The 143,114-nt window shown below is 48.2% G+C and overlaps 1 protein-coding gene across 3 annotated transcripts; it reads left to right on the forward strand.

Annotated features, from left to right (window-relative positions):
* Window positions 1–11,160: 11,160 nt before the first annotated feature.
* On the forward strand, window positions 11,161–91,534 carry Chst15 (carbohydrate sulfotransferase 15). Of its 3 annotated transcripts, none has more exons than XM_052196828.1 (8): window positions 11,161–11,290; window positions 57,080–58,073; window positions 58,858–59,197; window positions 61,369–61,515; window positions 65,716–65,872; window positions 80,015–80,171; window positions 86,081–86,228; window positions 88,877–91,534. In XM_052196828.1, the coding sequence occupies exons 2-8, from the start codon at window positions 57,528–57,530 to the stop codon at window positions 89,065–89,067; spliced, it is 1,686 nt and encodes a 561-aa protein (XP_052052788.1). In that variant the 5' UTR covers window positions 11,161–11,290; window positions 57,080–57,527; the 3' UTR covers window positions 89,068–91,534. The 3 variants fall into 3 exon arrangements, with proteins under 3 accessions (XP_052052788.1, XP_052052795.1, XP_052052803.1); XM_052196835.1 differs by lacking the exon at window positions 11,161–11,290 and adding an exon at window positions 11,761–12,021; XM_052196843.1 differs by lacking the exon at window positions 11,161–11,290 and adding an exon at window positions 49,750–49,867.
* The last annotated feature ends 51,580 nt before the right edge of the window (window positions 91,535–143,114 follow it).

Here is a 143,114-nt window from a genome sequence, read left to right on the forward strand (position 1 = left end):
CTAACCAAACCTAGCACTGGCTGCAGGGCCTTCCTCCCTTCCTCTCAGCTTGGCTAGAGAAACGGGGAAAGCAAACCAACCCTTTTCCATAATCCAGAGACAAATACATTCAGACTGAAAAGTTCACATGCTACCTTGGAACCAAAGTTCTGATTCTGGTAGTAGATAGGGTTCCTAATGTGAGCAAATCCAATCTGGGGTTGGCAGTTAGGTTGGGACATAGACCCTATATCAAGTGGTTTGACAGGAAGACCTGGACACACAAACCTTGTGTGCTATTGAGTAGTAGGATAGTTGGTGTGTTCTGGGACCTTAATTTACTCAAACTCAAGAGATCTGCTTGCCTCTGCCTCCCAAGTACTGGAATTAAAGGCCTGTGCCACCTCCCAACTTTGTAGACTAGGTTGGCCTTGAACTCACAGAAATCTGTATGCCTCTGCCTCTGTGCTGGAAATAAAGGGCCTTTACTTTTCATCTGCTATTTCTTAGCATTTGAAGGATCACTTACAAAAGGTTTATTTATTTTATTTATAATATAATAAAGTATATGAGTACACTGTAGCTGTCTTCAGACACAACAGAAAAAGGCATTAGATCCCATTATAGATGGTTGTGAGCCACCATGTGGGTGCTGGGAACTGAACTCAGAACCTTTGGAAGAATAGTCTTAACCACTGGGCCATCTCTGCGGCCCCCTGAAGGATCACTTTTAAGTAACTTCAAGCTCAGGAACAAGACCCCACTACCCTTAGCCAGAGCCCTTATCTTACTTCTGGGATGAACTGGGTACTGGGGACTGTGATGACTACTCTTGGTTGTCAACTTGACTCCATCTGGAATTAAGCAGCTGGGCACACCAGTAAGGAATTTTGATCAATTGGATCATTAAGGAGGGAGGACCCACCCTAAATTTGCAACATACCTTCTGCTTCAATCCGTGGTTCTCAACCTGTGGATCTAGACCCCTTTGGGGATAGAATAACTTTTTCATAGGGGTCCCAATATAAGATATCCTGCATATCAGATATTTACATTACAATTCATAACAGTAGCAAAATTACAGTTATAAAGTAGAACAGAGTAAGTTCATGGATGGGAGTCACCATAACATGAGGAACTAGGATGCCAGCATTAGGTTGGTTGAGAACCATTCACTCCCTGGTCTTTATAAAGGGCATGGAAGATGAAGCACGCGTTCTGCCTGCTAGCGCTTACTCTCGCTTCCCTGGCATTAGAGCCCACTTCTTCAGGATTCTAGTGTAGTCTAAAGACCAGCTGAGGCATCCAGCATATGAACTGAACAGCTATTGGATCCTTGGGCTTTTGGTTGGGAGACAGCCATTGTCCCACAATAGTCAGACTACAGCCTGCAACCCATTCTAATAAAGTGACAGGATTCGTTGTGTCAGCTGTGTCTCTAGAGGACCTGGATGAATACAGGAACCCACTGGAAGAACATTCTTTTCAAAGGCATCAAGTCCTGCCTTTCCCTCCGGCCGACTCACAGACAGCGAAGGTGAGACAGAGGGCTAAGTCACTGAGGAAGAAAAGACAAGGAGGAGAAGGGGAGGGAGAACCTAGAGACTATGAATCCTGGCTGCTTCCTACTCTCTGCAGAGGACAACACAAGCCTCCTAGAGTCCCAGAGGAGAACCCTATGCCTAAAGAATTCCACAGGGAAATGGCAGACTGAGGAACTCAGTTGTGCCTGCAAAGCCCTCTGCCCAGGCCAGAGGCCCTGGTGCCTTTTATTAGACAGAAGACCATTCTACAATAAATACTCCTCACACGGGCCAGAGAAGTTACCATGGTTGGCTCCTTCCCAGCAGAGCTGAGTCAGCAGGAAATCTGCCAAGGTGCAGCAAACCCCGTGTCGTGTGGGTTCCCTGTGTTGATATTTTTTAAAACCCGAGGCTGAGAGCTTGAACGCCAAGTATGCAGTAGACGCACCACCCTTGGGGGTCCCAGGTCCGGGGAAGGGCTGAGTGGATGAGTGCATGCTCCAGCAGAGCTGCAAAGGGGTCAAAGCGAGTTTCTTATTTATGAAATAAGCCAAAGAGTATTAACTCCTCGGAGGTTTGAGGACCTTGAGATTTTGCAAGCTTTAGATTTGATTTTATCTGTTTATTTATTCATTTGCCTTGCTGGACACTGACCTCTGGCCTTGAATATGTTTGGAAAGTGTCCTAGCAATGAGCTGTACCCTCAATCCTGCATGGTATACTGATGAGCTATTACCTATGGTTTTCTGAGTATGAGGTCTCTCTTATCTTACTCCATTGTTAACTTTACCAAACTGCACTGGTATTTCCTCTACGAACCTCTGGATTTACGATCTAGCTCAAAGGACCGGAGTGATAAGGAAGAGTTTGTGAACTATAAAGCTCTAGAGAAAACCAAAGCCTAATTATTTTTGGCATGGGGTAGGTTCTGAGCAGCTAAGGGACCTTGTTTGTCTATCAGGACTTCATAGAAAGGGGCTATATCCATGGGCTGAATCTTGTTCACAATTAATACTTCAGAGGAGAATTACCCGAGAGTTAGGGGTACAGCTCAGGTGGTAGAGTGCTCGAACTGCATGTGTGAACAGGTATGGTGAGGTGGTACATGTTCGTAATCTCAGTTCTTGGAAGATAGAGGCAGAAAGATAAGAATTGCAAGATCATCCTATGCTATAAAGCCAGTTTGAGGCCAACCTAGTTTATATGAGTCCCTATTTTTAAAACAAAAAACCAGTCTGTCTGTCTGCCTGTCTGTCTGTCTGTCTACCTCCCTACCTACATCCCAGTAGTTTCCGTGAGTATATTCCTCAATTTTTCCATCACCAGTTCAGTTTTCTGACTGAACTGCAAGAATAAATAACTGTTTTTATAGCTGCCTAGTAGTTAGGGTCTATCTCAGCCTCAGGAGGGAAAGCTTGTTAGGCTAGTTGAAGATAAGAAGTGTAGGGCGGCTCAGGGTAGCAGCCTATGCCTTTAATCCTAGTTCTTGGGGAGCAGGTGCTAGCCTGCTCTACATAGCAGACTGGAGGCCAGCCACTGATGCATAGTGAGACCCTGTGGAACAAGAAGAGAAGGGAGATGAGGAGGAGGCGGAAGTGGAAGCAGTTGTCAGAGTCGGTGGGTCTAATACAAGTTACGGTCACCTGATAAGAGGAAACCTCAACCAAGCAAACATCCCTATAAGATTAGTCTGTAGGCAAGCCTGTGGGGTACTTTTTGATTGATGATGGATGTGGAATGGCCCAGCCCATTGTGGGCACTGCCACTCTTGGGCAAATGGCCCTAGGGTGTATAAGAAAGTGAACTGAGCAGGTTACTTTGGGTCAGTGTTTTGTTACAGCAATAGAAACTGTGACTGAGAAGAGAGGCAGAGCCAGGAGGCCAGGAGTGAGTCCAACCTTTTCTTTCTGGAATGCAGCCCCCTGGTCGGCTTAGGGCTTCCTTCCACTCTCCAGCTCCCTCCAGTCTAAGCATCCTCCCTGTTCCTGTGCATCACAATCACCAGCTAAGATGCCACAGGGCTGGTGGGGGCCTTAGGGCTCACCTATTCCTTGAGGGTGGGGCTAAGGGGATGCGTGGATGAGCTGTTAAAGATAAAAGGTGCTCATATTGAGAAATTATCTTTTTCAGCAAAATCCTTACAATTTAATTTGGATTTTGGATGGTTTAATTTGGTTGGTTTGGTGAGACATTATTCAGCCCAGGCTGGCCTTGAATTTATAGCAACTGTGTCTCAGTCTTCCAACTGCTGGGATTACAAGCATGCATAGTCTCCTGAGAGGTTTTAGGAAGTTTTCCCAGTGAGTGAGAAAACCCACTGTGCTCAGGCTCTTGTCCTCCAGCCCTTGCTCACAGCCCTGTTTGAACGTAAAGTCTTTGTTTACTTTTCAGTCTGTTTATTTTGTGAATTTTTCAAATAGTAAATGATAGTGCTCTTTTTATTTCAGTGAAAACAAATTATCCTTTATGGATACCATTGAAGATCTTCTCATAGAGGATTATTTCCCAATATAAATGACTCTAGAGATGCCTTGGAAGCATCTGCCCTCCAGCCTAAGCAGGCTTTCTGGTTCCCCATCACAGAGACAGCTCCCAGCAGCTGCACGGCTCTCTCTCTGCCTGTATCTTAAGTGAGGAATGTTTCCCTGAGAGTGTGGTGATAGAATGTGGGGTTGGAAGTAAAATTCATGGCACAGGAAAGTCCTGGCGAGGGCAGACACCTGAAGGACCCGGAGTGGCTGAGGTTGGGGACCTCTGCTCAGGCTAGCTCCTTACCAAGTCTTTAAGAGAAGATGCAAGAACAAGCTCTAGTTCTCGTTTGTGCATGTCCTTGCAGACTTAGGGCCTCTGAGGGTAGAGTGGCGTCCGGGAGGCTCCTGGCTATGCTTAGGAGGAAGTGGATGAGCAAGCAGGCTTACTTCCTGATGCAAAAGAGGAAGTGGGCTAGAAATTTAAAGGGCCCCTATGATGATCAATCTTACGTGGCACTTGGCTGAGCCTTGAGATGCCGATTGTATGCTGGGTGTATCTGTGAGGTGGACCCTGGAATCAGCGTGGACTCTGAGTACAGGTGATTGTTTTCCTTAGTGTGGGTGGGCCTCATCCAATCAGTTGAGAGCTTGCATAGAGGAAAAGTTTGAGTGAGAAAGGGTGCTCTGTGTACCAATCTTCTCTTGACTTTTATGAGCTATTGCATCGCATTGCTCATTATCACTGAGTTCGAGGTGGCATGTTACATAGCCAGAGGAGACTGGCACAAATAGTGAGCCAGTCCCATGGTGTCCACTTCTCCGGAAGGATAACGAGGACTCTGATATTAACTTGAGACCATCCAGTCCTACCATTCATTTCCCAAGGAAGGATGTGAGACACAGAGGTGTCAAGGCAAATGAGGTCAAACCAGAGCCTGGGTGCTTAAGACCACTCTCTGACAGATCAAATGCATCTAGAAAAGCCCTGGTGGGATAGAGCAGAGGGTCTTGATCTGGGTGCTTCCCTCCTAAGACACACACCGACAGCCAAAGCTATACAGACGTTGGGTCTTAAATTTATCAGAGTGATTTCTTTCTTTCTTTCTTTCTTTCTTTCTTTCTTTCTTTCTTTTCTTTCTTTTGTTCTTTCTTTCTTTCTATTTTTCTATCTTTCTCTTTCTCTCTCCTTTCTTTTTTTTCTTAAAAATTTGCTTATTTATTTTATACATATGAGTACACTGTTGCTCTCTTCAGACACATCAGAAGAGGGCATCGGATCCCATTACAGACAGGTATGAGCCATCATGTGGTTGTTGGGAATTGAACTCAGGACCTCTGAAAGAGCAGTCAGTGTTCTTAACTGCTGAACCATCTCTCTAGCTACCATCGGAGTGATTTATAAGAGGGGTGAATTTTCTCCAGTTGACATCTATCTAAGATAGTTTCTGGACATGGACACTGGTTTTTTTTTTTTTTTTTTTTTTTTTTTTTTTTTTTTTATAATGCCATTGACACAGGTCCTGTCTCAATGAATGAGAGCTGATGTGAGCTGGAACCAGTGACGAGGCAGGGCCCACCATTGTGGGAGCCTTGGCTCGTACCTGGCTATACAGACCTTGTTGGTGCCATGGAGGCTTGAGACATGCGTGTCAAGGTTTTAACCAGAAGGCAGACAGGACCAGATGTTTGGGGAAGATCCTGGTGTATTTGAAGGAATAATTAGTAAGTAGGGAGCAAGGTGGGAAAAGGAGAGTTGGCAGGAGAATGAGCTAAAGCAACAGCCCCATGAGAGAAGGGGCATGGGTCTGAGGGAGCCTGTGACATGGAACCTTTCGGGACCCAGGATTCTACATTTAAAAACTCACCAGAGACCTGGGACCGGGATGGCAGCTAACCAGCCTGGGATATCCAGTGTCAAGATTTACAGGTGGGACTCCTGAAGGCACCCAGGCAGGTGTACTTGACAGCGTCATGGAACTGGGGTGGTGGGAGTTGGATCCACAGCAGGGAGAGGCAGGGGAGAAGTACACGTCACAGTCAGCTCCCAGCACCTGCCTGTGGGTGCCATTCCATTATCCTCCAAAGCACCACTTTGGACTACATTAAGCCAGCAACCAGGAAAAAGACATTTTTTTTTAAGAGGGTGCAGATATTTCACATTTAGGGCAAGTGATGATGCTTGTAATTTCCCACGTCAACAGCTCATTCTTGTTGGGTGTGGGTTGTAGATCTTAAGGCAGATGCTAGTAAGTGAACGGCTCCCGGCTGTAAACTTGATCTTATTGGCAAACTGTCTATTATGCAGCTAAAAACATCTAGTTAATAGGCCCTGCCCTTCCACAACCAGTAGCACAGAGGCCTGGGTGGTGATAACAGTGACATTATGTCTCTTTTATCACCCCTGGGTTCTTTATGCTGCCAATTACCTGGCGCGTGCTCTCTCCTGGCTTCCGAGACTACGCTTTCAGACTCATTTGGCTTTCCTAGGGGCTCTGACTGTACTTGTAGCATCCTCGAGTTTCACTGCTGGGGAGAGGATCTGATTTTTAGGAAGCAAGGATGATCACAGGAGGCAAAGGCTGGCAGACAATCAAGCAGGTGATTCCAATAGAGCCATTTGCCAAGCACCTAGAGGGTGTGTCTGTGGCACCAAATTCTGAGCTCTGGGCTAGGAATGCAGTAACAGGCAAGACTAGAAGACTCTGAAATCTCAGCAATCTGGCAGCGTATTTTTTTTTTTTTTGAATCAGTAAACTGCGCTCTTTTCCCCCCATAGAACAGGCAGCTTTCATGCGACTGTGAATGTTTGCTGAAAATGAGCTCTGGCCTTTCTTCCCTGAATGTTCAATGCCAAGTCAAGTCTGCTGCTTTAGGGAACCTCTTACTATCTCAAATCCTGTAGAAGGCTTGGATCGGGTGTAGGAAATTTTCACAAGAACCCAAATTTCACATCGATTTGTGATGGATTAGCATACCAAAATTGGTTTAAAGTGCACTTAATGGATGCATTCCTGCAGGAGGGACCCGCCCAACCAGAGGATTTCTAAATTTATAAAATTGAAATGCACTTCGGGTTACTGAGAAGTCTAAATTTGTCAAAGTCACAGGGTGGGAGGCAGGTCGTTGCAGAAATCTGAAGCCAGGGTTGCGAAATCCAAGAGCCCAGGTGATGATGACATCTAGGGCCTCTGGTCCACGCCCATTTCATGACAGAAGCAGAATCCGTGCCTTGTGGGCCTTGTGTTTACACGGGCCCTGGCATGAGTGAGGGACCGAAGGGGACTGGAACCCAGTTCTAATGGGTTTGCCCACCATTGCTTGACATCAATAGACACTTATGGTGCAGGAGTGACTTTAAGTCTGCTTCTGTATGCTTGATTTCTGAGCCTCAGTCTCCCAGCCTGAAGAATGGGCATGAGCAGCATTGATTGTTGGGAAGGATTAAGGATGCAGAATGAGAAGGTTCTGCTTGTCTCATGGGGCCTTTGAAAGTTCCTTTAGGAAGAGAACAGACCTTCGTTATCTCAGTGACTCCCTCTTCAGCTTACTGTGTGGCACATAGTAGGTGCTCAGGGAATGTTTACAGAGGAAATTAATATGATTGTAAGGCTGTGGTGAGGTTATAATGCTCAAGAGTCCTTGTGCTGTCCCTTATAAAGTCTCCATTCAAGTTAGAATTGTCGCACATTTAATTTATTATCAATTATGTGGCAACTATATGCAAAACTTTCAATAATGATACTTATTAATAATAGCTAATATGTTGATTCCTATAGCCTGATAATCACACTCATCCTTTGTCTACTTTTCAAGATTTATTTTTATTTTTATGTCTATGGAGGCTTTGCCTTTGTGTATGTCCATACACAATGTGAACACAGTGCCAGAAAAGGACATTGCATGCCCTGGTATTGTTGTTACAGATAGCTGGAAGCCATTATGTGGGTGCTGAGAACCAAATCCCAGTCCTCTGTAAGAACAGCCAGCACTCTTAACTGCTGAATGATCTCTCCCACCTCTGTGCTTAGGGTGTTTCAAATATTTGCCCCAAGCCCACTGCTGTGATGGAGCAGTCAACTACTGCCAAAGTAATGCTATGCAACGAAACAGCTTGCAACACATTAGTATTTCCCCCTACCCTGTCTGTGTGTGCGTGTGTCGGCTGGAGTGGCTCTGAGTGTGGCTGGAGCTGGGATAACGTGGCTCCAGGGTGCAAGCTGAACTCAGGTCTGCCTCATGGTGTTCATTCTGGAGCCTTGCTGGAAGAGAGAGCTCCTATTTAAGACATGCTCTTTAGAAGGCAGGCCGCTAGAATACAACGAAGCAAGCCGGGCCTTGCAAGAGCATTTCCAGCCTTGGACCCAGTCATTCTTCAATATCAAAATTGTCAAAAACAGAAAAGCAAAAACAAACAACCCCAAACCAAGTGAAAAGTCAAGTCGTGGAGAGGAGTAGCTTGTAGACCACGACGAGGTGGTGGCAGGAGAGACATATGCCGCTGTTAGCGTTTGGAAATGCGTCTGCTAAGTGTGCATATAGTGCAAATGTAATCCTCATTGTGACATTAACAGGTAGAGATTTCATTCAACTATAGTGATTTTAGGTGAGGCCTCTGCTCTGTAGCAGAATCAAAAGAGGTTATCAGAGTGGGAAGTACTGTAATTAGATACCTGTGGCTTTATAAGAAAAGAGAGAGACCAGAACACACACAGACACATGCTCCCCATCCCCCAACCCTGGCTGTCCGATGGACTGAGCCACCTTGAGAGTCTGCCAGATAGATACTGGCTCTTGAGCCTCCAGGAACATGAACTGAGCAAACCTCTCTTCTTTATGGTGCTGCCCAGCTTCAAGTATTTTGTTATAGTGACACAAAATGTACTCGTGTAACCACTGTGGAAGACTGAGGACCTGGGATCCATAACTCAATGTACTGAGCTGCTTAGTAGTGCTCAGTAGAAGGAGAGTTTGAACCTAGGCCACCTGGGAATTAATGCCTGAGGAGGGCATGGGCATGCCTTTTGTCTTAAACTTTCTGCATTTGTTTCTGTTTCAGGTTTTTTTTTTTTCCTTCCCTTCCCTTCCCTTCCCTTCCCTCCCCTCCCCTCCCCTCCCCTCCCCTCCCTTTCCCTCCCCTCCCCTCCCTTTCCCTCCCCTCCCCTCTCCTCCCTTTCCCTCCCCTCCCCTCCCCTCCCTTTCCTTCCCTTCCCCTCCCCTCCCCTTCCTTTCCTTTCCTTTTGTATAGTCTTGGCTGTCCTGGTACTTGCTCTGTAGACCAGGCTGTACTCACAGAAATCCTTCTGCCTCTACCTCCGAGTGCTGGAATTAAAGGCGTGGACTCCATTGCCCAGCTCTGCACTTGTCTCTTAACACCGGAATTGCTGAAGGCCTGAGCACCAGCTGTCCTCACAGACCTGTGCATCCTTCCTTCTCTCTCTGTCTTCATTCACATGAGGCAGTTGGGTGTTGTCAGAGATTTTTGGAACAACAGGCTGATTTTTCGAGGTTAATGTTGAAGGGGGAAAATAAAAATCCTTCTCCAGGTAATCTCAGGAACATGTATAATACCTTGGAAAGTCCTGGTGGAACTCATATCAAAGTGGCCCCGAGGATTTTACTTAAACACAATTTGTTCCCACGTCAGCTGTGATTTCTGACACCTGAATTTGAAAGTCATCTGGGTGGGCTCAGCACCATCTCCATAATGGGGCATGTATTGGAAAGTCCCCATACGTGTGGCCCAGGGATCATGTTCCACACACTCTTACAGGAAGGGATTTCCTCCTTGCTGTTTCCAAAGAACCTTCCCTGTGTTTCCTTAAACCGGCTGCATGCCCTGGTCTGACAGCTGCCTGGCCCAGGACTTTGCTAGCAGGCGCCTGCACAACCCACCCTCTTAAACAGCAACCTGCACTGTGTCCCAGTGCAATTACTCGAATATATAAACCTTACTGAAAGGCAGTCTTTTCTCCGGAGCTAATAAATAAGCCCCAAAGCCACAACGTGTGTAAGACCATGAAAAATGGCATCATTATCTATTGGGAATTGTGAACTCTGCAAAAACCAGCTCATTGTATTTTTAGAAAAAAAGGTTTTTGTTTAAAAAATAATAAAGACCTCCAAATCACTAAGCTGAGTCTACATGGGGGAAAAGCAATCCAGTCTACCGACTGGGAGGGCAGTCTCATTGCTTCATTAATCTTTCTTTGCAGATTTTTATGTAAGAGGTAGTGTGTGTTGGGAAACAAGACAGTGATTTTGAAGAACTCCCCTGTCATCCAGGGTTCCCATCTGCAGTCTTAATCCTCTGATTGTGACCTTCGAATCAGTTGCTGTGGATGCTGAAGCAGAACTTTAGGACTTCAGGGTGGTAATAACTTCTGGGGGGGCGGGGGTTGTGGGGTAGGAACCTCAGACTAGATAGAAAGGGATTTCCGTTGTCCAGAATCACCTTTACCACATATGCCAGCATTTTGCAGTTAGGGAGCATTTTCCTGGTTGCTGCAAGAAAGAAGGTGCTGGATTCTGGCCATGGGAACATGGGCCTGCTAGAGACTGTGGCTTCCATTCTGTTCCCCAGAGTCTGGGGTTTGGTGCTCCAAAGGCTGTCCAGAACAAGTCTTACTAGTTTAAGGTGTCTTTCTTTATGTTAACTGATTTCATCTTCAGCCCACAGCCAAGGGGTCGACCACTGGAGCCTTTCCTTGGAGTAGCCTCCGTGGGCCACTGCAGCAGTGACACTTAGAGTCCTGTAGGACCTTGCCTCTCAGAAGAAGCTAACCTACAGGGCCCAAGATCTAGACAGCCTTCCTAGGATGCAAAAATACAACAGAGGGCGCCGAAACCACCAGCGCCGAAACCACCAGCGCCGAAACCACCAGCGTCAGTGGCCTTGAATATCAATGTATGGGCTGTCTCTAGACTGCCAAGTTCCTTAAAACTGTCTTCGGTAGCCGGGTCACTGCCACACACACGAGGTTTGGGGTTCTGTCTTGTAGGAATCACCGCAATACACAAACTGTATTTACTTGCTGGGCGTAGGGGCGGGGACCAAACCCACCGCTCAGCAGGGCGCGCACGCCTTGATCTTGCATTCCAGACTCGAGCTGATGTGTGTCAGCGCGACGTGGGGCGGGGGGGAGGGTTCTGTTCAGAGGTTTCATTCGCCATCTGCAAGTCACTCCCAAACTTTTCCTCCCAGCGCTCGGGAAGTCAGGTTGACGCGCCCCGGGTGCGAGGTGCTAGGAGCGGGGCTGGGCGCGCGCTCCCGCGGAGTCGGAGCTGCAGAGGCTTCTGAGATCGTCTTGGGCTTTTCAGGTACAAGTTGGGCGCTGGGTGATTGGACTGGGGGGTGGCGAGAAGCGGCGGGCGGAGGTTTGGCTCCGGGTTCCGGTGCCCCTCTGCGGGTTCCGCTCATGTTGACCGGGACTGGGCGCGGGGATGTATGCAGCCTCACTCCCTGCGCGGAGGCTCCGGACGCGGAGGCGGCAGCGGCCCAGGCAGACAATGAACTTGGAGCGCGCCGAGCTCTGGCAGGTTTGGGCCCGCACCCCTCGTTCAGGCCTCCTCCCTCCAGGCACGGTCCCCTGTAGAAGGCGTCCTTTTCGCTGCGCGATCCTGGCTGTGCTCTAGGTGCCCAGCACGCCTGGGGACCCTGTGGGAAGGACTGCCTGTGGCGGCGCCGGGGCTCACACGCCCCCTCCCTAGACAGAGCGAATGTGGTCCGAGCTCCAAGACAGAGGACCGGGAGCTGGCGTGGTGGCGCTGTGGACAGCTGGAGGCCGGCAGAGGACGCACGCCGCGGGGCACGCACCGGCTAGCTGTCCCGCAGAACGGCCCCAAGGAGTCAGAATTCGCACAACCGTGGGTCGGTCAGGGACTGAGGGGAAGGAAGACTGGATATAAAGCCAATGGATAGACAGATCGACGATTTTCTGGAGCGAGCTCTCTACGGGCAGAGATGGGGACCGGGATTCCCCTAGTCGGGCTCACCGCCTCCCCGACCCCCGCACACTTTGGGGGAAGTTTCCAGGCGTAGCCTGGGGCAGGTATGTGGGCATCTGCCACTGTCTCTGGGTACCACCAATCCGAGCCGCCTCGGGAACCCGGGCTGTAGCTGCACTGCCGCTCTGGGTGGATAGACACGTGTGGGTCTCCGGGAACGGCCCCAGGCGTCAGCGTCTGTGGGACCAAGATTCCCAAGGAGGGACTGTAGGGGACAGGCCTGGGAGGAACCGAGGGAGAAGTCAACTTTTTTTACTGGCCGCTTTTTCCTTCGTCCCTGTACCCTAAGTCCCCGAAGCGGCCTGACTAAGGAGTCTCAGCGGTGTCTCTGGCCAGCTGAGAGGCAGAGAGCAGAACGAGGCTGCTCTGAGCTAAGCCGGGAGAGTGGCGGTGGCTGCGGGGAGCCGAGAAGGCAGGGGGCCGGACGCGGGGGTGGGGGAGCGACTCTGGGGATGGCGATTGCGTGCTAGTCGGTGGGGCAGTGTGCTCCGATGGAGTGGAAACGGGCGTTGTGTCTGGTAGCGGGTCTTGGCGCACTTGCCCGGGTGGAGCCCGGGGGATCCTGGATGGCGGCCGGGCGAGGAGAGCCAAGCTGTGTAGGGAATGAATGGAGGGAGAGCTGGGGAAGCGCCTTCTTTCTCCTTCTGGCGAATCGATTGGCCGACTTGCTCTCGTTTGCGTCCACGTTTAGGACTCCGAGGTCCCGCACACCCTCGTTTGACTGCCCCACTGTGGTCGAGTGTCCACGTTGCCGGCCTGTCTTGAGCCTCAGGGCACACGATGGTGCTGGAGCCGCTAGAGCGAGCGAAGCTAGGGCTGGGCTGCTTATTGCTAGGCTACCGGCGGCTGTACATGGGCACCTCTAGTAAGCGGGGAGGGGGGGGGAAGGGGCGTGGGGTGTGGGGTGTAGGGTGTGTGTGGGGGGAGTTGGAACCAGCTGCTGAGGGGTGGGGAAGGGGCACCCTCACCTAAGTCTCCTAAGAGATCTGCTGGACTCTCACGTGTCTCTCATCTGTGTTGAGTAAGTTAATGGCATGGAGTTTTCAGGAATGAAGTTCAGGAAAGCCTTGTGACAGCCTGTGGCCAGTGGCTCTGAGCTTGGCTACTCTTTTATCAACTGCTACTTCGGGTCGGCAGGGTGCCTCTGTCAGGGAGGACTCTTCAGAACATCCACCTTCTGCAATTCCTGACTGAATGGTGTGGATCTCCTCCTTGGATTAGGGTGTGATCATCCCAGGAGTTCTTCTGACAACACCTGTACTCATCTCTACTCCATTTGTGATGGAGGACACTGAGGCCTAGAGGCTCTCCCAAAGTTTCTCTTGGAACTCCCCCCATCTCCAACTGATATTTCCTGTCAGCTGTCTCACCGCCAAATCAAAACCCCCCCTTCTGCAGAATATGACATTTACTGCCTTTACAAAGCTGATTGATTCACAAACGCACACATAAGGTTTTGCTCAAAGAAACCTGGGAATAAAAGTGCTTTATAACTGGGTTGGTTTTGACCAACAAGTTTGCTCCCCTCCAAACTAAAGGAAAACTGAGGATAATTTTTCTTTTCCTTGCCATCTCAAGAGATGGAGTTTGGAGGGGAAGTGGCTTGCTATTGTTGTTTCTCTACTAGGGCTGAGGTGAACAGGAAGTGAAGCTCTGGGCCCAGGCTTCCTCCCAAGGTCTTGCTCCCCAGGTAGCTATCTCAGGGTCTTCTGAAGGACACACAGCACTGAGGAGGCTGGTTGATCATGCTTGCTTTTTGATGCATGCAGAACCTGGACCACTGTCCTAGCCAAAGATCCAGTGTTGTCACCTGCCATTCTTCCTTCTTTATCCTTTCTTCCCTGTGTGTGGAGAGGCCCCTTGCTTTCCACATTCCCAAGAGATTAATCCTTTCATCATAAAGAAGCTCCACCTGAGGACCAGAGCCAAGTGGACTTTGCTTATTCAGGTCTTGAGAAGGAACTGAGGAATAATCTCAAAATAACTAGTTGGGCCCTAGGAGCTGGGCATCTTTGAACCTGGAGAGAGCAAGCTGGAGATTAGTGGTGTGTGTGTGTGTGTGTGTGTGTGTGTGTGTGTATGTGTGTGTGAAGAGGAGGGAGACACCTTTAGCAAGTAAGCAACACAGAGAAAAATGTCCACTCATTTTTGGACAACTCAAGCCAGTTGTTCTTGGGTCTTGTCATTTCAACACAGTTCTTAGCCCTAGATATGGAAGTCTAGATATGGAATCTCAGGATGGTATAGGTGGTGGTGGTGGTGGCGGTGGTGGTTGTGGTGGCCGTGGTAGTGGTGGTGGTGGTGATGGTGGCAGTGATGGTGGTGGTGGTAGTGGTGGTGATGGCGGTGGTGGCGGCGGTGGCGGTGGTGGCGGTGGTGGAGGTGATGGTGGCGTTGGTGGTGGTGGTGGTGGTGGTGGTGGTGGCGGTGGTGATGGTGGTGGTGGTGGTGGTGATGGTGGTGGTGGTGATGGTGAATGCCCTGCTTCAGTTCAAAGCTCCACATCTGGCCCCATGCTGCTATGTCAGAGAAGTCCCACTCTGATACAGATAAGGACTAATGTACTACTTGTCATACCCTGGGGCTAATGGGCTTGCCTAGGCCCATGCTGTGTGTCATTTGTCCATAGCTAATCCATGCACTGCCTTAATGGACAGTGAGACTCTACATAAACCTTTTTGTGTACTGGCTTACCAAATAGACCCCACAGTTGAGCCTAAGGATACCCTGGGGATAGGACAGACAAAGGGCTGATCCTCTCTTAAGAGAGGCAGACAAGACATGCGGGTGTCGGACAGAAAAATGATCCTTGAGTTGCAGGCCTGGGAGCAAGAATGAGGCAAGGGAAGTGAGAGGTTGGCTGTGGGGACAGGAGAGGAGCCTGGGCTGGGGCTCTTTGTGGCCACTATGCTGGCTTGGGTCTCTTACAAAGTCCCAGATAAAGACACCCCTTGGGGTTGGCAGTGCCGCTTTGACCTGATCCTCTTCCTGGAGCTTTTGCTGGCCCCCATTTGTGGAGATGCCCTTTGAAGACCATTTGCATGAGAGAGGAGATGTTTTTCAAAAGTTGCAGCTGGCCTGGCAGTGTCAGTCACCTGAGCAGTCACTCAGAAGATGTGTCTTCAACAGTGTAGGATTTGGAAGTGACTGTTGAGTCAATGGAATAAGTATGCAACCCTAGCCCCTTCTGGGTTGTAAGGAGGCGCAGGTACCACAGATATTAAGTTACTTCAAAGAGCAGTTTGGTCCTCCAGCTGGGAATAGAGAGCTTGTTTGTTCTTAGCTGGCTGATTGTACAGACAGGGTGTTTCAACTTACACAGTGGATTTCTTTATTGTCCTCAAGTCTGGCGTGTTCCCTGAGACTGTCTCTCCTCTGAAACACTAGGAGCTAATGATACCCATGAAGACCTGACACTCCACATCCCAAGGTGAACATAAAGGTGGCAGGGTGCTTATCCAGCCTACTATCCAGGAAAAAAGGGGTTGTGTTGATGTGGGCCAATGGGGATTGTTTTTCTAAAACACAAGAATGGAGGAGCAAGGCTGTTTTTTGTAGCAGTTGTCATTAGCCATGCCCCTATACGGTCACAGCTAGCCCTGTGCTAGGCAGATCCCACGGGTGTATCTATCCCTTTGCCTCTCTTAGCGGTCCGGGGAAGGGAAGGACAATGGAGACCCCCATGATTTTGGTTATTTAATGTGCAGGGAGGGATGATGGAACTGGAGTGGGGACGGGCCTGGACGCACAAGGAGGCTGTGCCGATCTTAAGTGGTTAAGTGTGTGTGTGTGTGTGTGTGTGTGTGTGTGTCTGTCTGTCTGTCTGTCTGTCTGTCTTGGGCTTAGCAAGTGGGAAGCGATTTCTATCCTTTTTGTAAAGGACAAAAATTTGCTAGGATGCTGAGGGAAGAGGTGGCTTCCCTCTGTCATCTGCAGCAGCTCTGTATAGCATTTATGCATTCCCTTTAGGTGTGGCCCGGGGCCAGGTGCATGGGGGCAGAGAGTCAGCTCTCTGCATGCCACCTCTGCACAGCGAAGAGATTAGTGGGCGAGGCAGAACTTGTGCAAGTCAGAATTACATAATGCTGCTGACAGGCATCTTTGAGGGGCCTTTGGAAAGTACAGTGGGAGGCTGGTGAGTGGCTTGGAAGTTGGAGCTTTGGGGATGATTTTACCCAGGTGTCCTATAAAAGAGAGACGCCTGTGCCAGGTGCCGGGAAGGATGCCTGGTAAACCGCACTCAGTGAGCACTGGCTTTTGTGGTAGTTTATTTTTTCATTATTTTATTTGGTTTATAGAACTCAGAACTGAAGATGGAGAGATATCTCTGATGCCTAAAATTGCATGGTCTCTTCCACCCCGATCCTTCTGTATACTTCCTTAGAGAAGTGCTTCTCAACCTTTGGGGCTGTGACTCCTTTGGGGGTCAAACGACCTTTTCACGGGTCACCTAAGACACAGATATTTATATTGCAGTTCACAACAGTAGCAAAGTTTTAGTTATGAAGTAGCAATGAAAATAACTGTATGGTTGGGACTCACCACGAATGAGGCACTGTTTTAAAGGGTCGCAGTGCTAGGACTGTGGAGAACCCACTGTCCAATCTAGTCTACACTGAGGGTGTGGCTGAGAATGAAGTTCAGTGATAGAGGGCTTGCAAAATAAAAATAGAAAAGCATTGAGAGAGAGAGAGAGAGAGAGAGAGAGAGGAGAGAGAGGAGAGAGGGGGGAGAAGGGAGAAAGAGGAGAGAGAGAGGAGAGAGAGAGGGGAGGGAGAGGGGAGAAAGAGGAGAGAGAGAGAGGAGAGAGAGGGGGAGGGAGAGGAGAGAGAGGAGAAAGAGGAGAGAGAGAAAACGAGAGAGAGAGAGAGAGAGAGAGAGAGAGAGAGAGAGAGAGAGAGAGAGAGGAAAGAGAGAGAGAGAGGAAAGAGAGAGAGAGAGGAAAGAGAGAGAGAGAGAAAGAGAGGAGAGAGGAGAGAGAGAGAGAGAGAGAGAGAGAGAGAGAGAGAGAGAGAGTCACACTCTTGTCTCAGATTTCCTGACTTCCTTGTCTCAGGCTTGTCTCAGACCAGCCTGAGACAAGGCTGGTCTGGTCATCTTTTTATCTGTCCAGAGATGGAACAGGGCTCTACCTGCCCTCTAAGCTCCTTTAGTTGATCTTGTGGGCATACTGTGGGTGCTATTTGATACCATTATGTTATGCAAGGTGGAGACCAGGCTATTCTCAAAAAAAAAAAAAAAAGAAAGAAAGAAAAAAAAAGAAAAAAAAAGAAGAAGAAGGAGAAAAAGAAAAAGAAAAAGAAAAGAAAAGAAAAAAGAGTGCTGGTTTGGCTGGCCTTCGAATCTTGAGCCCTTCTCTGAAAGGGGTATGGGTTTGTTTGGGAAGGGAGCTCCTGGCTGGGGTGCGTCCTCCTGACACCTAAGTTACATCTCTAGAACTCATCTTGGTTCAGGCATTTTAGATTTCTGAGGGAAGTAAGGCTGGCAGATCCTAAAAAGCAGAAGATGTCATTAAAAAAAAAAAAAGAAAGAAAACTTGGGTACTATCCAGAATTGTGTTTGTGGTAGGAACACTGAAGTAGGCAGCCCAGTCACCCAGGTGTCTGGAAATACCCCAACATGGGCAGATAATTAGATACAGGCTGAGCACAATTATGTTTTCCTTATAGTGTTCTGGGGCTGATGGTTTCACATTTTCTCTAGAAATGGAATATGTGCCTGCTGGGCTGTTTTGTTCTTTGTGGTCAAAAAGATAGTGTGATGGCCACCTAGGAGGAAGACATGCTTTTCCCTGCTAGCTTCCCTGAAGGTACTGGGCTGATGACTCCGTCAGCACATAATTCAGCCTGCATTTCCGAGGAGGAGCGGTTGGAGGAGAGGAACATTGCAGTATTATATTGCACCTTTGATGCATGGGGCTCAGAACGTGTCTGCACTCTATCTGCTTGTGAATGATCCCAGGCAATGCCTAGAAGAGTAGCCAGCACTTCCAGTCAGCGTGTTTAGGGCCACTGTGCAGACATTCTCCTAGCTCGGGGTTTGGACACCCTAACCTCTCAGAGAAACCACCTAAGTCCTGGGCAGACCTGCCTTGGCTTCATGGCAATTCTGATTTAAGTTCCCACTGCACTTTTTTCTCTTATTCCCATGGCCATGGCTGTAAGACTTAATGTATCATAGTTTCCTCATTTAAACACCTAAGCTAACAACCTCTTCCTGTTGAGTGGTTTATTATAAATAATACAAGTTTGGATTCAGGGATACTCCTCACATCTAGCCACTTTTCTGGTGGAGATCAAATGTGACTTTTATTCTTATTGGAAGCTCAGGTTGACAAGTGTGCTGAACCAGTATGAGGGGCAAGGTATACCACGAGACGGTTTGCCTTACTCAGCAAGTCTACACACAATAGGGTGAGTGGGGGTGGGGTTTTCCCCTTCTGGACAGGTCCTTTTCTCCTTGGTGTAGGCAGAAGTGTCTGCTTAGCGAGAGGTGGACAGTAAAGGTCTATGTCTGTCTTCTGTATTCCCAGGACTGTATAGATACTTCCTGGTGTAGACACTGGAGGGGTGACACATGCTGCTTTCTTCCTCTGTCAAGAAGCAAAGTGTTGGGCGCAGTGTCTGGCCAGGGTAAAGGGTTGGCCCCTGTCGCCTCTTGGAGATACAGTGGGCAGGCTGGCCAAAGTGTGCATGTGATATATCGATTCTGTGTTGGTATTTACTATGGGAGATTACCTGACTTGTCATTCTGGGGAGTGGCCCTATTTAGATTCCAGGCTGCATTCAAAGCAGAAAGCAGTTCACTTGAATGGAGGTAATGGTTGACTGCTAGCCAGGGGCCTTTTCTCTTTCTTTCTTTCTTTCTTTCTTTCTTTCTTTCTTTCTTTCTTTCTTTCTTTCTTTCTTTCTTTCTTTCTTTCTTTCTTTCTTTCTTTCTTTCTTTCTTTCCTTCCTTTCTTTCTTTTTCTTTCTTTCTTCCTTCCTTCCTCCATCCCTCCCTCCCTCCTTCCTTCCCTCTCTTCCTTCCTTCCTTCCTTCCTTCCTTCCTTCCTTCCTTCCTTCCTTCCTTCCTTTCTTTTTTTGGAGGGGTGTCCCTCAACTGGCAGTGGAGTTCTCCCCCTGTCTCCCTTCTTTGTCTTGCTATGTAGCTGAGGTTGGTCTCAAACTGCTGAATTTACATGTCATACTGGGACAGTCAACATAGGCTGTGCCTGCTACTGGCTTGCACTCTAGCCAGGTAGAGCTCTGTCTTTGTGCAAAGTTCCCTGACCAGCCAGCCTAGATGTAGCTGTACTCGGGTCCCCTAGCCACTGGAAGGGGAGCTCCGGCATCTGTTCATGCTCCCTTGTGTCCCAACCCTCACTTAGGATCACCACTACTAGGAAGCCCAGGTGGTTACTGCTGCCATCTCTCATGTCCACCTACAGCGTCCTTCCTCCGAGTTTCTTTTGTATTTCTCAGATTTGAACCCTTTCCATGAGCACTATGTTCTGGTTTTCTAGGTAACGTCTGTTTGCCTGGCCTAGTGAGCCCCTTAACAGTGAGGAGAGGGTCTGGGCCCTTGTCACTTTCTCATCCTTGGGACCTACTACTAGTTGAGAGTGATTGTAACACATTAAATTCATTCATCAATTTACAAAGATCCACCTGAGAGCTGATCTCCTGGGGATGCTTGTGTATACTCGGAAGATAGGGATTCTGGATTCGGTACCATAACCCAGGAGTTGACACTTGTTGACCTTCTAGAAGAGCCTGGGGTAATGACCCTGGACTCCTGGTATCATATTGGGGAGGGTTATTATAAGAGCAATCACAGCTTTTTTTGTGTGACTTGAGAGTTGTGGGGAGAATGTTATGGGAACTTAGTTTCTGCTCCAAGAATATAAACAGGAATCATGTACTCGGGCAAGAGCCAGGGGCCATTAGCATTTTGTGTGCCTGGAACATATAGCTTGTCCTAAGGTTCCAGTCTCCTTTGTTTGGAATGTAAATATTTGCATTAAAAATATAAAGTATGTCCTAGTGTGTATTTTTAGTGACTGTAGTTTCTAAACCCCAAATCAGACTATTGGTCTACAGAGGATTGTTTCCTTCCAATTTGTGAACCTGTTTATATAAAGAGTCTTCCAAATGTACACATACCAGACCATGTTTACTTTGTGTGCATGAGGGATCTCCGGGCCTCCAAGAAAATAGTGGTCCTGATGGATCTGGGCTGCTGCTGGTGGTGAGCCTCAGTGCGCCCTGGTGTGCCTTCTGTACTCTTTTGAGTCACAGAGCTATCAGGAACGGTAGCAGGCTTTGAACCCAGGCCCCATGGGATCATCTCACTCTGCTTTCTGGTTTAGTTTCCTGTTCATGGGCTGGTGATCCTGGTTGATCCCTGAGTCTTCTAACTATGCATTTTGCTTCAGAACTGTTCATTGCTCTAGGACAGTGGTTCTCAACTGTCCTGATGTTGCAACCCTTTAATACAGTTCCTCATGGTGTGGTGACCCCCAACCAAACAGCTATTTTTGTTGCTTCTTCATGACTGTAATTTTGGTGCTGTTCCAAATGGTAACGTGATGATATGCAGGATATTGGATGTGTGACTCTGATCAGGCTTGTGACCCACAGGTTGAGGAACACAGCATCCAGGACAATGACATTGCTATCCCTGAGGTCCCCATGGCTGGGCTGCTGTTGAACTGTGCAGATCTGTGTGACAACTTCCTCCAGCATCATATTTGGGACAGTTCCATTTTTCACTTGTCCTCTGGAAACTAGCCCAGATCTGTCAAATGTTTGCTTGCTTCTCTGACCTGCCTTGTTTTCTGGGTTCAAATCTAGTGGCTGATGGGAACTGGGCTAAACCTTCTGCCCTGCGTGGGGGACAGTCAGTTCTGGGACTTCCTCTAAATTAGCCTTGGATTGAAAGCATAACAGGGTGAAAAGTGTCTTCCCTTCACATCTAGATTCTTGGCTGGGTTACAAATTAAATTGACACAAGACAGATGGACAGAAGGAGGAACACAGTTGATTATACACACATTCTCACACACTAGGACGTGGGAAGAAGGGGAGGGATGGTTGAAGGTCATCCTGAGTTAGAGAAACAAGCCGGACTTGCGTCTCCTGGGTGATGGCCACACATTACAAGAGGGTAGGGGTAAATACATCTTGGCTGCACAGTCAACAAACACTGTCTTGTGAAGCTAAAGTCTCAGGGTAACTAATGTTATCTTAGGAACAACGACCAGAAGAAGAGATGAGCCTTCCTGGGTCGGAGCCTTTCCACACCGATGAGAAGCCAGTCATGGAGCTGATGGTACACAGCCTTAATTCCAGTACTTGGTTGGCAGAGGCAGGCTGATCTTTGAGTTGGAGGCTAGCCTGATCTACAGAATGAGTACCAGGACAACTAACACTACACAGAAAAAAATCCTGTCTTGAAAAACCAAAATAGCAAAAGAAAAGAAAGCACTTAAGATAAAGCCCAGCTTAGAGGAGGCAGAGGCAGGTGTGTTTCTGTGAGTTCAATGTCAGCCTGGTCTACAAATCGGGTTCTAGAACAGTTAGGGCTGTTAACACAGAGAAACCCTGTCTCAAAGCCAGAAGATAAAGTCTCCAGGGTACCCTCCTCCAACACTATTGCCTAGGCAAATGTTTTCCCAGATTCAGGCATCCAGGCCTATGGGGCCACACTGCAGTCAAAGGTCTAAGGGAGCCAGGATTCATTTTGAGCTTTTTGGCAGAATTTGACTTTGTCCAAATTGTTCTGGCTTGAGCATGCAAAGCTCAAGAGCTGTGGGGTCACGGAGACTTGCACCAATGTTCCAGAAAACAATTGCGAAGGACAAGCGATATAGAGGAAGATCACATTCTGAGTGTGAAGCCGTGGGGAAGAAGCCCAGTTTGCAACAGAGACCTGGGGATGTTCTACATGCTAGGAAAAGGGACCAGCTGTTAAAGGCTACAGGCTGGGCTGGAGAGAGAGCTCAGTGGCTCAATTCCCAGCACCCACATAGCTGCTTACAAATGTAACTCCAGTTCCAGGTAATCGATGGTACCAGACAAGTATGTGATGCACATATAGGTAAAATATCCATATACATAAAATAAAAGAAAGAAAAGCTGCAGGTATTGAGTGAAACCAGACACCGAAGAAGCTGTATGTGTTGTTACAGGTGACACAACTTTAGGGCAGGCTTACCTGAGGGGGATAGATGTGAAGCTACAGGATTTGGTGTTTGCCCTGCTAAGTTTTAGTCTTGCCTTGGGCCATTCTTTCCTAATGGGAATATTTATTTCATACCATTGTATATTCAAAACATGCTACCTGGGTTTTGCTAGTACAAGAACTCATTGTTAAGAGATTGAATGAGTTGTAGAAGATACTCTGGATTTGGTATAAGAACTCTAAGACTATAGTGACTTTTAAAGTTTGAATGAATGCATTTTACATTATGAGATGGCCAGGCGCTTATGTAGAACTGGGTAGGGAAGGCTGCTATGCCTTGGGTGTGAAATGTTTCTTACAAACTCATTTGTTTGAATACTTGGTCCCCAGGTGGTGGCACTGTTTGGGGGGATTGTGGTACTTTTGGAAATGGGATCTGAGTGGCAGCTATGGGACCCTAGGGACAGGTCGAGGTACTATAGCCTGGCTGTCTTTCTGGTTCTAGTTCTTGTCTCATGATTGGCTGCTGAGTAGTGAATAGGGTATGCTTGCTGTGAGCTTCCGACACTGGAAGGAGTTGCCTGTTTATATCTTTCTCTACCACAATGGACCTGGAGCCCAAATACATCGATCCTGGGGCTGCTTTTGTCAGACAATCCAGCGCAGTGATGAGGGCAACTGATGAATCTGGTGACATTTCCTTAATTCTTTAAAACTGAAGTTTCAGCTTCTTAGGAGGATGAGGTGGGTATATTTCTTCAAGCCACGAGTTCAAGATCAGACTAGTCGATGTGGTGAGGCCCCATCTTAGATAGCAGCAACACACAACCACAAGCAAATAATAACCCTTTGGCTTGGAGGGTGCTGTGGGGAAGAGGAGGGAAACAGGCCACTGAGGCTACTGGGAGCCCAGGAGCTGTCTCTTCACAGAGCAGCCTCCTCAGTGCAGGGTGAAGGGCAAATGAAGGGGAACTGGGAGGACCCTAGAAAGGAAGGCACTTTCAGGGCTGTCCCCCCTCCCCCAATCTCTGGGCTCCTTTTGAAGCTGGAGTGTAGCACCTCATGTTGGATGGGGCTGCCTTCTCCATCCACTGAACAGCTTTGGGCAGCAACTCCTTGAGACAGGATGATCATCTTTCCTTGATCATTTCTGTCTCTCCAAGGGCATGGACTTTTAGGAATGTCTGCTGTCTTGCTTGGGAGCTTCTTCTTCCTAACAGTCCTGGGATACTGAGCCCCACGTGGGAAAGGAAGAGAATGGGAAGGCGGCGACTACAGAGGAGCAGAGTTCTACACTACCCACTACCAAACATGGACCTCCCATTTACCTAACCTACCTCACCCTAAGGACCCGTGATAGGGCTTGGGAGTGAGGACCCTGGGACAGGACGGCTTGTGGGTTCTAGGTGTTGAACTAAGGAAACGCACGACTCTTATCTGTGTTTATAGTTGGCTTGATTCACAGTGGTGCGGCTCTCACTGTTTGTCCTTGTTTTAAGCACAGATAACCTGTTCCAGGCAGGCCTCAGCTCAGTAATGGGAGGGTGTTACATTGAAAGTGAGGAAGTAGCTGCTTCTAGGATATGCTGAACTTGCCTGAGAAAGTTACCAGAAAGACAGGATGAGGAATGAAAAGGTGCCCATTATGAGGAATGAAAGGGTGCCCATTATCAGCCTGGCATTTACATTGTGCTAACTCTGAGCAGCTATTTGACACCCCCTTGATAGCAGTTTTAGTGAGGTGCCTGGGGGTGGGGCACGGGGAGCCAGAGAAGGAAGCTAGCTAGTGCTTTGGAGCCCTTCTTCAGAATTATCCAGTCAGGCCAAAGCAGGGAGAAACATCTGCTCCCTAGCCAACAATGGGGAAATCCACGAATCTTTCGTCTTGTGTATGATTTAGCTCAGAATAAAAATGATGTATTAAAAGCACGTGAAGCATCCTTGCTGTCTGAGTGGTAGAAGATAAACTTGCTTTCAGCTGTTGCAAACAAATCAATGGAAAAACCGCAGGGCTGTTCACTCTCCAGTCCTCAGATTTACAAGAGGAAGCTCTGTCTATTCACAGGGCCTTCCCTTCAGATAGCCTAGGAAGTGGCTGCCTCCCATACTGATATGCAGAACATTGCTCTCATCTTGAAAGTCATACAACAGGCCTTAAAAACAACAAAAAGAAAACCAAAAACACTCATTCAACATATTCTTTTAAAAGCAACCTTTTCGAGATACTACATGCTGTGTTAGTTACTTTTTTATTGTCATGACAAAAATATCAGACAAAAGTAACAAGAATGAGGTTTATTTTGGCTCACACTTGGAGGGTACAGTGTACCGGGGTGGCACAGGCATGGTGACTAGAACACGAGGTGGCTGGTCATGTTGCAGTCACAGTCAGGAAGCAGACAGAGGCAAACACTTCAGCTTTTGCTCAGCTGACTTCTCCTGTTTATTCAGTCGGGGACCCCAGCTGTGGCAGTAGCTTCCACCCCCATCCAGGGTGGGTCTTGTCTTCCCTCTTTAGCTAGCTCTTTCAGGAAACACCCTCACAGACATACCACAGGTGTCTTCCATGGTGATTCTAAATCTAGTCCAGGTGACAAGTCACCCCTGCTATATGGTTCATCCATGTGAAGTATATGATGTAATGTGTTGTGTATCCACAGTTTTGCACATTACATCACCACAGACGATGCTAATGGCGCTTCACCCACTGAACAAGAAAGTCTGTACCATCTTGCTTGCTATCACCACTGTCCCCCTCTCACCGCCAGCACACCTAGCCCTGACAGCTACACACCAACTTTTGGCCCTCTTGTCAATTTGGCACCTCAACTCTGAATTGTGAAGAATGTGGTGTTCTGTGATTGGCTTCTTTCAGTGTGTGTTATTAGCATGTGAAGTCCGTTTTTCTAATGGCCAGATAATATTCTGTGAGCGGGACTGACCACAGCTCTGCTGACTCTAGTGTCCCCTGGGACTCATTTCCACTGTCCTCAGGCTTTGGCTCTCGTGAGCGTCACTATTGTAAACGTTTGTGTCTATGTGTTTCCATTTCTAGGGTTACATCTATTTGTTTTGTTTTAAGATATTTTTACTTTCTTCCAACAACAAGGTTTATTTATTTTCCTTTCCTTGGCCCAGTCTTGCTTTATACATGGGGTCTTGGCCTTGCTTGTTGTAATGCTTGAAAAGATACCGAAGAGTCAGTCAGATGACCTTTGCTGAATGTTTTCCATGTTCTCCTTATAGGCTCAGAGTTCACACAGAGCCAGGAATGAATCTAGGCTTCCGAGTTAAGATTCAGTTATTCTCTTATGTTCTTCCAAATTCTTTGTAAAACCCCAGGCTGCTTTCTCGATCAGACTGGGGAGAAGGTGAGGGTGGGGGGACAGAAGGTGACTGCCCTGCCCCAGCCCACTCCTAACCCAACACAGGCCCGAGTCGCATCTTCACCAGATACCAATGAGGGCTACAAGTCCTGGCGCCAGTGGCTTTCTAGTTCTCCTTCCCTGAAGCAGCGAGAGCCCGCTGCTGATCTGGAGGAGTAATTAAATTAGGAACCAATTCAGAGAATGAAATTTTATCTGATCTGGCCACATCCATAAACAAGGGGCTGTGACTGTGACTCCAGGAGACATTAAGAAGTTGTGTTTTAAGGAATTGTGCCGGGCTAAAGCATGTGAATAATTCCACTGGGGCCCAGCTGGAGGCCTCCCTAGCTGGGGTTGGCAGTGGACAAGAGTGTGCAGTCCTGGGGGTCTGGCTATGTCCCCGGGGCCAGCCTTGCACATGCTTTGTTTCCAAGTCTCTCTTGAGCTTCACTGTGGCGGCTGTGCATGTTTTGTGGCTGGTCTCTCCATTTAAGACAGTTCTGCCTGATCTTTACGAAACTGCTCTGGTGGATACTAGGGAACTCTGAACTGGCCCTTTGCCACCCAGACCAGCAAACAAGATAAGCATGTGGCTAACGCTGACTTCAGGAAACCATAAAGCCAGATGCCTGCTCTGCCCACTTATATACAGAGATTCACAGAGACGACGTAGAGAGGAAGCCTCACAGGAGCCTCTCAGTTTTGCAGAACTTTCCAGTATTCTGAGAGCCAGGAGACGGTACATAGAAAGAGAAGGCTGAATTTAAAGAAGTAGCTGTGCTGACAAGAGTCCACCATGTGGGAAAATAAGGGATTATGGACATCAGGGAGTCAAGCAGGACCCCTCTGGCCAACAAAGAAACATCTGGCTTCTTCCTAGTCTGAACTAGGTTCAAACCCACACACCTTGACATCGTTGTCGAAGATGTAGTAGAGAGATGTTGGAGAAGAGACAGGCTGGATGTGAAATGACCCAAGGGAGAATGAGAAGCTGCCATCAATCCCTGAGGTGGGAAGCTGAAGGGTGCCACTTTCTGTCTTAAGGGAAGCTCGCCAGCACTGGGTGTATGAATATGCTCACATTGTGCTGGACTAGGAGGTAGAGAGCGCTCCTAACATGGGGGCCAAGCCCCAAGGGTCCAGTGATAGTCACCCTAGGAAAAGGTGCATGAATGAAGATGGAGATGAGAGGGAGACATGAGTTGAAAAATTGTTCACCCCCCCTCTTCCAGATGAACCAACATAGCTCTGTCAGTGTTGAAGCTAACTCTCCAACTAATGGCCTTCATAACTGTACAAAGAAGTAAAATTGGAAAGTTAGGAGTGCTGCACCAGAAACCCCTCAGGGTTTTGAAAGACACGGGGCATCCTTTGGTTTCCTCTTAGTCCGATTGCATTAGATTGTTGGAGGTGTCTATGTGTGCAAAGATGCACATGCTTATACATGTATATATGTAGTGCTGTATGGGTCCAGCTCTTTAGGTAGGAAGCGCTCTGCTCTCTGGAACTTGGCAGTGATTACAATCATTCTCTGAGGGCATTTGTAGTTCACTCACATTGAAGATGAGGGATAGGTAATCAGAACAGCGATTATGGCAACGAATCTCATCTTTCCTCAGTGTCTATTGCAACTTTCTCTGTGACTGTCTTCATGTCTCATGTCCAGATTTGCTAGATACAACTCACTTTCCCTTGCTCTGTGTGTTTGTGTGTGTGTGTGTGTGCACACGTGCGTGCATGTGTGTGTGTGTGTGTGTGTACTTTAGATCTGTTTTCCTTTTCTTTGTGAGTGGTCCCACCCTCTATTTCCACAGCAGCCAAACCAGAGGCTTGGGCATCATCTGTGACAGTTAGCTGATGGTACATACTTGCCTTTGCTTTATCTCTGCTACTTGGTCCCTTTGAAATAGGAAATGAATCTTATTCAGGATTGGAAGGAGAGCATCAGACAGTTGAGTGGATGCGTAGCCACACTGATGGACGGAAAGAAGGCAGGTGAGAATGGGCGGAGGTGTCTTGGGGAATTGAGTACTTTGGCCCACAGTGCTAGGATGGCTGCAGTCGTTCCCACCTGTTTGGTCCCCACCCTGTCCCTGCCTTTGTAGCTGCAGAGACCTGCTGAGATGGATGGCTTGACCAGCTCTTTAGCCCCCTTCTTAAGAACATGTGGTTTGACCCCAAATTGTCATGGGCAGTTTCATCTACGGGTCATGAACACCCACCAGAGCCTTGCTGGCCAGCAGCTGCTTTGAGGTTTGGAAATCAGGGAGAGGAGAGAGATTGAAAAGAACAAAAAAACAAAAAAACCCAACAGCCTGGTCTCCTTTGCAGTGCTTGGCTTGTGAACAGGAGCTAGAGGGGGAAGCCATGATGGACAGCTGGAACCATACTTTTAAAAACAATAGTGAAATAAGCACAGAGTCCAGAGGTGAGCATGGGCGGTTAACCTGGGCTCAGTGGTATTCCAGGCAGCCTGGGTCAGGGACAGACGGACACTAGGCACCGTAAATGTCCACACTGGCCCGGTTGTCTCGCCTACCAACGCTTTCTTTTCCTGCCCTCTTCCATAGAACTTGGTTTGCCCTTGCTCTTTCCCACTGCAGCTTCTAGATAGTTCTCTGGAGGGTCCTGCCGTGGATTTTCCCTTTGTTGCTGCTGCCTCGCTGCCTCCTAGGCTGCCTGCCCATCCCATGCCCTGCCGTCACCCACAGGGAACCATGACTCCAGGAGACAAGACTGTGGTTCCCTGGCCCTCTGTCAGGACACTCTACACCTTGTCTACAGCTGGGCTGCTACAGATAACGTGCAGTTTTCTGTGCCGATGACATGCTAATCCCAGTCTTTCTGCCCTGCAAACACGCTGGCAGATCCTCACCAGGTGATCCCTTGTCCCTGTTTGTGTGTTAGGTCTCCCCCAGTCCTCCTCAGATGTCTTTACACGACTATCACGCTGGAAAGTTTTGCCAGTAAATGTTTATTATGCAGCAATCCACAGATCTGCTTCCTACTGCTTAAGATTAACTTTTTAAAGTTGTGGATAAAATATAAACTTCCTTGTTATTTTAGTAAACGAAGAGAAGAGAAAATAGGTTTTTCTTCTTTTATTTTTAAGAATAGATTGATTTAGAATCATTCCAGATGTTCACCCAGCATTTCTTCTTTTCGAGCCCAACTGTCTGGAAGCTGTCTTGACAGGCTGAAAACCTGCCAAGGACCCCCTTAATCTCTCCCCACTTCTGACGCTGCCTCATAATTTTAACTATTTTGAAATGATTTTAGACATGCAGGAAGTTGCAGTGTTCCTGTGTACCCTACCCTTTGCCCAGCTTCCTCCCATGATAACATCATCTGTGACCCTGGGACCCCATAAAAGCCAGGAAATTGAGGCTGGCCCAATCTCATTAACCAAGCTGCAGGCCGCATTCTGCGCCTTCTGATGTTATTAAACCCAGGGATCCACAGCACTTTGGAAGCATTTTAGAATTTCACGAAGTTCAAACCCGTCTTTTATCTTTTAGATGACTTTTGGATCCTTTCCAATTGGCAGTCAATGACATTAGCCAGGTCAATAAATCATTGAAGAGTCACTTTAATGTATTTCAGGAATGCTGGATCCTGCATGGTGCTCTATGGGTTGCTATCCCTGAAGAGTGGACTCAGGGATTCCTCTGGATTTGAGGAATTCCTGGAGACAAGGGATGGTTCAGGTCAGTGTGATGTAATAGGACGGAGAACTGGGGTCTTGAGATCTGATCACAGTAGCCAGCATACATGGGGTTACCTAACATCCCCAGTGTCCCCAGTTCACAGTTCAAATTCTTGCAACTCAGTAGTAGACTTGGGACTTGAACCTAGGTGATCTGAATCAGAGAGTGCTTGCAGCCTGTTAGGGCTTAGTCCTTCAAGCGGGTCTACACTTTTCTGGCCTGGTTCTCACTGACTGTGCTCTGGTTGCTCTGCGTGTCTGTTGCCTCCCAGCTCTGAGATGGGCTTGTCTGAGATCTATCACATCTCTTAATGTAAGTGCGATGGCTTTCCTGGTGAAATGGTTTTATTGGCAGAGCTTGGAGCCCTCAAAAAGAAGCAAGCAAAATTCCTGCCCTACCCCCTGGAGGTGCTTTAAGGTGAGACTTTTGTAGTTGTATTTAATGTGATAGGAGCCTTAGTTCCCGTTGAATTATCTTTTGATGTGCTTTAATTAGGCCATCTGCAAACGGATTTCGAGATGCAAAATCCCAAGTGGCTGGCCAGCCCAGCGCCCCATGTACGTAGCTCAGGACTCCAGTGCTGTGTGCGCATGCATCCCTCTCTTTCCGTCATGGGGGACCATTAATGGTGACATGCCACTAGAATGGAATGTAGGAGCTCATCTGCATAGACCTAATTGGTTTTGCATCCTCTCCCAAGGAAGGTTAAAGTGACGCCTGCTTATAAATGGCCTTTAAGCTGCACAGGCTTGGGGGACAAGCTGTAAAACCAACAGTGCAGAGCACTGGGCGAAGGGCTTAATTTTCTCTTCTGGTTGGAGACTAAACACATTACTCCTTGAAGGTAAAGATTTTCCCATTTATAGAGGCTGTGAGGGATAAGCCTTGGCTCATAAATTTCCTCCATGGCCTCTCCTCAGAGCCTGTGAGATGGCCTCACTCCGGGGACCAGTGTCTAACCACATTAGCGCGATAAATTAAAGGGTCTAGTGTTGGCTAAATTGTCAGGCAGAGCTGCATGGGAGCTAGCTGGTCCTGAGATTGGACTTGTGATAAACAGGCTTCTGCTAGCTCCTAGGAGAGGGACCACTCTCATCCTCATTCCCAAACATTCTTAGGAATGTCCCAGTGATGATCCCAAATCTGAGGCAGAAGGTAATTTCCGAATGATTCCTCATCAGCTGGAATGCATAGGAAGAAATTCCTGGACATGTTTTCTCTGTTGGATCTCATTGTCATTCTATCTGTCTGTCTGTTGTCTGCCATTTCTCTCTCTCTCTCTCTCTCTCTCTCTCTCTCTCTCTCTCTCTCTCATCTATCTATCTATCTATCTATCTATCTATCTATCTATCTATCTATCTATCTATCTATCTAGTGTCTCATTTATTCTAGGCTATCCTTAAGCTAAATATGTAGCCAAGGATGACAGTGACTTTCTGATCCCCATCCTCCCATCTTCGGATTTCAGATGTGTGTCACCACACTTCGTTTATGGGTGCTGAGGATTGAACCCAAGGTGTTGTCTGCGCCAGGCAAACATTCTTACCAACCATCGTAGTAACCTTTCTAGTGTGATAAAACATGTGACCAAAGCAACATGTAGAAGAAAGTGTTTAATGTGGTGCTTATGGTTTCGAAGGGTTAGAGTCCATGATGGTGGAGAAAGCGACACAAGAGGAATATTGCTAGTCTTTTGGAACCTCAAAGCCTGACCCCAGTAACATGCCTCCTCCAAGGTCTTCTCAAACAGTTCCACCAACTGGGGATCGAGTATTCAAACATAAGTGTATGGGAGCCACCACTATTTCAAACTGAGTGACATTCCCAGTTTTCATTATTAAATGTTTTATGAATCTATAGACTGGCATGTGATTTTCAGGCTCTGGTGCAACATGGTCATAAGAGCCCCATATTAAAGAAACCAGAACTTTAAAATGTGGCTAGGAGAGCATTAAATGAAGTATGCAGAGGGTTTGAACATGGATTGACTTTACAGCTGTCGGGTCCTTGCTCGTGTAGCTAGCTCTGGAAGCTTGCATGATACTGAACCTGGAGGGTTCTGATGTAGGGCACCTTTGGAGAGTTATAGTGTAAATGTCCAGATGGTAGAGGTGTGCTGTGCCCCATGTACAGATCTCTGAGGGGCTTGGCAAGGTGCCATTCTGGGGACACACTTAGGACACTCTTAGGAATGCTTGAGGAAATGAAGCAACACATCATGATTTTCCTAATCAGAGCTGGGGTTTCCTGTGGCTCTCAGATTTCATGGATCAAGTCTCTGGAGTTATTACCCCTGGAGAAATCCAGAATGAACAGGAACAGGCATCTAGATATCTAATGAAGCCTAATGTCTTCACAGCTTTGCCTTGAAGACAAATCTCTTCCTGGCTGTTTGCCTCTTTGTCTCAATCCCAGAATCGGGAAGTCCATCTCCACATTCCCCTTGGCTTTTCACCTCTGATATTCTCTGCTTGGGCTTTGTCCTTTGTAGCCGAGTGGAATGTCCTTGGAGAGAGCCCAGAATTTCAAAGGCCACCACAGGTCATCCTAGTCACTGTGAAGAATGCCAACGTACAAAGTCAGGGAGGTTTCAGGGGAGGACAAGGCATCGGGGGAGGATATCTCTCCCCTGGAGCAAGTGGCTGCAGAACTTGGCAGGAGCTTTTCCTGGACTGGTCCAGACACGGTAGGTGCCCTGTTCTTAGAAGCTGATAGAAGTGAGAACAGTGTCAAGGGCTGTCTGCCAGAGAGGGACACTCCCGGCACGGGACAGTTCAGATTTAAAATGGTTTTTGGTTGGAAATCGTAATCTTGTATGAGAATTAAAGTTACCTAAACATTAGGGAAAGTTACCTAAACAGGGAGAGCTGCCTCATACCGCACTGCTTTGGAGACGGGTCGTGGTGTATAATGGGTAGTGGTGTATAATGGGTAGTGGTGTATAATGGGTCGTGGTGTATAATGGGTTGTGGTGTATAGTGGCCTTGATGGTCTCTACCTTTGTTCTCAGTTTGTACCGAGGCCACTGGGCCTGTGAGTCCCCAACCAGCCAGGACTCTGCTCTCATGCTGTTTTGTCACAAGTTGATAAATCTGAATGGGACTGTGACTCTTGAAAGAAATTGACTGTCTTTTATGCCCCCTGGCTATGGGATAAAGTGTGGCAGATAGCCAGGTGTTCTGGGGTACAGAAGTCAGCTATACCTGCTTGTCTGGAATTAGATCCGTATGGATCGTGGAGTACTGAACCAGTGTTTAACATGGTCAGTGATTAACAAATTACAGAGCTTATACGTTCAGCTGAAAGCTGGGTCCCCCCCCCCCCCCCCCCGTGGTAAGAGAGCCACAATCACCATTTTTTTTTACTTTAAAAAGGAGAATAATACGATTAAAAAAAATCTAAGGTACTCATTAGCTGACGTGAGAGCCTGATATACTTGGCTAGGTTTGGTTTAAAGATATTGGAGAAAAACTGTGTCAATTGGGAGGTGGAGGAGAAAGAGAGAGAGAGAGAGAGAGAGAGAGAGAGAGAGAGAGAGAGAGAGAGAGAGAGGATAAGTGTGCCTAAAGCCATTTCTGCCCTCTGCAAAACAGCATATTTTGAGTAGGGCAGGGTCTCTTCTGTTGTGTCTGCTCACTGTGCCCAAAGCACAGTGGCACTCAATGGACTCTGTCAATGAATGAAAGAACCAGGTACTAGATTCCTGTTAGTGCCTCAGACTCACATCCTGGACAATGCTTTCAGATGAAGGCAAGCTGCAGAGATAGAAGAAAATCAAGCTGCGGTGTTTGGATGCTGCGGCCATGTTTTTCATAGCTCATAAGTCGTAGCAGAGACAGGTGGCATGATGCCTGATTTATTGGTCCTACCTTCATGGAGTTACTTCTTAGAGCCTCAGGGTGAACCGTGTGGCCTTGCTGGTTGCAGCTAGGGGCGTGGTGGCAAACTACTGAGAGGTGTGTTATGAGAGTGCAGCAAGTCCACTCTGGGGAGGGTGTTCCAGATCTCCAGGCTGTGGGAGAGGATGCCTGGAGGGAGGCTTATGCATGGAAGGTCTGAATCCAGAAGCAAGGCGAGGGGAGGGAGGGACCAGGAAGACCCCCTGAAGGCAGGTCTGCAGGCCTTCGGAGAACCTGGTGTTGGTATCAGGAATCATCAGGGAAAAGGTTACCCAACTGTCAGCACAGCTTGTGAATCTGGGGCTCTTCTAAGCTTTAGAATATGCTAGAAGCCTGTTCTTGAGGACTGCATTGTTTTTCCAATGGGACATTTTCTTTATTAACAATCTTCCTTCCTTCCTTCTTCCTTCCTTCCTTCCTTCCTCCTTCCTTCCTCCATCCTTCCTTCCCTCCTTCCTTCCTTCCTTCCTTCCTTCCTTCCTTCCTTCCTTCCTTCCTTCCTTCCTTCCTTCCTTCCTTCTTTCTTTCTTTCTTTCTTTCTTTCTTTCTTTCTTTCTTTCTTTCTTTCTTTCTTTCTTTCTTTCTTTCTTTCATGTGCATGGGTGTTTTGCTGGCATGTATGTCTGTGAGAGGGTGTCAAATCCCTTGGAACTAGAGTTACAGACAGTTGTGAGCTACCACGTGGGTGCTGGGAATTGAACACTGGACTTCTGAAAGAGCAGCCAATGCTCTTAGCCGCTGAGACATCTCTTCAGACATAACCCCCTATTTCCTTATCTTACACTCTTCCTTGACCACCCCAGAGTTCCACCCCTTGCAGTCCAGTGGCTCACCTGTTCAGCGTCCTGATGGTGCCAGGCTTCTGTGACCAGTACTTAGGGTCCCAACGATTTGCCATCACTCTCCTTGAGGGAGGTTGGAGACATTTCCTGGAAGCATCTCGTAAAGTAGAAACTTTATGGCAGCCCATGGACTAGAGGGCTTCCTTGCATGGGGATGCTGGCTCTGTGAAGTGACCTGAGGATTCTGGGATTAAACAGCAAGTCCTTCTGGTGTAGGGTGCAGCAGGAGCAGTCTAGGGTGACTATAAACCATTCATGCTTCTGCCCTAGAAAGCCCTGTAAAGAAAGCTGCTGAAAGGAGTGTGTAGGAAGCATTCCTTGAAAGGCCCACTGAAGAGTTCTCTGCTGACTTTAGGCCCCAGTGTGCCAGTGGCCTAGCAGCTCCCCCAGGAGCAAGGCTTGTAGCCTCCTGCCTGACTCTGCTATAGAGGAGCCATTTTAGACCCTGGCACCTGGAGGTCATTAGCCATCTGACTTCATGCTGGATCCAAACATAAGCCCTGAGTGCTTATGAATGCTGCTAACCCTTTAAAAATGTATGGAAAACGGAAGTTCGGTTTGGCACTTCTGAAAGGAAATGGCATTGGTCTGATGGAAGAACACTCACCTTCATGGCGGAGGTGCAAGGGCTAGGCGGTTAGAACAGTCCATGGGGTCTTCACCCCTCTACTGGTAGAAACTTAACTCTACCCATTAAACATGATGAACTATTTTTACCTTTTTTTTTTTGAGATAAGACCTCATGTAGCCTGGGTTGGCCTTCAACTCCTGATCCTGCCCTTTCTGCCTGAGTTCTGAGATTATAAGCATGAGCTTATGGACTGATCTTAAATTGGAATACAACATACATGAAAAATACTTGTCATGAGTGTAGAGCCTGAGGATGTTCACAAACAGCTCCCCCAGGGACAACTAGCAGGCATGTGCACAGCACCCTTGTCCCTGGCCCTGCTGTATAGGTCACTAACCACCTCCCCACCCTGTTTGTGGGAAACCTGTCCTCACTTCCATAGCCTTGATCTTTTTGCTTGGATCTTGGACTTCGTGGCAGTGGGATCATGGGGTGTATTCGAGTTTATGTTTGGTCTCTTTTGTTCAATACTACACTTATAAAGTTCTTCTCTAATTTTGTGCTTTTCATTTTTGTGGTTGGGTTGCGTTCGTCCATTCCACTGTGAGATTTAGGGTTTGGAGCACTACAAACAGAACTCAGGCTGGTCTAGCTTGTGTATTTTGGTAGATCTGGGAGGTGTCTCTGGGCATGTGTGCTGGGGATGAACTTACCTCAGGATTTTGCCAGCCCTTCAAGTGATCAAGATAGGCCCCCCTGCAGTGGGGGACTTCTGTAAAATGAAATACAAGAGATGGAGAGGGGGGAGGGGGCAGAAAGGGGAAGAGGGGGAGAGAGGGGGAGAGAGGAAGAAAGAGAGGGAGAGAGGGGGAGGAGAGGAGAGGAAGGGGAGAGGGAAGTGGAGGGAGAGGGGGAGGGAGGGAGGGAGGGAGGGAGAGAGAGAGACAGAAGAGACTGTGTGCTGCTTGAGCTAAGATAAGATTCTAAGGGTTGACTACTGCATTGATGGACTAGGGAGTGAGCACTTATGGTGGGTGAGCTTAAAGATCCCCCTGTCCCAACGGGGCTCTGTATCCCCAACTCACATGTCGTGGGAAGCAGTCTGTGTCTTAATTTGGGCTGTTGATCAGTCTCCATGGAAGGTCTAGGACCAACATTTTAGTCTTGATGTTCTGGGGTATGTGTGTACCTTGGCTAATCTTTGTGATGGAAGTGACAGATTTAGAAGCCAGCCTGGAGTTCTCCCTCCTGAGAGGAGAACCTGGGGCTCGTATACAGCAGTGGCTCAATCATATATCAGGAACTACAATCAATCAGGAAATGCAAGAGGAGAGGACATAAAGGTGCCACACCTAGGCCGTTGCCTACCTACACAACCCCAGTCATATGGACTCATCCATTGGAACAAGCATTGCATTTTTATAGCAGTCCTGGGAAATAAATGACTTCTCAAACTTCTGGGTGGCAGGTCTGTAACAAGAAACTGAGACATGAGACTCTGACTGTGCAGTCTGGTGCTCACAGCCCTAGCAGTCCCAACCTTCCTGTGATTCTGGCCTCTCTGTCCACCTGCATCATCTACCTGCATGGTCCATCCTGACAACACCATGCAGCCAGCAGACCCTAATAATGTGACCGGTAAAACCAAGGAAATGAGATTTTTACATTTCTTTTAACATCTCCTAATTTCACTTAATTTAAATTTAAAAGCAGATTCTTAACTCCACTGCTGGAAAAAAAAATTTAAAGTGTATTTGGAGGAGCTTGGGCACATAACTCCCATAAAATTATATTGTAAAATAAGTACAGATCAGTTACTCTTGGGTCAGATGGGAATTTAGCACCCAAAATGGAACATGCTAAAAATGAGAATTTTTCATTAACAGCTTCTATATGAAGATGTATGGAAATGGTGGCATCTTGAAAATGTTGGGTTGAATAGTGCATGCAAATGAACTCTTCCCTGAGCTCAAGCTCAGTGGGCCTTGTCTTACTGGAATTCCAGGGGAGAGCTCCCATCACCTGGGAGAGGCTTTGGGGATGACTACTCCTGAGGATCCCTGGTTGCTCCAGTGGGTCTCTTGGGCTCTGGGTGGCTTGCAAAAGTCCTGCCCATTATTCCTTGTCCCAAAAAGGGGAACTCTGGCAAAGATTGGGCCTGTTCCTTCTGCCACTTCTCCTCAAGCATCTTCCCACATCAATTGAGGAGTCCCTTCCCCTGAAGCTGGGTGTTTTACTTTTGGATTTTTAATGCCAAAAATGTCATTGTATGTGGCACTCTGTTGCTCAGGCCATTTTGAGGTAAGTGCACACTGTAGGTTGTGCATATTCTCTCCCCACTACTCCCTGTCTCATCTCTCCCGCAGAGCAGGTCTCACCCACCCCTCCCTGCAGGGAGCAATGGTTGGACTCCAAATTCATCTCTTTTGTTGCCCCACACCGTTTCCAGTCTACTTTCATGCCATACAATATTTTACTTATCTGTATAAAAATCCAGGTACCACATGAGGGAAAACCTAAAATATCTGTCATTCTGAGATTAGCTTCACATTCACTCTATTGGGTTTTTTTTTTTCTTTAAAAAGTTTCCCCAACCATCATTGTTACCTTCTCCTGGAGCATGGTGGCCATGTCGCCATTTTCAGGTGCCTTGGAGAAAGAGGCATGGCCACTTGTCCAAAGTTCTACAGTTAAAGGGAGCAATGGTTGGACTTCACATTCAGGGGAACACTCATTTTGGGTGACTTCTCCACACTAGTATATTCCATGGTTGATGCACACTAATTTGTTAATCCTGATTGCTCAGTGCCTCAGGCTGAAGTCAGGTATCAAGTTGTGTGATAGAAAATCTGTGTCCCTCCTTAAGAAGACTGGGGTCTGCTCTGGCAAGGACAAGGTGGCCACCTGCGAGTGGGTGCTCTGGTCTCAGGCTGGCCTCTGTGTGCAGGTGTTCCTCAAAGGAACTTTGTGAGGGAGAGTTGTTCCAGCTTGTGCAGCTGGGCCTGCCTCTCTGTTTAAAGCCAATAATGCATATTTCTACTACCCAAAACTTTCAGCTTGGGTCCTCAATCCACTTGAGCCTTCTCCCTGTCACAGACCCTCCACGCTGCACTTCTTGGTCATATTTCTCCTATGCTGTCACTCTTTCAAGTTCAGTGACCATGATGTGATATCCCAGTGCAAGCCAGAGCTACTCCGTGACCGTTCTGCAATCCTCAGGGCCAGTCCTGATGGAGACTTCTGTATTACCTTGTCTTGGTGTCTCTGTTTGTAGTCCACTGTACAATGCTACCAGTAGGGAGAGAGCCCTGAAAATTTCTAGGGGTGAACTTGAACTTTGCAAGGCTAGTGCTTCTGGGTTACGAGGCATTGCTTTCTGGGGGGCCAAACCTGCAGGACTCAGTTGAGCCTGGCCTGTCTGTTGGGTACTCAGTGGAGTGCTGGATCCTAGGCATTTACAGCTTGGTCAGTGAGTGCGAACCACAGACTAATAATGGTCCCTTGAGATGCTCCCAAGGTAGGACTGAACTTAATTCAGAGCTCAGAGTCTCTGCACTTCCTCATGGTAAAGAGGCTTGTGTTGGGCTTGCCTAGTCCTGTCCTGCTGTGCCTGTGGCAATGAGTCTAGGGACACATGCCCAGACAGGCATACTCTGACACTTTCTGGCTTAGATCATTTTGCTATACTTTCTTTGTGCACTCAGGGCCCAAAAGACAGAACATTCTGAAAGGAAGGAAGGAAGGAAGGAAGGAAGGAAGGAAGGAAGGAAGGAAGGAAGGAAGGAAGGAAGGAAGGAAGAAGGAAAGAAAAAAACAAAGAAAGACCCTATTTTTATCATTTGAATTATGTTTTGTTAAAACCAAACGTGATAGAGTCAGTCACAAGGAAAGGTCTCATTTTAAAAGTAACATTTCCCTCTTGATTTTTATTTCCTATTTGAGAGCAGGGACAGCTGATGTAGAGAAGACATTAAAATGCATGTGGTTCATCCTTTCCTGGTTTAGTGTGGAGGCTCAGCTGTTGGAACTGATGGGATAGTAGGCATTTCTGATGATTTCAAGGAGCCTGATTGCTAGAAGAGACAAGAAAGACATGCAACCTTCACGATATAGATCAGACCAGACTATAGACACAACCCACAGGTCCCTAAACACAAACCAAAGACATGGTGATGGGGCAGTGATGGAAGTCAGGTCACGGTCATCAGGAAGCACTTACCAGGGATTGTTGCAGATTTTTATCAGGTGTGGAAACCAGAGCAAGGCTGGTTTTCAAGGCTGAGAAGCAGACCAGTTAGAGAATTTTGTCAGGCAATTAACTTACACCTCAAAGCTTAAGCCATCAAGTACTTTGGGAAAGCACGTTAGAAACTGAAGTTAAGTGTCTTTCCTCCTCCAAACAGAGTTGGGTTTCCAGTCTGTGAAAGGCTGTGTCTAAGCCCAGGAAGTGAAGAGACAACAAGCAGTTACTCAGATACTTAATGTCAAAACTCTCAGCACCTTTGCCTCAATTAGTGAAGTAACTGAAGCAGAAAAGGAGTATATGGGCAATCCTGAAGGCAAAGCCGGGAAAGTATCTGGCCCAACCTCTTGACTTCTGAGGGGCTGGGGACCCAAAGGAAAGTGTGGGGATGGCAGAACACTGATTCTGTGTGGTCCGGTTCATGTGCTGAGCCCTGCGGAGTGCAGGGTTGCTTAAGAGGACATAGGTTCTCTTCACTAACCCAGGTTCAGTTCTTCATCTTAAAATGGATGTGAATGGGCTGGGAGATGGCTTAATGAATAAGACCTCTTGCTGTAACACAAGAAGACAAATCCACAGGGCCCACCTAAAAGCCAAGCACGCCTGCTCTATCACCCCAGCATTGAAAGGTGGGCCTAGGAGCTAACTGCATCCCCACCGGGCTCATGAGCAACGAGGAACTTCAGATTCAGGGGAAAACCCTGTCTCAATCAATAAAGTGGCGTTCAATAGAGGAATGCTTGAAACACGCTGCTTGGGACAGTCCTGGCACCTCAGTAGTGTTCTTTGAGATGTGTTTGTGGGGTGCTGTGCCCGGGAGTGTCTTGGTACCTGGGACTGGGGCTGTGCCCACCTATGCTCTGAGAAGCCTGTTTCTTTGGCATCTGCAGGTCACCTTCCCCTGCTTCAGGTGGAAAGCCCCTTTGAGGTGGGTCAGAGCCGTAGAGATGGTAGCAAATGAAATGAAGGAGAAGGCCAAACCTGCGGCAGACACTGCCCAGTCCTGCAGACACCAAAAAGCCTGTTGTCTCAGAAATCTGTGGTAGGGTTGCGCTTTGGTTGTTGAGAGAGCAGGGCAAGATACAGGGAAACAGCAGGCCCGTTGGGCCTAGGATGGGGTTCCCCCTTCTTTAAGGAAATGTTTCCTGATCTTTTACAACTTGTGAAATGAATGCTTTGGGGGCCAGTGAAGGAGGCAGTGTTTGATCATTCTGATCACAATTTTTTTTTTTTTAATGTTCCCTCAGGTGTTTGGATGTGAAAAACCTCAGAAATACAAGCGCTGTCTGGTGAGGTCATCAGCTGATTGTATGGCAGCAGGGAAAGTGGAAAACAACCCTAGCTTAAGAACATTGGGACAGTCACTAGGATTGCTTTGTGACCATTTCTTAAGTTGGGGAGTTAGGGTGGTAAGAGGTAGGAGACCTCATATTCTGGTAGAGGCAGCCAGCCTTGGATCCGAGTCCCAGTCCTGATCGGCTACTCCAAAGGCTAAGGAACAGCAGCCTCTGCATCTCTGGTATCTCCAACTCTTCCCACGCTGGAGGAGACTCCTGGCCTCAGCACTCTTGAGTAGAACTCCATGTCTAGGCCCCCATAAAACCCAGAAGATGTCTCCAAGTATCACATAACATGTCCTTCCTGAAGTGTAGAAGGGAGAGGAGCAGCAAGGGCTAGAGACGGGAGCAAGGTAATTTTAGGTCTCTCTGCATAGTGAATGTTTTTGAAACACTTCCAGATTTCCTTTATGGGAAAGGAATGAAGCATCTGCAGGAAGGAGGGACTGACCGACCCCTCCCCCACCTCTTTTGTTCTGAGCTCAGTACCTGGTTTTTGTGGCATGTGGTGAAAAACAGCTCTGAAGACACCGGGAAATCTGCCTGACAGCTGCATAAGAACCGAGAATGGGTGAAACGAAAGAAAATGGAGAAAACAGAACTTCTGCACACAGATCAGAATCATATAATTTTCCATGGCATACCATTCTGCTGTTTTCTGAAGTGTGAAAGCTAATTTAGAAAGGGTAGAGAGGCCCACTAGGGTGGGCAGGATTGACAAGTCCCAGGGCCCCTTGCAGTCCCCTGGTCTCTGCTCCTGCAGAGTGGGTGTGGACACTGGAGTCCCTCAGGCCAGTGGAGCCAACACAAACCTCCCACACACCCTACGTTAGTGACCACATCTACCAGCAAGATACCAAGAAACACATTTCCAAGGACAGACGCTAGTCTCAGAAAGTCAGAATTTTTAAATTCTATTTTATATATAAAAATTGAAACCTCTATCAGGAGTTTTATACGTATGGCTGCTGTACAGGGTTTTGCTACACGCTGCTTATTTTCCATGTGCTTTTTAGATCTCCTTCCTTTGGGAGACTTTTGTACACTTTTGTACAAGTGAACAGAGCCTCTCCCATCTCCCCTGAGCCCATCATCCATCATTCAGAGGTTGAAGCAGGTGCTGTCAGACACCCACAAAGGCGCCCAGTAGAAGGGGCTTTGAGGAGCAAGATGAGTCTTATGGTCAAGGGATCCAGGGTGTGTTGGTTCAGGTCTAGAGCGTGGGCAGCAGTGATGGGCCAGGGGGACGGCTGGCATTGGGGAAATGGTACTGGCCAGAGGCTGATACACACCTATAATATTTTATCTTTTGGAATCTTGCTTTTAAGGCCAGGAGGAGGTCTGACCCTCTGAGAATAAGCCCTGACTTCACAGGGGTGTGGCGGGTCCTCCCTAATCTCTGACTTTGCACTGCAGTTAAGTGTGAGGTTACAGCTTTCTCAGATCACACAGCATTTGCTTTGTGGGAGTCAGTGCCTGAGCCAAGATGTGCTGATTATTTTCTGGACTAGTACTTTAAAAAACAAACAAACAAAAAACAACTTGTTTACATAGAACCGAGGGCACAGCTGCTCTTGGGCCAGCTGGCTGGCTTAGAGACTTTCTTACAGCCTCCCGTGTTCTCACCTGGCCTCACATAGCTGTGAGCGTTAGCTTCTCTCCAGGGCTGGTGGTGTCCTTAACACACTGGCCACAGACAGCCATATCCTAGTGTGTGTGTCATAGCAGTACCCGGCAGACACTGGGATTCATGAAGAACATACCCTTGTCCAAATGTTCATTGAAGGCCCTCCCTTCCCCAGCTTCAACTCTGGAGATTTGGGGGGAAATTGATGGAAAAAAACAAAACAAAACCCTGTGATCTACCAGGAACTTTTAAATTGTTAGACTAATAGAGAACCATGGCCTGGGGTTCCCCTTCTGATATATACATCATATTTATGTTTAGTAACTTGGGCACTTTGTCTATAAATAAAATGCTTGGTTGACCTACTTTACAGAGACTGGGAATCTAGATTCCAGGTTTGAGTTGAGGTCTCAGGAACTGGGTCTATTGGAGTCTGAAAGGTGGATTTTCTCCTAGTAATTTCTCTTACTGGCCATAGGCAATCCTTTCTGCCAATGTTTGGGGCGGGGGCAGGGGCGGGGGGTCCGTCCCGTGTGGTCTCTGATGCACTGTGGGGTGCAGGGGTCCTCTGTCTGAGCTTGTTTGAATCCCCTGCTAGTGTGCTGCCTTAGAAATTCTGTCATCCTCCAGGATTGGTTGGGGCTTCAGACACCAGACCAGAGTTCTTATTGCTAGCTGAGATCTTTGCAGATCTTGGAAAGCAGAAAGGGATGATGGGACGGAGGAGGTGGTTATGGCGGGATTTTTTAAGCACTGGGGGTTAGTGGCATCAAGGAAGCATTTAGCACGGATGATCCCACTAATCCTCCAGCATTTCCTGCTGCAGTTTTCTCTATGCCTAAGGGAAGAAAACAAACCCAGAATTGTAAAGCAGTTGGCCTGAGGACACACAGCCAGGAAGAGGAGGATTCCAAGAGATGTGGGGCTATGATTAACATTCCTGGGTTTGGGACTCTCTCTCTCTTTTTTTTTTTTTTTGCTTTCCTCCACGTTTCTCTTTCTACCAGAGTGTACCTGTCCATCTCATGACCAGTGCAGTCACATGGGGCACCATCCAAGGGCATCTCTGTTCCAGGGTCACAGAGATCAATACTCACACAACAGGGTCTTCCAGAACCGTAGTGTCCCATGTGCTCCTGGGTCTCTGCCTTTGACTTGTACATATTTATAAAGATCTACACCCACTGGGGAATTCTGTGGTCTGTCCTGGGTTTTCCATCATTGTGACAGAGAAGGCAAGAGTCAGTGTCCTTCCTGGGATGGCTCTCAAGTGCATGATTTTCAGTCAACTGGGAATTTGGTTGGTGATGGTGATGACGATGATGGTGATGGTGATGATGATGATGGTGGTGGTGGTAATGATCCTGACAATGATGATGATGATGATGATGACGATGATGATGATGATGATGATGATGTACAAGGACAACAGCTGAGCATTATGCTGTGGCCAGTGGGGGAATGTTATTAATTCAAAGACACTTGAGAAATAAGGGATTAAAGTGAAGCCTTGAGGTAACTCCCCCCTTGTTCTTTGCATTCAACAATTAGCTTGGCTATCTCTAGCCTCAGGCAGTCCCTCTGCCTCATCTCCACGAGGAGCAGAGCAGGGAGGATGCCTGTGAGTTCAAGGAGGGAAATTGGGGCTGAGGGTGTGATTTACCTGACCTTGTTCCAGCCTGCTTCTTCTCTCTGCCCCTCCTTTGTTACTTAGTGTTTATTATTTCTTTACTGCCATTGTAGTTGCGAAAGGAATACTTGATCTTTCTAAGTGAACTTCAAAGCCAGATGTGGCTATGCAAATGTGAGTCAAAGCTCCCCGAGCTCCGCCCACAGTCACTCCCCGGAAACTGGTTGCTGGAGGGATGTTATGTGTCTCCAGGCTCAGTGGAAAGAGGGCCAGCTGGGGCTTCTGCTGTGTCTAGCTCTGCCTCCTGCCATGCTGGGATTCAGAGCAGGTCATGTCTGGGCCTCTGCTTCTCATCCGTTTGTATTACAGAGCAGTCACACTCACCTGTAGCACTGTGAATGGTGAGGAGCAGGAGATCTTGGTTGGTCCACAGGACCTGCCAGTGCTTACCCGGCTGCCCTCCATGTCACTCTAAAGGCAATTGCTAGCATGACCTCTCAATTGGCCACGTACTTGCCTTGTTGTGATTTTAAAATTATGTTAAACTTTTCTAAGCTTTCTACACATGGCATCTTGGATTTTTCATGCAGGTTCCTGTACACACACACACACACACACACACACACACACACACACCCTGCCCCAGGTGCTCAGGTCACACCAAGGCAAATGCACAGGCCACTCTGTTACTTCTTACCATGCCTGGGAAGGGCTGGTCTGCTTGGGATGGGTAGTGCATGCTATGTCACCTTGTAAAACCATGTAGAGGACACTGTCAGATAGGATAGGCTGCCTGCTCTTTCCATCAGAAAGAAGTGCCACTGAAGTATCTCAGGACGTTCTCCCCATTCAAGGGTTAAACCAGACTCTTATTTTGCTTATCGTTGAAAATAAAACAATATTTAAAAGTATTCCGATCAGGGAGGCCATCTGTCGGGGAGCGCACAGCTGCTTCCCTTTCTATTGTGCCACCATAATTTATTCACTCTAGGCCTCCGCTGTGCATTGCGAGATCGTCATTCTCATTCTGTGAACTCGAAATGTGTGAGTTCTGTTCTGTGAGAGACCTGAAGGGCATCTGGGCGGGCCATCTTCTGCTACTCAGGATCTTCCCTCCTCTCTTCAGAGTCTGTCTCAGTGGGCAGGAAGGGACTAGGGACACAAAGGCAGACAGAGCCACCCTGTCCCTTCAGTGTTTTCTCTCTCTCTCTCTCTCTTTTCCTCCCACATTCTCTCTCCTCTCTCACACACTCCTTCACTCCCACACATTTTCACTCTCTCCTACATGTCTCTCACTCTCATGCACATACACAGTCTCTCTCTTACACACTCTTACACACTCTCCCTCTCTAACACACACATACACATACTGTTTTACACTGTTTTTCCCCTCTCAAACACACATACACACACTCTCTCTTACATGTGCACACGCGCATACACACACACACTCCCTCCCTGGGCACATCTTCTTTCATTCATTTCCCCCATTGTCTCAGGGGAATCATTGGACAATGGTGCCACATGGGAGCCAAAATGTCGGAAAGCATGTCTCTTTTCCCTGGCAGGTAAGGTTTGGTGCTGTACATGCAGGGAACCCCACAAACACGTAAGAGGAAGAATAACTGGTTCTCAGGCACCTGATGCCTTGAGGACATGGAGAGGAAGAGGATGAGGGTCTCAGTTTGTCTGTAGCCACACAGCTATTTCAATGTTGTGGCTGGTGCCCAGTGCAGATTCTGGGGTCTTTAGATATCCAGCCAATATTCTCTCCTGTCTCTGTAAGTCACACCGAGTAGGAAGCAGATGACATTCAATTCACAGTCGAGCCACCTGTACAGTGGGGTTAATAGTTATGCTTGTTTTTAATATCATCAGGACATTTAAACCCAGTCATCCACATTGATCCTAGGCTGTGAATGGACATAGTCATTGTCCCCTGGTGTCACTCCAGTTACCAAGTCAAAAAAGCCCTGTTCTGTAGCATTCCTAGGAACTCAATGGAGCATACTGGAGTTTTCTTCTGTCACAAAGGTGGGAATATTTACTGAGAACATACCCAGAGCGAGGTCTACGCTCTCCTGGCTGCCTCGCCTGAGCAGTGGCAAATCCAGGCTGGCCAATCAGATGATAGCTGATACACCACTCTGCCAGCCTCTGTTGGTGGCAGCTTCATTGGGTTATATAGGTCAAAGACCACAGATTTTGCATCCAAACAGTTCCATGGTTGTCTAGTCACTGCCTGTATCATTCTACTTAGGTGCAGCCTATAGAAACCAAGTTTCTTGTGTTGCTTCTGAGCCTGCCAACCAAAACAGCTCCAGGGAACATAGTCACTGGCTAGCTCTGTGACTGGGTATGTGTGTAACTCTTCTGTGCCTCAGTTTCCCACATGTACTTTGAGGATTTGCATACTGACATTGGAGAGTTTACCATTAAGGACAGACAGGTTTATGTGGCCTCCTACACGTGGCTGGCTCTAGTAATCATTTCTTTCTTTCCCTGTTTCTGGTGACATTGAAAACCCTGAGTCTATATGCTCCCCTGGGAATTCTGTGCAGAAGGCCACAGTCACTATGTCCCCAGAGCTATTTCAGTGGGCCAGCTCTGAAGCACAGCTTGAAGCTCCCAGGCTTGTGGGATGGCAGACAGTTACTAGACAGGCTTGAATGGAAGAGCCTGTGTCCCGGTGATTTGAATCACCACCGGAAATAACAAAACCAGTGTTCTAAAAGAGCCCTCACTCCCTCCTCCACCCCATGTAGACACACTGGACTCAGAAAAAAGAAAATTGTCTGTTATGTCACATAGACCTTTGGAGTCTTTTGTGCACATGGAGATCACTGGCTGAGAACTGCAGGGTGAACATGTTTGAAGCCCCTTACCCACTATGAAGCCCCTTACCCACTATGCCTTTGTGGAGCAAACCTGAGTTATGTCACGACTGTTGGCGAGACAGACATCTGGCTCGGTTTGGCTGGGTCAGAGCTAGAACAGATGGACAGCCCCACCCACCCACCTGTCCCTGCTGTCAGAGACTGGCTCTAGGCATCATCACTGTTGCTAGGGTGTCTCTAGTCCCTAAGCCAAGGTGTGTTTTTTACAGGTTGTCTGGCACCAGGTGGGTGTTTTAGGACTGTTCCGGTAACGAGGCTGAACAGTTCTGGAATGACAAGGTGATTATGTCTCTGGAAGACCCTGGAGTCTTTACTGTGGAGTTAGCTAGAAGCTCCTGAGCTCTGGGTTGTGTGGTCCTCATATTCGTGGCCCCAGCAAATGCAGGCTTGAGTGTTGTGCAAGAGGCTGATACAATGTGATAGACAGGTACTGTGGTGGTAGGGGAAAGGGTGGGCGGGCTTCTAATGGGAGAAAACCTATGATGAATGAATCTTTAAGATTGACTGCCTGGCTTCTCTGGAGGCTGATAAAGCCTGTGCCAGTTTTTAACAGTTGCTGAAAACTAGACACTGAGCAGCCGCAAAAGACAGAAGGAAGTGATGGTGACAGATTTTTGTTTAAGAGAAATTAATCTCAGATCCTATGTCTCAGAAAGTGTTAAAACCGAAAGGGGCAGTCCCTGGGCCATGGCTTCTGTCTGGTAAAGCTAAAGCCCAGAGAGAGGCCACGGCTCATAAGGGTGACCGGCCAGGGTTTGAGTCTGGTTTGAGAGCTGTGGGGAGTTCTGCTCAGGACTTTCCCTGCCCAGCAGATCTCGGCCATGCTGGTAGGGTGTTTAGGCTGTCGGAGTTTGAAACGGCTTTTCAAGGAAGCTCCTGGTTGTTGCTCAGCCTCAAGAGCATTGCTACCACATGGCTAATCCAGTACAACCCAGCCTGTCTACCTGCGCCTGCAGGAGTGACAAGGAACTTACTTGTACAGGTGGTCTCCTGAACTGCCTGCTCTGCAAGGTCATTTTTGTGTTCTGTGGTCCTCGGGTGTGTCAGGGCATCTACCTCCTCCTCTTCCTCCTCTTTCCACCAGCACCTGGTACAGTTTTTTGTTTTTTGTTTTTTTGTTTTGTTTGTTTTTGTTTTCCATGGCACCTTCTCTGTGCAGGACACGTGCTACCAGACCAGCCAGCATCCCCTCATCCCTTCTTTCTCTGGGCGTAAGCTTGCAGAGCATCAGCTTTGAATGCAGGTGGAAAGTGAGATGGTGTGAGACTCAGTGCCTCTGCTAACAAGGGATTTGGAGAAGGCAGCTTGAAAGTGGCCCTCTTTGGTCGAGCCTTCCTCTCCTCCTTATACACAGCCCCTGGGAGACTGAAAAGCTGATCTTTAGGTTCTTAAAGGGGCCAGGAAAGGAAGGAACCATGGGCCCAGATGAGCTGCTGGACCACTTGAGGCTAAGCCAGATGATGGGCTGACGTCTGTGGAGGTGCAGATGGTGAAGGTGGGGTGCCAGGCCCTTGAGTCTCTTACTCTATCTGTCTCTTAGGATAAGCTGCACGTTCTTGGGAAGCAAAGAACCAGGCTGCGCCTCTTTTCTCTATCGAAGGCAGGCCTGGACGCGGGTGCTTATAGGTTTGTACTGCCTGGTTGATAACTCCAGAGAGCGTGGGTTCACCTGGGCTCTGACTATGCTCACCGTCATCTTCAAGATATGCTAGGGGTTTCCCACCATGAATGGTTCTCTAGGAGTTCCGAGGGGTCCCCTGTGGGTTTCTCCCTGTCACAACATTCTTCCTAGCTTCCTTCAGATACTTAGGGACAAACATGCCACCTGTCTCTTCCTGGAATTCACGTCCTCACATTGTATGTAGGTGGGGAAGTCGAACATCTAGACATAGGTTTCTAGAAGAGTAGAAAGCAGGTAGCACTGGGGCAAGGCCCTGCCTAGTAATGCAAAAGCTGTGTTTTACATCCGGGAGCTTGCTGTGTGCCAGGTAGAGGTTGTGCATTTTCTGTATAGTACCTCTTCAAATTCAGGCTGGAGGGCAACAATGGCTTTACTCTCATATTACACATGAAAATCTAAGTCTCAGGATGGTTCAGTTTATTGTGTGAGTTCATAGAGTTGGTAACAATTGAGCTGGACTAAAGGGTGGGTCTGCTTACTTTGAGGTCTGGCTTAACGCTTTGACCTCACAGAAACCGTTTTTCCTGTGTTCTACCTCTCTACTAAATTGAGGCTCTGGGTATCAGGCTAGGGTACAAGAGAGAGAGGAGGGTCGTTTGCTATGGAGATGGGATCTTTGTAAGAATGCTGATTTCCCACAGATATGGGTCATGAAATGATAGCTTTTTCTATGGACTCTTTCTATGATGTGATGCATATAAAACGTCATTGTTACTATCAAAAACAATGTTGATGGTGAAATTATTCTACAGCCAAGTGTGTAATTTATAAAACCTCCTGTTCTATGCAAGGTATGGTGGTGCATACCTTTGATCCCAGGATGCCATAGGGAGATCTCTGTAGATCCAAGGCCAGCCTGGCCCACATAGGGAGTTCCAGGGCAGCCAGGACTATATTGTGAGGCCCTTGTTGTATCCCTCCCATATCTAAACAGTAACAACAGGTGAACAACTCAAAAATAGCTTCAGGAAGTCCCTGAAACTGACCAGATCCAGTAGGCCCCTCCCTGCCAAAATAAAAGCAATTAAAGCTGGGAGTTGTCTCAGATGGAAGGAGACTGAACTCCAAGAATATTCTCAGACAAGACAAGCTGAAAAGAAGACTCTGAGACCAGACCAGGTGCTTGAAAGACACAGAAACCAGCCTAGTTGCCTGCATGACATTTAGACCAATGGAGGCACCTGGAAAGGACACTCTGTGCCTGCTGAGCAGCTTGTAGGCTGTTCAGGCTTCCCAGCTTTTGTGATCTGTCACCCATGCTGAGGTGGGCCTTGTCGATGCAGCTGTTTTTGAGTCATTTCTGCTCTTGTAAGTAACCCCTCACCCATACTCTTATAAGCAACCCCAGTAAAACCCATTTGTCTACCAAGCAGACCTTTGGCAGTATCTGCCCTTTGATCTACCATGGGTTCATTATCTGGAGTGAGTAGGTGTTCGTCTCCCTAGGAAAAGTCTTGTCACACAGCAGACACTATCTCAAAAGAACGAAATAAAACTCCCATGGTACATATGATACACTCTTGGTGCCAGACAGGAAGAGCCTGCTGACCATGGTAAAGGGATACTTGCAGAGGAAGCATTGATAAGAGGCTCCAGGCATCAGGAAAGATGAAATTTGGCAAGGAACCTATCAAGGTCAGATTACAGCATGGGCTTGCTAGGGGAAGAGGACATGGGGAGAAATGACACTAACAGCACAGAGGGAAGGGGGTCAGTTGTTCAGATAACTGGAACAAAGCAGTCATGGCTATCAGAAACACAAATTTGCTTGAAGAGAGTGTGGTGTGTTGGGGTGGCTGTGGTCTAATCTCGGAAGAACTCCCTTCTGGCTTCCATCATTACAGCCCGGTGTTCTCTGCTTCTGGTGCCAGGGGAGAGAGACTTTCAGAGTAAGGGGTGGACTCCACAACTAGCTGCATCCCCGGTGAGTTGCTTTGGCCTGTGTCGGCCCCTCATAAGCGTTTCATGCCCTCTGTGAAGCTCATTACACAGTTGCTGCAGCTGGTATTTGTAGCTCCGATGGCTCACAACCCATAGCAGAGGATATTGGTTAGCTTTGACTGTGTGGTGACTAACTAGAACATCATCTCTGGAGGGGCAGCTGGGTCAGCTGGGTCCCAGCTCCTCCATGTTAGCCTCAGCTTTCCTTCACGTGTCTGTCATCCTTCGATTGGGCCAGCCATGTTCTCGTGATAACAGCAACAATGGCTGTGGGTTGAGTAGACACGCCCTGTCCCTCTTCACTTGGGTTTGAGACCCACCGGCAGGTAGATCTCTTCTATCTCATTCTGTTGGCCAAAGCAGGTCACCTGACTCAAACTGGAGAGTGAAAAAATAGTCTGTCTACTCCTTTATTGTAAAGTCAAAATGATTCACAGGCAAGAGTGTGACTATAGGGAGGAATAATGAATACGACCAGTAATGCAATCTATCCTAAATAGTATTTATGAATAATAATTAGCATTCGAAATACTGTATGCCAGCACTATGTGTATGCAATACTAACTAACATTTATTCAGTGTTTACAATGGATTACCCTCATAAGTTTGCTATGTGTGTTAGCTTACTTGATACTGATTGCAGTGGTAGGCTATAGGTTTTTGGATTGTTCTCACTTCTTATTCAAGGAAACAGATAGGAGAAAGGTGTAATGTCTTGTCAAGGTCAAATCCAAGCAATTTGGCCACGACATTCAGGCTCTTAACTCCCGAGCTGTGGGTGATCTATGCTTGCCTGTGCACCATTTGAGAACACAAAGGCCCAGATAAGTCACTTGTCTGAAGTCCCTTGGTAGATAAGAGCTTGGAATGCTGACTGCCCCTGATCCGCTATGTGCCTCCTACCAGCTAGAGGACAAGGAATGTCAAGGTGAGGAGCGACTGTTAATTGACTGGAAAGCCTCAGGTATAAGATTGACACTGGAATCTGGGAGATGGCTTAATTGGTAAAGCTCTTACTGTATAAAATAAGGCCCTGTGCTCACACCCCTAGCATTCATGTGGAGGGTCCCTGGGGCTTGTGGGCCAGCCAGTCTAGCTAAATTGGTATGCCCCAGGTCTCACTGAGAGATGTTGTCTCGAAAAATAATGAGGAGACCTATTGATGGAGATCATTTGATGTGAACCTCTTGCTCTTACGTGAGTGTATGTGAGTGCACATGTGCATCCGTACAAACATACACCACACACACACACATACACACACACACACAAACACACACACACACACACACACACAGAGAAAGAGAGAGAGAGAGAGACTGATGCTGCTCATTGCTTGTGCAGAACTCGTTAGCTTTCTTCTCGGTCTCAGCCGTCTCTTTATGATACCTTTGAGCTGAGTCAAAACATTCCTTCCTCTACTTTCTGATTAATATTTCTTGACAAAAGGAGTATGTTCATATACATAACCCAAGGAGAGATGTCAGCATTTAGACATACTAACCGGAAGAAGGCTTTGTGTTTTTAGTAAAGGTTAATTAAGACCCATCAAAAAATTTCCCCTTAAAACATAAAAGTGAAATCGTGTAATTAGCTATTTTCCCCTCCCCCCCAGGGCATACATGAATGTTTCAGCTAAATGAAGCTATTTATTGAAGTCCATCCAGATTTCCTTTGAAGTTTCATACATCTTTCTTCTGCTCTATCAGCTTCTAGCTACAATAATTTAATAAGTTTTTCCTAGGGTGAAATTGGATGCCCTTTATCGATCTTTTACTGAGGGGCATTCAATTACTTAATCTAAAGTGGTATTTCTGGGTCTCTCAATTACAATTTTGTTATAAATGGTTTGCTAATGATGCCTGGGGTACATAGGTTAATAGGGGGCATCTAAGCAAAGGCTGGGTAATTGAATGCCTTCTATTGGGGGACCAGTTATCTGATCTCTCACAGTGGCACTGGGTTCCCACAGTTTTGGTCTGCATTTACCAGGTACAGCGTGGAGCCTTGGCTGGGAGGCGGCAGGGCTGTAATGTATCCCTGAGCACCTTGGTTTCCTTCGTGAGTGGGCACCAGAGGTCCTGTCTAACCCAAGCTGACTGGCACGAAGCACCGGCATTCCAGCCAGGGGAAGTACAAGGTGGATGCATTACCTGCTTTGGAGGGAGGAACACTTGAGTGTTAAGTTTCTGAGTGGCTGTCCCTGGGATCATCTGCAGTGTATGGGAAAAGCTAGTTAACAGGCACGATAGCAATCCATTCTCCTTCTAGTATAGCCAACGTGAATTGGATTTTTTTTTTCACTAGCTGTGTTATTTAATAGCTACACAGCTTAGGCAGAGTCTTGGGTAAGAATATGTAGCATGCTTCTTTTTATGCACTTGGGCCAATATCACCCTTGACACTAGCTTTCAAGGCTCTATAGAATCTAATCTCTGCCTTAGCCCCATGTGGTCGATAGCGGCTCCAAACCAGCACGAGTCCCCGAGGATCTGCCCACAGGTGGTTCCCTGTGGCTTTGATTTCCCACATAGCCTCCCCTCTCTTGCTTCCCTCATCTCCATGAAACTGTTTCTTTCATGTCACTCTCTGCTCACTGTGCCTATAAGACAGGCTCCACCTGGCCGAGAATAGGTCCCCAGGGGGACCTTTGCCTATGTCTGGACCTGGTTTTGCTTACCCTATCTCAGGGGACGGGTACCCCTAGCATCTAGTGGTGGAGGCCAGGGGCAGTGCTGACTGACCTTGCATGTCCTACAGTTCAGGGACAGCCTGTGCTGTGAGGAATTATCCAGCCAGGCCCTGCATCGTGACAATGAACAGTGGTGTCTAATGGTTTCACTGTTTGGGACATTTGTCACCTGAGGTTATCTTGTATACTTGTGATGTCTTTACAGACTGATGCCCCTGCAGGACTCCTGGCCAACATGGAATAAAAGCCAGCTCAGGCGGAAAGTCCTCTGTCATGGGCCTCTCTGCTCCTTTCTGGTCCGTCTAGAGACTGGCGTGTCCAGAGGCAACGGAGGTTCACAGTCTGCACTTAAGGGGCACCATCGACCTCATCACCTCTGTCATGGGATGGGTCTTAATATCGTATTGAGATGTACTTCACATGTGCTGGAGTGCCTGTATGGTTTGGGGGTTGTGAAGACAGTTTATACCTTTTTCTTAAAGAAAACTCTTTCCCTTTCCTCTAAAGTATTACCAGTACAAACCACTTCAACTTCTTGACACCTGGCCTGGAGTTTTGCTGTTTAAGGCCAACACCAAATGCCTGGAGTCTGAGGGCGCATTCCCAAGAGACTGCTCCATTTTAGGTCCCAGCAGGAGTGTTGCCAACACCCACACTGGGTCTGAACTGGCTGCAGAGGCAAAGGTTCCCAGGGTTTCCTGAGTGCTTTCAGGAAGCTCCCGGGAGGAATAAACCATGCTCCAGAAGGGCCCTAATAGCAGCTTATCGCAAGATTTGATCAGGACTGGCCAGCAGTCAGGCATAGGGAGGAATACCCACAATTCTCCTGGCTTCACCCAGCTCTGTGTGCTCATCAGCCCTGAAGCCCTTAGCTCCCAGGGATTTTGAGTTTGGCAGAGGTCTCCCAACATAGGGGAGATGGCTTATATGAGGCTGTTCCAGGGCTCTGGTCTCTTCTTCATCGTACCAGAGAGTTTACGTTTTAACCAGGGCTTGGTCATTTTTAAAGAGCAGCCCCCATCCTGAAGCTCCTAGTGCCTCCTGGCTCCACTAAAGGCCACTCCATTAAATAACCTCAGGTGTGGTTGAGAGGGGCAGCTCCTAATACCCAAGAAAGATTCCAAGTGGTGTGCTGGGTGTCTTGGGGGTGCTGGGGGTGGGGTGGGGTGCTGGGGGTGGGGGGTATGAGGCTGAATACCAACTGTACGAGTCCGTGCACACAAATCTATATGAACATTTTATATTGTCCCCACCCTATGATGTGCCAGTGTACAGTCAACCTTCAGAAAGTATGTGCTGAACTAGTGAATGAATGAATGAATGAAATGAAGTGAGGACACACTGCATTAGAGGGATTTTGAAGTATCCTTTTTTTTTTTTAAATGAGTAAAAAACCCATCTTGGAGTGGTTTGTCTAACTGGAGGCACAACTGCTATGTAGAGGAATGCTGGGCGTGTTTGAGCCTGTCTTCCATCCCATCCACTCCCATTAAGAGTGTCAGCCTTCCCCAGTCCCAGGGTTTATTTACTTTGCTTGAAATAAGATAGCTTAGCTCTTGTCTAGGAATGTTCTGCCCATTCTGTTGGGTTCAGATGTTGTACATTATTTTTCTGTGGCTTTCGAAGTCCTTGTCCCCCCCATTCATTCTTAAGAAAACAAAAACAAAAACAAAAATAACTAACAGTAAGACAGAAGGGTGTGAGCACCCTCCTGCTGGGTACCTGCCTGGAGCCTCATCCTAACTCCACCTTGGCCTTGTCTTTGACAAGTGGATTTTAAAAAAACGTGTTTTCTTGCTTCAGGGGTGGAGTTTTCCAGGGGGGCGGGGATTGTGCCCTTTTGTTTCTTTAATTTGGAAGAATTGTTTGTAGTGGGTCAGGGGTGATGGAGCAAGCTGGAAGCAGAGACTCCTGGCATGCTCCACAAGCTGCCCTCAGGGAGGAGAGAGACCCAGCTTGGTCCCAGCGAGTCTCCTCCATGTGCCTCAAGCCTGCTTCTCCCGCTGTCCCAGGCTCTGCCTGACTCTTAGCCCTCAGACCAGCACTTCTCAATCTGGCCTCCTGGGTTTAGTGATAATTCCTTCAACAACTCTGTAAAAATCTCTCTCTCTCTCTCTCTCTCTCTCTCTCTCTGTGTGTGTGTGTGTGTGTATATGTGTGTGTGTGTGTGTGTGTGTGAGTCTTGGGTACATATAATTGTACATATGTGGAGATCAGATGATCTCAAATGCCAGTACTGGTCTCCTACCTTCTTTGAGGCAGAGTCTTTCTTGTTCACTGCTACATATACTAGGCTAACTAGCCCACAAACGTCTGGCAATTCCGCCTCTGCCTCATTTCTTCCAGAAAACAAAGTGAGTTAGGGTACTTCTGGGTACCGGAGATCTGAACTCAGGTCGTCATGCTTATGTAACAGATGCTTTAGCCGCCAAGACATCCGTCTCCCAGTCCTGTACAATGCAACTTGTGTTCATTATATCCTCGGCTGTGGATTCACAAAGTTCATTCTTATCTGACTGATCCACAAAATGCCGCTGTAATGAACTGTATTGAATTTATCCAGTGCACCTGTCCTCAACATATTTAAGTACAAATGTTGGCAGTGTGCAGATTACTTTGTGGGTGGAAGAAGCACCACTTGGCTAATTCTTTGCCAGTGTATTTCAAGAAAACATGGGTTTCCGATCCAAATGACAGGAAGGTTTCTACCGTACCATACGGTTGTGACTTTAGATCTCTGGCCAATATATAGAGTGTGTAATAAAGGCTTAGTTAAGGCCACTTCTCTGAGGGCAGAGAGTTGTTTGAGGTGTATATGAGGACGGTGGGATGGGAGTCCACCACCCTTGGGTAATTAATTGTCAACCTAAGGAAAAAGAATCTAGCTTAGGGTCTCTCTTCTGGAACTTCATATCACATGCTTTTAGAACTCACCAACAATGAAAGATTGTAATGTGGCCAGCGATGACGCTGTTGTCTGTGGTGTGTCCATTTCCTGGGTCATTAAACACATGTCAGGCCTATGAAAACCCTTTACATGCATTAATTCTGTGTCTTAAGAAAAGTTACAGAGAAGTACTGTTCTTATTCTAGTTTTACTGGTCCTTGAGGAAATTTGAACTCAGACAGGTTGATGAGCTTAAGGTCACACCACCCATGGTTGTGTGTTTGTGGCAGCTAGAAACCATGTCACGCTCTTTCATTAGTTCATCCATTTCCCTTTAATGACATCCCCAAAGAAGTGTCATTTGGGAAAAAAAATGCATTTTGGAGCCATGGCATTATGTTAATGGATTTTTAAGAATCGTGTCTTTCCAGGGATGAGGAAAGTGAGAAATGAGTTCAGGGTCTGTGGCGTCCCGTGGCTCGGGGGATATTGTACATCGCCTTTAATTGCTTAATAACTTAAAGGCAGACGGTTTGTTTTTTTTTTTTTTCAAATGTGATACACTTGACTGAAGAAGAGAATCATTTCATTGTTGCTAAATTTTCATTAACTTTTGCTTCCTAAGCTGTAGCTGAGGGATGGCAGAAGCTGTGAAGAGACAGCCTGGGTCCCGGGGCTTCCCTCCCACTTCCCATCACCCTCCTTATTGCTCTTCAGACTTTGCACTGAGTTAAAAAATGGTGCTTTGATTCATCTCTCAAACTCGAAGTCATTGATGGTCTTGGTTCTCTTTGTTTCCTCCTTGTTTCTTTCTGTCTTTCCTTCCTTCCTTCCTTCCTTCCTTCCTTCCTTCCTTCCTTCCTTCCTTCCTTCCTTCCTTCCTTCCTTCCTTCCTTCCTTCCGCTGGACAAAAGCTAAAGTTATGTGGGAAGAGAAACCTCAACTGAGAAACTCTTCCATCAGATTGGCCTGCAGGCTTGTCTTTAGAGGAGTTTCTGACAAAGCCCAGCTCATTGTGGGTGGCACCACTCCTCAGCTCTTGGCCCTGGGTTCTGTAAGAAAGCAGGCTGAGCAAGCCATGAGGAACAGGCAGGTACGCAGTGTTTCTCCATGGTCTCTGCTTCAGTCCTCCAGGTTCCTGCCTTGACTTCCTGCCCTGACTTCTTTTCAGTGAGGGACTGTGATGTGGAAGTGTGAGACGAAATAATCCTTGCCTCCCCAAGTTGCTTTTGGTCATGGTATTTTAACATAGCAGCAGAAACCTAACTAAGATACTGACTGTTCATGAATCTGACTGTAGTTATATAATCTTAAGACTCTGGGATGCCATAGCTCAGATATGTGAAAGCAGAGGCCCTGGAGGGTACTTGGGTTATACAAAGGCTGGTGTTGGGGGGTCACATTTGGTGACAGAACAGGGACCCCAAACCCAAGTACAAAGACCCCAAATACCTCCTTTTATCTTATAGGATCTGTGACCTGTTTATGAACAAGTAAGTGTGACTGAAATGGAGAGGCGGAAGAGGGAGATAAGCACCTGGTTTCCTCTGGAAGCAACTCCTTTGCTATCGTAATTACCACAGATTGCAACAAAACTCATCTTTCTTTATGTTTAGGTCACCTACCATTAGTACGAATCTGCTCCCCGAGAAGAGGAAATATTCTGAAGGCATGCCAGTCCACCTGTCAACGAGGAACCCATAATGTCTTCTCATCTCCAGTGTGGCTCCACGCTCTCTACTGATGCCATTCCAACTTTCTTTGGTGCCATGGGAAAAACCTGAAGCACGAGCAGAGTCACCTCCAAATCTGTGGTCACTTCATTGTTGCATGGCGGTACAGAACAGACTATTAGAATTTGCTCTAGTGTGTTGCCCTTCGTATCCGAACCAAAGAGCGTGCCTCGTTCTCTAGTGAATTGCTGTCTGTTCTCTTCCTTATTCATACCTGTTGCTCGTGCCTTCCTACTCTCTTCTGACATCACGGGATACCCTTAAAGTTTCTCAGCAGACTCCTCGAGGGCTGGCTCATGGCTCTCTAAGCCAGCTGTGCAAGGACTCTACCATGAGGCACTGCATTAATTGCTGCATCCAGCTGTTCCCCGAAGACACACACACACAGCAAGTTGCCTGCCAAGGAGGCCCCCATCACAGTCATCAGGCGTGCCCCACTTGCAAAGGAGAAAACAAGATTCTGTTTCGTGTGGACAGCAAACAGATGAACTTGCTTGCTGTTCTCGAAGTGAGGACGGAGGGCCATGAAAACTGGGGTGGGTTTTTGCGCTTCAGGAAGGGGAAGCGATGTAGCCTGGTCTTTGGATTGGTAATAATGACCCTGGTGATGGCTTCGTACATCCTTTCTGGAGCTCATCAGGAACTTCTGATCTCCTCTCCCTTCCATTATGGGGGCTTTCCCAGCAACCCCAGTGTGACGGACAATGAGAGCCCCAGTGATGTGAAAGAGCACCACTACCAGCCTTCTGCAAATAACATCTCCTATGTCAAGGACTATCCGAGCATTAAACTGGTTATCGACAGCATCGCTGCCAGGATTGAGTTCACAACCAGGCAGCTCCCGGACTTACAAGATCTCAAGAGACAAGAGCTACACGTGAGTAGCCTCCTGTCTGTCTTGATGATTGACTTCTAAAGAATGAATGCTTCCTTCCTTACCACCATCTTTGGGAACACAGGTGGAACATGACAGGCATTTCCTGGATGTCTTGCTGCAAGAATAATTCGGCAACCTCCGGGATGAGAAAGCATGGTGTGCTCATGCTGTGGAAATGCCAGGGAGGGAATTTGCTGTCCCAAATGGCTTTAGAGATGTTTAAAGATGATCCCTCCTCATCACTGCCCATGGGGCCCTTCTTATCTGGAGTGGGGTCATGGTGGTTCAAGTTGCTTTTGTAGATCACCGGTACTTAGGGTTTTTTGTTTTCTTTTTTTTTTTTAAGATTTATTTTTAGCCATATGTATGTATGTATGCCTATGTAGGGGTATGTGCCTGTGAGAGCAGTTGCCCTTGGAAGCCAGATGGAAGCCTCATCCCCTGGAGCTGGAGTTCCAAGTGGTTGTGAGCTGCCTGACGTGGGTGCAGGGAACACATCTGATCTTGTGGAAGAGCAGTATACACTATTAACTACTGAGCTACCTCTCTAGCCCCTTCATTTAGATTGTGTTGCTGTTGTCATTTGAGACAGAGTCTCTCTCTATAGCCTAACCTGTCCTGGAACTCACTCTGTAGACCATGCTGGCCTTGAACTCACAGAGACCCCCCTGCCTCTTCCTCCCAAGTGCAGGGATTACAGGCGTGGGTCACCACTCCTAGTTTAGAATGTCTCTGCTCATTGCTGTCTTCTCTTGTGTCTGTCTTCTTTTTCCTTTGATTGCAGATGTTTTCTGTAATCCCCAGTAAATTCCTTCCGACTAGCAAGAGCCCTTGTTGGTACGAGGAATTCTCCGGCAGAAACACCACAGACCCCTACCTGACCAATTCCTACGTGCTCTATTCCAAGCGGTTCCGCTCTACCTTTGACACGCTGCGAAAGGCTTTCTGGGGCCACCTGTCCCACGTGCGTGGCAAGCACTTCCGCCTGCGCTGCCTGCCCCACTTCTACATCATTGGGCAGCCCAAGTGTGGAACCACTGACCTCTATGACCGACTTCGGCTGCATCCGGAAGTGAAATTCTCAGCCATCAAGGAGCCCCACTGGTGGACCCGGAAGCGCTTTGGTGAGTGTTGGCTCTCCTGCTTTTCCCAGTCATTCTGTGGATGCATATTTTGGCTGGTGAGGGCACTGTGTGAGAGTCTGTGGAGAAAGGCAGGGTAAGATTGGAGAGATGATATATTGAGATTCAGAGGCGTGACACCTGCCATTAGACAGCTATGTTATTACTCTGTTTTGTAGTATAACAGCAAAACACCAGTGTTTATTTAGTTCATGATTCTAGGGGCTAAAGGTTCCAAAAAGTCTGTTGTTGATGTCCTGGTGAGAGGCTGTTGGCTGCGTCACAAGATGGCAGAGAAGGAAAAGGTGACTAGCCACATGTAGCAGAGGCCAAGCTCACGGCGGGGCCTGGCTTTATAATAACCCACAGGAACAAGGTCGCTGCAGAAGAACAGCACTAAGCTCTTCCCAGGCAGCGCTCCCGTCCTCTAATCACTTTCCATTGTGCCCTGCTTTTTAAGGGGTTCCATGACCCTCAGCGTCCCACCCTGGGTACCAGCCTGACCAAGCTTACAGTGCCATGAGCCTCTGGGGCATACCCTCAAACCAAAGCAGCGGTTCATAGGCAAAGACCCACTTGGTGAGCACTGGTTGAATGCTAGCTGTGTGCAGGGCAAGGGGAAGGTGCAGAATGGAAACTTCTGGTGGAGAGAGAGAGAGAGAGAGAGAGAGAGAGAGAGAGAGAGAGAGAGAGAGAGAGAGAGAACATTGAGAGTTATATCCCTAGCTCTTTTAGTTGTCCTGAAGAACTTTAACGCACAACCTTAGAGTTGCCAGAGAATTCCTTGTACCAACAAGGGCTCTTGCTAGTCGGAAAGAATTTACTGGGGATTACAGAAAACACCTGTGATCAAAGGATAAAGAATACAGATCAATATATGCCAGGGACTGGGGCAGCTGGCAGCCAGTCTAGGGCTGTTTTACTGAAGCTACCACACCATTCAGGCCTCGGCTGTATGACCTGCCTCATGTGTTTGTAATGCAGTGGGGATGTGTTCACCCCTGGTCAACAAGGTTCACTGTGAGCCCTGCCCGCCCTGCCCCTCCTTGCAGGCTGGTTTCTGTTCCACCCAGCTCCAGGCACCCTGTGGCCCTCGGTCACTGTTTCCTGCCCTTAACCTTTTCATTCTGCCAGGAGACATTTGGTCACTGAAGCTAATGGGTGATACATGGCCTGTTGTCTGCCAAAGTTTGGGCGGGCCAGGAAGGCAGTTTCCACATAAAAGGATGCAGGTCACTAGAAGAGACTCTTAGACGTTTTTTCTTTAGACTAACTATTCCTGACAAATGTTCAATATCATCCTTTCGATCCTCATTCTGGGACTACATGTGTGTGCTGAAGCAGGCAGGTTACAGCAGCCAAGGTCTAACACATTCGACGTATGTAACACATGCTTTCCCGCTGTGTCCAGTTTTTCTCTAAAGAGAAGCAGCTTTCTCCTGCCAGGAAAGAGGGAAGGACAGGGCACGCCTCTGATGCTAATGTGCAATGTCACCTTGAATCGCTTGTTATTTTGTCCAGAACTGTTCGTGTGCTATTTTGCAGTAACTTTGGTAGCTGTGGTGCTGGTCAGCATATGTTTTGAGATGTTTATGAGCTATTTTAAGGCAGGGAGCAAGTCTCAGGAGTGTGTGGCTTGTGGCAGAGTCTGTGTCCATGGAGGGAACCGACGACATCAGTTCACCACTGCTGCTTGATGGAGTGCATCCCTATAGAGCACCCGTTGGGCACCACCTTGGAGGTGACAGGATGCTGGTTCCTTGCTGCCTTCCTTTCGTCCTCCATATTTGGCACACTACCAAATCCTAGGTGCCACCATTGAGTTCTTGTTTTACTCTCTTTGTGAAAATGTTGAGCAGTTCTCAACTCTAGCCCTCCATGTATCTCTTTTCTACCTCTTGAGTAGGTGTGGCATCTTTTATGCGGACCCTACCCAGTGGCAGTGGTAGTTAGTGTCTTTCTCCCTGAGAGGCATGTACATGTTGAAGCAGGCAGGCATTGACAGACAGCTCTCCATCCCACAGCCATGGGCCCCCTCCAGAATCTTACCTGCATCAAGCCTTTCACTGCTAACATTAGGTCCCCTTGGCCTTTCCATCCTTCTCTGGACTTGCCTTGGGAAGTCCCTATCCTATCTATGCTGTCTTCAGTAGCTTGCTTCTCTGTTCCTGTAGGAATTGTCCGCCTGAGGGACGGTCTGCGAGACCGCTACCCTGTGGAAGATTACCTGGATCTCTTTGACTTGGCGGCACACCAGATCCATCAAGGACTGCAGGCTGCCTCTGCAGAGCAGCCCAGCACGATGAATAAGATCATTATCGGTAGGTATGGCTTCTGGGTAGCTTCAGGGGAGCTGGCAGAAGCAGACTCTTTAGGGTCCTGGTCCATGTTCTGGGGTCAGCTCTGCCTCATCTGCAGAGTGTTTGCAGGTGAGTCCCTTCTCCCTGTGGCTGTCACTGTTAGCCTCAGGTAAAACAGTCACACCATTTATACTGTTACTATGAAGCAGACACATCTAATGAGCTTGCTTGCTCTGTGCAGACTCGAGGATGGCTGAAATGGCTTTTGAAGAGAGTTGCCATTTCTTTGTTTTTCCTTAAATTAGGCAGGTGTGCTTCCCCTCCTCTCACGATGCCCTGACTGAAATTAGCTTCCTCATGAGTTGCTGATTGGATGCCAGGGCTGCAGGAAGGAGGTAGCTTTCCCTCAGCAGAGCTCTGCACCGCCTGGGATGGAGTCTCTGGGTAACCCGAGAGCCTTTGGACATTCAAAGCAGCATGTGCTCCGGACCCTGAGGCAGGAGAATCTTGAGTTTGCGGCTTGCTTGGGCTCATTAGCAAGACCCTGGCTCAACAAAACCAAACCAAGCAAAGCCGAACAAATGAAGCAAACGTCTATCTTGTCTTGGAAAACCAAAAAAAAAAAAAAAAAAAAAAGTAAGCTAGGTGGTGGTAGCAGCTTTGCACGCCTTTGATCCCAGCACTTGGGAGGCAGAGGCAGACAGATCTCTTGAGTTTGAGGGCAGCCTGGTCTACTGAATGAGTTTCAGGACAGCCAAGGACAGACAGACAGACAGACAGACACACACACACACACACACACACACACACACACACAACCCCCATCTCAAAAATTTAGTTGTTTCTATTTAGATATGCATGTTTTGATATACACACAATGAATGATTACTTCAGCTAATCGAATCAGCATATTTGTTCTTCACGGTACCCTCCCTGCCTCCTTTGCATTTTTAAAAATGTGAGCATACCTGAAGCTCCCCTCAGCAAATGACAGCACACAGTGAGGCATTGCCATCTCCAGGCTTGACTGGGCTTTGGATGTTAGACTCATTTCACCCGAAAGAACACTTCATCAGATTCAGCTTGGGATGAGGCATTTATCTCCAACGCCTTCTGAAAAGGAGAAATTGAATCATACATTTCACTTAAATTCGTTCCCCGAGGCAATGATCTATTTTGTGTTCCTGGATCCATTACATTTTGATTCTCTAAATCCAATGACTCTCTCTGTGAATAGGATGGATTGTGACCAGCCGCTTGGCTGAGGACCCTGTGCCTGACTCTGAGGAGATTCTGGCTTTTGCCAAAGCCCAGAGTGATCAGTGGATCAATTTTTTTTTATTGTAAATTCATAAGTAAAAATCTCTGGGATCCAGTGGGAATGTATTCTGCCTACCCTCCCTACAGTATGAATTGGCTGTTAGGTTTGTTTTTTTTTTTTAATTTCAAACTCAGGGGTGCAAATACCCCATTTAATAAGTCTAATTAATATTTTTCTGAGACTCCCATACCATATGCCTCTGGGGAAATCTCAGGATCTATGAAAGAGCTAAAAATATTCTCCACAAAGCCAAGAAACAGACTTAGAAAATGAATGAGAGAGGAAAGCCTTCGTTTGGGTTCCTAATTATAGTCACAGCTATATTTCAAAAAGAACAAGAAATAAAAATGCCATGCTGATATTTACTCCAAGCCGGGCTTGGTGCTGTGCCTTATGAGAACCTCTTGGTGTGACAGGCAGTGTGGAGAAGCAGATGACAAGCTAGCAGCTGGCTCTGCTTGTGTCACCAGCCAGCCCTGTGCCATGTGATAATTTAGGCCTTTGTATTTCATGTGGCCTACAGGTCTGTAAGATGGGATGATTGGAACAGGTCAGGACCCTGCTTCTCCCCCCAGCCCTGGGATGTGACTCAGCCCTTTTCAGATCTGCTTCCTGATGAAGGCCTTGGCAGAGGTCAAAAGGTCACATCACCTTGGGTGATAGACCATTGGTCAGAGGAGGTCCATCCTCTCAGCTGACAGGAGAGATAGTCAGGGGCTCAGGACTGAGGCAGCCGGGTTCTGTGTGGCTGGGGAGGCTGAAAAGTCCTGCTCTACCCGCAAGGTTCCTTGTTTCTGTCCACTCACTTGGTAGCTGATGGCTTCTGGAATTTCTGATGCCCTCTTAGAGGAGGCAGTGTGTGCCGGTCTTGCTTCCCTCATCTGTCCCCGCTGCCCAGACAACGTGGAGACTGGAATTAGACATCAAATAAATGAAAGCTGGGTGGACAGTGAGGTGAGGAGAAGATAGACCAATGCCTGCTTGGTTCTAGAAGCAGCTCCCTTTTGAGATCTGACAGAATTTGTGGTATTTTTTTTCAGACACTCTACTTACAGTTCACAATGCCTACTTCATCTGGAGCAGATTTGCCAAAGGATGTCTGATTGACTTGTCTTTTCTCTCTTTGTTATGTTTAAACAAACAAACAAGCAAACAAACAAATAACCCTAAGGAAAGAGGGCTGGAATGGAAGTGGTCACCTGACATGATCAGAAACCAAGCAGAAGATATAGGGCCCATCGTCTTCACACATGACTATTATGTGCTTACACTGACTAGGAAGGCTCATTTAGCTCAGACTGTCCCTGAATGAGTGGTACTGAGATGTGGTACATGGTCTGTGTCCAGAAATCAAGTGTAGAGCTGACTGGATTGTTCATCCTGGGGGGCTGCGCTGGGGTAGTGGCATGGAAGGGTGGGAGACAGTAGTCCTGTGCCTGGATTCCTGGAGTCCCTTTCCTTGTATGTTTCTGCAGACAGTCACAAAACAAAACAAGAGATTTTGGCTATGAAGATGACTTATTTGCAAGCCCTTGTTATACAAGCATGAGGGCCTGAGTTTGGATTTCTAGCACCATGGGAAAGCTGGGCATGGCGATAGGCTTCTATAATCCCGGTGTTGGGGAAGTAGAGACAGAGGCATGCCAGGGCTTGCTGGAAAGCCTGTCTAGGCAATTGGCAAGTTCTGTACTTGGTAAGAGACCCTGATTCAAAAGGATTGAGCACTCAGGGTCAAAAATATCAACCAGATAGTACACATGGAGTTACCCATGGCTCTAGATGCATAGGTAGCAGAGGATGGCCTTGTTAGACATTAAAGGGAGGAAAGGCCCCTGGGGATCCTGGAAAGGCTCAATGCAGCAGTGTAGGGGAATACCAGGACAGGGAACAAGAAGGGGTTGATTGGGGAACAGGGTGAGGGGAGATGGCTTATGGGACTTTCAGGGAGGGGAACAGGAAAGGGGAAATCATTTGAAATGTAAATAAAGAATATATCTAATAAAACAAAGGGGAGAAAAGATTGAGCAATAAATTCCTTGTTCCCTTATAAAGACATTCCTGTCTTTATAATCGGGTACACATATATGTGCACATAGGGATACAGATGTCATTCCCCCACCCTCCTACACATACACAGCAGCAGCAGCAGCAGCAGCAGCAGCAACAACAACAACAAGTTCAATTATCCAAGAGTGTGTTGTTTAAGTCTGTGTCTTGGCCTCACCTCTCTCCCAAAGCCATACTTCACGTTTCTGTCCTCCTGTTGGTGCAGACTCTGATTAAACAGTGTTGGGCCTGTTCATCCACCCAGCATGAAATACTAGCTGTATAAAGAGCAGAGGGTGAGGTATGGGCAGTGGACAGCTGGCCATTTGTGGAAGCAGGGGCTGCGGCTGAGACCCCCTGGGCTTCTGGCAAAGCCTTCCTCTCATTTGGTCCTAGAGATTGTGCCTGCGACTAAGTGTTATGGTTTCCAAGGAAAGATAGATATGAATTACATCCAGATTTCCATTGAGGGTCAGCTTCCCCAAATGACTCTTTTCTCTTCCTGACACATTTTGAAGGAAACTTTCTAGTAGATTCTCAGTGGGCCCTTAAAATGCCACAGAGCTATGAGCTGACAGCAAAGCTAAATATTGTGAAATTAAAGTCCTATGTGTTAATAAAGGTTGTATTTTTGTTCCTTCTGAGGCAAGAAGCTGGGGGGTGGGGGTGTCTCCAGCAGGGGTGGGGACCAGTTGTCCTTTTATCAGACCCCAGAGTCCCATCTGCCAACAATGGCTGATAGGCTTGCGGGTCATGGCTATTTAAGAGCTAGGCACAGGAGTCAGGCTTGGCCTCTGGCTCACAGTGGGAGCTCAAACTCTATGGCCCAGCATCTGCTCTGTGTCTGTTTGCAGGAGAGGCCAGCGCCTCAACAATGTGGGATAACAATGCCTGGACCTTCTTCTATGACAACAGCACAGACGGCGAGCCTCCTTTCCTGACCCAAGACTTCATCCACGCCTTTCAGCCTGAAGCCAAGCTCATTGTTATGCTCAGGGACCCTGTGGAGAGGTGAGCCAGTCGGGGGTGCCATGTTTTGCAGTTTTGGTGAAATGAAGGGGTTTTTTTGGAGCACAGTGCTTCCATCTCTTTGCAGATAAGCTTTGCCTGTTTAAGAAAAATAATAAACAAGCATAGGTTGTGATGTTACTGCTGCTTCTTACATAAATGTTATTCTTAGGGCAGTCCTGACTGCATTTAAACAAATTGTGGTCTACTCTCCCAGCAGTTTTAACTGTGGTCTGTGGGTGTTAGCCTCTGGGGGGGGGGGGGGATCTAGCCAAGTGATGAAGGATACAAGTGCTGTTAGGTTTTGGGGATATCCTTAGTGTCAGCCGTGTTGGGATTCTCTGTGTGCTCTGACTCCCAGAATTCCTTGATTCTTCAGTTGGTGGGTCTCCCTCAACTCTGAACATGTACCCTGGAAACCAAAGAAGGCGTCTGTGACTGACATATTGCTCTGCGTCTGATAAGGTGGGGCTTGCCCAGGTCTGAATGAGGCAGGGCTGGTGCAGTTGAACAGACAGTACTAGGGTAGTGATGTCATGTGTGCAGGAAAGGGTAGTGATGTCATGTGTGCAGGAAACTGCCAGGTCATTTATGTCACTTAGTCTGCTGTGCCCTCCACATACTGTCACACCAGGAACGAAGGGTCTCCACTCAAGATGGCCAGCCTAGGTCAGAACAGCTCAGCTTCCTCTCTGTCTTGTCCACATCTCTTTCCCATTTATTCTCCCAAGCCATACAATCCAATGTAATCACTTCAGACTCTGATAGCTACCTGACACTCACAGACAATGCCTATAGCCCATTGATCCTCATTTTCCATGTTTTTCTATGGGTTGAACTATGAGCCCTGCTCCAAATAAGATATGCTGAAACCCTGGGTCCTGGTAGCTTTATCTGAATATTAGGCCTTCACAGATGAATTAAGGGATTTAGTGTGTGTCAAGAGACTGAAAGATGTGGCCACAAGCCAAGGTACGCCAAGGATTGGCGCATTTATTGAAAGCTCGGATAGAGGCGTGGAACCTCAGAAGAAGCCAACCCTGTTAACACCTACATTTCACAAATCTAGCTTCCTGAGTGATGGATGAAGAGCTTCCTGTCATGTGACGGTACTGTGTAGCACTTTGTTACCACAGCCCTAGGACATGCCCATTTGATTTCTTCTTTAGACGGCAGGGTTTCCTGGGCCCGACTGTGACAATTGCTGTGCTTGTTGTAAAGGTGTAAAGGAAGTATAATATCAGAAGGTATAAAGGAAGTGGCCAACGTGTGACCTCCCATGCACAGAACTATTAGTTATATGTTCTTGTATATCCTTCCAGACGTCTTTCCCATCAGATACGTGCATGTGCTGTGTGTGTGCATCCTTGAGTCTTGTAAATATGTAGTCTAGCTTCTCTCATGGCTGCCCAAGAGCATAGGCTTGCCTTTCCCATTTGCTGAGCCTGGCTTCCTAGTCCTCCCAAGGCTCCAGAAGAGCTCCAGCTCTTCTTTAGATTACTGGACAGAGAACCATCTCTCCAGACCAGTCTCCTGGGTCCACACCAAGGGGCAACCAATTCATGTTGTTTCCAAGGCGGCCATGTTTTCTTTCTCTTCTAGGCAGGAAGCTGACCCTCTCCTCATGGAGTGGGCTGGGTTCTTCTGGCCTAGAACAGCCTGGCTGGGGTACATTCCTGTGGACAGGATTGTATAACTCTGCAAGAGACAGGCTTGAGGAAACTGACCCTCACCACCCAGTGAGGTATTTTGACAGCTGCTTCTCTCCTCCATCCCTCATGCTACCTCAGCTCAAATTCCCTGGTAGAACATTCTTTCTGATCACTACACACCTCCCTACTGTTCTTCCTGCTGCTTAGGTCTGAGCAAGGTCAGATAGTGCCCAGTTTCAAAGCCTGAGAAGTGAGGCTTCGGCAAGCACTGAGTTGTCTGACTGGATTCTGTGTATACCAGCCCCAGTACCTGTCCACTGGAACTCCCAGGCTGGCTGGAGAGACAGATGTGTTGCCACTGTTTGTCACAGTCCTACCACTAAAGGGGAGAGAGAGGAGAAAGTTACAAGCGCCGAGGACCCCTCAACTGGATAAGCTGTTCCTGGGTTAGGTTTTAAAGGATGGCTAAGAGTTTGCCATTAGGCCAGGATAGAGGGTAATCCAAGGAGAAAACCACCTTAAGTAGAGAAGATATCACAGTTAGAGACATATATCTTCTTGCTGGAGACTGAGCCCATAGTGTCTTTTCCTAGTATTGTACTTCCAGCTCTGAGAACAGAAGTGCCAGGACATTGAGCCCTAGAATATCAGGACAGCCATACTAGCTAGGCTCAGACTCGTGGCAGGAAGTAGGACCGGCTCTGCCTGCTTTCCTGGCTGGCTGTGGACCATCACCCTACAGGAAGTTGGACTGGCTTGCTCTGAGTTTCCTTCTTGCTTTTTTTTTAAGGATCAAATGACCTCTGCCAGAAACTGAAGGTGAAAGCTTTCATCTTTTTTGGTCCTCAGCTTAGCACAAATACGTCATCAGTGAAAGCACTTACTGAGCCCTGGCTGCATGCTAGGTGCTCTGCTGGGTGCTCAGCTGTTGAGTAGCAAGCTACGATAGCGATATTGGTCCAGGGATGCAGGTATCGGCTGTGTCGTGACTGGTTTGATAATTCTGGAGCATGGAGTGGGATGCCTAGAAGGCCTGTGTTAGGTGGGTGACCTGCAGTGTTAGGTAGCTAGCAATGTGACAAGCTGCTCCAACGTGTCACAACTCCTCCTGCCTCAGGGTTTCTGGGGACCAGTGGCTTCATCACTGAGCTTTTTGCTTCAGGGTTGAGGTGTGTGTTAATGTTGGGGTCTTATCCAGAGACTTGGGAGGGAGGCTGATTAGGTCCCACACTCACATGGTTGTGGCAGAACTGGGCTTCTTCAGGGTTGGTGGAGCACAGGCCTCTGTTCTTTTCTGACTCAGCTGGAGGTGTCCCTCAATCCCTGGCTAGTAGGCTTTTCCACCATAGCTAATGATGCCATCAAAGCAGCAAGGGAGGGGTTGGCTAGCAGATCAGTTGTGATCAATTGTGATCAATTGCCAGTGTGTCATCCCAATACAGGTGCCATATTTTTGTGTGCCACAGACAAATCCCCTGGTCCAGCCTGTCTCCTAGGTGCTTATTTCCCACCTGGTGCTTGGAAACCTGGTACCGCACCCGCCTCGCCCTGTAGCACAGAGAAGAATAACTTGAGTCAGCTCCAGCGCCTGCAGGAGGCTGTCACGTGCATGCTCAGTGCTGTGAGTTAGTGAGAGCAGCAGCTGTTTGCTACTTCTTAAACATTACCAAACTTATGCAACTGTGGGGAGTTCGACTTTTGAAACCCACAGCTCATGGCCTATCTGGAGTGGCCAGTTCAGCTCCTTTCCTATCTCAGCCGGAAAGAATGATAAACATTGTGTCTTTAGGCTACTCTGGGAGAAACAAACACCAGAGCCCATGTCCCCATTAGTGAAACTGGCTCCTGGGTCTTTTTGGCTTACTTTAGCTTTTCCCTGGCTTTGCCTTCTGCAGATGGGAGATTCCCTGGGCTGATCCACGCCTGTTGGATTGGTCCAAATTGTTCCTTTAATTCTACTAGTCAGCTGGGGTGGAGGAGGGGCCAGTTTGTAGTTTCAGATTCTCAGTTAGCTTTTGTTTCTGTTAACTGATTGAAGGCAGAGGGGTTGAATGTGCTGGGATTGGAGAAGGCTAATCCTAATGACTTTTAAGTTCCCAGTGGAAGACAGAGGCAGTAAATCCGACCCCCACCCTGGGGAAAGACAGAGGAATAATGAAGAAATCTTGCGGGTAGGGGGAGGTTCGAATGGCAGAGGCAGGCCTTGAATTCATGGTCTAAGTCTCTCTGTAAGAGACTGCAACAATTTAGAGCTAATGGATTCCTAGGCTAAATTGTCCACTTAATTCAAAAGAAGCCATCAACAGACTAGCAGAAATTCCTTCACTTAATCCTTCCCCGGAATGAACCACTCTTTTCTCTCTTGTTTGTGAGAAAAGCTTGCTTTCTCACTCAGGGCTGCTCCCCCAGTCCCTCTGAGGCATGGCTCATGAGGAAGATGTCGACTCCCGTGCCCCTGTCACATTCTTCTTCTGTTCAAGGGACGTTAGGAGAGAGGCCGTGTGTACCATCTATTAAGGCTTTTATATGTCTGCAGTTTTGTTTTTAATTCTGTGTAGTCATAGCGCCATGCCCAGAACTGACCATCCAGAGAAGATTGCTCTCCATATTTCATGATGATGGGTCTACAGGGAAGCAAGGCTGGACTCAATTAAGTAGACTTCCATCTTGACCCTAATCCCTTGGGCCTTGAAGTCTGGAGAGCTGTGTTCTTCATCTGCTTATATAAACTGACTTTTTAGCGACCCTCTGGACTGGGTAAGTAATTCATCTACATATGGACTAGGAAGGGAAGGAGGCGTTAGATGGAGTGCCCATTCCTTTGTAACTGTTCATGCTCTCGGGGAGCAGGCAGTAACAGGGAGGCCAAGCATTTGGATAGGCATGTAGGCTTGACTGAGTCCCTGTAGTCTGCAGAATATGCAGAGGTACGCAGGCAGAGAGCAGCTTCTACCACTGAGTGTGTATACAGATGTGCAAGCTTACGGTGTGCCATAGGGACCCCTCCTGGATACCCAAAGCAGCTTGCCTCCAGATTCTAGCCCTGCCAGTCAAGGCTTTGCCTCTGGAGGCAAGTAACTTAAGCTATCTGTGTATTTCCTCATCAGTGAAATGGGGGAAGTGGGCTGTTATTTAATTAAATGTGTATGCATAACATTCACTCACCAAATGTTACTGAGCACCCTCCATGCACTGGAGTCACTTTGTGCCTGTGACGTGAAGCCATCGCGAAGCCACCCATCTGCTTTGTTGAGTCCATGGCTAGTGGAAGTGTGAGCACAGGCTGATGTGAGGTTGGTGCCCCTGCTCACCTGAGTGCTGAGACACATCCCGCTCAGATCTTGTCTCACCCGGGCTTTGTCAGCGGGTGAGGGTGTGTGTGTGTGTGTGTGATAGACACACACATGAGGTGGATGGCTCTCCTGTTCCTTACCTCTTTGTGATAAGTAAGTAGCCGTCACACCTGGGTCTCACAGAGCCAAGGATTTCTCCCCTATGGTGGCTCCTTCCTAGCAGGGAAACTGGAAGCTGCCATTGTATGAAACCGGATTCAGCAAACCACTCTTCGAGGAGTGTGAAGACAGGACAGGTAAAGCAAGGGTGGGTCCCTGATGCATCCCACAGTGGCATCAGCTGACTTCATGGTTTGTTTGGTGGTGGGGAGGGGCGGAGGCTGTGATCATCTTCAGCATTGTCCCTGGTTGGGGAAGTTCTCATCCATTAGCCATTGGATGTGAATTCTTTGTGGATGAGGTACATCAGGTGAAGTGTGTGTGTGTCTGTGTCTGTGTGTGTGTGTGTGTGTGTGTGTGTGTGTATTAAGAAAGGAGGAGCGATTTCTGGCTTTGCAAATTTTGTGCCATCAGTAAAGATGAGATGGGGGACCAAGCCTAGAACGGCGGCCTTGCTCCCCTGTTTAGCATCCAAGAGAGCAAAGTCTCAACTAGGGAAGGGGCTGGCCCAGGGAAGCCTCCCAGTGACTGTGGATGCAGATCTTTGATCTGAGGTAGGGATGACTTGCTGCTAAAACCTTCCTCCCATCTCGGCCTCTCCTGGCCTGGGAGCATTGGCTTCAGACCACTGAGGAGAGAAGAGCCATTTGCAGCAGCCATGCCATAGCACAGCCCGTGTCTTTGTTGGGATGCTGTGTGAAGACTGTCGGGGGCGACCACCAGATGAGGGGCTATCACTTGTTATTGGAAGACAGACTTTGGGACTTGAATCCTTCAGCTTCCAAACTTTATTTTGAGGGTACATGTACGGGGATTCCCACAGAGACTGTTTGCAAACGGCAATTCAGTGGGGGCAGTGGAGGAAGCACTGTGGGGCAGGAAAAGCATTTCTCTACCTGCTGAGATGGGAATGGGTGGGTGTACTGGTGGGCTGGCATCTGGGAATGGACTCTCTGTCGTTTGGGGGACTGTGCAGACTTGTCACACATGATTCCAGTGCTGTGTTGTAGGAAAGGTTAGTGCATGTCAACCATTGACTAACTCTGGCATGGTAGCCACTCATTCAAAATAGGGGTCCTAAACCTCAGACCTAGGCTGTCTTGGAGCCTCCTGATTTTGATAGGAAGGGTCATGTCAGAAGTCACTCAATCCAGCTCACAGGCACACACCAAATCACAGCCTTCAATGTCAGGCTCAGATACCAGGCTTCACCTGGGAGGGAAATTTCCTTACAGTGGCTGCTCCAAGCTTGAGTTCTCCATGTTTGACACCTATGCAGAAACTCTGTCTGCCAGCAGGATCACAAATGGGTAGTAATGAGAGGTCTTGTGTAAGCTCTGGGTCACAGCGATGCCAGGAATTCTTGTAATGTCACCAGAGGATTTGTCCCCATTCCATGAACTCTGATGTGATAGACACACTGGAAGATGCAGAGGTAGACACAAAACCCACCTCTGCTCAAGAAACCTCTGACCCCATGGTGGGTGGGGAAAGGAACCCCCTCTTCAGTGTCCCAGCCAATAAGGAGCCTTGTATCATTTAGATATGGTGCATCTCTTACCTAGATGTTCTTAACTGGATAACATGTGTGTTCTTTGTGTCACCTGTCTGGCCTAAAGTAACCCTAGATGTTTCTCCAGCCCAGCCTGGCCTGGCCTATCTCATCATAACTCTTGATGAATAGTCACGGTTTGTAATTCTGGAAGACCGAAGAGCTTCTTTGAAGTTACATAAAATGGCCAGGGTATTTTTTTCCCCTTGTAGGAAAGATATCTATAATGATTTTTGATGCACCATATCAGAGTCTGGCATTGATTATGATTAGAATATGGATGCTGGCAAATGGGGACTGAGGCCAGCTGCTCTGGTGTCCATCTCTGTGTCCCATTTAATATGACCTTCACATGACTATGACACTGGGAGATAGGGGTGAAGAGTTATTTGGAAGATACAAGTGCGTCTACCTTTCATGGGTTCTTGGGTGAAGAAATGCAGTCATTAACACGAGAGAATGTCAGGTTGGTGGGGTGTGTGTGGCAGTGGTCGTGGAGTTGAGAGAGGAAACAGAGTTCTGAGGGAAGCCAGCTCACGAGGAGGTAGTACGCCCAATGGCCACTATACTAGTGTTGATCTTGAACCTGTTCCCAAAAAATAACTCTGAGAAGTCAAGCATGGAGCAGCCACTGGAAGGAACATTCCCTCCCAGGTGAAGCGGAGAACATTGTACTTTGGCATTTGAACCTGACACTGAAGACTGTATTTGGTGTGTGCCTGTGAGCTGGACTTTTGACATGACCCTTCCTGCTAAAAATCAGTCGCTGCTCACTGGGTATCAAGCATGTTCTGGAATCAGATCATGTTGATGTTTGTGTAACTTTATGCTGACTCGTCCACTGAGTCCTATAGTGCGTGATTGTGTCTGCCTATTAAAAGGTTAGGAGCAAAACCACTGTGAAAAGAGAAAGCTGCTGCTGCTGTAGAGAGAGGCTTCACCAAACAAGTGAGCTGGGGCCTGCGTTTGCAGAGTACCCATATGGAGGGGAGGGTGATGAAGAGGCCCGTTGTCATTAGGAACAAACCGTGCTGACGGTTACGGAACGATGCAAGCACCATTAGCCTGTCCGGGTGATAAGTGACCACAGCATGTGCCCGTGTATGCTGGGCTCCAGAACACCCATTTGTTGCTGTTGTCATTTTTGTAGATTAGCAGTGTGCCATGCTGTAACACACTGGCTTATTTTGATGATGAGCAGCGCCGGTCCTTGAGCCATCGTGTCTGTAGCTTGGTCGCTTGTTGTGATTTTTATACCAGTCTCCTGTGATTTATTATTCTTTGTTTTTTTTTTTAAATCATCATGTACCTAAAGTGATAGAGACATTAAACAATATCCTCGAACCATTGACTCAAATGGCTGGCGTCCACCTTGGTTAGCCACTGGCTCGTCTCCTACCCTAAGTCTACAAGGCTGTAGGGCTTGTGGGCTTTGAGGTTGGCCAGACCTCTGTTTGTTTCTGGGATGTGTGACCTAGAGAGAGTCTCTGAACCTATCTTAACTCTAGTTTCCTGTGATAGGGTTGTGGGTCTCATGGGGTGGTTGTGGGGACAGAATGAGAACCTGTGAGCTATATCTAGCCTGGAGCCTCTTGCAAGTCCCTCATGAGCAGGTTTGCAGGCTCAAATTGGAATGGATTTCTGGGAATAACCTAATTTGGCCTTTACAAAGCCCAGGGATTAACAATTGCTTTACTCCCCCCACCCCACCCCACCTCACCCCCACTGCCCCAACTGTGGAGTCTGTAGAACAGAGTCTTATATAAAGAAGCCAACCAAGTGCTCAGACACTGAGCCACACCCCAGCCCCAGATCCTTTTTAACTGCCATCAGTATGTTGACCTCCAACTGTGCTAACTCAGAGCAGACCCTTAACTGAGCAGCACTGCACTGAGATACCCACCCAGGTATTATGTGATAAGGCGTTGTCTGTCTCTGTGGGAATATGTGATAATTTTAAGAGGAACCCTCTTTTCCCCACAAACACACCCTTCTACCACCTCTCTGGGGTTTCTCCACAGAGCTGACAAGGCATGGCTGGGCCGTCACACAGGCCCACGGTTACAGATCTGCACCAGCAGGCATCTAAAATAACCACGGCACAGAAGGCCTGGAATGTTCTCGGGCTTATATTTGGAATTGCCGTTGGAAACAGTCTTGGCCAAATGTAACACCCATCTGTTCAGAATGGTTTGAGACCGAGAGATGATGAGGTGGATCGCGGAAGGGGGCTGGGCAGCCCTGATACAGAGGCTTTCAGGCCCCCTGTCCTGCTTGCTATAGTAAACCCCTCATCCCTTCCAGTCTAGGCTGTTGGAACCTCTGCCCTCCTGGAGAAAATTCTCCTTTTGTGAAGCCGAGCTTCCCACCCACTGGTCAGCCCTTCAGGGGCTCAGAAGAGCAACCATTTTAACGAGTCTTAATTTCCCTGCGGATACAGGTCCTTGCCTGTACCATCTGGCAGACACTGGGAGCTTTGGGTGTCCCTATAGGTGTCAGATTGCCTGTCACTTTCCTGTGCCTTCCCCAGACTTTTGCTGCTGTTTGTGTGAGTGCACCCTCAGGTGGTATTGGTGTCCCTACAGTCCTGTGATGATTCATACTGCTCTGCCTTCTATGTCACCACAGTGCTAGCGATGTTAAAGCCAGAACTCTGAGTATTTAGGTCCGTGTCCTTCCATTCTGTGTTGCCACACTCCCGTGCGTACTAGATACCTATTCTTTTTTTTTTTTAAAGTTTTTTTTTAAAATATTTATTTATTTATTATATATAAGCACACTGTAGCTGTCTTCAGACACCAGAATAGGGTGTCAGATCTCCTTACAGATGGTTGTGAGCCACCATGTGGATGCTGGGATTTGAACTCATGACCTTTGGAAGAGCAGTTGGTGCTCTTAACCGCTGAGCCATCTCTCCAGCCCCCTAGATACCTATTCTTGATGTTTGCTGTCATTTTCCGAGGTGCTTTAACCATCCAAGCAGCTCACACTCCGCCATGGTCATCAGCCTTGCTGATGCATTGTCTTTATTCCTCAGAGGACTCAGCTCCTGCCTGACCATGAGCCCACCTCCTTGTTTCCTTATAGAAATGTGACCTCATGGCCAGTCCTTTCTGTACATTTGGGACTGACGTTCAGGGTCTCTGGAGGAGAGTGGTACTGAATCAGATGACCCCTTCGCCTTCCTTGGGTTAGGGACTGCATGGCTTTTCTAGGGCTGCTCCAATAAATCACCCCCACACTCAGTGGCTTAAAGCAACAGGCATTATTTTTCTATCCTGGTATGGAGACTGGAATAAGAAATCAGGATGTCACGGGGTTTGTACCCTCTGCTGGGTCTGGATCTGTCTGGCCCAGGCTTGTAGTTTCTGATGGCTTTCAGTGATCTTTGGTATTCTGTAATTGGCTACCAGAGTCCAATCTCTGCTCCAGAAATCTCCTTTTACCTTGCCCTGAAAGTTGCCTCCACTACTTTAAAAGGTTAAAAGGTAGTTAGTATACACGAGTTTGCCTCTGGGTACCCCAAACATGCAAGGCTGTGGGTACCCCATAACCTTGCCCAGGTGGGGTGTAGGTAAGATGGAATATTGAACACATCCCAGTGCTTCCCCGGAGACTGCTTTCCCATCTCTGAAGAACTTCATGAAATCAGCAGGCATTTTTTTTTTAAATTAAGAATTGAAACAAGCTTCAATTACTTTTGTTTTATTTATGAATCAGTGCCTCTAAGAATTGTTATTACCATTGGGGGAAAAATGTCAGAAGGGAATTTTGGGCCAATGACTGTGTTTTTCTGAGGGAGTTTATGTGGGTAGTTATGTGGGTACTCCATGGGCATCCCGAGTAAGGGTCAGGCTTGGGCGGATTACATGCAGGGCTGGCTGAGAGTCGGAACAGCTGTGGCTATAATTTCCTCTGGCACAGTTTCTTGGGTTGAGCCATACTGTTGATTGCCAGAGATGCTAGGATACACGTGAAGCAGGGAGGGTACCCCATCACACAGATTCCCAGCCCGTGTGACTGACCTGTGTGCCGAGGTCCATGCAAATGTGATTACTAGTTGTGACTGAGTGCCTTGCAGGGCATGTTCTCATTCAAGTATAATAGTTCATCTGGTGCTAGGGCCACCAGCGTTGGTTTAACTTGGGTAGATATATGAACTCTGGGGGTTAATCTGCTCACAGCTCATGAAACGTGGAACATCAGGAGGCGAGCTGTTTTGAAAATAATGTTTTGGTTTTTTTTTTTAATTGGTATTGTGGTTGTGTATGTATGCATGCACACTCACATGCCAAAGTGTTCGTGTGAAGGTAATAGGATAACTTTCCAGAGTTGGTTCTCTCCATCTACCAGGTGGGTCCTGTGGGGGTCCCTGCGAGCTCTAGTTCCAGCAGCGGAACAATCTGAGGAGAGGCAAGAGAGACTCTAGTCAGCCATCACTGATTCAAACTTATGGAGTCTGACACCAGACGCTATAGTTTAGCCATATTTAAGCACAGCACAATTTTGGGGAAAAAAAGTTTCCTGATGAGAATTAACTCAGTTCCCTGTGTACACAAAACTTAAGATGTATTTATATTGAAACTTTTTACAAAGTGCATATGACTTCTTCCTGAAAGATGGGTGCTGTTGACTTAGAAACAATGCTCAAGATAAGGGTCGAAGAAGAAGGATTGAGGTAAATAAACTTATTACCTGTGGGTGTCAGGATGGGCAAGGTTCTCGGATAAACAAATAGAATATGCTGAGGGATTCTGGGAAAGCCTGGTCTGACAGATAGTAAAGGACTGCCATGTTGAAAACTACAGCCTTTCTGAGCACTTGGGTGGAAGGCAGGTAAACCTCCTTTATCTGAGGAGACTGTTTAGCTTTCCTGGCTTCTCCAGCACTTATCTGTGCGCAGGGACCTCTTACCCATGACATGGGTCCCAGGGCTAGGTGGCAGTTACTTTTATCTATTGGGCCAGCAAGACGGCTTTTGAAATTCTTTTGAAATGCTAGCCTGGCCAACCTGGAATAAGAGGCACTCTTTCAACCTGTGTCCTGATTTTAGGCAACCTCTGAGTAACCCCAGACACCCTAAGACATCCTAAAAGAACACTCAGGGGCACTGTGCCAGGTAGGGGTGAGCTAAATAAGATCCCTATGAAATGGTGTTGTCTGGGGTGAGGATAGCAAACATGCTCTGCAGCCGGCCCGGCAGGGACCATGGCCTCTGTGGCATGCATGTAGCTCAGGGGACGTGGAAATATGGGGTGATACTCAGTGCAGATATCCCACTCCTCGAGACACAAGGATGAGGAGACTGGCTGGAAAGAGATGCATCAAGCTGCAGATGCAGGGGACTGGAGAGCACAGAACTGGGGGAGAGGGCAGAGGCCACCTGACAGCAGCCCAGCCCAGCCCAGCCCAGCCCAGCCCAGCCCAGCCCAGCCCAGCATCACCCTTGGTGGGAAGTGACAGCTAGGGCTTTGTGAAGGGACCCCTACGGAGCTGGGGGAGCCGCTTATGGGCAGGTGTTTGCAGGAGGAGTGGGAAGAGAAACATCTGGCAAAACAAAGCTGGAAGGGGGTAATTTTTACTCCCTCTGCAAGCAGAAATGGAGTAGGAAACACGTCCCAGGAGTTCTCAAAGTGAAGAAATTATCGCAACATCTGCTGAAACATTCAGACAGACTTCATTTCCGGCTGTTGCCAGAGGTGTAGGAACTGCTGTGATGGGTTCTGCTGCAGAGGAGAGTGATCGAGCTGAGCTTGGAATATAGCACGAAGTGGGAGTTTATATGCAAGAAGCCGGGCTAAGAGCGGAATAACAGGGAACATGGAGGGTAAGGGAGAGCCTGGCTAAACGGTGGCACCAGGATTCTTCCCTCAGCAGGCTAGCTAGATGTCGGCTAGGCTAGGAGGCTCACTGTCAGAGGATCAGGAGGTGGCCACGGTTTGGGAGTAGGGGTGGGTTACAGCCAAACCAGCTTAGCAATGTCTACAACCAAACTTCAACAGATGTATTTAGTTGAAGGAGCTAATTTCCCCCCATGAATTTTCCCTCCCCCACCTCCCCTGCAGGCCCCTTTTCTTCCCTTCCGTCTTCTCTCCTCTCCTTCCCATCCAGGGGTCTAGATATGTAGTCAAAGCTGACCTTGAACCCACTACGTGGTTAGGTTGTCTTTGAACTCAAGATCTTTCTTCCTCAGCATTCCTGAGTGCTGGGGTCACAGGTCTGTACCATTCATAAATTTTCCTTTAACAGCAAGATTCTTGCTAACTTGGCACATTGCAAACATAAAAACAGACCAGTAACTGTCAAGGGAGACAGGCAACTCCTGTGGAAAATGTGGTTACATGCAAATGCATGTATAGGTGGTGTCTGCTTGGACTCACGAACATACCGGTCTCCAGGGGTTTCCGTGCCTATGTGTGGAGGCTTTTATTCTGTTTTGAAACAGGGCTTTTACACTGTACCCAAAACTAACCTGATAAGTTGCTACCTATCCCTCCAGACCTCGAACTTCAGTGATCTCCTACCTCTGCCTTCTAAGTTGGGATTACAGGCATGAGCCACCATGCACAGTTTTAAATGTAACTTTAGACATTCAGGATATCAATGGGAAAAGCCAGGAATTTCACATGGGGTTGTAATCTCGAATGGATGGCAGGTGCCCTGGGTTCCCCTTAAGAGAAAAGGGAATGGGACAGTACAGAGCGTTTCATGGCTTCTCCTTGCCGTGGAGTGACCTTTGAAGCCTGGCTGTGGAGACAGTCTCCTGTGGTAACTAGAAGGAATCTTAAACAGCAAGGTAAGGTAGCTCATGGAGGAAAGGTACCTTCTGCCAACACCGACAGCCTGAGTTCAATCTCTGGACACACATGGTGGATGGAGAGAACCACGTCTTGTCCCCTGATCTCTACATGTATGCTGTGGCATGCTATGCCACCCCTACTCCACAAAATAACTAACTGTGGGGTTTTTGTTGTTGTTGTCGTTGTTGTTGGTTGGTTGGTTTGCTTTTTGAAAGCAAATATATGTAGGCAAGGTGACCTAGCAACAAGGCCGGACACTAGCTTCATCTCTGGAACCCGTGCAAAGGTGGAAGCAGAGACCTGACCGCACAGAGCTGTCGTCTGGTCTCCACACCTGTGCTGTGACTTTTGCATGACCTCCCCACACCCCACTAATAAATAAAATAAAGAGGAATTTATTTAACAAAAGGAATAAAGAGGAAAAAAATCACAAACTGATAACAAAACGCAGTATTGGTTAGTGTTTGGGAACAGTGTAGGCGTACCTGAGCGGGAAGGGTGGGTGGTCTGTTACGCGTGGGAGTAAGAAGGGAAGAGGTAGGGGGCTCATTTGAAAGAAAGGGAAGAAAATTGTTGTATTTTAATAAATCAAACCAGCTAATGTAATGGCAAGCTGATTTTCATGGTCGCCCACATGGTGCGGTTTCACACCCTCGGATGGTAAGATTATCCATTTATTTTATTCACAGGTTGTACTCAGACTATCTCTACTTTGCAAGTTCAAATAAATCTGCAGATGACTTCCACGAGAAGGTGACGGAGGCTCTGCAGCTGTTTGAAAATTGCATGCTGGATTACTCGCTGCGCGCCTGTGTCTACAACAACACCCTGAACAATGCCATGCCCGTGCGTATTCACCCAGGCAGCCCACACAGCGCAGGCACTATTATGTGCAGGGGCCATTGTGAGCAGGGTTTTAGTGCAGAGATGGGGGACCATGTGCGCGCTTGGATGTGCAAATGAAACCCATTCAGCTGCCTTTGAGCAGTGGCTAAGATGGAAGCAAATACTCCTGGCTGAGAGAGGCGCAGTGGCAGCAGCTGGGGCCTTGGAGCCTGCTGTCTGTGACCTTCTTTACCTGTCACCCAGACACTTTGCATCGTGCATCCCCATCCTTTTCCTAGAGACCCGGGGTGCATGTCGGAGGGCTGCCATTCAGTAAGGCTCAGAACGCAACTCTGCAGTTAGAGCTGGCAGACAGGAAGACGCCCCGTCCTCAGACTGTTTCAGAGGCACTGGGGTCTTTATTGGCTTTCAGAATGTCCCACCAGTTGCTGAATGCTCCAGCAAGCTCTTCCCTGAAGAATGTTCTCTCCACCCCTCAGAGAACATTATTCTCCTCCAAGGGAATACACCTAACATTCCAGGCTTGTATAAAAACTCTTACTGGTAGTCAATTCAGTTGAGTTACCTGAGGTCACATCTCCCACATAAGGCTCGCAGGTCTAAGTGCTTCCCCCACAGGGCCCTTGCATTGGGTAGCCACCTGCCCCATGTATGGCCATGCCCCCACATCAGGCATTCACAGATATAGATGTGACAGTGTAGATGATTAGTGCCCTCCACCTCAGGGCAGTGAGGCTCAGCGGAAAGATGTCAGTTTCTCTGCTGGGCTACTCTGTCCATCTTTTCTTAAGTCAGGGCCAGCAAGCAGGACTCTGGACTGTCTTCTTGTACACATTATAGTTTGGCAAGGAAGATACAACATAGATAACTACATTTTCAGCCAGACAAGCTTTGGAGGCAGACTGTGCTGTGGCCATTCTAGCTTTTCCTGGCTTTGAACACATGTCTTAGCCTCTCTGAAATTCATTTGCTTTATTCTAGGCTGCTATGGAGACTTGAGACTGAGAGTCATTTGCATGTGTCATACTGACACATGGTGCTCCACCCTGGCACGTGTAGGCAGAGCCCACCCAGGGGTGAAAGTGCTCCAACTTGATAGGAAATTGATGGACTCTGCCAGCATTGGCTGCCCAGCAGCCTGGGGCTGTGCCTTGATGTGGGCCCCCCATTGTGAGGGCTAGCTCACACAGGTGGGGCTACCAAGGCTCTGTCAGGTTGTCTTCTCTAGCCAGCTACCCAGCAGATGGGGGGAACTCAAGGCTCAAGTCTAGGCTTTGAAACCCAAACTTTCTTCAGGGCTCTGAGAAGAAGCCCCCTTCTCTCTTCTGTCTCCAGAAGTCCCTTCTTTAGAGTTGCCATGCAGCAGACTCTGGAGGGTGGGGAAGGCAGATGGTTGGTTAAGAGAATTCAGATGTGCCTGGATGCAGCCTCCCTCGGGGTTGCTTCCATCTCGGTCCTTTTGGAATTCCCTGGTTTTGATGATGCTGTGAAACTCTCAAGTGCAGTGTAGGTAGGATGAGAGGGGCTGAGGGAAGCAGGAACAGGCCAGATGAAGAGTGAGGGAGGGGCGAGGCACTTGGCTAAGCTAACAGAAGAAGAGGCAGAAACAGTCACCCAAGCAGTCACCACCCAGCTCTCTCTTTAGGAGATCTCCTGAGGATTCAGAGGGGGAGGGGCAGATGTAGGCTCATATCAGCTTAAGTGGGCTGGATGTGTTGGGTAGAGAGAGGCAGGGTTTTGGGAATCCGGACACAGGCATAGCTGTATTTAATATCTGTAAACCAGGGCTTCTTCTGCCCTGCAAAAGGATCAGCATCTGATATAAGCAGATCTGGATGTGGTGATATTTTCACCCCACCCTGAGATGTGCCCTAGGAAGTGCAGAGCCAAGCTAGTTGCATTCCTTCTGCCTCTAAATAGGCTTCCTAGAGATCGGATATCCTCAGCTACATCCTCCCGCAGAGAAGAGGGGTGTGCCTGGTGTGTTTCCTCTTCTTGCTGTCTTCAGGCCAACTGAACACGGGAACACCATTGTGACTGGGCAGGAAGTTCATGGCTTGCTGTGTGAGACTCTCCACCTCTGGGTGTGCTAGATACATCCTTATTTAATGTTTGTCAAGTCCGTTGGTGAGAGATAGGAAGTATCTCACTTTGGCTTGTTGCTCACTGGGTACTACTATCCTAAACTTAGTTCCTCACTGATCTCTGAAGTTGTTCCCATTTTACAGATGGGGCCACTGAGGCTCACTGAAGGTGTACTCCACTTGTAGCTAACAACAGTTCTGATAGCCTTTGAAATCTGTCTTCCTTTCCTTGCTCTTAAAAATGGCTCTGAGAGAGCAGGTGGCATGCACCCTAAATGTCATTTGTGACAGGACTGCCATGACAACACCACAGTTTAGCACCTCTTGTCTAAGGGAGAACTCCGGGGGTGTGGCAATGGACAGGGTGACTGAAGACCAGGAGGGATTCTTCTCAGGATGAGGGGGTGGGCGGTTAGGGGTGGTGAGCACACTGCTTTGGGAGATGGTTTTCCTCCCTCTGGGATGGGAAGAAAGTTCCCTTCTAGCTGCTGACATCTACAGCATGGGGTCGGTGGTTAGTCTCCTGGGTCCTGGCACTGTAGGTGTGATTACAGCTCGCCCTGCACAGTCTGTATTAAGGCCTTCATATAGCTCCTCCCTTCTCTACAGTCTCTCCTGCCCCATTACTGTGTCCTGGCCACACTTCCCTCATTTAGGTCCTCAGGTGGCCTTGGCCTTTGAGCAGGGCTCATAGAGAGAGGTCCCTGAGAACTGATCAGAAATGCAGGGTTCCTCTGCGATGTCATGTATGGAGGGCTATGCTGTGGACACTCGTCTAAGCCTTGGTGGAGAGGGAGAGTGCAGGTGGGAAAATGCGTCTGCCTACCAGGCCTTCTGCGCATGTGCATGTGCGCCGTTATGGGAACCACGAGCCCAACAACCTTCTCCATGCTTCTCCCATGACATGCTTCCCCCACCAGTCCAAGACTTCTCGTCCTTCAGATTTTTCTTTACTCTGACTCACTTTCTCTGCCCTTCCCCCCACCCCCCACCCCATAATAGGTGTAACTGCTGTTGATGACAGGTGTCTGTTCCTTTATCAGTTTAGAAGTGTCTCAGAGCAGTCAGGGCCATGCCTGTTAAGTGGCCTCACATCTCCACTGCCTAGTGTGGTGCCTGATACACTGTGTGAACTAACAGTATTTGCTGAATGGATGAAGAAATGAATCACAGAGTGAGGAGTTGGGGGACAGAAGGGAGGGTAGGTGGGGAGTGTCGATTGAAATTGGGGGAACAAGGAGGATTGGGGTGGTACCTGTCTGGGATGGAGTTGGGCCTGTGACCAGGTTTAGCTCAAAACTGGATCCCCCTCAGGTGCTTTCTGGACCCCTCCCTAGGTGCCTTCTGGGATTTCAGTGAGATGGTCCCCAGTGGCCTTTAGACTCCTCAAGGCACTTCTTAGGACCCTATGCCTTCCTAAGGTGCTCCCTAGGCTCAGATGCTTCCTGGCCCCTCTGAGACACCTCATGGAACCCATAGGGTGCTCACTCTGTCAGAGCTTCTCTGTGGTGGAACAAGTGTCACATCCACGAGGGGCTGACCTTCTGACTTGGCTTTGTCAGGAGTTAGCTGCTGAGTGCAGGCAGACAGCTCTGCCCTCCTGGCCTCTGTCAGTGAGTCATCCAGCATCCACAAGCTCACAGGCTCCACTTAGCCTTGGCGGTTTCTGATTTTACACGGATTGGCCCAAGGCCCTAAATAGCTTCTCTACATCGGTTCTGTTTTGATTCTCATTCTATTTTGGTTCTCTCCCTATGGACAGACATGGGCAAAATGAGACTTTGTCTGCTCCTCAGTCATGCTGGTGGTCTTGCATGCATAGATGGTGTTCCTTAGGGGCCCAGAACCCTCCCTGGCTGGGGGAAGGGGTTCTAGAACCAGTGGGTTGGAAGTATGCTCATTTCTTGGAGGGCAGTGGCGGACTTTCACCAAGATGGTTTTGTAGGATGCTCTGTCACCAGGGCAGATGCAGGGTCAGGATCCAGCTAATCTAAAACAACAACGTCCTATCCCTGACAGTTACTTCCTTTCCTCCTGGAAAGTTGTCAGGTTATAAAAAGTAATTTCTCTGGAAGAGATGAGGCCAAGCTGGCTGTAAGCTGGCTGGGAAGAGATGATAAAAAGCCCGAGTCCCTGACCTAGCATGGTGTTAGTGTGCCTACTTCTTGTTGAAGACTACATGTGAATGTGTTACTGGGACTGCTGAGACATGCCGGGCTTTTTCAGTCTAGCTTGACGAGCTGGTGTGAAGTAGCACCAAAGCTGGCGTTAGAGATGTCAGCTAATGGATTCTGGAGGCAACTTTCTTTCTTTCTTTCTTTCTTTTTTTTTTTTCTATTTGCTCCAATTGTTTTCCTTCCTTTGCATCTTCCTGCATAGTTAGAAAAAAACGGTTCAGTGGAAAAGTAGAGATGAAACCAGTAAGCACCCTCTTGGGCTCAGTCAGCTGTTTCCTTAGTGTGTTGTTAGCACTGGGTTCAGCGGGTCCACCAAGAGTCACCGTGAATGCTGACACAAGACTTTGCCCGAGGTGACTTGATGGCTCTGCCCCCAGGTCCTCAAAATCAAGTTTTCAGGGAGAGTGGTGAAGAATGTTTGCCTCAAAAACAGGAAAGCCTGGGGGAGAAGCCTAGAACTGGGAGGAACTACGGAGGAAAAATGAACTGGGAGCTAAGAGCAGCTTCCAAACAGAGAGGCCCGGAGCCCTGAGCCGGGGCCAGCCGGGGGCCAGCCCATGGCTTTACAAAACGCATGACCATGACAGCTGGAGGACAGAGGGTAGATGTGATTGATGGGAGACCCACCCAGGAGCCTGTGGGTGATCAGCAGGTGCTGTTGGGAGTGGACTAAGCGAGGGGCTATGAATAGGCTGTGGCTGGGGTGAGTCACTCTCCTTTGTGACACCAGCTGTTTGTTAGTCCTGGGGCCAAGCCACCAACCATCTTCAAGTTTGGTGTTAGAGCAGGGTTCACAGGACTCACCATAGGCAGCAGTGACCATGGCCACAACTCAAGGCATGGCAAGAATTCAGGGTCACATCAGCGAGGGAAAGTGAATGGGTGGAGCCTCTAGTCCACATCTCCCTTCAGAGTTACAGGAAGGTGCCAGCACCTCCTAGCCATAGGCGATGCATGATCATATGACCACAACGAAGAGCTCTGTCACCCCAAGCTGCGGTGTCCAGAGTTCTTATTGGGGGCTCCATCACATATAGAGGTTCATCAGAAGTCACTGTGTTGGTTGATGGTCTAGAGAAATGAAATTCTCCTGTTGGACAATGCAAGCCAGGGAGGGCCTTTAGCAGTCACCTCTCAGGGCAGAGGGCAGAAACTAGAGAAGGAATCGAGTAAAGATTTGAGATGTGAGTTGGAGGGAAGGAGGACGGCTTTCCCGTGCGTTGGTTTTACACCCTCCCAACCCATGCTCACATTGGGGACATCACATGCTTCCATGGTCGTGGTTGTCCTTAGGTATTATAGTATCTAGGTCGCCTTTAGGTGTCTGGTTTTAACTTTTCACAGCCTGATTGACAGCAGGGAGACCTTATGCAAAGAACTTGCATGCCCTTGAGATCCTTCCCGGTGCTTCTCACTTGTGAGGAGAGGTTGGAGCCACCTATGTGAAGACTAATGCAACCCTAAGGGTAGAGATTCCTTCCGGGTGTCGCACAGAGCACCTTGTGTTAAGATTTGACTTTGGAAGGTAATTGTTTGCTAAGGTGACTCTGTGTTAGTTTACAGAGAGCTAGTTCATCATGCTTTGGGAAAGCGCCTCCCAGGACTGGGTAAGGCTTTCCTGCAGTAACACCCTCTTCCTCCTCCTCAGGTAAGGCTCCAAGTCGGCCTGTATGCTGTGTACCTTCTGGACTGGCTCACTGTCTTCAGTAAGGAGCAGTTCCTCATTCTGCGTCTGGAAGACCATGCATCCAATGTCAAGTATACCATGCACAAAGTCTTCCAGTTTCTAAACCTGGGTATGTGTCCTGCTTCAGACAGTGGGGTTCAGCACAAACTTCAGGGATATGGGCTTTCTCATGTGTGTGGTTTTTTGTGGTGTGTGTGTGTGTTGTGTGTGTGTGTGTGTACAGGTAAGATGTCAACATCGATATCTTCCTCTTCTGTCTCATTGAACCCAGCTTGCTGACTTGGTTACACTGACTAGCCTGAGAATCTGAGGGTCTGTCTATTTCCTCCTTCCCAGTGTAAGGGTTATAGGCGCCCACTGCCACACCTAGCTTTTTAGGGGCATGCTGCAGATTTAAACTCTGGTCCTCATGCTTGCAGAACGAACACTTATGAGCACTTCACTCTCTGAGGGAGTTGTTGCCCTTCCCTATGGCATGTGGCCTTTTTAGGGGGGCTCTAAGCTAAATGTAAAATGGGAAGATGGGCTGTGTGAGGCCAGGGGACTTCTGAAGAGGTGCCAGCTCAGCTCCTGTTCACCTAGTAACTGCTGCATGGAGCATCGTGCATAGCATGGTAGGTTAAGATCTGGAGAGGAGGCACTCTGAGATCTTTCCACTTGGCCAAAGGAAGCCTAGTCCAACTCAGAAAATTACTGTATCCCAGAGGGGATGGTAGGCACTGTCATAGTGGGCCTAGTAATGATGGAGGACCCACACTGCTGAGGTACCAGAGAGGTATCAATGAAAGAGAAGAGGAGACGATTGAATTCTGAAGCTATTTAGGTAGATGGCTAGGACAGCTCTATAGGGACATGGAACATGGAGGTCTGACTATTGCAGTCCTTCTTAATGCTGTGATGTGGTGACCACCAACCACAATATTATTTTTGTCACTTTTTTTTTGTAATTTTGCTAATGTTTGGAATTGTAATGTAAATACTTTTGGAGAGAGATGCCTGCCAAGGGGGTCATGACCCACAGGTTGAGAATGGCTGGGGTATTGCATCATGGCAGGTGTTGCTTGAAAGTCTCTGGAGTCAGAGACTCATGCCTGCTTTCAGTCTGAGGATAACAGCTGACAAGCTCTGCTAACTGACCATGCTACAGATTGGCGGAGGCACATACGGAGGTGAGGCGTGCTGCCTGGGTGTGCATAACTCACCCAGGACAGCTGTGGAGGCTGTAAATGTCAGACCAGGCTACTTTTCTTCACGGGACATTTCCTATAGTTCTGCTTAATGACCTGGCTTAGGAATTTTGTTAACTGAGTATTTCTTGAAATATATCTGGCCACCAATGGAATTCAAAACTCTTAGGCAATGAGTTAACCTTTTTTCCCTTCCTTCCTTCCTTCCTTCCTTCCTTCCTTCCTTCCTTCCTTCCTTCCTTCCTTCCTTCCTTCCTTCCTTCCATGTTTCTTTCCTTAAATTCCCTTCCTTTCTTCTTCCTCTTCCTCTTCCTCTTCCTCTTCCTCCTCTTCTTCTTCTTCTTCTTCTCCTCCCTCCCTCCCTCCCTCCCTCCCTCCCTCCCTCCCTCCCTCCCTCCCTCCCTCCCTTCTTTCTTTCTTTCTTTCTTTCTTTCTTTCTTTCTTTCTTTCTTTCTTTCTTTCTTTCTTTCTTTCTTTCTTTCTGAGAGCTGGTAACGGGCTTGCATATAGATACTCTATTTCCCATTTAAGATTTAGACCCATATTTTCTTTCATTTGGCCACCTAGTGATCTCTTGCATTAACGTGGTTGTGTTTTGTTCCTAAGAGGGACAGGACTGTAAGGTCAGTTTTTTGTTTTCTGTCTTGTATAACCCTGAGACACTCGGTCATGATTTTGGTTGGGTCCTACATCCTTGGGGTCCAAAGGCATGAGGAGCTGGTGGTCTAGTGACCAGAGGTTGAGCCAGTGAGCAGCTGGTGACCCAGACATTTGGAATGGGCAGTAAGAGCATCATTTGCAGCCCCTGCTGGCCAGCTCTGGGGCATCTTCCCACAATACAATTGGTACAGGTACAGGGACCACCAATCCTCCCACCATTCTGGCATTTCATAGCAAGAGAGAGGAAGCAGAATTCACTCAGGCCCAAGACCTTTGTGTCACTCAGGAACCCAAACTAGAAATGATGGTGGCAGAGTTCCAGGAAACAGAAGTCCCTGTATATAGTTGCTTAGGACAAGTGATGGGCCTCGAAGGCAGCCCACACAGAGCAGATGGACATGAACTCTCAGGTGGCCCAAAGGTGAAGGGACACCATCTCACTATCTGCAGGGCTCCCCTGATGGACGGCATGAGCCTGGGCTTTAGAATTGCTTTGCAGTGTCTAATGGTTTCTCCCTTCCTTGGTTTCTCCAAGTGAATCCAACCATATCTTTTTTTTTAAATTTATTTGTTTTATTTTATGTTTATGTTTGTTCTGTCTGTCTGTCTGCGTGTGTGTGTGTGTGTGTGTGTGTGTGTGTGTGTGTGTCTGTGCATGTGTACCTAGAGCTTTCAGAGGCAGAAGAGGGTATCAGATCCCCTTGAAGTGGAATGATGGGGGCTGGTAATTGAAGCTAGGTCCTCTGCAACAACAAGTGCTGTTAACCACTAGGCCATCTTTCCAGTCTAACCATATCTTCATTTAGAAAAGCCTTGGCTGAGCGTGAAGGTCACCTTGGACTCAGATGAAGTCTCCTTCATTTCAAATGACACCTCTAGCCTCACAGGACCATTTTCCTTCTCATTCTAGGGCCTCTAAGTGAGAAGCAAGAAGCTTTGATGACCAAGAGCCCTGCATCCAACACACGGCGTCCTGAGGATCGGAGCCTGGGACCCATGTGGCCGATCACCCAGAGGATCCTGCGGGACTTCTATGGGCCTTTCAACACACGGCTGGCACAGGTCTTGGAAGACGAAGCATTTGCCTGGAAGACAACGTGAGAGTGGAGTCTCTTCTGCAGAAGCTGGGCCCACTGACTCAGAAGCTGTAGCCATGACTTTAAAAGTCTCCAGGTGGAGAACTGTCACCCACAGTGTGGAGAAAACTTCTGGAGCCCCACCCAGTCTTCTCTTCGCAAGGCACTTGTGGGGACAATTTTGAAAATTTCCTTGCCATGTTCAGCAGCTCTGCACTCGATCACTAGGCTCTTCCACCCAAAGCCTCAGAAAATACACTGCGGGTAGACTTCTGTCTGTTCCCAGAGTGCCTTGGATCTCTGGAGGGCAATAGATCTCTGGTATCCAGTGGGTAGGAAGAGGAGGCTGTGGGGGGCCACAGACCAGCTCTGCCTTCCTTCCTCCAGGAGAGTTTGTCTGGGTGTAGGCTTGGACAGCTCTGGGATCCAATTAAGGCCATGTTCTGGGGCTGCCCTTCACATGTTATATCCCAGCAGGCCTTGCAGAAATCGATAACCCCACATGGGCAGAGAACGGAGCTGCTTGGAGAATGGGGGCTCTTTCTCTTTTGTTTGTATTCCCAAGTCAGCCCTTCAGTGACATCAGAAATATGCCTTGTTCCCTTTGCTGTGCTCAGAAGAAACCCAGAAGCCAGCTTTTGGCAGTAGGCGCATCTATCTGGCCTGTTTTGCCCGTAGACTTTGTTTATGCCCAACATAGAGAAGGAGTGCTTTAAAACAAACTGCTTCTTGCATTTGACTAGCCCTGCCTCTCTTTTCTGCTCCTTTGGATGTTTTCCTCAAGGAATTCAGTTTGTATTTGGAAAGGGAAGTTTTGCTGTTCATGCCAGAATAGAACAACCTCAAGGCATCGAACAGTTGGCAGAAAAGGAAGGGAAGCCCTCCCCACTTGTGGAGGGTCACTGGAGAGTGTAAGGATGTTTCCGTTTTTGGTTCTGGCTGGTTACAGGCTCCCTTCCATCCTCCTGTTGGAGGAATCTTTTATCTTCTGTCATGTACAGCCAAAGTTCTGTAACTCACTAAGGGTGAGTCTCAAGACACCCATGTTCTCAGAAGCACATCTCACAAACTGAGCTTGGGCCACATGTGGTGTGACCAGGAGATAGCTTTGCTTTTTATGGACCTCTCTGGGCCTGATAGCGGCTTGGTTTGCAACAGATATGCTGAAAGCCTTGTCATTTTTTTAATGACCCCAGGGAATACCAGAGAGAACAGCTTAAGCCCATTTGACACACGGGACGAGGCAGGACTGTCACGAAGCTTTGCTGGAGCATGGCTGAGGGATGCTGCCCATGAGGCCATGTTCTCAGGTCAGGATCCTATCCACCAGAGTCAGAAAGCATACGCAGTACATGCCCGACGGTCACTTGGACGTGTCTTGGACGTGTGAGAAAAGCTGGCCTTTGGCAGCGGGAGGATGCACAGTTGCTTCATTGTGTGAGTCCTGCGGTGGTCCACCCTCGTTGAAGATGGGACTCTCAGCCCATTGGAAGGTTCGGAGAGAGCTCTGGGCATCAGCATGGACTGGGCCTGTTCTGCTACTGAAGGGACCATGTGTCTTGTGGCCTGTGTTCCAGGACAATCCCCCCTTCTCTCACGGTGGTCAGTTGGCTCAGCAGTCAGTGGGAAAATATGGCCTGAGTACAAGGGTGCTTTGGGAAGAAATGACTTCAGAGAGAGAGAGAGAGAGAGAGAGAGAGAGAGAGAGAGAGAGAGAGAGAGAGAGAAAGCGAGCGAGTGAGTGAGCGAGAGAAAGAGAGAGAGAGAGAGAGATCACGAGAGAGTATTTATTTGGAATACCGTGTGTGTGTGTGTGTGTGTGTGTGTGTGTGTGTGTGTGTGTGTGCTTTTACTGAGTGGGGCCCTCTCAGCGGTCTTGTTGATGGGACGTCTCCATTAGAGACATGATGCCTTTGTGGATTAATTTCTCCACCAGTTAGCCTGTCATTTCCAGGACATATCTTACCGCCCCACACCAACCACGACTCTAATAAGAGATTTTTCTTGCGCACTCCTATGCATGTGAATAACATGTCGCGTAATTCTGCTTCTTACAGAAGTATTGCCAAAGGTATTATTTCCAATATTATTTGGTTCACCGCTGATCTTTTTATATGTGCAGCCCCTCCCTTTCTGTTACCCGTGACCATCCAGACCCAAGTTTCTCTCTGTGGGTCCCTCCCCGGGGGTCCGCCAGCATTGCCTTTGCTTTTGCTCGGTGTAAGCCCCCCCTTGTTGAGAGCACAGGTAGTGTTTTGGGTGATGGCTCTGGAACCCGTCACCCCAAACCAAAGCGAAATACAGACCTGGTACCGAAGACACTTTGTATTCCTAAAGCTGTGTGCCAGGGTATATGACACCTTCCCTTCCTCCCTTGTCATGTAAGGTATGATATGCGAGTCACATTTATTCTGTACTTTTATTCATATTTAAAATAATTAAAGATGGACCCACACAACTGGTGCCTGCTGAAAGCGGGCCCTCCATCACCAGCCTGCTGACCAGTTGTTTCCATGCTGTTCTGTGTGTGCGAGTGAGACCCAGCTGGGGAAGGTTAGCACTTCTGCTGCCTTACTGACAATCCCAGAGCACACATAGGGCCATACTCCTTCTCTGGGGAATTCCCATGGAGGCCTGCTGAGGTTGGGAGTCAGGGTAGAAGGTTCTGTCCAGCATCAGATGCCCTTCACATGGTCTTCAGACATAAGAATCTAAGACTGAGCTGACTGCTGGCTTTAAGCACTTGAGTGTGAGATCCTTGGTGCATCTGAGTGTGTCTCTTCCCTAGGTAGGCAGGGTCCCGCTGGCACTCAAGAAGCGTGGGTGAGCTTGGAGAAGGAGAGGGTGTATCAGTCAGCGTTGGTCACAGTAACAAAGTAACTTAGGGTGCTTTATACACCTTCCAATGAAGCCCCACCCCTTAAAGTTTCCACAGCTTTCCTGATCAGCACCAATAGTGTTCAACCATGTTCAGTGTTCACGAATAGTGTCCCACCATGGGAGCCCATGGGGACATTCATTCATCACACAACCCATGCTCACTGTCGCTGCTCATGCCTAAGTCTGAGCTCAAGGGGCCAGTCCATTGGTTTCTCTATGGCCTCTCTTTGTGGCTTCCCTGTGACTGCTCGGTGACCTTCTTCCTGATCATATCTCTGTGCAGGTCCCTGATACCTTTCCCTCTTTTTATAAAGATGCCAGTGACACCATTAAGGGTCTCATTTAATTTCATAACCTTTTAAAAGAACTTCTCCTCAAATGCAGTGATACTCAAAGGCTCAACGCATTCGGGACATCAACACATCAGTTTGGGGAGACAATCAGTTGCAGAGAGGGCTTGTTTCCCACTTTGAAGCTCGGGTCATACTGAGCACGCCATGACCCTTTGCTCAGTCCCACAGTCCCCCACAGTCTCCCCAGCGCTGCTCCTCTCTGTGGTGTGTTGAGTGTGGGGCTAGACTCAGCACAGCCTGGGGCTGACTGCCTTCAGCAAGAATGTTCTTGTCTAAAGAGGAGAGAGGATGGCGGAGGATTTGAGAAGCCAGACAGGTCAGGGCATACCTGGGAAAGCTAGAGTTCCCTCTCCCTGGAACTCTCCGCTACCCTTGCTGCTAGGAAACAGACCCACAGCCCCCCAGCCTGGGCGGTGCTGTGCAGGATGGTATTTATCTGTTGGGGTGGAGACCACATCCCAAGGAGAGCCTTGGGGCCCTGTGGGTGAGGCCAGTCTAGTGGAGACTTGCAGGAAAAATTAGCTTTGAGGAGTTTGGTTTTCCCTGAACTTTGAGATCAGCTCTGCTGCGGGGCACCAGGGAAGGGATGGGGTGGGGCAGGGACCGTGAGTTTTTAGTCACCACTGCAACAAATCATTTCATCTGAAATGGCTGGCCATCCCAGAGAGCTCTGAGGAGTAACCCCCTTACTCCAGGCCTTTGGAGGAACAACCATCAGCCTCGCTAGCATCTATCTCTGTGTTGGCTTCAGGCTGGTCTTGCTTCTGTGACCCCAGCCCAGTCTCATTGATCACTAAGGTCCTTATGGTGACTTCAAACACAGTGAATTTCTCATCCTACAGTCCCAGGGGGCAGCAGTCTCATGCCAGGCACCATAGGCTGAAACAGGGTGTGAGCCAGGCTGTATCTCTGGGCCCCCAGGGCAAGCCGTGCCCAGGCCTTTCCAGTTTTGAGAGGCTGCCAGGTACTTTTTCTTGTAGGCTTCTTTCTAGAGTGCCATATTTAGACCCTCTCTCTCTCTGCTTTCCTGGTCACATGGCCTCTATTCACATCCTGCCTTTCAAGAGGACCATTGGAGTTACATGGGCTAATCTGTGGTTACTGCCCCATCTCAAGATCTCATCCACAAAGTATCTCTTGCCGTATTAAGGAAATAATTCATCAATAGGTTCTGGCACCTGTGCTGTGGACATCTTCAGAGGCCATCATGCACTGACCCTAGGAAAGTGGCCTTGGGAACTGGCCAGGTTAGCAAGTGGAATGCAGTGGGTGCCCAGTGGCTGGTCCCTTATAGCTTAACCATGGGGGACTTTAATGTGACTGCGGGGGCAGCAGCTCAGCAGAGGCTCTGAGGTAATGCCCTAGTATTCTGTGATGGGGCAGGTGGGACAGGAGTCCCTTTGGCTTGCTACGTTTCTCAGGAAGCTCACCTGGCCGAGTGCTGTGCACCCTAGACAGGACTACGTGACTGCACGAGAAGTGTATTTCAAGAGCTTACGGTTGCCTTTGCTTTTTAGTGCTTGCGAATCTACTCTGCCAGTTCCTCAGTTACCACTGAGGCAGCTTTAGTTTCTAAAGTCTGGCTGTTGTCGTGTGTATCATGCTGCAGAGACAACGGCTTGTAAAAGTAGCAGAAATAGAAATCTTTCACAGATCCCAAGAGAGCTTCAAGCTCACAATCCCCCTGCACCCAGCCTTTGCTAGACTGACCTCTAACCCCACTGGCATCCATCTATATAACGGCCCAGGCTGTCCTTGCCTCCTTGTCCTCTGCCCTATTGCATTGGCACAGGGCCTAGGCCTGGTTCTCCCAGTCTGGCCAGCATCCTTCCTCGTTTTCTTCCTTGGCTGCTGAGGGTGGCTCAGGCAGGAAGACTGTCTATGGGAAGTCATGGGGTCCTTGGAACTGCAGGTTCCTGTCCCAGGGGGAATGCACAGGTTCAGTGACTTCCAGGTACCAGGCGAAACAGGGATATTGGCTGAAGAGAAGCAACAATGTGCCTCAGTTGCATGCTGTAAGTGGGTGTGCCCTGTGCAGGGTCTTCAGGGCAGCGGGAAGAGGAACGGACTCTTTGCTGGACAGCTCTGTGATGGGGCACAGCCACCGACAGAATGAACCTTCTGATCCACCATGGAGAACCCCTAAATGGATCAGCAGTCTGGGGGAGCCAAATTTCTTCTGGACTTTCTGGGGTTGCATAAGAAGCTCTTTGTACTTTGAAAGGCTTCAAGAGAGCCAGGCCCTGGTCATGTCTAGCAGCAGGTGGGTCTCAGTTAAGGATGAGATATGGGTCATAAGCACACGTGGCGTACTCAAGGCAAAATAATGTGATGACCACAGTGACTGAACTTGGCAGGTCCTTGAAGAATCCTTTCCTGGATAAACAGAGAAAGGCTGGGTCTTGGGAACAGAGGTAAGGTGGCACCTCCCCTGATCCTAGAGCTATTCTTTACCAAAAAGGATGCTCCAGTCGGCACTTTCAAATTCCACTCCTCCAGGATAGCATGGAAGAAGGGGTGAGCTCGGGGAAGGCCCGTGTCCCAGCATATCTACTTGGTAACCATGGAGACACTACAGGTCTGATATCCTCATGAGTGGGTATCAATGTTAACAAGTACAAACTGAGTATCAGGAAGACTGCACACCTGCCTGAAGTCACAACGTACAGGTCCGCAGAAAGGGGTCCGCACAATGCTGACTTGAAATTTTTAAATCTTTTACTTCCAGGTCAATGCTTTTAGCCCTGGTGCTATTCTGTGTGACCTTGGCACCCTGGTGTTCCTTCTTCAGTGAGCTACCTGCATCCTGACTGTCACAACACACTCTCTTCAGGCTTCATTTCAAATGTGCTTAGCAGCTTCTGGGGTCACCCAGGCTGGGAATCTGGATGGTGACAAACTTCTTCATGGGAACCAAAACACATTAAAGACACTTGTTCCACTCAAAGGCTTGCTGTGCTGAGCCTGGGCTGACGGAGGTGCCCTCCCTTTCCTGCCCCAGGGTAGATGGCCCATGGGCTAAGCCTCCCACACAGACAGGCTACTGGGGGTTGGCCTGTGGTGAGGTGTCCCCCAAGACCTGAGTCACATCCTAAAGAGAAGGGTTCCACCCTCTGGCTTCGGGCCTGCCTGGGCGGCACCAAGGTACACACCCTAGCTAGAACTTGTTCAAAGAACTAACATTTCATTTTCTCAGTAAATATTTTCTGAACATCTACTTTGCACAAGGCACTGGGCCAGGTGATGGGGCGAGGCTGGCCTGTAGTTCATGTGCACATTCACCTACACTTTCTATTTTCAGGAAGTGTTGGTGGGTCATCCATGTGTGTGTCATGAGAGAGAGAGAGAGAGAGAGAGAGAGAGAGAGAGAGAGAAGAGAGAGAGAGAGAACAGAACAAGCCCGCATGGAGCCTGGTGCTGCCGAGGACAAAAGCTAATCCTTTACTCAAAGTATCACAGAACTATGGCAGCCATGAAGAGAAGAGCTGGTGGGGACAGCGAGGCCTTCCACCTGAGGCTTCCACACCTCCTTACCCTCTGTACTTTGTCACCTCCCTGTGTGCTCAGTCCCTAGACTGAGCCTGATGGCATGGCTGGAAACAGTGATCTGGTTTTCCCAGGCAGGGTAAGGATGGCTCCCCAGTGTGCCCAGGCCCTACTCGAACCTATCCTGGCACTGGGCTCCTGCTGAGTCTCCACTCCGCCCTCCATGAGAGCCATGTCACAGGCCCCGCCCACCCTTAGCAGGCATCAGGCTCCTTCTTGCTCTAAAGGCCCAGTTGGACAGCAAGTACCCAAGATTCCCAAATAATAACATTTGGGCGGTGGTGGCCCACGCCTTTAGTCCCAGCACTTGGAAGACAGAGGCAGGCAGATTTCTGAGTTCGAGGTCAGCCTGGTCCACAGAGTGAGTTCTAGGACAGTAAGGGCTATACAGAGAAACCCTGTCTTGAAAAACCAACAAACAAACAATCAAAAACAAAAAGAATAATAACATTTAATCAGCAAGGGGAGGTCTTAGGGGCCGAGGAATTGCCTGAAGGAACAGAAGTTGACCTGAAGGAACCATGCTCAAGGTGAGAGACTCCTAATGAGGATTTGTAGGAGCAAGAGAGTAGGTAAGAGGAGGGTTAGGGTCAGCCCTGTAGGAAGCAGGCTCTGCCAGGGTGCTCAGCCTGAAGGCTGAGGGAGGTTCTCAGCCTTCTGTGTGGGGAAAGGTTGGAGGCCAAGCTCCTCACCATCCTTGTTATTCAGGCTGGAGAGGTCACCCTTGACCCCAGAGGGCACACCCAGCTTGAAATTCTGGCCTTGAGCTGGGAGTTCAGTGAGAGAAGCTGTGACATTAGGGACTGGTGAAGGGCAGCCTTGGACAGGCTGTGTGGGCAGGACGGCTGCAGCCTGGTGTACTGGGGCTCACTGCTGCAGGCATGAGAAGGGCAGGAAGAGGAGACGCAGCCACCAGTGTGACTGGTAGATGACCAGCAAGGAGTCAGCGTTTCAGAAGAAGGAAGCTGTTCGAGAGGCCTGTGGGGCTAAGAGCCTGAGCTAGAAATGGCAGCTGTGGAGGGCACCTGCCATCTATGCCAGCTTTGCTAAGCTGAATGGCACCCACGCCAGAAGGAATCCCTATCAAGCAGGCTGCGTTCCTGTGTTTTGAACCCCACCAGTGTCACTGGAGAGCAATCCTTTACTCTCTGTTAAATTAGTATCTAATGGCTTCCGGTTTGCTCCTGGGCTGCACTGAGAGTCACCTTTATGCAAGGACATCAGTGCAAAGCCCAGGAAATTCCTCATTTATGGACCTTTAAGGGGCTTCTCTACCTCCCTCATCCCCTAGGGCAGGTAACGCCAGACAACTGAGGCAGGTCCTGTACACGTCGCCCCACTTAAAACTACTCAACGGCACAACTTACTTGACACCTACTTAGGTGAGAACAGTCAAGGTTCTTACTCCCCTCCTCTCTCCCTCCTGGAAACCCTGGGTGTAGGGTGGCCCATGTCCACCATGGAGCTGTGAGTGACAAGCTCTTTCTAGGGGACCTCTGATCTGGCCTCACCAAACCCGAGCGAGGGACAGGAAGCATCTGACGTGCTTTCCCACTGCAGCGTCTCAGCCCCTCATGGCTCTCCTGGACCCATTACTGTCCACCCTGCCCTATGCCAACTGCTGCCCTCCTCTTTGGAGCCCTGGCATCCTCATCTCATGCAGGGTGGAGTGGGAAGGCTTGCCCGTCTCTTTACCCAGTTGTTTCTTCAGACAGACTTCAGCTTCTCCAACTCACCCTCACTTCAGCTCCAGCTGCTGCCCTCTGTGCTCAGGGCCGCCTTGCCTCGCCAGCCTTCTAGGCCTGAGACCTGGTGGTCTGGTGGTTGACATGCATGAGTGTGTGTGTGTGTGTGTTTGTATGTATATGCATGTGCATGCATGTATGTTTGTGCATGTTTTTGTGTGTGAATGTAAATGTGTATGTACACGTGTGCATGTATATGCATGTGTGTTCGTGTGTGAATGTGTTTGCATTTATGTGTGAGTGTGAGTGTGTGTGCATGTGAGCTTATGTGTGTGTTTGTATGTATATGCATATGCGTGCACGTATATTTGTGTGTGTGTGTTTGTGTGTGTGAGTGTGTGTGTGTATGTGTGCTTATGTGTGTGTTTGCTGTGTTTGTGTTTGTGTGTGTTTGTGTTTATGTGTGAGTATGTGTGTATGTTTATGTATGTGTACATGCATTGTGTGTGTGCACGGATGCTTGTGTTTATGTATGAGTATGTGTATTTCCCAGCCTTGATCACTTGGTTGTGTTAAGGGCACTTATCACATAAGTGTCGCGTGTGCTTATGTGTGTGTTTGCTGTGTTTGTGTTTGTGTGTGTTTGTGTTTATGTGTGAGTATGTGTGTATGTTTATGTATGTGTACATGCATTGTGTGTGTGCACGGATGCTTGTGTTTATGTATGAGTATGTGTATTTCCCAGCCTTGATCACTTGGTTGTGTTAAGGGCACTTATCACATAAGTGTCGCCTGAAATCTGTCATCTGTGTCCTGCTCGGCTCATGGTCTTTCCACTCACCAGAACCATCAACTGCTTTAGGCAGAAGGCCTTTCTGTCCACAGGCATGTCAAACTTTAGGGCAAATTAATGCAAAATGGTGCCCTCAAGCTATAGATCAAAGAGTCATGGCCTGGGATTCCTCTGGGGTCAGAGATGAGTCCTGAGAAACTGGGAGAGATCTTCGGAGAGCTCAGACCACTGGCAGGGGCTGTAGATGGGCAGGGCTGCCAGTCAGTCAGGTGAAGAGATGGCTGGTGTTAAGCAGAGATCTGAAGACTGGCAAGATCTGGAAGCAGAGAGTGGGGAGGCTAGGGAGATCAGTTTAAGGAAAGGGCCTGGCAGGGAGGTCTCAGGAGACCTTGAGGGCTCAGGTCTCAGTGTCTCCAAGTATGGCTGGAATCAAGGACATATGGACTGACCTCCGTTGGCTTGTATGTGTGACTCCATACAGGGGACCTGGTGCCTTTCTGCCCTTGCCTTCTTCCCTGCAGAATGGGATATGCCTGCGCTCTCTGGGCACAGAAACATATTTAGCTCTGGGCATCTACATCCCAGTCAAGGAAGTATCAGCTGTGTGCTTAGGAGGTGAGGCTCCATCAGAGAGGTGAGGCCTCTAAAAGCCAGAGAGTGCTGCACTGACTCTGCCACCTGACCTCTCTGAGCAGCCAGCCACTGAGTCAGAGCAGAGCTTTGGGTCGTCACTGAGTGAGCGTTGAAGAGCTGGAGGAGAGGCTGAGGCTTTGGCCTGTAATGGTCCTGGTGACAGGTCACAGAGATGGGAATAGGGTGGAGTGGACGTGTGAAGATCATCCCTGGGGCACTGTGCTGTGACATCAACAGTGGCAGCACCAGCGTGCCACAAGAATACCTGACTGCTGCACACATGCATGGGGCACACATGCATGGAGCACACATGCATGGAGGACGCTGGGACTCAGAGAGGTTTGGTGACTTCTTTAAAGTCATGTGGGAACCAGTGTTCAAATCCACAAGGCCGGCTTTCATCATCTGACAAATAAAGTGGCAAGCGACTGGGGAAGGGGTCAAAGGCAAAATGATGAGACATGGAACGGATGTCCAGCCCAAGGTAGAGTAGGGACATTTGCTATGGTGGTAGGGAGCCTGGTTGGTCCATCATCTGCAAGTGGAGTTAGTCTGGAATCTTGGCTAGCCTTGATTGTCAACTTGACATAGCCTAGAGTCATCTGAGAGAAGCCTCAATTGAGATATTTCCTAGATCATATTGGTCTGTGTGCATGTTTGTGAGGGGTTATCTTGATTATTAATTGACTTGGGAAGGCCTGGCCTACTTTCCTGAGCAGGTGGTCCCAAGCTGTGTAAGAAAGCTAAACATGAAGCAGTGATCGATGTTCCTCTACGATCTCTGCTTGAGTTTCCGCCTCAGTTCCTATCCTGACTTCCCTTAATGATGGACTGTGACCCAGAAATGTAAGCCCCCTCCCCCAACACACCAAGTTGCATTCAGAGCACACAGCATCAGAGTGAAACTAGGACCTTAGACATCCTGGATAGGACGGCAATCCCACCTAGCATTGGACATTTCTTAGACACTTAAATATATTATGGTGCTAGGACTTGAACCCAGGCCCTTGCAACTCTACTAAACATGTCATTTTAACTTATGACATTTAAAGCACACTTGTTTGTCTGTCTCTTCATGGCAGAGACTTTTCTTAGCATAGGTCTATACTGTGTTATCTAACTTACAGAAAACACGTGTGATGAGTCAGAACTTGTTTCTGGTTTCATTTTTTTTTTCCTAAGGGGGAACTAGGAGGCATTTGAAAAGCCACTGGGGGAAGGCACACTTGTTATTCGTAGTGGTGGTGATGTTTCCTCTCACGTGTGGGTGACTTTCTGAAGCTGTAGGCCTGGTTTCCAGCAAGCACTTCGCTTACACATTTCTCTATTTTGTGCGCGCCCAAATGAGTCAGGCTGTGTGCACAGACGCGCGTGCCTGTGGAAGTCCAGAGGGGGACTTCTGCTTCTTTCTCAATCACTCCCTACTTTTATTTTTCTTTTCCTATTTTTATGTGTGTGTATGTGGGGGTGGGGCAGACAGAGAAAGAAAGAGACACACAGAGAAAACATGTTGCCGCTCCTGTGCTCTTGAGTAATGTTAAGACTGTAATTAAGACTGCCAAGGCTCCTGCGACCAGCCAGTTTGAAAAACTGCTGATTTATCTAATATTTAATTAAATAGCATTTTTATAATGTCCAAAAACAACTGGCATAAAGAGACTTGGGAACAAATATAATTGAATTGTGGTGGATATAAAATCGACTGGAGCATTTTGCAGAATGGCCTAAAACCAGGAGAGCCAAAACATGTCCTGAGCGTCGTTGTGGGATGTTTCCTGACATGGTAAAAAGCCTGTCTCTGGAGAAACCACGCGTGAAGCTTCTGTGGTGATAGGGGCAAGAGCAGTCATGCTGCCACTGGCTGTCACACCAGCTGTCACTACTGGCTGTAGGCGCCAGGTCCCTTGAGAGGGCACTTGTGAGTTTCTCACTAGACTCTCCCTCAACCTTTGGGGCAGGTCCCATCTGTGCTCTGGTTCCAGTATGACCGCCATGAGGATACTCAGAGGGGCCAAAAAACATTCTGAGGTCCTGAGGCTCTGAGAGGCAGAGCTGGGGCTTGTGCTTAGGTCTGTTGGCCCAGAGACAGTCCTAGCTGCAGCTTCTCACATCAGTCTGTGAAAAGGTTCCTAGAGAGGCAGGTGGGGCCAGCAGACCAAGGCTGGGCTGGGCGGCCTGGTAGTTCGAAAGGTAGAGTGCCAGGCAGGTATGAGGGCCAACAACCTTAGCTCAGGCCGAGATGCGCATGGGGAAAGGTCCGGCCGCGTGGTGCTTTCAATGCTGTTCACTCACAAAAGCCCAAGACACAACCAATGGGATCCCTCTTGGCTCTAACCCAGTTCTGTCCCCAAGGAAGTGCCACAGCGTCTTACTCTCTTCCTCTACATGTCCTCTGCATCCTTCCTGCACCGGATAATAGGCTCTGTGTGTTGTGGTGTGGATCCTGCACCTCTCAGATGAGGCTGTCGCCGAGGGTAGGAACACCGGGTTGCCACGGTCAGCCAGTTCTTAAGCTGGCCTACGAGCCTTGTGGTCAGCAGTCTGGACTGCTGTGGGTTCGAATCATGATGAAGGAATGGGGTTGAGGTTGATTTCTTCCAGGGCTGCCCTGCGGCCCCCAGAGGGGCCGCTGAACCTCTCTCTCCACAGTGGCCATGGCAACTGCTTGTTTTCACCCACCTCCACATGAGATAATCCGGGGAACTCCGGCCATGGACAGCACATTCAGCAAAATGGAATTCTGGAAATTTCCTAAGTGAGTGAGCCAGCAGTTGTTCAAAAGGCAGCCTACCAGGACTCGGCTTAGGTCAATGTCCTATCCCCAACGTCACGTCACCCGCTGCTTCCCCTCACCCACAGCCCACACTCTATCTCTGTCCATACTCTTTCTCCATAGAGTTGGTTCCTTATTTACCCCAAGGCCAACTTCATTATTTGCTTCTTGTACGAGAGCTGGGCTCACCCCCAGACACACAGCAGTGCCGAGCATTTCTAAGAATAGATGCCTAGACAGAGTGCTTAACTCTCTCCAGACAGTTGGACAGCCTCAGTTTCCCCAGCTTCTGACTGGGGTGGTATCTAGAGGTTTTCATAGGGGCCTCTGTTGACTTTGGAAACAGCTCACTTGTTCCAGCCACTAACTCCTACAATATCTTTGCAAAAGTGTGTGGAAGAGACGGTAGGCACTGTGGCAAAGGGGACATTTTCCTCCTTAGCACCTTGGGATCCCGCTGCTAGCTTCCAGGAAGATCCAAAAGGCAGCCCTGCACTGCTCTCTTGTGGTTAATATAGGTATTGCATCAGAAAGGCCTTTACTAGTCTTTGAGCAAGTAACCCCACTAAGACAGGAGGGCCACTTTTAAATCTAGGGATCACCTTTGACCTGGGCCAGGGTTCACCTCAGCAAAGGGGTATTTGTAAGACATGTCTGAAGTCAGTCATTGGAACTGTAGTTCTGAAGAGACCCAGCAGTAACTGTGGATCAAGTCCCACATACTACTTGCTCCCAGCAGAGGCTTACAGGAAGTAGAGCGTGCCAACAGCACCATCAGAAAGTGAGGCTGGAAGAAGATGCACATATGTCGGCCTGGCCACTATCCACCACTGGCTGTCTCTGAGCTAGAGCACAACTGAGCACGGGCTAGGCTGAGACACTGCCCTTGCGAGGGTCTTTGTAGCTGGAGGTGGCCAGACCCCACCCTCCTCTCCCTTCCCTTGACTTAGTCCTTCCACTCTCAGACTGACTCCCCTTCCTAACCATTTCCAGATATCCAATGAGCCAGCCTTCTGCAGCCCTCCATGACTGTAGGCACCAGAGGAATTGTGCCTCTGCCAGGGAAGGCCCGTGGCAGCATCAGGTCCCACCTGCAGACCAGCAAGGCAAGGCTCTCTCCTTCGTCTCTGTCCTAAACCCCACTCCCCGCCCGCTTTCTGCTTCTCCCAAACTTTCCCTCTGCTCTGTCTTCTCCTCTGTCCTCCCTGCTGGACGGATGCCTAGTTCCAGGCCACAGCTTTCACACCTCTGACTCCTCAGTCTTTGCTCTCACACGCTTCCCTCGCAGACCTCAGACAGCAGCCTTCCTAAACCAAGAGGGATTCAGCATGCAGGCCTGGGGAACTGTGACTCACTCCATCCTGTGCCTTTCCCATGCTGCCCCACATGCTAATCACCATCTAGCAGGTCTAGCATGGACACACAGGTACAGGACTACCATTTTGGCAATAGGGTATCAGTTTGTTTTGCAATGACCAAGTGGGATAAGTCTGTTCTTTGCTTCCTGTCTACTTTGGATTCTTCTTCCTGTGACCTTTGCTGTCCCTCCAGCAGTGACAAGGTTTGCTTGGCCAGACTGGGCTGGAGTGTTGGTTAGCTTTCTCATCACTGGTCCGGATGCCTGACATAAACACCTTTAGGAGAACTTTCCTGGTGTTCACAGACTCAGAGGTTTTAGTACAGGGTGGAAGGAAGGGAGGGTGTGGCCAAGAAGAGCAGGTTGCATCATGGCGATTAGGAAGGAGAGTGAGCAAGAGAGTGAACAGCATGGCCTCTCTCTTCCCTCAGTTCTACTTGAGCCTCCTATTGGGATTTCAGACTGCCCTACCATCGGCCTTCTTCAGACCCCCTCACACAACACCGGGGACCACGTTACCAGTCTGCTGGTTACTTCTCTAGTTACTTTATCTGGTCTATGTTCAGGTTGACAATCAAGATTTACCATTACAGATGGTTTAAGGTTTGGGGTACTCCAGAGCAGAGGAGTTACCCACAGTTTCCACAAGAAGCCAAGCTATGCCCATCCCAACCAGATCCCAGATGCTAGGACATTGGGTGAATACTGATTGAACTCTGAAGGTTTTTTGGAGGGTCTAGTTTGTGACCCTGGCCTTCAATCCTTGGGTCTGTCCAGCTGACCAGGCTCTTCACTTCAGAGCTGCCCCTTTGGAATAGAGGCTGCTCGGGTCACTGCCTAATGAGAGCCTGAATAGCATCCACTGGGAAGTGACTCCTTAAGGTCTTACCCCAGCAACCTGAGTCAGACATGGGCTAAGTGTCTAGAGGACAGGTTACGCCCATCCCAGCATCTCAGCATTCCAGCATCCTCTCATTCCAACACCCCAGCATCCCAGAATCCCAACATCCCAGAATCCCAACATCCCAGAATCCCAACACCCCAGAATCCCAACACCCCAGAATCCCAACATCCCAGAATCCCAACACCCCAGAATCCCAACACCCCAGTATCCTAACACTTCAGCATCACAGAATTCTAAGCATCCCAAGCATCCTGGCATGCCAACACCCCAGTATCTAAGCACCCAGCATCCCAGCATTCTAGCATCCCAACACCCCAGCATCCCAGAATCCCAAGCATCTCAGCATCCCAACACCACAGCATCTCAGAATCTTAAGCATCCCAAGCATCCCAGAATCCTGAGCATTCCAAGAATCCCAGCATCCTAGCATCCCAGTATCCCAGCATCCCAGAATCCCAGAATCCAGGACACACATATGGATGGATCCCCACTGTGGTCAGAATCCTCCTATGTTCCTGATGTCCCTCCTTACTCCCTCCTCCCTGTCCATCAGCCTCTTATAATTTTTCTTCCCCTTCCTATCTGCGCAGCCTCCATAAAATCCCATGTGTTTACCTCCCAGGTCACTAAAGCCTACCATGGGTCTCTTATGGGATAGTATCGACTTGTGCTATCAAGACTATTAAATTTTAAATGATTTTGGGAGGAATTATTTTTAGTTCCCAAACTATAATTTGGTTCATTTTCATATCTGGTTACTATTTTGTTCTCATAGAATATTGTTCTTTCAATATATTTTTATTCCCTTTTATGCATTTAGTCTTTTTAAACATTGGATTTGTAATTTGATCTAGAACATTGCTAGCAGATGCTGGGAGACCCGTTACCCTGGTGATTATATCTACATACTCCCCTATTTTGAGTGGAACTGAGGCCTGTAACTTTAAAGAAATAATATGAAAATGGAAGATAAATCTTGGGAAGTGAAGGGCCTGGGGAGGCTGTGAGGTAGAGGAACGCGTAGAGAACGCTGCAAGGAAACCGTTCTTTGTATGTGCACTGAAAAGTCATGAGTAATAGAGAAGGTCTGCTTGGTTTTGAGTTCTCTTGACATTTTTTCCAAAGGGCGTTTATGTGTCCCCATGGAGCTGGAATGACCCCCAGCCGTAGAAACAATGATTTCTTTGGAAGGGGGGAGGGATTTACTGACTTTGTTGGGACGCAGTTGGGGTGGGGTCCACTTTTAACTCTATGCTTCTTTGTGCTTCTCCTGAGCAGAGCCTGGTTTATTCTGGGTCTTCTTTTGTGTTTCCTGTGTTTCTTAGAAGTAGTGCTGCTGGGCTCACTCTGCCCAGGGCTTCTTGGTCTCAGGTAGGTGAGGCTTCCCTCATGGGTGTTAAAACTCATCCTAGAGCTCAGGCTGTGTGATGTTTTCTTAGACAAGTGATGTTTTCCTGGCTTCTGTGACATCTTCTTGTAAACGCTTCCATAGCTGGTACCGGCACTTCTACTTTGTTTGGATGGAACCCAGAAACCCTTACACACTAGTCAGGCTTTCTACCTCTGGGCTACTTGACCCACACTCAACCCTCTTTTACATTGTTTCTTGTAGGTAATGTGTGTGTGTGTGTGTGTGTGTGTGTGTGTGTGTGTGTGTGCCGGTGCATGTGCACATGTGACCACATGAGTGAGGTCACAGCTTCAGATGTTTGAATAATTGACTCCCAGCTGAGGACTCTGTTTCGGGAGTTTGTAGGAACTTTAGAAGTTTAGAAAGATGTTGGAGGAAGTGGGTATGGGTCACCAAGGGTTCTGACTTCATCAATGGCCTAATCCATTGATAGCATGATTGGGAGGTGGCAGGAGATGGTCTTTGAAGAGTATTCGGTTCCCTCCCTCTTTCTGTCTCCCTGCTTCTTGGCTCCCATGAGGGAATTCCTCTGCCAGGATGAACTGACTCACCCCCACGCCCGGATGCGCAGAACCAAGTGGCCATAGACTGAAATCTCAAAGACTGAGAGCCAAAATAAACCTTTCTACTGTTAAATTATTTATCTTGCGTATTTGTCATAAAGGCTAAAAGGCTGACTAACTCAAATCCCTTTATTTTTGAAGGCTGTGTGGTGATTTGAATATGCTTGGCCCTGTTGGCACTATTAGGAGGTGTGGCTTTGTTGGAGGAAGTGTGTCACCATGGGTGTGGGCTTGGAAACCCTCCTCCTAGCTGCCAGGAAGCGAGTCTTCTGTCTGCCTTTGGATGAAGATGTAGAACTCTCAGCTCCTCCAGTCCCTGGACGCTGCCATGCTTCTGCCTTGATGATGATGGACTGAACCTCCGAACCTGGAAGCCAGCTCCAATTAAATGTTGTCCTTATAAGAGTTGTCATGGTCATGGTGTCTGTTCACAGCAGTAAAACCCTAAGACAGGCTGTCTGACTGGCCATAGAATTACAGGCTGGTTCTCCTTCTTTTGGTACAGTAAGCACAGCATTTCTGTTGAAAAGTTCTGGCAGTGCCCCACTGAAGGAGGTACTTTCTCTGTGACTTAAAAACCAAAACCAAAACCAAACCCAAACCAAAAACAGGCTCTCACTGCATATTCCTATTTTTCCTAGAACTTGCAACATAGACATAGCTGATGTCGAACTCACAGAAATCTGCCCGTCTCTGTCTTCCCAAGCCTGGGACCAAACCATGCACCACCACCACGCCAAGCCTCCATAGCAACTTAAAAAATATCTTTATGTATTGTTTTTATCAGTTTAACTATAATAAGGTATGGTTTCTTGCGTTTATCTTGCTTAGGTCATATACTGATATTGTTTTAAAATTCTGTGCATTAATGTCTCCCCAGTTTGGGAAGATCATCAGCTATTAACCTTTCTATTCATTTTTTAAATTACTGTACCCACACCGGTCTTCATTATGACAGTTTCCTTCATGTATATTGTTATACTTGACTTGCATTCACTTCCCTGTCCTCCTCTCTTGTTCTCCTTCCTTGACCCCTTTCCTCCTTTCAAAGGATATATGCACTAGTGTGTCCATGTTTATACTCTAGATATTGCATATGCTAGAAAATGTGATATCTATCCTTTGACCCTTGCTTATTTCCATGCAAACACCATATTTTTGTCCTTCTCTGTGGGTAAATGATGCAGTGCTGGGTACATACTTCATGCTTTCTTTATCCATTCGTCTTTTGATGGATACCTAGGCTGGTTTCATACTTTGGGTCTGTGAATAATCTTCAATAAACACTCACATGCAAGGTTCTTTGTGGTATGCTGACTTCACTTCCTTTGGAGATATGCTCAGGAGTTGTATAGCAAGGTCATATGGTAGTTCTATTTTTAGTTTTTTTTTTTTTTTTGAGGCATGTCCTTACTGATTTTACATTCTTGAATACACAGAATATAATAGTCCTTCCACTTACATCTTTGTGGAATCTTGGCCTTTTGATCCTGGGCCTCCCAAACTCTTCAGAGTCTCCAACAAGTACATTGATGTTCTTGTCCTCAGTAGGAAAAATGTTCTCTGAAGGCTGTATCCTCCCCAGCATCATCAGGAGAATGAAGAGAACCTAAAAGGAGATACTGGCCTTACCCATAGTCACATCCTTAGACCAGGATATAGAAAAGTTTGTCACAGATTCTGATGAGAAGATGTCCACCTCAGGGACAAAGATAACTAGAGCTTGATGAGGATTAGAGTCCAAGGATTAGAGGCCCCAGGAACTCTAGAGACTCAGTCGTCCTTCTTGGAGAAATTCAAATCTTAGGAATAGTACTCAGCTCAACTCCATTCACAGAAGCAGTAACTCGAAGACATGTGAGAAGAGTTGATCGGTGTTTACAGGGCCTGAGCCTGGAACGGAGTCTTCAGGGCTGACTAGCAAATAGAAATTTTCATCATTAAGGATGGGCCAGTCATACCAACCCCCACAAAGGCCAGGGAGCATCGTAGATGAGGAGGTAGGAAGCTTCTGAGAGCTAGAGGCTGAGGAGGCTGCTGGGAAATGCCATCTGCACAGCACAGCAGGGCCATTGTGCTCATGAGTTCACAGCAACTGCGTCTGCCTGAACAAGACCTGCACAAGGTCAGGCCGGCCCAGCTCAGACAGCGAAGGGTCCCACAAGGCTCAACTCCTAACTGAAAGTCATTGGCAGTTGATGGCCCCTGGCAGGGAGAGCCAGTTTTTGTTAGAGGTGTGGCCTCTCTTAGGTTGTGATCTCAGCTAGACACACAGATCCCTCTCTTGTGTTTGTGCTATTATGTATTTTAAGTCTACGTGTTGCCCTCACATAGCCTTCCTCTAACGGAAACAGATTTCAGTCTGCACACAGGAATGTGTGTTTAGGGGAAAGTGGCCTGCAATAGCTCTCTTCCAAGTTGATGGACCAAAAAAGACTTGTGTAAATAGCAATAAAAGCGCAAAGGCTGCAGTTCCAAAGCCAGACATCCGTGTTATCTGAGAGATACAGGAATTCAGTAAACCCTGGAGGAGAGGAGCTTTAAAACTGATGCATCTTATCAGCGCTGGGGATCAAGGCCAGAACCTCAGGCATGCGGGTCAGCCTCCATCACAGGGCTACAGCTTATGGAAAGATAATACTCGCCACAAGAAACTAATATATATTATATATATTATGGAAGGGATTCAAAGCCCAATACTTATAGGAAAGTGCTGCGCATGCATGTGTGTGTGTGTCTCTGTGTGTATGATATATATATCACACACATATATCAGAGATGAAGAGATGAGAGAACTTAACCCAAGAAGACGTGAAGATGTATGCAGACAGACAGACACAGGGCAAGAGAGTTGATTCACTTAACAAAGTGTTAGCTGCATGTGCGTGGGGACTTGAGTTCAATCCCTGAGACCAAAGTACAAAGCCAGGGATGATAGCCTTTGCTTTCACTTGCAGTGCCATTGGCATAGAGACAAGAGGATCTATGCAACAGAATAGGAATAAATAGGTACTCGGAACCTTGTTTTTGGAGAGAGGGTTCTATGTATCCTAGCTGACCTTGAACTTGCTATGCAGCCAAGGATGGCCTTGTACTTCTGATCCTCCTGCCTCTACTTTCCAAGTGTACACCGCCACACCCAGTGGTGCACTATTTTATGCACTATTGGGAACAGATCACAGGGTGTGCTAGACAAGCATTCTACCAACTGAGCTTTATGCCCAGTTCCTCATAAACTCTAACTTCCTTCGAAGACTGCAATTGTTTTGAGACTAGAGTAAATTCATACCAATTACCCTAGACTAGACTGCTACTGAAATGAAATGTTAAGATTACCTAGCTTTTAAGTTCAACAACCTTGTTCTAGGAATAAGCAAAAGCTTCAGAAAGATTAAAAAAAATGTTCCCCCCTTCTCAGTAGTCGCTCCCCTTTTGACTGAAGCCAGCAGATGGCAAGGGGCACACCTGCTTCCAGGAGGGAAAGTGGTCAGACATCAGCACTTGGGAGAGCCCAGCACAGCTCAGAGCAGTGGTGTGCTCAGAAGCTCAGCAAGTCAGTGGCACCAGATCATCAGCGAAAGGGCTTCAGACAAAAGGGGATGAGAATATTAGTGAGGAACAGCAAGGCTTGAAACACTCAAAAAAGTGCAGCTCAGAGTTTGCCGAAAACTAGGAAAGAATGGGCCAAGTGTCATTGTCCTGCAGGCTCCAAAGAGTCTTGAACATCAAGAGCTGGCTAAGGCTGCGACCAGCAATGAGGGCAAAGCTCTGCTGCTCCCAGATTAGGAATTCATAAACAACTGGGCATCAGGAAAGCAAAGCACGGTCCTGCCCCAGCCGAATATGCCAAGTTCAAGTATGGACACGGTGTAAGTAAGAGAAATCAACCTACTCCTCCTCAGGGTTGGGAGAGGATGAGGAACCTTCCTCCCAGGAGGCGTCTCCTCTTGGGCATTAGTGCTGTTGGGTGACTGTTCTCACCTCAGAGAGTGTTTAGCCACAGGGTCACTGCTTTGTCCTTGGTTATTTAGGAGTTCAGTGACCTCAGCATTGAAGACCGTCTCATCATGACCAGTCACTCTAGTTGGAGGCCCCATAGGGAAGTGGGAGACAGGCCTCCCTTCTTTCCTGTCCTAATTCCCTGAGCCATAGGTCTGGGAGCAAGGTCACAGGACTCTGAGAGTGCTCTGCAGGTGACCATGGGGCTTTGAAATCTAAGAGAGAGAGAGGAGGGAGACAGAGACAGACAGTGGAAGAGAGGGAAATAGGGAGAGAGGGAGACAGAGACAGAAGAAGAGAAGGTGAAAGACAGAGAGAGACAGAGAGATGGAGACAGAGAGAGACAGAGAGGGATTTGAACTTCTTTCTTGTTGCCTGCACTCTGACATCCCACAGTCCCTATACCTGAATGAAAACCTTTCTGACTCTGAGTATGTTCAAAGAATCAAGGACTTGATGAACATTTCTAGCAAAAAGTGTGACTGGGTCACACCACTCTCCTAACAATGCACCTAGAAACCTAGGACACACCTACCTGCATTGATCTGAGAGAACATGCCACTTCAAAGAGCACTTTGTCATCAGCTTACTTCTTCCTAGCAGCCTTTAGCAGCTCCTCGGTGCGTATCCCATTTGAATCTGCAGCAGAACAGATCTGAGTGCAGTCGGTGGGGGGCTGCTGTGTCCTGAACTAGTTTGGGATGCAGGGGCAATGTGGCAAACCAAGCTTCCTCTTTCTCCTGTGTGCTGGTTGGATTTTGTCAGCTGGACACAGACCTTGACATATCTAGGAAATCTTAATTGAGAAAATGCTTCCACAATGTAGGAAGGCCCAGCCCACTGCACGTGCTGCCACTCCTGAGCAGGGCATCTTAGATTGTATAAGAAAGTAAGCTGAGCAAGCAATTTGTGAGAAGTAAGTCAGTAATCAGCACTCCTAATGGCCTCTGCATCACGTCCTGCCTCCAGAATTCTGCCTTGAGTTTCTGCCTAGACTTCCCTAGATGATGGAATACAAGCTTTAAGATGAAATAAACCCTTTCCTCCCAGGCTTTCTGCCATGGTGCTTTATTACAACCATAGAAACCCTGACTGAGATACCATCTTATGCCTGTGCATACTTGGATATGCATATGATTAAAAATCAGTTGCATTGTGGGAAAAGATGCACACAGGTAGCTAGGCATGCAGAATTCAAATCTGTCAATCAAAACAGAGACCCACCCATGGTATGCATCTTAGTAACTAATTCTTCCTCCATATGGATCCCATTAAAGGAAGTCCCAAACAATAACACTGTTGAGGTCCACAGCTCAAGGAACCTGCTGCTCACTTACATGGTATCCAGTCTGCACTATCGCGTTGCTTCTGAATAAACTTTCTTTACCATTCCGAAGTCCTCCTGTTCTTTTTTTTAAAAAAATTTATTTGAATAGGCTCCAAGAACATGGGAACTTTAGGTCCAGACATCCAGACAGAGGCCTCTGTTAACAGGATGACGTCACAGTGCTCACGACCCCATCTCCTCCCAAAGATCAGGGCCACCCTCAAGGGGCTCATAATACTGGTATTAGGTGAGTGGGGACTTGATTCTGAAGTCCAGCTCAAAGAGCATAGTACCCACTTTGCTTGTGGCCTGGACGTTCATTCTTGCTTTACCTAGAAGCCCTGGGTCCTAGCCAACATCTGGCGCGTTCTGTTGCTAATACTTCAACACCGGAAGTCAGCAGAGAGCCAGCCTGGGATTCTTCTGATAGTGACTAAGTTTGGATTGTTGGAAGACTCAGCTGGCTTCATGTCTCTGAAGAGCCTATGGGATCACGTGACTGTGAAAGGGCTTTTACATTTGCCGACCTGATGGTGCCGAAAGAAAAGGGATACATGCTGTCTAAACTACGTAAGATTGCTTGAGATTCTCTTCTTCAGTTTTGAGCTAAATATTGGGGGCATTTATGTCTTGAGAGCCATATACAAAGGGCCCTCACCAAGGCTCTGCTGACACGGGCCAAGGGGCAGTCTTCTAAGGCAGTCACAGTCTTGTTTCCATGTGACTAGAATGGACTACAAAAACACGGGGTAGGGAGGAGGGACTCAAAGTCCAGCTTGTTTATCCATAGACTTTGATGCTCGCCTTCCTACCCCAAGCCGTGACTGGAATATTTCACACATTTAGTTCCTTCCATGCAGTGATTTCATTGGTAAATGGACAGAAAAGGGAAGTTCTCTGTTCACTGAGTAGCTGGAATGGATGACACAAATTTACACACAATTGCCAACCTTTCAAACTGAGTTGGATTTGAAACCTGTCTCTGAGCTCCTTGAAGACCACCTTTCCTGGTGACTGACTTTTTATGTCCTCCCTTTGTCCAGCAGGGGGCGGGCTGGGCCTGGGAATGGGCTGGGAATGCTCCCTATCCACCAGCTACATGCAGTTTCCCCAAATCCTCTAGGAAACTGGGGTTGGCGTCCTCTACAACCCCACTCTCCAACAGTTAGGGGCCAGGCTGCTTTCCTCCCCACTAAAGAAAGAACTCTGGAATTCTGGGCTAGGTCCTCTGTCCCTGGGCTTCCTGTAGGGCCTGCTTGCTTGTTCCAGGGACTGGGATCTGTCTCTTGGGGGCTCTGAGCCAGCCTCTTCTGACAGGGCTGGCTCGCCACCTCCCTTCCACTGCCCTTTTAAGGCCTTTCTGAGTTCCTACAGTGAATGTGGCTCCTGGTGAGTCACAGAATCAACTCTTGCCAACACTCTCCACTCCAGTCCATCCTATGAAGGAGCAGTACAACCTTCTCAATGACTTGGTTTTCTCACCTGTAAAATGAGACTAAAGTAGAGTGCAGTAGTACACAATTATACTCTGTGTTACGGAAGTTCAAGGTCAGCCTGGGCAACTTGCTGAATTTTAGGCTATCTTGGGTTTTGTGACATTCTGTTTCAAAAAGCCACAAAGGGTGTACGTGTGTGTGTGTGTGTGTGTGTGTGTGTGTGTGTGTGTGCGTGCAAGCACACTGAGGATGTAGCACAGTTCCCTGGTATGCATGAAGCCCTGTGTTCAGTCCCAAGCATAAGCCGGGCATGGTGGGCACATCTATAATTCTAGCACTAGGGGTTAAAGGAAGAATGGTCATATTTTCAAGGTGACATAGCCAGCCGGGGCTACTGGAAAACCTGCAATAAAAAGTCATGTGTGTAGGTTGGGGGTGGGGGGCTGGAGAAATCGCTCAATAGTTAATGCATGCTGCTCACCCAGAAGACCCAAGTTCAGTTCCTGGCACCTGCATGGAGTGGTTCATAATGGCTTCACTCCAGCTACAGGGGACCCAACACCTTTTCTAGCCTCCCTCATACCCTGCACACATATGGCATGCATGTAAGCATGCAGATGTGCCCATAGTCACCTGATATTTTTTAAAAGGAAGTGATAAAAGGGACTACATCACTCTGTTAAATGTTTAGAAGGTGGCCCAGCACGGAATCTGCGAGATGCTGTAGGCATGGATGCCTGCAGTTTCTGGAGATGGTGGGACATGGCTTCCTTTGGCATTTTCCAGTAGGCCTCACGATGCTGTCATAGGGTGCAGCAGCTGGTCCTTGCTAACCTCCTGCCAGTCAGAAACAGCCCCGGCCTGGTGTGTCAGCCAGCAGCCTAGGTCAGTGTTGGCCCCTCCCAGGTCAGAGGGCCTCAATATCCAGCACTCGATTTTGACTCCAGACTGTGAGGTTCTTGTTTCTGTGTGCTGAGGAGGGAAGTGGATGGAGGGTTTCTGTTGTTGCTCTAAAAGCTGAAGTTGAGTTTCAGCCCAGACTCTGGAAGAGGAAGGAAACTTTGAAATTCTATACAAGAAGGGCTTATTCCAGAAGCCCCTAGAGGTATGCCAGGCTTCTGAGAGCTCCTGAGAGCCGCCAAGCCTTCCTCACTTCCCTATGAATGGGTAAAACTGGGCATAGGCTATGGACACAGCCAGGGGTTGGGTGCCAGCCAAAAGAAGCTCAAGGCATGATGGGAAGGACAGAAACCTTGTCCAGATGCAATCAGTCGCTGTTCTGTGTGGGTCACCAAAGCATAGGAAACCAGGCGCTGGCCTCCTCACTGCACAAGGCTCTTTTGTTGAGCCTAATCCCTGGAGACCAGGCTTGGCCTCAAGGTTCTGTGCAGGGGCCCCTCCCAGCCAGGCCCACCCCAGCTCTTTCCAGCCAAAGCCCCTGGGAAGAGCTCAGGTTCGCCTTGGCTTCAGTGGTAGAGATCAGATCTTGGCCGAGTCTGCTCCAATTTTAAGAGACTCTTTATTGTGGACAGGGCCTGGGTGTGTACATTGTGAGAATTCCAACATAATCTCTTTTGTTTTTACCCTTCTTGCTGTCTGGTTTCCACCGATGGCCTTAGTCAGCTGAAATATTAATTACATAAAGATGGCTGGGCTGTCAAGCTGGAGAGGTTCTAGTCTGTCTCCCTCTTTAGCAGCCCAGGAAGAGGCCTGGAAGGCAGAGCCTTCCTCTAGGTTCACCGGTGCAGTAGAGGCTCCTGAACCTTATCCCTGACCTTCATTCTGTCTAGCTACAGACAACTCCTAGTTTTAGGTTCTGAGTTCTCTGCAAGTGGCAAAGTTCTCTTAAGACCTATGAATGACATGGAGGGCAGGCCAGGGTGTGGGCCCCATGGGAAGGGAAGCAGGGGTAGCTGGAGGAACCCTTGGTCTGAGTGTGAGAGAAGAGGACAGGGCACAGGCTCCTTCCTCCCTTAATTGAATCATTCATCCAAAAGGGACCCCAGAAATGCCTTCAGATTAGAAAGGGTTCTGGAGGCTTCTGTGCTAGGATGTGAAAGGGGGATTTAACCAGGGCTTCAGAGCAGACATGGGGGCCCTAGGGGTTCAGAGCAGATATGGGAGTTCTGGGGGTTCAGAGCATATATGGGGATCTGGGGGGTTTTGAGTGGACAGAAACTGGTTTGTCATCTGCAAACAAGCAGAATAGGAAAAGTGAAGTTTGGACAAGCTGCACGTGCTCATGGGCAGCTGAGGATTGGAAACTGTGGGCCTTGTGGGGACAGTGAAAGGACTGAACAGGGGGATACTGTGGTTTTCTGTGAGCAGCGGGCATATTCTCCAGTGGAGAGTGGGGGGCGCTGGGATTGGACCTAACTCACTGCCTCTCTCCTGTGGACCAGCTGGGAGACTGACAGGAATCTCCTGCAGCTCGCCCCTTCTTTGGTTGCTCCTCCTGTCCAGTTGGTTTGTTAGAGTGGGGACTAAGTGGATCCTGTCACTAAGACCTGGCACTGTCATCCGTGGTCAGCCTGGGCCACATTCTGTGACCAGGCCTCCTTGTGGTGAAAGCTGCCTCCAGGTCCAGATGGTCAGGGACCCCTTGCACAGGTTTGAGCCACACAAGCCTCTCTGAGCAGCAAAGGTGAATCTGGATCCCAGTCTTGGACTCCTGTTTCCGTGGAAACCTGCTCTTACTGATGCTCCTCTCTTCCCAGGCTCCCCTGGGGCTGCTGGGTTCAGGCTCCAGGTGTCAGGTACACCAAGTCTTCTTCCCAAACTCAGAATTGGAACCAGTTTCCAGAGCTCTCTCTGCAGGGCTGGCTGGGAGAAGAATGCAATTGTCTAAACATAGATTTTTCCAGATTAGGTAAGATGGGGGCAGGGTCGGGGCACTTCCCATGTGAACATAGACCAGACCATGCTGAGGTTGGTTGGTAAAACTGAGGATATGGGTCACCTGTAAGTTCCCAGGTCCTTGCTGAAGGCCCATTTTAATCTGGGAATTATGGGCCAAATGTCACCCTGTAGACCACATTCCCGTTCCTGCACTTCTGTTTCAGACAGTGAAGGGCAGATTCCCCTCACAGCGGGCAGCTGGCCTCCCTTAAATAGCTAATGTCTAGGTGGGTGTGACTTGCCACAGTCTGCAGAAAGAGCCCTGAACTGGGAGGCCTAGAACTCACCAGTCTCCAAGCAGGGCAGCCTCAGCTTGGGCCCCAGCGGCAGCCCCTCTCCTCAAGATTGTCCCTCTGCCCTGAATCGCTAAGAGTAGGACTCCAGGTACAGGCTTCCCCGGGGCCTTATGCTACTTTCCTTTCTGGTCCCATGTCCACCTGACTGCCCAGCAGAACTGACCTCTGGGGATAGAGAGGGAGGGAGGGAGGAAGAGAGAGAGAGAGAGAGAGAGAGAGAGAGAGAGAGAGAGAGAGAGAGAGAGAGAGAACATCCCTGGGAGAGTGGGAGGAATCTGTGGTGTCTCTGAGACTGGTTTGGGGGCTATGAGATTGTTCCAAACTCAGAAATCAAATGTGTGTGTATGTGAGTGTGTGTGTGTGTGTATGCAGGAAGGTGCCTGAAGGTGGGGGCTGCCCCATCTGCAACTTGTTTTGAAATTAAAGAAGTCTAGTTTTATTAGCTCAGTTTGAGGTAGCTCTTACCCCCTGGGGAGGCAGCTTCTTATCAGCTCCCAGTGCCAATCAAAATCACTGCAGGAGGCTGGGCAGGCAGCTCCCTATAGAGTACCTGTCTAGCCTGCACAGGAACCTAGGTTATACCCCAGTCAACACATGCACATGCACACACACACACACATACACACACACTCACGCATGCATGCACACATGCATGCGCGCACACACATACACACACACATCACCATAGTTTCTTTCCATGTTTAGGGTAAATTGTAGACATGAGCTAAGGAGCCAGGCATCCAAGTGGGCAGGTGCCTCCCGCCTCTGACTGGTACCCTGGGGATTCACTCACGTCTTCCAACCCTCCCTTACCCGGGAATCCTAGAAGCCAAGACCATGGACTCCTGACTCTAAGCTTAATGTTAATTGGAAGTGACACTTTTTGCTAGCTACCAATAATACTGGTTTGCACAGTCAGGGAACCCATAAGGCCAAACCTTGGACAGTATTGGATAGGACCAACAGGTTGGCCAACCCTTTTATACTTGTTTGAGGTGGAGGTTTGAGGAAGAATGGGCACTACTTAGATGCCTCTGTCTCTGCCTTTATACTAATAAAAGCAGCACGGAGCATTCAAGAACACTGGAGGGTGGCAGGTCCCTACTTGTTCTCCAAGGCTGTGACTGCTTGAAGATCACTGGGATCTAGCCCCTGAGGCAGCCGGGCTCTGGTGACTGAATGGATGGTGGGCAGCAGTGGGAAGGGGAGTTTTCAAAAGGAGCAGAATTTCACACTGAATCTTAATCTGCTTCACACAGAGACTCATAAAATCCCAATATAGCCCCAGACTGTCATGTTTATAGACAGCATCAGCCAGCGTGGCAGAGGCAGTGGCTTGGAGGGAGACCAGAACTTGCAGAATAAATGCATCAGGGTGAAACCTGCATTAAAATAATAGAGCAGCTTCCCCCAGCCAGGAGAGGCAGAGCTGCTGATGCTCTCTCTGGCTCTTGTAAGCCCACCTGCATGTGGGCTGAGTTGCAGGGAAGGCAGGAGCAACTCTACACTACCCTATGTCAGCCCAAGCCCTGAACTGGACATGTCTGGAAGGCATAAGGCTGACGTCTCTATGATAGTGAGCAGTGTAGGTGTTAGCTGCCAATCAATGGGTGCATGTGGGTGGAGTCAGAGATGCCTGGAAGTGGTTGAGAAACAAGTCGGGCTGAGCGAGTTACACGGAAGCTCAGGGGACAGGGAGATTCCTGGAGATGTTCTGGGGGCACTCCCATTTGGGGGCTCTAAAGCACAGGGGTATTCTGGGCATGTGCAGAACCTGAGAGGTGCATGTGGGGTGGGGGAGAGTCATGGAGGCAGGGGGAGAAACAAGAAAGAGAGGTGAGGAGGTCAGCAGCGGAAAGAATTATAGGTCAATGTTTCTGGCATGCAGCCAGAGGACAGGAGCCACACATACACTCCCAGAATTCCTCAGAGTCCCTGGGAGTGCACCCAGGTCCTTGACATCCATTACAGAAAAAAACTTTTGGGAGAGTCAAAGTTAAGCAGAGTGAGTTTATGGATTAAGCAGAAAGACAAGGTACAATTAAAGACGTCAAGCGCCCGGGCTAGGAGAGGCACGCACGTAAGCACCCCAGCTGGCACTATACACACCATTTGGGGCTTTGAAGCTTCTTGGTCTGCATCCAAGTTGAGATATAAGGGTAAATATGTGTTGGTGTATTTCTTTTATTCTTGCCAGCAGGATTTTTGTCCTTGAAGAGGAAACACTTTGAGAGACACTGCAGATGTAGGGTGAGGCAGGAAAACTAGCAGACCCCCCTCCCCCCCAAAAAATATGATCGGGGAATCTGTGCTTACACATAAGTCACAGGAGGGTGGACTTAAGGATGACCTGTAGACCATTCTTAACGGTTTCCTTTGGGGTCGTTCTTGGAAAGAGAATGCAGTTCCTTTGTGGGCTGCCTGGTTAGTTACAACAAAAACTAGGTAGGTGTCAGACAGTTGAGGATGGAAATCAAGTCAGAAGAATGAGGGAGGTCCTTTACCATTTCACATGGCCCTCTGTTTCCTAAGGACCTCAAGCCAGATGTTCCCTGGTCTTGGTTGGGGTGACGAGGAGAATGGCAGAGCCCATACCCCAGCTTTGTCTCTAAGAGAAATGACTCTTGTAGTCTGGATATTGCATAGGAAGAATGAGCTTGGGTACTAGAGCAAAACACAGTCATTGCTAGCATCAAAGACTGGGGTGAGACAGGGGTTCACTCTGCCAGCCTGCAAATCTAATTACTATGCCCGCACCATTCCCCAACACATAGGGCATTGGCTTGCTTGTAACTTAACATAACAGTTTCTCAGAAAAATTTTTTTTCTCATTATGGACTTTAGAGAAGTAATTTCTAAACATTGGTCTGTGAGGAGAACATGAGGAATGAATCAAGCATTCCCTGGTCTGAGGTTAAATGTGGAACATAAAGGAAACGTAATGAGTTTTTCATAAGCTAAGTTTATTCAACTTAGAGCAATATGCTTTCTACTGAGATGACGCTAAGACGATATTTTTACTGTTGTGCTGGCTTTTGTTCATGCAACCCGGGTCCCCAAAGTAACTTAAACTTAGAATCTCTGCTTCCTGAAGTCTGAAAGGCCAGAGACTGCTGTTTGCACCACTGCTGAGTTTTCTCATTGGAATATATGTTGGTAACACGGGGAATGTCGTTGGTAATAATGGAGAATCTTGATCTGAGCAGTTTTGTCCTTGGGAAGATGGAAAAGGCTGGATAGCAAGAGATCAAGACTCAACTGGAGCCTCCTCCTTGGAAGACAAGAAGCCCAGGAGAGCCCACGGCCTTCCCTTCGGCCTCCTTGACTTTGTTGCCTGGAACGTGTTACTTGGGTGGTGGGCAGCAGGCTTGATGGTGCTGTGAGGGGGAGAGCTGTGCGAAGGCTTTGAGCAGAGCCTGGAGTGCAGAGGCGCTTCTGTCCTTCCTCCTCAATATACAGGAGATCAGAAAATAGCCACTGATACTGATGGCAGACCGCTCTGCAGTCACCTCTCTCTGATTGTTCTCCAGTTGTGCTCTCACCCACGGGTCAAAGAGAACAAAGGCCAAATCACATGCCAACTCAGAGCTTGTGCCCTGTAGGGAGGAAAGGTCATATTTCCTCCATCCTCCATTGTTCTTTGGATAGACCCTTGTAACAAATGACAGGTTAGCAAAGGAGAAGCAAGCAGGAGTTTAAAAACATGTATACCCGATTCACAAATGGGAAATGAGGAGAGAGAGAGAGAGAGAGAGAGAGAGAGAGAGAGAGAGAGAGAGAGAGACAGGGAGATACAGAGAAAGACAGAGAGAGAGACAGAGAGACAGACAGAGAGACAGACACACACACAGAGTCAGAGAGAGAGAGAGAGAGAGAGAGAGAGAGAGAGAGAGAGAGGAGAGAGGAGAGAGAGGGGGGCAAGTCAAGTCTCAAAGGGGCAGCTGAGAGTTCAGACGTAAATGTTATTAAATGCTATTGTCCTTTGAAAATAAGTTAGAAGGTCTGGAGCAGGTACCCAGAAACAGTTCCATAAACAAGAGGCAGACCTAGGCCTCCTTTCTTCCAAGGACAGGGTTTTCTGAAGGGTTTTCTCTAACAGAAGGACAAATTCTACATTGTTTTCAGGAAGTCTCAAAATAATCCTTTTGCCAAAGAGGCATGCTCTGAGGGGGTGATTTCTCAGCTACTATATGCTTTTCCCCTAGATAGTGCCCCAGTTCTTAGGACTTTGAAAGTTCCTTGTCCAACTGGCTTCAAAGTCTGATTTCTCCAGAGAAACAAAACCCATAAAGGGTTATATGGGTTCCTTGTACTATCTGTGTTTAATTGCTTATACATGCATATGCATAAATATGAAATATTTAATTGCTTCTATATGCAAACATGTACATATTCATAGAGAAAGGATTCTATTATATAAAAGGATTCGTATGTAGAGAAAGAGATTTACTCTAAGGGAATGGTCCATGTGGTGGTTATGGAGGTGAAAACTAGGATCTGCACCCAGCAAAGTATGCATAGGGTGGGGTCCTGGACTGAGTTAAAGGGGGGAAAGAGGAAGCCAGCTGAGCTGCAGACATCATACGCCTCATTCACTTGCCCTCCCACCGTGGTAGACATATTCACCATGAGCCAAAACAAACTCATCCTTCCTCTCTTCCTCAAGTTGCTTTGGTCAAGTATGTTGTCATGACAACAGGGAAGTAATATGTTACAAATGACATTGTCTACTTTCATACACTTGCCCGGTCTCTGTGGCTCTCTGCGTAGGTGAGGTCACCATGATGTGAAGTTGCAAATTAGAGTATGTAGATGAGGCTGATGTTTTGTTGGGGACTTAAAAATGGCAGGATGCTGGTGTGTGCACCTTGAAAGCTAAGTGGAGTTGAACGGGTAAATTTACCTGAACTCCCGCCCAAATCCCACCAAAGAGATAGCAAAGGGGATTAAAGAGAGCACACACCTTGGGGACAAAGAGCATACAACAGACAGGACATTTGGGAGCCGGTAGACTCGTGAGAGTTGTGGAGTTCTCCAATGCTGTAACTTAATGCCATGGTTGCAGCTACTTTTTTTCCAAGACAGGGTTTCTCTGTGTATGCCTGGCTGTCTAAAAATTAGCTCTGTAGACCAAGCTGGCCGTGAACTCACAGGAATCCATCTTCCTCTGCCTCCCAAGTGCTAGGATAAAGGGCATGTACTAAGACTGTCACACTGAGCAATGGATTCTAGCATGTAAATTTGAGGTGGGAAAAGCATGTCTAAATTCAGACCACAGAGATGTAGATGAACAGTTAGTGGTCAAGAGGAAGCCATCAGAATGCAGAGTTATGCAGTTAGGTTGTGATCCTGTCAAGAGGACAGCTAGACCCTGTTGCAGGAAATATTAAAAAAAAATCTGACCTGCCAATTCTACAGCCCCACCGGGCCACAGTCCCACTCTAGTACTGACACCAGCAAGCCACCACACTGTGTCTGGGCAGGGTCATACTCTTGTGACCCTGGCTCTGTGACAAGACCCAGGCTACCTTGCTTCTCTTTGAAGAGCCGGTGACTGTTCCCTGCAGTCCTGCAGAAGCCTTCACCTCTGTTTCCTCAGGAGACCTGGTGAAGGGACCTCCAGCCCCAAGATGCTGTATAGTTGGGGCTGGTAAGGGCCAGGCAGGGCCAGGCAGGGCCAGGCAGGGCCAGGCAGGGTGAGGCTTCAGATATCCAGATCACAGCCCTTTTATGTTGGTATCCAGAACATGATGTCCTTCAAGGTAGGAGTATGGAAGTCATCTCTGAGGAATAGTCTCTAGCCTGAGAGCAAGACCCTCATCTGCTGCTTGTTCCAAGTCCCTTGAGGCAAAGGTCCTGAGAGATTTCTTTGCCATCCCAGAACCTTGATAGACATGGTAGACTTCCAGCATCCCTCCTGACTGGGAGCAACAGCCAAGGCCCATGGGATGCTTGTGTGATAGTTTTGAGGCACACTTCAGGAGTGGGGGTACAGTGCAGAGAGCAAAGGCAACTTAGGAGCATCCATAAGGAATTAAGGGCCTTCGAAACAACAGCAGGGGTCTTGGAGACTCAAAATAAGATAACATTTTAAAAACAATTCTGTGGAAGAGTTGGAAGAAATAAGGAAATAAAGGGGGCAGGGAGACAGTAGAAGATTAAAAGACAGGAAAATGAGAAGATCACATGAGGAAAGACAGTGTGACAACCGCAGCCTCCAGTGCAGAGGAAGGAAATATGAAGCAGCTGTCCCTGGGCTGCAAAGTCTGCAGATGTCTTCAGGCTTGGGGTGTCTGAAACAGACTTCCCCAGAGCCCTTTCCACCCATCGTTGAGAAATCTGCTATATTGTCAGGAACAAGGCCTCTAGCTAAGGACAGGCAGTGGGTACACAGTCTGCTGTGCTCTGGGATTCACATTTACCAACTCATTTTATGGAGTGTAGGATTACTAACCTGACTGTGAAGGACAGGGCCAGTGACCGCACCGGAGGGAGGACGGGCAGACGGCAAAGGCTAATTTTCAAAGCAGGAAGTCAAACCTGGGACACATGGCCATTCCAAAACAGAACTTTGCAAGTTATTATTATTTTTATACTCTTTCCTCTTCACTTCGAAGGGATCTTTTTGTTCTTTTTATGTCTTGGATTTGTTTTTAATGAGCACGCTTTTTTTTTTTAAAAAACAACAAAAACGTCATTATTCTTCAAACATTTCTTTTTGAGTTTTCTCCTCTCCATCTGGTTTGCTTCATCAAAATGGGAGAGAGAGAGGGAGAGAAAGGGAGGGAGAGGGAGGGAGGGAGACAGAGAGAGGGAGAGAGAGAGGAGGAGGGAGAGAGAGGGAAAGGGAGAGGAGGACGGAGAGAGAGATGAGGAGGGAAAGAGAGGGAGAGGAGGAGGGAGAAGAAGAGGGAGAGGGAGAGGGAGGGAGAGAGAGGGAGAAGGAGGGAGAGGGAGGGAGAGAGAGGGAGAGGGAGAGGGGGGGAGGGAGAGAGAGGGAGAAGGAGGGAGAGGGAGGGAGAGAGAGAGAGAAGAGAAGAGAAGAGAAGAGAAGAGAAGAGAAGAGAAGAGAAGAGAAGAGAAGAGAAGAGAAGAGAAGAGAAGAGAAGAGAAGAGAAGAGGAGAAGAGATGTATCCAGAGTCTCTCTTGATGTTTTAATTCACCCTGCTGGGTGTGCTCTGGAGGGTGGATAGGATTCCCTGCTTTCCACCAAGGGGCTCAGCGAGTACTAGGTTCCCAGGAAAGAATTGTTGGGAGGCTGTGCTTGAATCACAGCTTACCTTGTGGGGCTAGCCTAGGCTTCTTCTCTCCGGATAGCAGAGGAGCCTAGGGCAAGAATTCCTGTCAGGCATGAGTATAGGATTCCCCCAGGGCTGAGCAAGCTCACACAGAGGCCTCAGGAGAATCAAGACAGGCGCTTGTCCAGTGTCCGGAAGAACGTGCCAGGACCCTGTCCTCCCTCTCAGTTTCTGACTCGCTGGACCCTCTACGTATCTGAGGACAAGTGTGTGGTTTGGAAGCTCAAATTGCCTCAAATCAGCAGCTGCTAGCTTCTTTCCTTTCTCCGGTCTCTACCTGTGTTCTCTCACCCAAGTTCTTCTGGCTGAGAGAATTTGAAGGTCAGCATGGGGAAGGAGATATACAGAAAGTGTTCATTCATTCATTCATTCATTCATTCATTCATTCATTCGCTAACTCATTCATTCAGTCTACACTGTGTGGCCTTCACATCTAGCCCTGTGCACTGACTGGTTTAACATTCTTAGCCAGTAGCATCTCCCCTGGGTGTGAGGTGCTTGTGTAGGCATTGTCCTAAAGTGAGAGAGACAGTGGCCTCAGAATAGGAAGAGAATCTCCTTCTGGGGAAAGTGGCTTCCCCACAGCAGCTCAGGAATGATAGGAGCATGTTCTCTAGAAAAAGCTTTCCCTCCTGTGCTGACTTTCAACAGTCCTGTGTTTCTCCAACTCTGGCCTATTCTGATTGGTCCAGAACTGGGGACACATGACTGTGTGGGGACAATCAGAGTAAGATGGTATCAGCCAGTTTGGTTCAGCTCCTTGACTGACAGATCTCGTAAGTCTGGGCAAGCCAAGTACCCATTCTATGTCTCATTTGAGAAACGGAGCCAGCCTACTTCACGGGCCTCGTGGCTGTGATAGTGGTGATGGTGGTGGTGATGGTGGGTTCTGTTCTTACAACAGCATTTCTCATGTTCTGACTGATCCAGATGGGGGAAGGACTGTGTGAAACAGGAGGATGACTTCCAGGACCTCTGTGCGGGAGCAAAGCTGAGTGTGCTTGGGAGGTGCCACTTACTGTGGAAAGAGCCAGGTGGGGGAACCTTGGCCCAGGCTGGAGGACCCAGTCGGCAAAGCAACACACTGTGGGTGTGACTATTATACTGCAGGTGCCCAGTAAGAAATAGTTGCCACCTCCTTGCCGAGGCCAGAGAGATGGCACAACAGGTAAAGATAACTTGTTTTGTGACACTGAACACCTGACTTTGATTTCTGGAACCACATAAAGGTGGAAGGAGAGGACCTGCTCACAACACTGTCTTCTGTTCTCCACCTGCTGGAGTTGGGCTATGGTGTGTGTGTGTGTGTGTGTGTGTGTGTACTCATACACACAACCTATAGTGATAACAATAACAACAATAATGAATACAATCAAAATTGAAAGAGGAAATTGAGGTTACACCACTTTAATGGCAGAGACCTGAGTATTTCTAATGATCTATTCTTTGCATTTAATCAGTGTATCCAGTGTATCCATCCATTGTTATACCCTTCAGCATCACTGCCTGCCAACTACCAAAGGTTCACAGGAATGGGGTGGGGGCTGAGGGGAGAAGGAGCAGGTGATAAAGAGGCTTCTGGCCCCACACAGAAAGCTTGGCAATCCCCTACCCCCCTGTGCAGTCTGTGGCAGCTTCCTGTTTTGAGGGGCTCGTGATGAACTCCCCAGAGTCCCACCACCCAGCCTGGGCTCTGCCGGCTTGCTCACTGGCTTTCTCAGGGTCCCTCAGACTCACCATGCTGTGTTGTGGTCTGGTTCTCATTTAAGCCTAAACAGCACAGGATCCAGAAGTCCAATATAGATCAAAAAGGATTTTTAATTTAGCAATTTCACATAATAATAATAATAAAAAAAAGAGTTTGGCTTCCTCCCAGGTCCTGGGTGCAGCGCCCTTCCCAGTCACCCTGAGTTGTGATTCCATCCCATCCCCCAGCCTCCTGGTCTAAACTCTCAAGCCCGAGTTTGCTGTATTTTCAAAGGGTCAAGTTCTTCCTCCAGGGAGAATGCAGGGATCTGACCTTGCCTATGAGAGACACATATTTTAATAATTTTGTTTATTTTATTTTATGTTTTGCCTGCATGTGTGATGGAGTCAGATCCTCTGGAAGAGGAGTTACAGACAGTTGTGAGCTGCCATGTGGGTGCTAGGAATTGAACCTGGGTCCTCTGAAATAGCAGCCAGTGCTCTTAACCACTGAGCCATTTCTCCAGCCTGAAGCACATATTTTAAAAACATTTTTTAAAGATTTATTTATTTATTATATACACATATACAGTGTATATACACTGTAGCTGTATTCAGACACCAGAAGAGGGCATCAGATCTCTTTTTGGATGGTTTTGAGCCACCATGTGGGTGCTGGGATTTGAACTCATAACGTTTAGAAGAGCAGTAGGTTCTTCTAAATGCTCTTTACCCGCTCTTTACCCGCTAAAGGCTCTTACCTGCTGAGCCATCCTCCAGCCCCTTAAAAACATTTTTTAAAATTACACATACTTAGTGTGCGTGCTCACACTAGTGTACATGTTTGTGCAGACAAATAGATATATATGCACAGGTGGAGGTCAGAGGAAAGCCTACTTGATTAGGTCTTCTCTTTCTACCATGTGGGCCTTGGCAGTTGAACCCAGGTTGTCAGGCTTGGTGGCAAGCATATTTAGCCACTGAGCTATTTCATTAGCCCAGAAGACTCTCACCTTGGCAGTCATGATCATCTGAGTCACCTGAGCCAGTGACCACACATTTCCACTAATGTGACTGTAAGGTGGTTATCTCTTGTGGGTGAATAAGGGCTTGTGGGTGGATTCCTGTTAGGGCTCAGGGCCAGGAGTCCTGGGTCTCAGTAAAGCAGGAGTTAGTTCTTGGCAGACAATAAGGATTGATCAAGAGGCACTCTTGTAGTCCAAGTAACCACTCCCCTGATAAGATGACACACCACCAACGGCCATCTCTCACTTGGGCCAAGGGAACATTCACAGGCCACAAGGATTCCAGTGGTTCAGCCTGCAACATACCGAGAAAGGAGTACACGAGTCAACAGAGATGACCCAGTCTCTATCGCGTTCCCAGAGGGCTGCTGGGACAGTCGGCACTTTGGGGTTCCTCCCTTGGGGCCCCTTCTACCCTCAGTTCTTTCTCACTTTCCCTTCACAGTTCCCTCTGCTTGCTCTTTATCTGTGCTGCCTTATTCTTCTTTAGCTTGAGACAGTGAGCTTGGAAGCCACTGGCTTGGGCTCACTTTGGTAAACATCAGCCGTGTGACCCCCTAGTTCTCCCAAATAAAGCTTACCAAGAGCTAAGGAAGACGCTGTCACTATGGAAACCCTGTATTAAGACAGGAAAGGGTTGCGGTTCTAAGTTGTGATGGTCTGGCTTTGTCAGCTCTCAGGCCTTCACTTACATTGTGACCACTCCTGTTAACCCTTGCCGTCCCAGGCCTCTCTCTCTCATGATGACTACAGCTCATCGACTCTCAGTGAAAACAGCTCTCACCCCAAAGGAAATTAAGAAATAATTCATTCTTGAGCCAAATATGAAGGACCATGGCCCACAAACACAGGTTCCGGTTGTCCCAAATGACATGTTCTAATGTGGGCACAGTTTCATGGAATTTTTGTATTGATAGGAAGTTATAAATCAAGTTATTTTTTTAAAAATACATTGGTGGGGATATTCTGTAGGTAGGGAAGTCTGCTATGGCACTCAGATGTTCTTAGCCGTTGGGTTTGTGGAAAGCTAAGTTAATACTAGAGGGCTTTACCTGACAGTCAAATGACTTTAGGTCAGACACAGACATGGGCAATGAATTAAGGGAACTGAAGATCAACCAAGATAATTTTGGTTCGAGATCCTCAGCATTCCAATGCACCACAGCCACAGTTCTCTAATCAGTCAATTAGACATGTAGGATCTTTAACATAGACATGTGGTGTGTGTGTGTGTGTTTCACATGGGACAGGGGTAAATAGGGACTGGTGGCACAAGGAAGAAAGACATGACTAGAGATGACAGGGCTGAGCAGCACAGGGGTGGATGTTCTGTGAGCATTCTCAACAATAATCCAGCACCATTCTACCCCATGCAGACCCTGTCTCTGAGATGTGCCTAACTGTCTTAGGCCTCTGCTCTCAGGCTCACTTTCCCTGGAGCTGAACCCATGGTCCCCTTCCCTCTTCAACTTCCACTCCTCTCCTTCCAGTAGGGTCAACCTGAACATCATCTCACACCAGGGACAAGGCCACCCTGGGTGAGCTCACGGGGCCATCTTTGCTTTGATGCAATCTAACGGGCCAATAGCAACATGGGCTCCATGGGGCTGGAGGGTTATGGAGGATGGGTGGAGGGCAATACAGCTGCTGACAGGACTTCAGGCTAAACTGAACTCTGAAAGAGAAACCTATGACTGAAGAGGGAGGTGGGCATCGATCACAGACATGCATGGGTGCTCCTATTGGATGTATGGTATCTGTCAAAGTAGCGACAGATGGTGGTGGAGGGGAGCTTCCCTTAGAAAGCTTATACAAAGTGACGGATGGTGGAGAGAGAGACATGGTCTTCAGGGACAAGTGCACATACACAAAAGGGCATGAGAGCAGAGGATAGGGGAGGTTTGAAAGAGGTGGGGATTTAGTGGAATGGGGAGGGGACAAGGGAGCATAATCAGGGTAAAAATGATCAAAGTATGTTATATACATATACAAAAATGTCATAATAAAACCCGTCATTATTTGTAATTAATGTAGAAAACATTAAAGAGATAATGATAAGTGTAGCTAGAGATATTGGGGGGCAGAAAAGTTGGGGATTTCCATGTTAGGCTTAGGGGGTTGCTATAGGTGTGTGGGTGTGTATGGATGATACTATTCAAGGAGTTCTGCTAAGCTTGTGTGGACTCAGTCTGCAATGCTCAGCACGATGGCCAAGCTCTATACAGAAAGCGAGCCTCACCCCGAGGGCACCGGGATGCTGTCCAAGGATTTTAAGTTAAGCAGGAGGTTGCCAAGGTTAAAATAATGGTGTATTTAACCCATCTAGCTATCGAGAGGGGGTCAAAGAAAAAAAGTGAAGAGGCAGGATTAGAGGACCCCTGGGAATCTAGGGAAGCATGGCCAGGGCTTCTCTGAGTCAGTGCTGGGGACAAGGGAGGGAGAGCTGGCTGAGGGGGTCAGGGCCCTGTTTGGAGTCTGACAGTGAAGACGGGCCAGCAAAGGCATGAAGAAAGCTGTCAGCACAAGCTCCTTCCTGAAGAACGGCTCTGAAATCAGCGTCCCTCTGCTGCTGTCTGTGCCACAGACTTTCTAGGGTTTCCTCCTCCGCAGCTTGAGTGATGCTCGAAAAATAATTTTGCTCACTGCTGATAACGTGCCTTCCTTCTCTGGGGGTAATTCCTTGTTTCTGTATCTCATCCATGCCAGCACTCGATACTCAAAGAATTGTTCTTGACTCTTAACCACCCACACACCAACTCGGTTCTGGAGAAGAAAACTGGGATGCAGGAGATGGGAAAGGGTTTGTGTCACCATGTGTGCATGCAGCCTGTCCCCAGCTCATACATGGAGCTAAGGGGACAAGGTGGTCTTGGCTTTGCCCTGTTATTCTTGTCCTGAGCAGAGTATTTTAGAAACACATACATACACACACACACACACACACACACACACTTTGTGTTCTTTACAACAATAATATCAGAACTTAATTAAATAACAGTAAATGCACAAGCTTTTATTGTACCAAGCAGTCCCGATTTCTCTTGTGTGGGCAAACACAGGCTCTTTGATTTCAATCTTAACTAACATTAACCCTCAACTGTCACATTCCACATCATATAGTAAATCTGTCTATCAGTGTGTGTATATGTGTGGATTACATAATGGCTTCTGTAGGGTTAAAGAGGCTACAGCAGAGTTCAAGGGGTTTAAAGAGGTTCTCTAGGGTCAGAGACAGGGTTGATGCAGATGCAGTCCTCATGGCTGCTGGTTACACGAGAGGCTAAGTGGCTTCTACAGACCACAGGGTAAGAGTCAATGCAGATATGACCCAGGTGCTTAGACGCAAGCACACTATTGACTTGTGAGCTGTAACTAATGGACCATTGGAAGTGCAATAAGACATAGCTCTTGAAAGGGACTTCCTTAGAAGCCTGAAGTCACTCTTCTGGTGTTTTCAGGTCCCCTATAGGCAGTGTGTATGGTGGGCTCTTCTGCGCTTTCACCGTAGTTGATGCATCATGTCACTTCTAAGCCCACAAGCATGGATGTCAGAAAGACAAGACTGTCTCTCAAAGTTTTGGATTTGTCACCAAAGGGAGAATGCAGTCTCAGTAGGAGAGGGCAAGGTTTGCATCTCTGGCCTTGCTGGTGGCTGATGCTGCATTTGAAGCTGAGGGTGAAGAGGCAGAGCACAGCCTGGGCTGGGGGTGGGGGTTTCCTTAAGCTCCCTTTAATTCTAGGCAATGTTTTTTAATTAGCACTTTAATAATTTGGCAGAAACACAGAGACAAGCTTTCAGAGAAAGAGTCCTATCACTTGGAATATGAGGCTGAGTTGCCCACATAGGCAGCAAGCTGGCTTCTTTGGGAGCTAGAGCCGTGCTCCTGCTCCTGCCCCACCCATGCTCCTGCCCCTGCCCATGCTCCTGCCCATGCTCCTGCCCCTGCTCCCACCCCTACCCCTGCCCATGCTCCTGCCCCTGCTCCTGCTCCTGCCCCTGCCCATGCCCCTGTCCCTAACCATGCTCCTGCTTCTGCTCCTGCCCCTGCTCTGTGGAGCCCACACTCTGCTCCAGGATGCCTGAAGATGTCTTATTTATTTATTCTTCTGGCAGTGCTGGGATCAAATCCAGGACCCTGCGTGTGCTGTGCAAGTCCTCTTCTATTGAACCTCAACTGAGCATCTCAGGAGATCAGGATGTCAGTGCCTCCTCTTCCCTTTGGGAACAGAAGGTTAACCATGCAGCTGGGATTCTGCAAGCTGTCCAGGAGGCATCGCAGGCTAAAGGAAATTCCATGAATAATTCTAAGGAGCCACCCTCAGCCTTACCCTGCCCCATCTGGAAATTCCATCCCATTGAAAGCATCCACTTGGGAGCCAGGAGGAAAGGAGGAGGAGAGGCACTTTGTTGATGTCCTGTAGCCATTTCCCTGGGGAGGGGTGGAGGCAGTTAACTCTCTCAGCTTCTGGCAAGGGCAAGGATTGATGCTAGGATCCCAGAACCCCTTAAAGACCCACAGAGAAGCAAGTATGTGTTCAAGCCAGAAGTAATGCTTGAGTCTTCAGCTAGTGGAGGTTAGCCAAATTTTGTGCTGTGCTTTGAGAGCCTACAGAAGACCTCTTTGGCTATTCTGCCAGAGGAGCAGGTGTGCACCTGTCTGCAGGCACAGTCCATGATGCAGCTTTCAGCATGTTCACAGTATTCCTGAGTAACCCTTACAACTCAGCAGGTAAACACAGTTTTTCTCCTTTGGGGTATCATCTTGGTTAGGGTTACTAATTGCCTCGATAAAGCACCATGATCAAAAGCAAGTTGGGGAGGAAAGGGTTTATTTGGCTTATACCTCCACACCACTGTTCATCATTTTTTGGAGGTCAAGACAGAAACTCAAGCAGGGCAGGAGCCTGGAGGCAGGAGCTGATACAGAGGCCATGGAGGGGTGCTGCTGACTGGCTTACTCTCATGGCTTACTCAGCCTGCTTTCTTATAGAGCTCAGGATCTCTGGTCCTCTCTGGCCCCGCCCACAATGGACTGGACTCTCCCACACCACTGACTAAATTAGAAAATGCTGTTAAGACTTGCCTGCAGCCAGATCGTATGTAGGTAAGTTCTCAGCTGAGGGTCTTTCCTCTCAGACGCCTCTAGCTTGTGCCAAGTTGACATAAAACTACCTAGCACAGAGATTGAGTGAACTGAGTTATAAACTTCCTGTTGTGTAACACCAGGGAAAGAGCTGCGCATGCCTGCTTGTGGCTTTGGCGCACCCCTGCAGAGTCTGTGACATTTCAGCTTTATAAAGATCCAGTCTAGGATGCCTTCCAGGTAGAAGCAGCAGCCACTGCTATAGGCGGGAAAGACCTTCCCCATCTCAACTCTGGGGACAGACATGGCTTTTTCCAGTGTCCCATCTTTTTCTCCTGGGAGTGCTCTTCCTCCACCTGGAAGGGACTGCAAGTGTAGGCAACCATGCTGCACTTCTCCATGCAGGTGAGGTCCGCTGCAGAATATCTCACTCCAGCCTCAGCCCTGGCTCTCTGCCCATCTAGGCTGTCAGCAATGTCCCAGCACCCTGGCTGTAGCCAGGTGGTATGCTGGGCTCCTACTGCACTTCCTGCAGGGATCTTTTTATGGTCCTGATTGTTGTCTTTCAGATCCAGCCTCATTGCTTGGCGTGTCAGCAGCTGAAAGGCAGCCCTCAGTTGGGCCATCTGTGGCCACAGAGATTTGCCTCTTGTTGATCACACATGCCCTGTGAAACTGGCAAGTCCTTTCTGAGATGTTATTTGAGGCTCCAGATATTCCACTGAGCCACTGATGTTTATGACCACATACTGCAACTTTCCATGAATGAACATGTAGGTCCTAGGGTGCTAATCTAAAATCTTTGTTAGAAGATGACACTGCAAAAGTAAAAGCGTGCCTGTCCCAGGATGTGAAAGAAAAACATATCACTTTTATTTAACTTATCACTTATTGCAAAAAGGGTAATTCAAACCACATGTACATTTTGCGATATAGAAATGGGTTTAGATGCAGGATGCTGGCAAGCAACAGTCCTGAAATGAATTTAGAAACAGAAAGCAAAGTGGTCCATCTCCATGGGACAACTAGCACCACAGTCCCCTGGGCTAGGTTTACTTGGCCATCTGTGGACAGGAATAATTTGCAAGGATAAGTTTTCATAATTGTGGAACCATAGACCAGGAAAGGATCACACTCCTTCAGACTGGCTAAGTCTGCAGGGGTGCACTGGCCAGGTCTGCAGGGGTGTGCCAGCCAGGTCTACAGGGGTACACTAAACAGGTCTGCAGGGGTGCACTGGCCAGGAAATCAGGGGCTTTCTGCTAATTTTCTCTTTTTTTCTCATTTTCTACCTGATGCATTCTCAAGGACCCAGGCATGTTTGTACAGGTAAAACATCTGTTGGGCTGCATTTGGCTACTTTCATCCTGAGGTGAGGCTCTGGGCAAGCAGATGGCTAATCCAGGCTAGGGGAGAAACAGTCTTCTGGTTCAAACTGGATTCTAAGTTCATTCCTGAATTGCCAGAGGAGGAGGTGGTGGAGGCAGGGGCTTGGGAGTCAGCGGTGGGGTCTGTAGAGCAGCACCCCGGCTCAGGTGCAAGTATCTTACCTTTGAGCTTGAGAATTGTGTGCATTTGCTCCCCATATGACCATTGTGAGTCAACTGTGAACAGTTGTTTTAAACTACTCATTGCTGTAGGAGAAATTGTGTCTCCATCCGCTAAGGTAAGGCGATCCTGACCCCCAAGTACTTCATCTGAAGAGCTTTTTTGAAATAGGAGGCAGCTATAGGAGAGAGAAGGCCATGTGACGACAGAATGGAGATTGAGGGGCTGCAGCTGCTACCAAGGGAGACCTAGATAACTGGCTGACCAGGCGCCAGGTCGGAAGAGGCTCAGAGGAGCCCTCCCCACAGACTTCGGAGGGAAGAAACATAGCCCTGGTGATACCTTGGTTTTGAACTTCTAGCCCTCAGACCTGTAAGAACTATAAGCCTTTAATTTTTTTTAAGCCACATAATTGGTGACACTTTGCTACAGAGGCCCTAAGAAACTACTACAGTTACCAGGGACATCATGGCCATTCTGGGAAGATATCCTGTGACTTTGAGGACCTCCCTGTTGTTATGAGGAATTCACAGCTTAATCTGGCATCTTGGTGGGGTGTATGATTTTTGCCCTTTCAAAAAGTTGATTGTGGCCTTACATGCCAGAAGTTAAAAGGGGAAAGCTATTGACACATATATGGTGGAGGTTCCCCCTCCCCCCCCCTCCTCTCCGAGAACTTGGGAATGAGGGACAGGGTAGCTCACTGAAAACTGTAGTCAAGCCAACACTGAATGTGGCTGGGGAAATGATGGGTAATTTTGGCTTGGACAAACCCTAGATCTTTCTCAGTAGATCCCAGAATCTGTTAACAACAAGATAGAGGCTCATCAGACATGGGATAGTCAAAGAAGGGCCATGGGGCTATGGAGGACAGTGCATCTCAGTGCAAGTGGGATTGTAGGTTCCACTTTTCTGAACATTAGGTTCACTGCCCCTTCTATGCGGAAGAAGGTAGAGCTGGGCCTCCTGAAGGAAAGGTGGGAGCAAATGGTATTGGAGGATTTGGGTTCCATTGTGGAGCCTTATTGCCAGGGTGTAGGACAAATTTGGGTGCTGCTATCAAGACGTCCCAAATGACTAGATAATACCCATAACATTTCATCCGAGCACGTGAGCTCTGTGCCTACAGATGTGTCCCACTAGGCAGCCTTGCCAATGTGGGAGATAAGAGAATGTTGATCCCTTGCCCCGGTATCTTAGAGACCTCATAGCTCAGCATGGATATGGACCAGCTTCCAAGGGGTCCTGACCAGACACATTTGGAGCATCAAGGCTTGGGAACAGAGATTCACCAGGCCTCTTACTACACTGGACTTGTGTGTTTACCTGTGTCTTGTCTCTGTTGAGTTACATTGTATGTCTGCCTGTCTGTATTTGATGAAGGCTCAGGCACGCTGGTTCTCTCAGAGAGCTTGCCCCACCCACCTCCTTACTTCTGATCCAGGTGCTTCCAAGAACCCTGGCTATTTGCTTACATGCCTTTCTCTCCTTCCTCCTGGTACCTTGTAAATGAGAATCCTGAGGCTGAGACAGCTCCATGTTGGTCCAGGGCCACCACCTAAAAGTAAATTTCAGGGATGGAATTGCAACGCAGGCATGTATGACTCTGAAGCTCCTTCAATATCACCTTGTTGAAAAAATACACTATTACTTAGAAGACTGAAACCCACTAGGGACCCTAGAGATCTAGCGGCTTTGTACTCACCCTTTGTCTGCAGGATAGTACCCTAAGCTGCTTATTTTGGCTTTGGTTAAATATGCTAGCTATGTTTCCAACCTTCTCCAAACAGACCCAGGTAGAGAAGATCACCATAGCAACCCTTGCTACAGTTTCAGAAAAAAAAAAATGCTATCTTGGATCCCAGCACTTAGCACTCCGTGGGTCTGAGGGACAGGTTTAATTGGCACTGTTCCTAGTTGGCTCAGTGGATACCCTTCTTGGCTTTGTGTCCCTGACATGGTATCCAGGATACTGGGAAACATGATGTGTTTGCTCCTGAAGCAGAGGAGTGGCTGCCTGTACCCTTGGCATGCTCCATTTTGTCTGATCAGGGGGACTGACTAGAACTCTGGCAAAGCTCTAATAAGTCCACCTGTGTCCTTGGGTTACCAGAACGAGGACTGCCTATTGCTGCCACCATTCACTCCGTGTGGAAGACCCACCCCCTCCAAGAAGCCAGAGTGTTTAGAGCAGCTTCAGGTTTCTGGATGGCTGTGGCAGATATGGCCACCCAACCCCTGCTATTTTTTTCTTGCTGAAGATATCATGGTGTGTGCTTTCTTTCTCGGGCTCCCTTGCCCTCCGTGTGGTCCCATGATGCACTGGCCAACAAGAAGGAGGGATATCTTGTGAAGGTTTTTGAGAACATTATCCCCTTCCTTTAAGCAAGAAAAGCCCCCTTTCCCACTTGCCAGGGAGTCCTGACAAGGAGTATAGATGATGCTGATATAGGCTGACGTGGTGGGCTGTCCAAGTCTCAGTGTGTGTGCCCCTTCTATGTCCCTCGCTGTGTGACTTCTGGGGTCCCCTGCCATCAGAGCCCTTATTGCACGGGGTGTAGAACTTGGCAGTGACTTGGTTCACCTGGAAACTCATGAGAATTGCAGACTCAGCCCTCTAATCTGCAGACACACTCATCTTAGCAAGACCTCTCTGGGTGATGTATAGGAACGAGGTACTGACCACTGAGAGAGAAAAAAGAGAGGCAGAAGAGACACAGACAGAGAGAGATGGAGAAAGACAGAGAGAGACAGAGACAGAGACACATAGGTAGAGAGAGATTAGAGAAAGAGAGGCTCAGAGGGACTGCGACAGAGAAAGATGAGATGCACACACAGAGACAGACAGGCAGAAACAAAGAAAAAGTCAAAGACAGATCTACACACAGAGACAAAGACATAGCGAGAGGGAGATGGTGGAGGTGGGGTGGGGTGCAGGCCAGAGGCTGAGATCCCAGCAGGTGTCCCAGTCAGTCTGCAGGGTGCAGGGCACACAGACAGCAGGGTCCTGGCTCCTCAGATGGGTCTTTCCTCATGTTTTCCAAACACTGACCTTTATGTTTAGGAAGATCAAAAATTTACCTTGAAAAAGAAAATTTGAGCCTGAGGTTCTTTGTTTCAAAAAGCCCATTTCCATCTTAGATAAGTTCCCAGGTAAGCGGTCAGGCTGATGGGATGAGACAGAACAAACTCCAGTTCCATGGAATCCTTAGGAGGCAGCGGAAAGGAATTCCACCTCAGGCAAGGATACTCTGTTCCTGAAGAGGGCGAAAGGTTCTGATTCCACAGAGAAGATTTTTAATGCCACCCCTCCCCCATTTCATAGCAATACTCAAATTTGGTATGCATGCAAGTGGCTTGGGGTTGAGAACTTCAAAACTGCAGTGCATTAAGAAGGTCCCCCAGCTTCACTGTGGGAGAGAGCCCAGCTGACAGAAATTTCACCCCTGTCCCCAATCTGGAAGTAGACCAATCTTCAAGGGGACTAGGGCCTTTCTTGAGGTCTTTCAGCTGCTAGGTGGTGGGGACAAGACTAGAACCCAAGTCTAGATTTCGTTTTTTCCTTGTTTGCTTTCCCCCATCAAAGGGTGCTCAAAGTGGTCTGGATGCCTCTACTTAGTCAGGGAATGTCTAGAGAGGTGGGCCTCCATCCCAGCCCAGTTTCTGCATCTGATTGAGATGAGACTAATTAAAGCATGTGGTGTCTTCGTCCCTCCCCTCTCCAGTCATCTAAGGAGCAGCCTTGAAGGCTGGGCCCTCGATGCAGAGTGAAGTAAAGATCCAGGAAGGGATGAGGCCCTGGGGACGGAAACTGATTACTACCCACAGAAGAGGAGAAGGACTTGGCTAAACAAGAGGGTGCAACCAGAGATAAGGAGGCTATAGCAAAACCAAGGACCAGGGAAGAGAACATGGAAGGCATTTAATGTGTTGTTGGCTGTAAGACTTGAGTATAGGCTTGGTTTCAAAAAGACTGTATGTGGAGCGTGATATCACTTTCCCTAGAAAAGAAACATTCAGTGCAGACCTATGTTCTTTCTTAAGGCTTATTAGAGCTTCTAGTTTTAGAGCTGTGTGACCCCCACTGATGTACAGGATCCATTGAATGCCAAGGTCAGACTCCCAGTGGCCTCTTTGCCTTGGGAGACAAATTTGCAAAAATTGTGTAGTAACTCTTCAATGTGGCCGTTGCCAAAGGCAACAGAACTTCTGACCCACACAGACCAAGCCACACTTCTAGAAGCTGGCAAACAGCTTAGGGGAGCAGCAGACACTGTGGAATCTTCTGAGCAATCACTTAGCTCCTGCCCGTCTGCCCAAACAATCTTGAGGAGTGAATGGTTTACCAAGTGGACCTGGCTGCTCTTAGCGTCTATCGGCTTTGGGAAGTTGGTACATAGTCTTCAAGATCCAGTTTCCTTATCTGTGAAACCAGGATGAGAACATAACATCAAAGAGTTATTTGGGGATTCAATGAAAATGATGATATAAAGCACAAGGTCAACTCCCTGGTAAATTTGCTGCTGCTGCTTGCTGGTCATCACAGTTTGCTTTCTGTTGCTGTGATTAAAACACTGACAAAGAGCAACTTGGATCAATTAGAGGAAAAGGTTTATTTAGCTAACAGGTCATAGTTCATCACTGAAGGAAGCCAAGGCAGGAGCTGGAAGAAGAAACCATGCAGGAATGCTGCTTATTGGCTTACTTCCGAGCTCACATTCCGCTATCTTCCTTATACTGCCCCTGCTCATTTGTCCAGTGGTGGCACTGCCCACAGTAGGCTGGGCCCTCCCCTGTCAGTCAACAACCAAGTAAATGCCCCACAGATCAATCCAATGCATGCAATTCCTCAGCTGAGGATCCCTCTTCCCAGGCATCTCTAATCTGTGTCAAACTGATGAAGATGAACCAGCGCAGTGGTGATGGTGATGGTGATGGTGATGATGGTGGTGGTGGTGGTGGTGGTGATGGGGATGGGGATGGGGATGGGGATGGGGATGGGGATGGGGGTGGTGGTGGTGGTGGTGGTGGTGGTGGTGGTGGTGGTGGTGGTGATGGTGATGGTGATGGTGATGGTGATGGTGATGGTGGTGTCATAGCTCATATTCCCAACCTGATGGGCTCTAGAATCACAGGAGGCAAAGCTCTGGGTTATTACTGTGAGAAAAATCTCTAGAAAATGTTACATGAAGTATCCTAACTGTAGGTGGCATCATTCCGTGGAATGGGATCCTGGACTAGATAAAAAGGAGACAGCGAGCTGAGGACCAGCATTCATCTCGCTCTGCTTCCTGACGTCCTGTGCAACGTGACCAGCTGCCTCAGGCTCCGGCAGCCATGCTCTCTCCGCCATGATGGACTGTACCCCTAAGCTGTGAGCTAAGATAAACGGTCTCCCTTAAGTTGCTTTTGTCAAAACATTGTGTCATAGCAACAGGAAGAGAAACGAATAAAGGTGGGGTGATATTGATGACATTAATGCTTGTTTCTCTGACTGGATCTTTGTTCAGAGTTCTTCTTGATGCCATCCTTTCTATTGGCTCTTTAGTCTCCCAACTTTGACCCTTGCCTTTCACCTCTCAAGCTTACAAGTGTTTGATGTCAACCCTGGGGACACTTAATCACCTTGGGACATGTAGGGCATAGCTTAGAAGAAGGGAACTATGGAGGCCTTCCTTGGTTCTTTCTTTCTCCAGTTTCTGGAACATTCTAAGCAGGCTGTATAGGTTGTGTGTTGAGACACAATTGCTGTCTGTCAGGTCAAAAAGTCTGGCCAATTCTCCAAACTCCAAAAGGCAGGCCACATGTCCAGAATTAAGCTCGAGCTGTACCTTAGAAGGATTCCTGGTCATAGTACAAGTCAGCATTCCTCAGGAACTTGTGAAACTGTCTCCCTTTTTCCAAAAGGAATCATTTCCCTTATCTTTGGCAGAAGGGAAGCATGGCTTCCCGTGGGGACTATCAACATTTCAAAGCCCAGGCTGGCTCCAGGTTTCCTCTGTCCCTACTCAGAAGCACTGGTTAGACATTTGAAAGTCCACACTAGCTTTCCTTCCCACAGCTACTCTGGCTATTCTCCCCAGCATCCCACCCCTCCAACCCCCCTTGTTCTCCATCTTTTGCTATCTTGCTATCACCACTATCCCCCTCTCCCAGCCACCATGCTCTCTCCTCTCTCGCAGGTTACTGTGGTCATATCTAGTCTGCTCCTCCTTCTCTCTGCTCTCTCTGGACAGAAGCCCCTAATAATGGACTGGTCATGTTGGCAGTTTCTTCGTTGTGTACCCTCGTGTACACTGCCGTGCTCTTGCCCTGTGCTGAGGATGCGTGGGCAGCACCTCATGGTTTCTGGGTCTCCTCTAGGCAGCGCCTCTTTGGAGGACTGGCCTGAGGCTGGCCCCTTGATTCATTCTTCCCCGCCAGAGGGAAGCTGCTTTCTTTGGAATCCCCTACTCTAGCTCTCTGGAAATACTTTCAGCTCAAGGCTTTCTTTATTTAAAAGGTGCTTTCCCTGCTATGGGTCACGTTTTCAGTCAGGTATTGTAAGTTCTTTTATGAGGGGTGGTACCTTTTTATCCCCTCTGAATTCAGTAGCATTAATAGTTAATAGTTGGCAGGACAGAATGTGCTTCATAGTCTCCTGCCATGCACCTCTCCGCCTTGCAGTGAAGGAGATGGGACATCAGTTAAGTAACTTGTGTAACAGGGCTACAGCTGTGGCGGGGGCAGAAGTGTGCAGCAGAACAGGACTGAGCGCTGCTGTCTGGATTTTGAGGTCTGGCAATTTTGCCTCAGGACACTCCTGATGCTTGTTCTAGTTGAGGATGTCACTGCATGACAGCCTGAGAAGGCTGGGGAGTGGAACCAAGCAGAAAACAAGGCAAACTTCCAAAGACACCTGCCAACAACATACATACTTGTCTCAGTTTGCACAAGGCTAGGTCTATGTAGGAGTTGACACATGGCCACAGCAGAGACATGGAAAAGCAGGAGAGTGGCTACAGCCTCAACCTCCACATTTGAGGGGCAGGCAGGGAAGGAGAGCCTGCCACAGGAAAGCCAATGCCCTATTCTTGCCTTTGGTGCCCCCAACAGTCTAGCTGCCAGCAGGCTAGCTGTCAGCATGCTGTTTGCAGGATGAAGTTCTTTACTTGGAGTTTGGGGAGTGTCTCCTCATGTCTTTGTCAACCAAGAGTTGAGACTTTATTTGGAAATAGAGCCTTTGTAAATGTAATCAAGTTCTGAGGTCAATTGGGTTAGTTTACAATTAAATCCCATGTGACCAGCGTCCTTTGAGAAGGAAAAGTGGGTTTTCCCAAGTGTCTTCGTCTTTCTCGAAGTTATGCAGAAACCCCAAGGGTGCAGGCTCCCATCTGAACCATGGTGCTAGCTTATTGTGGGCTATGGCCCCCAGGCAAATATACACTCAGCAAGCAGGATTTTTCCAAGGGCTTAGGGAACACCTCTTTATGAGTCAAGGTAAGGGGTAGACCTCTCATTCATCCATCCATTTATCCATCCATTTATCCATCCATCCATCTGCCCACCACCTACCTACCCATCCATCTACCCACCAATCCATCTGCCCATCTATCTATCTACCCACCTACCCATCCATCCATCCATCCATCCATCCATCCATCCATCCATCCACTGCCTATTTATCTATTCATCCATTCATCCACCTACCATCCACCTAACCATTTACCCATCTGTAGTGATTTGTATATGCTCAGGCCAGGGAGTGGCTACCCACTTATCCACCCACCCATCCATCCACCCACCCATCCATCTATCCATCCATCCATCCATCCATCCATACATCCATCTCAACCCATCAATTTGCATACTTATCCTACACACATTTCAAACATGATGTTGTGAACGAGTCATTTTTGCAAAGGCCCCTTCACCTCCCTTGTTGATTCTAAGGCTGTTAGATTCTTCTCCTGGTCTCTTTTGTGGGTGGTGGTCAGTCCTTTCCCTGTTATCTGGACCTTTCATGCCAAGGAGCCTCACTCACTCAGATTCTTTTTTAGGGTTGCCTGTGGTCAAGCTGTCCCCAAGGATATGGCTAGACAACAGAGCCTGGGCCATCAATTAGGACTTCAGACAAATCCAAAGAGGGTGAGCTTTTTGAGTGCCACTGCACTGTGTGTGTGTGTGTGTGTGGTGGTGGTGGGGGGGGGAAGATGTGTTGCTTTTCTGCTCCACTCTGGAGGGTGCCCGGGTGGCTTCACAGTAAATGTGGAAGGGCTATAATAGTTGACCATTCAGCTAATTAAAACAAATGTCAGGAAATGCCATTGCGAATTGCTTTTGGAGCATCTTAAAAAATGACTTGTTGGATCTTGAATCTTTTTTCTCCCATCCAGCTTTTACCATAACAACTGGGAAATTAAAAGCACATGACAGCTCTTAGGCTTGTTTTGAAGTTTCAAATCCAGACTCCCTTAGGAGACATCTGAGGCTCAACCTGAAGTCTCATTCCGGCCTTCCACCCTCTGCACCTTGCTGTTCCTGGGGTGGTGGATGCAAGGCTGCTTTGAAACTGTGCACAGGAACCAGTGGAGGTGCCGCTGCCCCCTGGCCTTCTCTCTTCTGACTTGTCCCTGGCAGGAGCGAGTTGCAGGACTTTGGTTAAGTTGCAGACCCAAGATAAGACAAGCAAAGCCTCAGGTGCCTAGAGACAGGCAACCCTAAGGAGTCTCTCAGACTCCTCATGTTAAGACTGTCCTGCAGGGCAAACCCAAAGTCTCAGCGCACAGCTGGAAAGCAGGCCTGGGATAGGGGTGACAGAGATTAGGGCATGTCCATGTTCCCAGGACTTTCCTGTGTGCCCTCAGAAAAGGGGAAAGTCACACACATTTCAGTGGTAACTCTACCTTTTCTGCATGTTTCCCTTACTGGGTGATTGATGGAGGAGGTCCCAGGGTGGCAGCTGTGTGCAGGTTGAGCATGGTTTGTCCTTGGGTTTTGACTTAACCTCTTACCAAGCAGTGGGAGGCAGCTGCAGTCTATCTGCAGGGATGACCCTAGCTCCATGCAGGGACCAGGCAGCTTCCCCTGTTTCTCTTCTACCCTTGCCTCCTGGTTACTGCTATTGTAACCCCAAACCCCATGGCATGAAACATCCATACTCAAAGGGTAGTGGATGGGGACCCTGGACAGAGATGAAGGTTTTCTGGTTCCTGCATTTTGGATCTAAGAAGACAGAGTCTAGGGGTGATGGTATGGTTGTACTTTGGTGATCTGCAGGCTCATTTACTAGTGCCTGGTATCTGAGGCTGGCTGTGGCCTGGGTCTTCCTTTAGGGCTGTGACATGAGTACAGCATGTGACAACTCCAGTGGCTGCTTCCAGGATGGTATGTCCCAGCAGAGCATAGCTGCATTTTCTGTCCATCTGCTAGTCATTGTAGTCACAGGAGCAAGACAGCAGTGCCTGAAGGGGCAGTGTCAAGGTCATGTGATCCAAACATGTGATGACATAGTCTTTGGCAGGATTGGGGACTGAACCTAGGATCCTGTGCAAACACTATGCTTTACTGAGTTACAACCCCAGCCTTCCAAATTAATTTTAAAAAACAAAACCAAACAAAAAATTTCTTTGTGAAGATTCAATTCACATAGAATAAAACTGGAGCACATTACACACATACTGTATCTTGGAAGATGACACACCTACTCTAAGGTCTACTTTGGTTATCTTCTTGTTTTGCTGTTTTATTTATTATTTTTAATTTAATTTATTTTATTTTGTTGTTGTTGTTGTTGTTTGGATTTTCGAGGCAGGATTTCTCTTTCCAGCTCAGGTTGTCCTGGAGCCACCTGTCTCGGCCTCCTGAGTGCTAGGATTAAAGGTATGACTGTCTTAACAAAGGCCCCAGTGAGGTCAGAAGCCAGAGACCATACTAGCCAATCCAACTTGCCAGAGTCTCTGGAGTGAATCAAGGCTCTCATGACTTTCTCTTGTCCTGTAACCAGTATGCCATTCCCAACCTTGAGCAGGTTATTTCCAGCCTTGAGCAGGCTGAACAGACCTTGAGTGCTCACAGCAATGGACCTTAATGACCTAGGTGGAATCGCCTGCCTTGGTTGTACATATAACTTCCTCCAGGACCTTAGAATAGTCTGCCCCCACCTTGCTTTGCAACATAATATGGCTGAAGCAAAAGATTCCCCCCTTTCCAGCCCCCCTTTCAGGTAAACCCAGTATGTCCACAACCGCTGGACAGCTAGAAACCAAAACAACCTTTGCAGGACATATAGCAGATACACACAGTGGGAGATAGTCTGCCCATGGACCTTAGGAGGCTTGGTAGATGTCCCTGGAGTAATGCCCTGTCATCATCCACCGTGAGAAGAACTCAGCTCAGACAGCTTCTCCAAGGGGATGAGACTCAGGTGTCTTCTATGGTTTGGATGACATATCCCCAGTACATTCATGGTTCAGGACCTTGCTTGCTCAGTAGTTGGTGGTTATTTTTGGAAGCTGTGGATGCCTTTGGAAGTTGGGCCCAGAAGGTAGAAGGAGGTGCCTAGGAGTGCATTGTTAAAAGATCATAGACCAACACC

Source organism: Apodemus sylvaticus, chromosome 1 (assembly GCF_947179515.1).
Source record: "Apodemus sylvaticus chromosome 1, mApoSyl1.1, whole genome shotgun sequence".
NCBI classification, from domain to species: domain Eukaryota; kingdom Metazoa; phylum Chordata; class Mammalia; order Rodentia; family Muridae; genus Apodemus; species Apodemus sylvaticus.

Coding starts and splice junctions, on each gene's coding strand:
- Chst15 (XM_052196828.1), top strand. CDS start 57,528: ATGAGGCACTGCATTAATTGCTGCATCCAGCTGTTCCCCGAAGACACA. Junction 59,198..61,368: donor GTGGACCCGGAAGCGCTTTG/GTGAGTGTTGGC, acceptor CTGTTCCTGTAG/GAATTGTCCGCCTGAGGGAC. Junction 65,873..80,014: donor CTCAGGGACCCTGTGGAGAG/GTGAGCCAGTCG, acceptor TTTTATTCACAG/GTTGTACTCAGACTATCTCT.